Below are 140,773 nucleotides of genomic sequence, written 5' to 3' on the forward strand. Positions count from 1 at the left end.
TAAAAGGATTTCCAGTTTCACCTCCTCCTCATTACATATCACATCAGGCTTCCATTCGATATTGCAAAGTGGAATTGAAAAAAAGATTATATTTGTCATTTGTCACCTGACGTCTGATCACCCCATCATTGACACACGCTGCTTTACAAAGTCAGTTGATCCAATTAACTGATAAGAAAAATAAATGATGCATCAGAGAGGCAACTGGATGTTTGTCAGGACATTAAGTGACAAAAATCTGCCGACAGGACACCGGAAAAGAAAAACTAAAGTCACATCGTCTTTTTCACAGGTTTAGACCTGTAAAAACTTTTTAGTTGATTACTGCGTGTCCTTTCTGTTTTGAGTCATGTGGAGCCAACAGTTTGAAATCTAAAAATGCTGAGCCATGAATAAATCAAATCTGCAGGACGCTTGTTGCAAACAAAATCTAATTCCATTGGTGCGAAAAAACTCTAAGAGAATAATCAATTTCTTTCTGGCTAAAACAGGGTTGACTACTAGTTCAGATGAAGCTTTTGAACTGAGAATGTTGGACTTCCTTCAGCATTAAACCAGCTCTTTAAATGAAGCTGCTTTTGAATATTTGCTCTGACATTTGACTGTGATTGGAAAAGATAAAAAAGAGCCATGTTTTTCTTCCCCGGCTGTGATGAATAATGCAGCGGCGGCTGTCTGCGCGTCTCTGTCAGATTGTTTAGAGCAGTTTCCCCTCGTGTTCCCAAATCTTTATATGTTTGACTAAACAGACGAGACATTCCCTCTTTCGCCTTGTTCTGTGGAGTTTGCAGCTGCCGTCTGACGACTCAGCTGACAGTCGAAGCTGAACACTGGGGATCGATGCGCAGGGTTCAAGTCCAGACGACATAACACACCAATCACAGTCGACGAAGACAGATGTGTCTCTTTTGCAGTGAGATTTGTTTGAAAGCAGCAGAATTTAAATGTAGAAATTCACTCTCTTATTCAGGCTGCAGCTGAGAGAAGTGTCCCATGAAGTCTTATTAGGACTGGGTTACTGACAGCAAAATATCTGTTGTGGCTGAGGAAATTGTGACTTCAAATCTAAATTTTAACAGTCTGTCTTGAACCGACAATTTTTAAAATTACCACCTCGTCACCAACCACAAAGAAAACGACAGAAGTTTATCTAAGGTTCCCCATAGAGTTTTCTTGTAAACAAACAAAAGTTGAGTTTAAGTTTTCTCACTAAAATGCTTTGTCTCAAACACACTGACTGCATTTCTTTCCTCCTATAACATTTGCAAAACCAATTAAAAGAATTTCAAATGCTGCTTCATTTAAGCGTGAAACATTTGGCAGGATGACAAAGTCATTGCTCCATAGCGCCACTTGTGGTCAAAAATTCCACATGGTACCTTTTATTGGCAACAGACTGAATGTAACCAAATACATTCATTCATTTATCATACTTAACCGCTCATCGGATCTCGGGTCACGGGGGGTTGGAGCTGATCCCAGCTGATATTGAGTGAGAGGCGGGGTACACCCTGGACAGGTCTCCAGACTATCGCAAGGCTGACACATAGAGACAGACAACCATTGACGGTCTCATTAACTCCTATGGGCGATTTTAGAGGACCTGGAGAGAAACGTCAACCCACTTAAAACAAAACATCAAAATAAAAGTCCTTTATTCAAAACTTCAGTAAAAGTACAAAAGTATCAGCATCAATATGTACAGGTTTGTAAGTTGCATAAAATGGAAAAACTCAAGTTTAGTACAGTACTTGAGTAAATGTGCTTAATTACATTTCACCACTGCTGACATGTAAATGTACAACTTGCACAACTTTTTGAAGTAAACTGGACAAGAAAATGTGACCAAAATATCCAAGATAGATCCTTTGTTCAGTTTTTAAACGTATTTAGAAAATGAGGCGACCTGCCGTCCAGTCATTTAAATAACAGCATGTACGATCTGACATGGGTAAAGACGCATTTTAATCAATTTTTACTGAATGGGCCCTCATTCTCTGACTGAATTAACCTTCCCGAGGCTCCACGCCGCCTCCATCAGTGTGCAATCTGTCAAAAAATTGGATCCCAAATTGCACACGCCTGCAGCTGTGAGCGAAGGCCTCCAGCAGACAATGAGCGACACAAAGGGCCCGGCTGTGCCATTAGCTGAGAGGCTGTCACGCCAGCGATACAAAAAGCCCCGCACTGGACCAGGAGTCCAGAGGAGACTTCATATTGAGCGAGAGCTTTACCCAGAGGCCCTTCACTTCTCCTCACTTTCTGTTACATCATTATTCATTCGGCTGTGTGGCAAACTGTGTGTTCAAGCTGGGGAAGCAGCATGGCGGAGGCTGGGTGTCAAGTTTTTTTGTGTGTGTGGTTGTTGTTGGATTTTAGCTCAGAAAGAAATGCACTATTGTGTGTGTTAACAGACAGTCCCATTGTGCCAAAGAGTGTGACGACCGTTTGAACCCTGAACTAAACCAGCAGGGCCGTCGATCAGGCTGCCGTCGAATTAGAAACAATATGTGCTGCAGGAAAAACACGATTGGAACAAGAGACACTGAGGAACATGCCAGAATAAATTCATCATGGGAGTTGTGGAAATCAATGGTGGAGGAATAAGATTATTTCCAATACAGCAATCTAAAAAACAAACTCCATTATGAATAAAAGAATAAGTACATGTTTGTTCGGTCCCTTATCTGTAAATGGAGTACCATTGTTCTAGTGTTGATGTGTACTGTTGGAAAAAACTAAAGAAATATTTGAATAACAAGTAAAAGTCCAGTATTTTGATTTCTACTCAGGTTCAAAAGTACAGAAGTATTTTCTTTAAAATGGAATTTTTGGGCTATTTTTTGCAGTTTTTGATTCATTCTACCTGTGTATATACAACTTTAAAAAAATGTCAGAATGTTGGTATCTTCACCTATATGACCTGATAATTATTTCTCTCTTTGACAACCGGATCAACATTTTGAACCTATGAAAACACACTCAGAGACACAAAAAAAAACAAATAGAATTTTGAAAATTAGGTTTTTTAACGTTCTAAACACAATCATGCTCGATGAAGAATTTTAAATGCTGCAAATATGAACACAGGTAGCATAACATATAAAAGGTAAAATTAGGAAAACATCTAGTTTAATATTTTTATACTGAAGATATTTTTACCTTATCTTCATTTTTATGAAGTAATATAAAGAGCAGGAAAGTCCGCGAACAGAGGTAATTGTGGATGTGTCAAAACATTCACTCAGGAGACTGCTGCTCATTTCTACTTTGAAACTGAAAGTTCACAGAGTTGTTTTAAATGAGCGCTCGTCCCTCTGTGTCATCTGTCACACACACCTACTGTAACTCCAGTAGCTCCACGCAGGATACTGATTGGTCGACCCATTGCTTGTTCACGCTCAAACACATTACTTGTCTTCTCCAATAGAAACAATGGCCAAAGCTGCAGTTTTGGCCAAAGTTTTAATAAAATGAAAGCAGAGGTGGGACAAAGTTGTAACAAGTAAGTTTCAAGTCTTCACACTGAAGTTCTAAGTCAAGACAACAAGCGAGTAATAATACATTAAATTTTACCAAAATTGTAAATGCTTATTTAAAATTTGTAAGCGGTTATGTTGAATTAAAAGGCTGCAGTTTTATTATGCTCACACTACAAAACAATGTCTCTGAGGTTAGGGCAAAAAAGTTCATGATTAGGCTTGAAAGAAGATAGTTAAAGTAAAATAAAAGCAGAATGTACGAGGACAGTGTCAGTAAGTGACAGTTAAAGAAACGTTAACCTTTATACTTCCTTTCCTTGCTGTCACCTTCGCTTTTATTCTCTCTAACATCATTTTGCGTTGCCCTTTGACCTGTGACTGACCTCCATCGGGGTACCTCAAAGCCTTTTACTTCAACATACTGTACCGTTTCAGTATAACAAATGTCCAGTGGGCTTCAAGTTCAGTTAGACCATCTGTCTGTCTTTTGAAATGCCAAAACAAAAAGACGCCATTCATTTGGTGCCTCCTTGATTCCTCTTTTGTTTGTGTAATTTGCTTTGGACGTGCCTGGTCCCACACACACACACACACACACACACACACACACACACACACACACAGCGCTCACATCTTTGTGTCACTCACAGTGGGGCTTTGCCTCCACACAGAACGGGATGTATAGTGCTGAAACCTCCAGGTCCCACAGCATCTGAGTCTCTCTCTCTCTCTCTCTCTCTCTCTTTCTTTTTCTCTCTCTCTCTCTCTCTCTCTCTCTCTCTCTCTCTCTCTCTCTGAGCCGGCGTGATACCACATGAGAAACAATGACGGAGGATTTGGGGCCGTAATCCTCCGGCAGCTCGGGGTGGAGGAAGGTTGGAGGGTAGTTACAATGCTTCACACACACACAATAATGTTCAGCTTTTCCATCCAGATTAGGACAGAAACGTAGTTTTAAAATGTTAAAATCTATATGCAATAATCTACATAATCCACATGTTTTACAGAGAATATTTTCCAACACTTTTTTGCTGAAATAGTACTTTTTAAAAAATGTTCACAAAGTTATTGTTTTTGTCACTTAAACGTGCAATATGTAGTTTTCTGCCACTATTGGTCTCTCAATCAAAACAATAAAAACTGACAGAGAGATACTATTATTGCTGTCAGCTTGTACCCGTAAGGATTCCTTCATTATTGTTCATTGTTAAGAAGGTTTTAATAATGTTTAAAAAGTTCATTTTTATACACTCCCTTATTCTTAAACCTCTGTTACTGCCACTGCAAGTAGGATTACTACCAATCAAACAGAAAATAAGAAATACATTTAAAATAAAATAACAATGATGACCTTTGCAGAAAATTCCTGCTCCATTCCTAATCAACAAAACATCCACATCACATCTATTATTATCCGATATTAATTGTACTATTTTTTTATTTTTTTTACAGTAAAATTTCAGCTTCAGTTATCAGTGTAACGTAAACAGCAAGTTTGTGTTTGTAACTGAATTTAGCTGATTGAATTTCACAAACTGACTCTGAAGCACCGACAGCTGGAAGGAGGAGCTGGTCACTGCTGACGGAGCGATCTTGACAAACTGACAGTCAGCAGCACATCAGACGCCAAACAACACGGGATGATGACATTATGGCACACAATGAATTATTGATAAACTGCTCTGCCCTCAAAGATCCATCCATCCATCAATCCAACATTAAAATATCAGAAACACTTTTATTTTAAATGTATATATTAAATGCCTTATAACAGAGGGAGAATTACTATATGATTGATATTATTAATGCAAAGGCATCTATTTTTTAATTGAATCAGATTCAGAGGTTCAGATACTTTGATATATTGATGTATCACTGCTCTTACCATTTGTGAAAGTAACTTTGTGGAACCAAAACTGTTTTATTAGGACAAACATTTTTGGGGGGAGCATATACTTTCATTTTTTACTCTTCATATGACATCTAATTTTAGATTTCTATCGGTTTTTGCTTTTAACAACATCAAGAAGGTCAAGAGCTGCAAAAAAAATGTTGGAACCTCACGTTAAGTGTGTGCGTATACTTGTACATCATACAAAGTGAGGACCGTAACGTGTGTTTAACCAACAGAGTGAGGACATTTTGAAAAGTGAGGACATTTCAGCCAATACTCACTACTTTAAAGGCCTGTTTGAGGGTTGAGGGTCGCTTGGTTCTAACCTACAATTAGGTTAAGGTATTTGGTTGTGATGGTAAAGGTCAGTGTTGAGGCTCAAATATACTTTTGCTACATGCTTTTAACTATGCGTACACAAACGCATGGCATCAGTCTTACGTATCCTGCAGGGGTTCGGATCGTTGGTTGTGCACGTCCTCAGAAAATAACGACTAAGAGCAGTGTAGGCTTGTATCTCCCCGTACATCCTCGCCGATGGAAATGATGTAAAAAAAATGTTTTAAAAATTGGCACAGTGCAGATGGCATGTTTTGTCCACCAGTCATCAGACACCTGAGCTGGCTAAGAAATTTTATTAACCACCTTTCGCCTTCTATGTTGCTGTGATCTGAGAATAACATTAAATCAACCTCCTAAAGTGTCGCCATGTTAACATTACACCATGCACATTCGGAAACTCTACTTCTGTGTTTTATTTGAGCCCTTACGCAGTCTGATTTATGAGGTGCTCCCTCTAGAGGAACCCTCCAGTAATGCACCTTGTACATAGGCAGGTATGTGAGCTTTTGATTGATTTTAAGGTTCTACTCATCACTTTTAAAGCCTGTTTAGGTCTAACTATATATCATATTTTAGGAAAGAAGGCATGCAGAGTCGGTAACTTCTTTTCAACCTCTTCTGAAAACTCACCTTTATTGACTTGCTTTTATGTAATGTTTCTATTCTATTCTCCATACAGTCCTTCGTCCTTTTTATCTTTTATTTCTGTTCTAATTACTTAACTTTTCCATGGTATCTGAGGTTGTCTTGTAATTTATCTGATGCTGTCTTTTATTGTTTTTATGTAAGAATTATTTTCTTTGGCCTTATGACATCATTCTCCTTTGTGTTTAACTGCTCTCTGTCAAAGCAGTTTGTAAGCTGTTGTTTTAAAAAGGTGCTATAGAAATAAAGTTATTATTATTTACATTCGCAATGCGGCCAGTTGTCTATGCATGTGTATGGTTCAAATGCAAGTATATTTGATTCTTTCGGATTGCAATATGTCCATAAAGGGTCCTCACAAAGATGGAAGTACAAGAATGTGTGTGTATGGGAGAAGAAGGTTACAAAACATCTGCAGACTGCTGTTGTGGTCAGAGGAAGAAGGAGGGTTTGGGGGGTGGTGAGGAGAAGGGAGTTGAGGGTGGGGGGGTGAAGAGGTTGTCATGGTAACCCCTCCTCTGCTGCTGCTCGCCGTATTTGTGGGCTCTTTTTTCTCCCCGCCCTCCCCACAGACACTCACAAAAATCACTGCATGCATGTCACATGTAGGAGCAGAATAAAATAAAAAAACAAAAAGTGTGTGACATGACCCGATATTTACAGTAAGATATGAGAGAAAAACCTCTGCACAACAACCTGCTGTAATCTTATCTTTCCTCCTTTTTAAAGACCACTGATACTCGTCATTACAAAAGAATCCAGTGCACTTAAGACTAAACAAACCTCTCTTTTCTTCTTCTCAGCATCCCTCGATCTTTGTCCCCCCTAACCGCTGCTCCCTGCTGCACTGATCGCACCATGAAAGCCCTCTGTGTGTGTATCATTAAAAGACAACAGGCAGAAACCCTTGGCATGAGTAAAAAGAGCTTCTTCTTTTTTTTTTTTTACACTAAACCATCAGATAGCAGCTGCAGAGGAAGATTCCTGCCACATGAGGGGGCCAATCAGCTGCTGAGCTTGAAGGTAAAAGGAACAAAGACAACAGATTTAAACACTTCATTCTCAGCTTATAGAAATTTATCACAGATTGAAAATATACATCAGGTGTCAGTCAAAGAACAAGCTGTGCAAAGCTGACGAGAATAATTGTTCACCTTCTCCTCCAATGATATGAGACATGGAGCTAAAAGACTGTTAGAAAATATAAAACATAACAATTGTGTGTCTAGTTTATTTGACATTTTGGCCCAAATGCAAAGCAGCAACAGCCCCATATATCTGCAACGACTGACATTTGTTTTCTACCTTCTTTTCTGCACATAAAACAACAATTTTAAACATCTCAGTGTCAGCGGTATTATTTTCTGATCCCAGCCCCTTCATTCAGTCCCAAAGATCCAGAATCAGCAGTCAGTGATTGTCTTCATTTGTACCGTTGGAAAACACCAAGAGAGAGAGAGAGAGAGAAAGAGAAAGAGAGAGAGGTGTATTTCAGGCTGCAGCTTCACATCTCTGGCTGAACAGCTCCTCCACCACCTTCGGGTCGGCCAGGGTCGAAAGGTCGCCCAGGTCCTTCTCGTTGCGTGCGATCTGCCGGAGGATTCGCCTCATGATCTTCCCTAAAATAGATCCAGAGGAAGAGGAGACAGATGTTGCTGAGAAGGAGAGAAGGGGAGGAGAGGGACGGTGCTGGTTTTAAAGAGGTGTTGAGCTGTTTACCTGAGCGAGTCTTCGGGAGCGCCGGAGCATTCTGAATGAAGTCTGGTGTGGCGATTGGTCCAATTTTCTCTCTCACTGACAAAAGAATACAGAAGAGAAATCAGTGCAGAGCAGAATTAAGCTCATCTGGAGATGGAGGAGGAGGAGGAGGTGGTGATTCAGGAAGTGGAGGAGGTGCATGAGGTAGATGTGGAAAAGGAGGTGCAGGAGGGGGAGATGAGGAGCATAAGGTGGATGTGGAAGAGGAGGTGCAGGAGGAAGAGGAGGAGAATAAGGTGGAGCAGGTTCATGGAGTGGAGGAGGTACAGATGGAGGAGGTGCATGAGGTGGATGTGGAAAAGAAGGTGCAGGAGGAAGAAGAGTATGAAGTGGAGGAGAAGCAGGAGAAGCAGGAGGTGGAGTAGATTCAGGAAGTGGAGGAGGTGCATGAGGTAGATGTGGAAAAGGAGGTGCAGGAGGGGGAGATGAGGAGCATAAGGTGGATGTGGAAGAGGAGGTGCAGGAGGAAGAGGAGGAGAATAAGGTGGAGCAGGTTCAGGGAGTGGAGGAGGTACAGATGGAGGAGGTGCATGAGGTGGATGTGGAAAAGGAGGTGCAGGAGGAAGAAGAGTATGAGATGGAGGAGAAGCAGGAGGTGGAGTAGATTCAGGAAGTGGAGGAGGTGCATGAAGTGGATGTGGAAAAGGAGGTGCAGGAGGAATATGAGGTGGAGCGGGTTCAGGAGGAGGTGCAGGTGGGGGAGGTGCTGTGCTGTGCACAAGGTGGCTGTGGAAAAGGAGGTGCAGGAGGAGATGAGGTGGAGGAGGAGCATTAGGTGGAAGAGGTTCAGGAAGTGGAGGAGGTGCGTGAGTTTTTTTGATAAATAAGCTGTATTTTGAGGCTTTTTAAAAATGCATTCAACACTTTTTTTTACATTCAAAGTACAAAGAAACCTCTTGCAAATCTATTTAACAATTTCATTGTGAATTATAAAACGGTCTTTGCACCACCAAATTTAGTATCTCTGCTGTATGTCAGCGATATAATAATTTTAACCTTTTGATAAATTTGATTTCATTAGATATATGTTTGTATCTACGAATTTTTTTTTTTCAAGTTTAACCAAGACAGAAAAAAACATTATCCAATAAAAAATATTTAAAACCACAATTTACATAATTGTCAATGGATTTTTACTTTAGTTAAACCCTGCTGTGTCTGAGCCTCACCCAGTCTCTTGAGCTGCTCCACCAGTGTGTGGTTGAACTCCCTGCTGTCTTTGAGGCTGACGAAGCAGTACAGACACTCGCCCTTCACCTTGTGAGGCCGACTCACCACCGCGGCCTCCGCCACAGCCGGGTGCTCCGTCAGAGCCGCCTCCACCTCCGCTGTGCTCATCAGGTGGCCTGAAAGACACAGAGAAAGTCAAGAGACAAAACAAATGAGAGACGAACAAACAAAAAAGCTTCAGCTGAAAGAAAAACTCTCACAAGGCTGCAAGTTTGTGTGGAAGTTTTAAATGACATAACAAGGTAAAAAGAAAAGCTGTGTTATCAGACAGTACCTGACACATTCAACATGTCGTCTATTCTTCCTGTGATCCAGTAATAACCGTCTTTATCCCGCCTGCAGCCTGACAGAAGACAAAACATGTTACATAAGAGTTTTTATAGCATCTATCTAGCTCTATTTTGGTATTCTGGTGAGAAACTAAGCACACTTTTGGTATTTTACTCCTCTGATATACAGTCTGTGTGTCCAAATATCAGATGTAATATAAGTTTTTGTGGCTCACCGTCACCAGTTACATAGAAACCCGGGAATTTCTTGAAGTAGGTGTTCTCGAAGCGCTCGTGATTTCTGTACACAGTGCGCATTATTCCAGGCCAGGGCCTCCTGAACACCTGGAACAGAAAGGAACACAGAAAACACTGAATCATAAGAGACATATTACTGATACTAAGGATGTACTAGAATAAGAAATATGTTATTTGGAAAAGCATAATAATGTGACAGAAACTGATATTTTTCTAACCAAACTTGGCTATTATTTGAAAATAAAAGCCTTCATTTTGTAGAAAATATACTTTAAAATCAATTATATGCCGATATGAAATCAATTGCTTTAAAGACACATCATTTGCATTGCCCATAAATATTAAGTTAAAAGAAGTTTTTGCCCGATATAAACTGCAATAAGCTACACCCACGGCTGATCTTCTATTTAATTTTCAAAAAAGTGTGCGTGAATACAAAAAGCATTTTCATTACTTTTATTTCATTGATTATTTTATTATTTTAATTGTTTTATTCTACCTATTTTATTTGTCATACGTAGTTTCTTTGCTCAATTTTGTATAAACTGTTTTTAAATTGTTTTTATTATTGTTCATTCTGCCATTTTATTTTTGTCTCAAACAGCACTTTTTAACTTTGATTTTTAAAACTTTATAGAAATAAAGTTCATTATTATTGTTATTATTATTATTATTATTATTATTAATATTAATAATAATAATAATAATAATAATAATAATAATATATTATTTCTGTTTTTGAAAATTATAATTCAAACTACAATTAAATCAAATCAGTTAAATAAAAATACAGATAATGCGATTAAATAAAATACACATAAAATAATATATAATGATAAGTAATGCTTTTAAAGGCGCTTCAAACTGAAAATTCATACATACATTTTTAAAAAGCTGTGCAGTAAAAAAAAAAACAAATCGCTAAATTTATCATTTAAAGTTATTTATTAATGTATTTATTATCAGTTCCACATATGGGAACTGATAGAGTTTTTTTTAATGTTTCTCTCCTGTGTGTATCTGCTGATCTGGAGCTGTCCTGACAGGAAGAAATAAATAAAGTTGCATAGAATTTGAATTGAAACTTACGAGATAACCCTCGGCCTCGCCTTCCAGTTCCTCCCCGTGTTCATTGAGGATCGTGGGCTCCACCCCAAAGAAAGGAAATGTCTGAAATATGAGATGTGGATTTAATGTGAGATAAACTGCTTCTGCAATGTTCTTTTTTTATTTTTTAGATCATAATGTGAATCATAATCGACAAAAATAGAAATCTATATGAATCTCCTGCATTTCTTTAGCTGATAATGATGGATCTGACCCTTTCTTACCAGCATGATAAAACTAATCATGGTAGATGTTGGTGTTTTTAATATTTTTACATAAAATGTATGAGAATATCAGACAATTGTCACTTACAGCAGAGCCAGGTTTCAGCGGCGTGGCAGCAGGCAGAGGAGTCAGAACATGACCTCCCTGTAGAGACATAAGGTGATATTTAAATCATGTATTTCCAGATATAAATATATTGAATATGTATATTTTATACAGATATTCTTTCATATAGATGTTTTGAAGTAACTCTTCTGAAGTAAACAACACAGAGCTGAGAGTTAATTGCAGACAGATGGCATTGCCGTCACTTACGGTCTCGGTCTGCCAGAAAGTGTCGACCACGGGACATCTGCCCTGACCGACTACCTCGTGGTACCACTGCCACGCCTCCGGGTTGATCGGCTCGCCAACAGTCCCCAGAATCCTCAGGCTGGAGATGTCATACCTGGTAGAAGCAGGAGAGAAAAGATAGCTTATGAAATAGTATAAAGAGGCTGTAGCAGACTCAGAAATAGACTGCCTTTCTGCAAAAACGCCATAACAATCTCTGCCATCGTGTCGATGAGAAAACGTGGGAGTGTCGCAATGCAACATGGGACGTTCATTCACATTTCAGTCTAGCAATGCAGAAGGAAGTGGGAGGAGACGATAGTGACGTATAACTGCAACAGCAGCAGCAGTGAATTTGAAACGATAATGGCGAAAGAGCTGCCCGTCGTGCTGTTCCTCGCCGTACAGACTCACGCAAAGTTGTTCTGCATTTTACTGAACATGATTAATTTACTATCAAACTCAAGTGAGAGGCATGAGTCTAATGATACGTTCCACTTCCTTTCTTATTACCAGAGTGTTGGTCGCACAAATAACTACCTCTGAAGGCAGTACAGAGCAGGTATCATTTGGTCCCCCCATTACGCCTCTGGGACGTTCAGACTGAAGGTGAATCATCACAGAGGCGTAAATATCTCAGCTTGAACAGCAGTCTTAAAGGGGCTTTAATGATACTGGCATCATGTGAAACTAGAAGATCTAAGGAATCCGTTGGTACCAACCAGATTTCAGCTAGGGGAAAACCTGGCATGTTCATTTTCAAAAGGGTCCATTGACCTTTGACCTCAAGATCTGTGAATTAAAAGTCTGCCCTTTAAGACATGCCCACTTTAGGCTGGTAACATGCAGTTTAAGGCAAAAACCGCACCCTTTTTAACCCTTAAAATGTGTTATTTTTGCATCTTGTATCTGAATATTTCTTCCTTCTGGTGTCCCTAAACAGTGTTGGAATTGCATAAATTGGTTATGACGCGAAAGCTGAGACTCTTGTGGATTCAATGAGCCCAAATGTATTCATTTGTATCACCTCATCATTCATACAGTTTGCTTTCTTTCTTCACCAGAGAGGAGTCTGTTACATAAGATGTGAGAACAGAAGATGGAGATCTTTTCAAAAATTAAAGGTGGAAATTTCCATATGAAAGCTGGCCAACCCTGTTGTAAAAATAAACTCGAAGCACCTCCTGTGCTTTGAAAACCAAACTTCTGCCGTAGCATCTGGGAATCTGGATTTTTTGTTTTGTTTTCTGAGCTGCTGTGACATCAGAATTCTCTTACTTCTGCAGCGGTTCCCGTCCGTACTTCATCAGCAGGCGGATGGCTGTCGGAGCTGTGTAGAACTTGGTCACTTTGTACTTCTCAATGATCTCCCAGAAGCGGCCAACATGAGGGTGAACTGGGATGCCTTCAAACTGGAGAAAACACACACATGCATCACTAATAAGGTCTCTAATTTGGCCTCTGTGTCTTTAATGTCATTGCAGTGATTTTTAGTAAAACAAAATTCTCTTTCACTCACTAGGACACTTGTGGCTCCGTTTGCGAGTGGGCCGTAGGTGATGTAGGAGTGGCCGGTGATCCAGCCGATATCAGCCGTGCACCAGTACACGTCGTCATGGTGATGATCAAAAACGTACTTGAAGGTCAGCGACGTGTAGAGCAGATACCCAGCAACAGTGTGGAGAACACCCTGTACCAGCACACACACAAGGACGGGAACAGGAACGAGCAGATAATTGGTCACCACAAAGAGCAAAATTAAGGGGAAGAAGAGATGTATGCAGGTGTGTATGTGTGTGTGTGTGTGTGTGTGTGCGCGCGCGTGCGTGCGTGCACTCATGTGTGCATGTCAGAGACAAAGACGTGATGATGATGTCATACTATCTGATGCTCTGAGCCATGTATTATGTGTAATAATAACATATATTATATACAAAATAAAAACAAATACAATTATGGTGATCCACAGGGCTGCATTTATGCCTCTAAGCATTATAAAACCATTCATTCTCACTATTTCATAGCCCATTATTGCAAATCCAGCTGTTATTAATAATAGCCGTCATAAACTTTATTTATATAAAACCTTTGATAACTGTATCAAAGTGTGTGTAATGTATAAATACTGTCTTATAAATGGTTTATACATCCTTGTGTTAACCATGTCTTCTCCAGGGTAAATTACATTAAATTAAAAAAGAAAAAATGAGACACAAAGACAAATAACAGTAAATTAGTAAAATCCTAAATAAATACAAATAATAATAAAAATAGTTTGATTGCAAAAACAATTTGAATTATTAAACCATAAAACCAGTATAAAACTAAAAATATATACGATTAATACAAATTTGATTAAATTTAAAAATGAATTAAACAATGTTAGAAAAAGGTAATTAAAAGCAAAATTATAAAGAAAATAAGTTTTGAGCTGTTTCTTAAAGCTTTTAACAGAGGCTGCTTGTCTTATATGTGATGGTAGCTCACATCATTACAGCTAATAGAGTACAAAATTGATGCTGTGATTTTAAACATTGGTTTCTAATCTTTTTCACGGGGTCAGTAACTCCTATTCTAAGGAGTTTTGCTAATAGATGTTTTATCACAGAAAGTGAATGAAACTAATCACCAAAACTTTCTGTCATTGTGTTACTTATGGATGGAGTTAAAGTGAAATCATAGGGCAAATAAATGATTCTCCTTTTTGCTTAAAGACCCAAAACCACTGATTTAAAAAAATGTGGTTCCATTGAGAATTTCCAAGCAAGAAAATGAGCAGCATATTTTTTCCCCTATGAAGCCCCTGTCTCTGTCTTACCTTGGGTTTGCCGGTAGAGCCGCTGGTGTAGAGGATAAACAGCGGATCCTCTGCGTCCAGCCACTCAGGTTCACACTCTTCAGGAGAGTCTTTCATCGCCTCGTCCCACCACACATCACACTGTGAGTCCCAGGGGGTCTGAACCAGCAGAACAGCAAAATGCCAGAGTGTAATTTACTGTGCACCTTTGAGGCAGAAAACCTGTTTTTGTTTTTTTAAGGTATTTTTTAATTAAAACATATCTACCTGGAGTTTGTTGCATGCAGCTCCGCTTTTTGTTCTGAGTGCGTGGTGCTTGATGACGAGACATTTAGTCACACTGGATGACGCTCTGTGAAGAAATAAAAAGAAAAGGTGTGAGAGGAAAAGTAATAAAAGGCATCAAAACCTCTTCTAATTGTAACTCAGCAGTGGTGGAATGTAACTAAGTACATTTACTCAAGTGCTGTACTTAAGTACCATTTTAAGATGCTTTACTTGAACATTTCCATTTCCAATCGTAACTTTATACTTCTACTTCACTACATTTTGAGGCAAATATTGTCCTTTTTACTCCACTACATTTAGCTGACAGCTTGAGTTATTTTTAAGGTCAAGATTTAACATGAAAAACATGCTGCTTACATAAATTCATCAAAACTAATAATACAATCATTTTTGGGGAATATATATTCCAGTCTCAGTGGGTTCATTCTCAATAACAAGTACTTTTATGTATATACTGTTATGAGGTTTAAAAATATGTATCACTTTATATTCATCATGTTTATTTAATGTTAAATCTCAACCTAAAAAGTAACTAAAGCTGTCAGATAAATCTAGTGGAGTAAAAATATAAAGTTTCATAAAGTGGAAAAACTCAAGTAAAGTAACCGTACATCAAAACTGTATTTTAATACAGTACTTGAGTAAATGTACTTAGTTACATTCCAGCACTGTGTTGTTGCAGAGATGCTACAGACTGAAGAAAAAATCTTGCCTTGCAATAAATTTGCTCCACGGTCATTTTTAATACATTTCTTCAAGGAAATATGGTGTAAAAATCATCAACCTTTTCTCTCCAATATCAGAAACCATGTCACAATTGTGAGTCATAACAATTAGCAGTTAGATATTTAATTCCAAATCTTGCAGCCTTAATTTTGACTAATTTGGTAAATCTGCTGTTGTTTTGCCTCTCTCTGCTTTGGTATATTGGACAAAATCACTCCAGGCAACCCTGTAATGTGGAAACCAGACAGTGTTTCCTCAACATCCTTGTTAACAGCTGATAGGGCTTTGCTGTGCGTGTGTGTGTGCGTGTGTGTGTGTCCAGTGACTCATATGCCAGCAGTTGAGTCCCATTACCAGCAGCTAGGGTAAATATGGGCGGTTGCTGAGAATTGAGAAACTGTTGGCCTTTAGCAGGACCTACTTTTCCCTGCACTTGTCCAGAGCCTCATCCGCAATCTGTTTCAGGTTGATCAGCTTCTCTCCTCTGTAAACACCATCTGTGTATTACAAAGGCAGGGAGAGGCAAATAATGAGCTGCGTGAACCTGCAGGGACATGGCATTTAAACACTCAGTCCCTTTACAAACTTGAAAATTATCTTTACAGCCCCGGAGTGCTGCAACACATCACATCCTGGTGCTGCCGGACCGACCTGCTGTCACCAGGACGCTGCTCTGGGCATCAATGATCCTCTCACACAGAGACTCAGCGGAGAAACCTGCAAACTGAACATGCAAAGACAAAAACAAGACAAAACATGACCTTTAAAAGGATCATTCTGATTTGGGGTCTTACTGTCATATTTTCATCAATGGCAACATGGGCAAATATATAAAGCAATCCCTGTGGCACCTAATAATGTAATATTTATAATGTGATTTCCGGTGAATGTCCAGTAATAACGCCTCAAAATGCAATAAAATCAGCACTTAACCTGAAAAAAATCTAATAACACCACCCTAGTTAGGATAAGTGGTTATGGATAATGAATGATAATTGAATGAAAAAATTAAGTTAAAAAACCCCCAAAATAAATTATAAACAAATAAATACAAAGGTAAATATACACATTAAATATGTAAAAATGTAAATAATAAAAAGTAGATCAAATTAAATATGATAAAAATCACTATTAAAGTCAATAAATAGGTAAAAAATGTAAACAGAAAGATTGGTTTATGTCACATTTTATCAATTAATTAATGCCTGTATACATTTTTTATGTTATTTTTGGGATATTTATTAGCATATAATTTATTTATAGAATTATTTTGTATTTGTTACTGGTTACTCTACACCGTGACAACATTGCTTGTTTCATAAAAACTATAATTTGTTATCACTACATTTATTGCAATTTTTGTTTATGTCTTTATTTTATAAAACATTGCCAGGTATATCTAGTAACTCTTTATTAAAAAGCAATAAGCCACCTGAAGCTGTTACTTGCCGTGCACAGCCTCTCAAGGTTTATTGCTTTATTTACTAGGATTCTGCGATTGTTACTTGTGGCCACAGGCACACACATTTTGCCCCAGCAAGACCTACAAAGTCTTACTTAAAAATGCAAACAGGCAGCCTGATGCATGCTGTTCCCTCTCATCACCATGTATAGAGGCGTCATCTTGTTCAGTCTTACATAATAAACCAGACATTTATTATGAATATTTTATATGTTTGTCATCCGCTGCATCCCCCGCCAGACGCTTGTGTTCTGGCCAAGGTTAACAGTTCACAGAGTATAAAGTGTTCCTGTTGGTGACAGCATTATGAATCAGGACACCAAGGACTTTGGACGAAGCAAAATGTCACTGCGTGAGTGGCATTGGCTGTCCTGTCAGGCTCCATCTATGATTTAATTCCATGCAAAGGTAATTTATGATTAATATTAACAATCACATGAGAAGTCAAGAGGCTGGCACGGTGCCACAGATCCTTATGTTGCTGAGTGATGTTCATATGAAATATGATAAAATCTCAGTTGGAACATTTACTGTATAATAATAACTACGCACAGACAAGGTCACTGAGATTAACGTCTGCCAAAAACAGGCCTTTGCAAGTCATAACCAACACCAGCAGCCTGCAGATATTTTTAACTGGGCTGCTAACCTTCGGGAGGAGGAGGAAGGTTGAAAAGCTAAAATAGTGTTGGCTTCCTCTGATGCCTTCCCAAGCTAGATGCAGCCAGAAATTGTTTGACCCATATATTGAGTGCAGGTGCTGTCGGTGCCGTGTTCACACAGCAAACAGCTGATAACTACAGGAGCAGCAGACGCTGCTGACCTACATGTCGACTGTAAAAATTACGTTATTTGAACTGAGATGAAATGAGGAGAAAATTGACTTCACACAGACTGGAACTTGTGCATATCGGATATTGGTTAAGATGATGCTGACGGACTCTTGCTCAGAGCAACAGAGAATGTTTCAAAAAGTTAAGAAATAAAAATGTTGATACAAAGTACTACAGGTAACATGCTGCCATGAAATGAAGCTACATGTTTAGATTGTAAAACCCACCCATCTGCTTCTGCAAAATGGGTAAAACTAAATAATTTGCATCAAACTACTTACCACAATGGAGTGGACAGCACCTATCCTTGCACAGGCCAGCATAGTGTAGACAAGCTCTGGGATCATGGGAAGGTAGATAGACACTCTGTCTCCCTTTTTTACACCTTAAACAAGAAAACAAGCAGATTTGAACACAAATCACTTCAGAGCCCGAGCTTACTCTATTTTATGCTATTCTTCAACTCAATCTGGCTTTATGGTGAGTTTCAGCATGTTGGATTTGGACCACATATGTCTGATATGTAACAAGTGCACTGGGCATGCTGCATAGAGCCTATCTGGTGGATTGTGGCATGCTGATTCTCGCCAAGGAAAATTCTTTGCATCTCCACTCCTTTAATAATCCAAAGCAGCTACACTTAATGCTTTATTAATACTGCAATAATAACCAATATTTTTTTGCATTCATGCATAACACATAACATGCTACTGCTTTGGCAATGGCTATGAATGGCTCCATCTTTAGTCTTCTTGTAATTGTTTTAATGTTTCATAATAGTAAGAGTTGTGTTTTGATGATTATTTTACGTGTTTGTAAGTCTTTTTTTTTTTTTACTTTTCTTCCATCATAAAACCAGATGCTGAAACTGGGTGTGATTACGTGATGGTTTTGGCATGTGTTCATGCAGCGGGGATCCTAGGCCATCTAGGCTCAAAAAATGTTTTGGCAGGTTTACTCATTTCAATTGCATCCAAAATCCATTTGTTTAATAAAATAAAATAAAGCTGATGTTATTCTATTACTAATATAATTTAACTTAACTTATATACATTAATAAAGTGTTGTCATGAATGTTATTACTGTAATAATAATGCATTCTGTTTATGTATGTGACCAAGCAAAATAGAGTTGAATCATTTCAGTTGGGATAGAATTTAATAATTGGAACACAAAAAAAAAACATTTAATTTACACAGACAACACTTTATTAGTATTATATTTGTATAATTAATCACATACACTTATAAGTCTCCATGTATGACAGCTCCAGTCTGTCCTAATTAAAGGTTTCCAGCTGTCATACAGTAGCTAGAAGGGACCCCATTTAGGGTTTTTGGGGCCACTGTATACTGTCTTTATGGTAGGTTTAAGGGGATTTTTAGTGTCAAAAAGTGTCAATATGTGTGGCCTTCTGGTGTTACATTTGCCTGGTTTGCCTCTCTAATGTTTATGTCTTTCTTGTCCAAGTTTTGACTGCTACAGGTCATTTCAGGTACCATATTTAGGTTATTTTGTTTGGGTATAAGATTTAGTTTCTCACCCATTTGCTTGAGGACATTAGCACAGCGGCAGACTTGGCTCAGCAGCTGGCGGTAGGTGATGGTCATGTGGTGGTCAGGTGAGTTCCCCTCCCTGAGAAGTCAACATACAACTCAGTTATGTTGCAGTAATGTTTCAGATTGTATGCAGATCTGTCTTAATGCATTGATTGCAGAGCAGGTTAGGCTTTTAACTTATTATAGAAACACAAACCCTTACAGAGTTCTTTGAGTTCACAGGGGAGACATCCTGTTCCTGCTGGTTCTCTGCCTATATTAGGTTTGGATGTCTGTCAAGACAGTTGTTTGTAAAACTATGTGGCACAATGTTTCACAGTCCAGCACGCAGTAGTAGGCGTCTGGTGTGGGACAGAAGCCAAAACACTGTGCAAACCTGGGAACAACCTTATCAGCATGATGTTGGTGAAATAAGTAATTACAGTGATGAAACAGCTGTAATAAAGTGCACATATTTGATTGCCTTTAATGGTCTTTATGTACAAGGCATGTCTCCTAAAATATGCATTAAAACAGATCAAGGTTGGAGGTTTAAATTAGTAGGTGTGTGTGCCTCTTAGCAATATGTATCAGTGCAAACACAATCAAATGTGGGGTTCCACAGGGGTCATTCCTCGGACCTCTTTAATCCAACTGCTAAATGCTTCTGTTTGCTTTGAATGTGCATTGAGAAAAAAATAAGGATTGTATATGTCAACATGTCTTGGATAAAAAATAAGGATAAAAGCATTGTTTTATGTGCTAAAGATGACTAAAAGTGGTGTTCATCATTATTGTCTGCTACAACATGAAAAATCTTCAGGGTATCAAAACCTAAATCTTAAAGCCCCTGTTGGGACAATGACAAAGTAGCCAATTACCACCTTAAAATATAGCATGAGGTAAACTAATTCATGCCTTCATCTCAGGATTTTCTCAGGTCTTTCTAAAAATGCTTATTGACAGCTGCCGCTCATTCAGAATGCTGCTGCTTAAAACCTGACAAAGACCAAGAAATCTGAGCACATAACACCACTACTGAAAAAACTTTTAACTAATACAACTCAGTTATAAATCACCAATGATTCATGAGCAAAATACCTTACAGCATTAACCCACAGATCATCTGAGGTCGTCGGTCGTAAAATCCAAACATGGTGAAGCTGCTTTTGGCTGCTGTGCTGCAGTGGCAATATTTACCATTGCCTTTAGACTTTGTGCTGTTGTTGTATGTTCCATACACTTCCGTTTTTTATTCATTACACTCTTACATTTTCTTGATTTTTTGTGTTTTTCTTTTACTCTGCATTTGATTCACTCTGTGTCATTGTGAGTTGCCTTCCCTATTGTTGTCCAAAAGATTAAAATGACACTGAGACAAACCTGACATTGAGATCTTATTTTGTTTGCAGCCGACAGTTATAGTAACAAGTGCATAACATGCATAGGGACTGTTGCTTTTAGCTATTCAAAGGGACCTTTTGAAACAGCTGATAAATTACCTCTTAGGCATTAAGTTTTCATTACTAATATCACTTACCCACTGAGACAGGAAATGTGTTTTTAAGATTTTTTGAAGTTGAAACCGTTTCTTACAAGCACTTGAAAGGGTTAGGACACCTACAGCGAATGGTTATAAGTCCCTCTTTGTTATAAACAACGTTTGTTCAAAGGGGGGCACTTCAGTCACTGGACCCCTGTCATCACAGAGTGCTGAGACCCTTCTTAATCTCCCATGTAAAGCTAATACTGAAGGTTCAAACCAAAAGCATTATACTGCCCTCTTTCTGAAACTTCAAATATGTCAAGACAAACACTTTTGAAGGGGTACTTTCATGTTGATGCCTTTTAATTGTTTGATTTGGTTAATAATGTAAGCTGTCCCTGAAACTTAAAGGGACAGTTCAGATTTCTTGAAGTTGGGTTGTATGACGTACTTATCCATAGACTATCGACAGTGACTATGGACCATAAACAGTATATTAGCTGCAGAAGATGGCGTTCTGCACGCCCCCAGTTTCGAGAAGCAGACAGGTGTACTGCCTGCTTCTACAAACATAGAGCTAAGCAATGTTCTACTGTTGATGGGTGCAGCAGCTAATCATTTAAAGTGTGTGCTATATTTATAATAGTTCCACTGCTTTACATTGCATGGTTCCATACTCTCATCAAAGCCACCAGACTCCTTTGCCAAAAACAGTAATTTTACCTTGCAGAACACGGATGTTGCTGCAGCTGTAGATTGTTTAGGTTCTGTCAGTTCTCCTGCCTGTTTCTCCAAACTGGGGACTTGTCGACTGTCAACTACTGTAGGTAATGCATTGATTTTAAGTTCTATATGGATTTGATGGGTTCAGCTTGTGTTACCTAATCGCTGCAAATAATAGATACAAAGTCAAATAACTTTTATTTAGCTTTGATTATACTGCTATTTGGTCAAGGTGTGAGCTAAAGTCATATAAGAGTTCAACAGGTCAAAACAAACCATCTGGCCACTTAAACCTTGAATATAACACAGCTCACATCCTCCTCATATGGCGTGCTAAAACCGGAATGGCAAACACTTGAGCAGATATATTACATAATTGCTTTGATGTAGTGCAAACAGCGTTAAGACACTTGTGTGGGCGATGGCTGATCTCCGCTGTTCCTAGTTCTATTGAACCCCTATTACTGCTGAAGTTGCAGAACCATTATTTGCTGTTTGCTAAGCCTCTTGTGTTGACAGAGCAAATATATGTGCCATAATATCAAAACAACATAAAGCAGAGCCTTTATGGTGACTTGCAGAGGGGGTAAGGCTTTACTGTAAGCAGCAGGCTACTAAGTTAAACAGTAAGTTAAAGAGTTTAGTGGAAGTCAGAAGCTTGGAAGTTCAGTAAGAAATTTTATGAGCTGACATGCAAATTACTGCGACTGAAAACAGTTGTATCCTGAAAATAATTCAATAAGCTTTATAGGGCTTTTGTTATTGGGAGATTCTGGCGGGATTCAAGTAGAAGTTGGCTTTTGTACTGTAGTAAAACACCAAAAAATGCTTTTATGGGTGTTACAGGACTCTAACAATCTGCTGTAATGCTAAATTGCAATGTGTTCAACCCAAATTGTATGAAAGCTTGCAACAAATCTTTTTAAATATCCTCTGTTGATTCAGAGGATAGAAACACTGGAGCACTGATACTGTGTTTTACTAGCTGAGGTTTGCTTTGGTGCTCTGGGGTTTGCACAGGGGACAAAACAGTTGCTATTGACTGGAATACCTGACATAGCTCCAGGCAGCATTTCCCATCAAAGCCATCATTCATGGCGGTGTGACACCGTCGCTTACCAGTAATAGGCAACCTTTTCACCAAGATTCCTCTCCCTCACAAGCCTGTCCAGGACATTATAGCACATGTTGGTTTTGGCCCCTTCCATGCATTTGACATAAATGTTCCCTTTTGTCACATCAAAGTTGTAGTGCAGCATCGGCCCTGTCGCTGGCTTCTTCCAAAAGAACTCATCAGCGATCTCTCTCCAGAAAGCTGCAACAAAGTGATATCTCATGTCAGTGTTACAGGCTGCTGCAGACAAGGCAGATACACACAGTGCATACAGTCCTGCACAGCGGGAGGTGGAATGCAAGGAAACACTGCACTAAAAATATAGATGTGTTTAACCTACCTTCTGGATTCTCAAGAGACTTCCTGTACAGAGCCAGATACGAGTTAAAATCAGGCACGTGAGCATCCCTCTTCAGGTCATCAGGAGGGTAGTACATTTTGTCCTGAGATTCAGGAACAACCATCGTGGAAGGACAGATGCAGACAGGCCTATCTCATCTGAGTGTAAGTCAAAAAATGGGTTAATCTGGAGTCACTGCTGATCTGTGTGGCTCCTCCTAGGTAAGGTAAGAACACTATAAGGCCTCTTGTACTGAAGCAAAACAATTCTGCATGCACAAAGACCCACCTCTAATCCCTGAGCTACAGGCTCGCTGGCAGTCTGCTTAGGGTCAGGGCAGCCAATCGGCTCACAGGGTGCGGCACTCCCACTTTTTCATTGGCTAGGCCCTCCCTGGCCTGTTGATCGCATTATTTTCCCAAGCAAGGAGGTGGAGGAGGAGGAGGAGGAGGAGGAGGAGGAGGAAGTGTGCAGCAGCAGCAGCAGGATGAATGCTGGCGATTCATGCAGGCACATGAAGTTTGATTTGACAGGGAGGGTGATGACTGCCAGTAAACAAAATCCCTGATTTTTAAGGCACTGTCATTAAATGTTCTTGGAAAATTAGTAGAAAAATAATTTATAGCTCAAAATGTCCTGTTGCTGTAAGAATTATGTTCTTGTTTAACTTTTATTCTCTGAATAATTTACCTACTTAGGCTGTGTCATTATCATTTTCTGTATTTTTTTTAATGCCCTCTGAATATCTATATCTTTATTTTCCTTACTGATTGCATTTAAAAAAAAAGTATATTAATTATAATCTCACTTGGATATCTTATAATTTGGATGCTATCCTTGCTTTAGTGAGAAGTACTTTGCAGAGTTGTTAAATAAAGTGTTAAATAAAGATTGTTGTTATTATTATCATCATATCAATGATGATTCAATGTATTCATTATAATAATTAATAACGTGTAATAAAACATATTTTCCTTTTTTATACATTGTAATATGTGTCCTTAGTAAACGCTGGTAAACATGCAACGTGAACTACAATTCAGGTTGCATAACAAATGTCCAAATGGGTGTTGGCATCATTTGGTTTTTTTTAGCTCAAATTTAAATCTGGGATCGATTAGCCGCGATTGACGTCAGACGTAGCGTCCGACGTCAGACCCTAATAATCGAGCGTGAACGCGTTTGTGTTGATGTCGGCCGCTGCAGTCCCGTCCATTTGGTAACACACCGGGACCAAAACTTCAAGCTCCAACATGTTTTTGTCTGCTGCAGTCCGCTCTGCAGTATCGCAGACGGTATGTTTGTGATATCCTTTATGGTTCTGGGTAAACGTTTAAATGCCCTTTTTGGTAATTTGAAGGAAAAAATGCAATGACTCCTCACAAGGGCAAGCGGTGGAGGCCGCTAAGCTAGCATTGGGTAACGTTAACATGCTAAGTTAGCTCTCTGCTGTCAGACGTTCACAAGGTGAAAATTAGCAATGCAAAGGGAATTTTAGTCTGAACTTGAGCAATTGTCTAAAAAAATTGCCTCATTTAGTTTGATATATAATCTGAGATAGAACAAAACATTGTTACTTCGGATCAAAACACGTAGCATTAAGTCGATGCTGTAGTTGTACAATATGGCATTCCACTCATTGGTCAGAGAGTTTTTTTTCCACTTTGGTTGGTGTTTGTGATTCATAATTACAAAGTATCATTAGGAAATATGGCTTAAAAATTTGAAATAGCCTTACTTTGTAAATGTCTTGCATTTTTATTCAAAATTGTCTGTATTTGTAACCCATCAACGTGTCAATAATAACGGAAACATTTGTGTTATTGTGAGATTAATTTATTTAGATATATACTTTTAAAAAATGCCCAAGCAACTTTAAGTTTATGTGAAGGTATCCCATGTTGAGATGGTTTATGCTTCTTACTTTTTGTATATGTAATGACAAGTACAAGGCAGGGCAAGGTAAGGAAAGTTTATTTAAATAGCACATTTCAGCAACAAGGCAATTCAAAGTGCTTTGCACAACACATTAAAAGCATCACAACAAAGTGCAGAAAAACACATTAAAAAGGACATTGAAATTCCAATTAAAACAACCATTAAACAGCTAAAAACTAAAGCTTATGTATCTATATAAGAGTAAAAGTTACAGTGCTGAGTTATATAGTGGGAAAAAAACACTCGTCAACCTTGATTTAAAAGAACTAAAAGTTTCAGCGGACCTGCAGTTTTCAGCATAGAAACTGAAGGTCAGATTTGTATCTTTTCAATTTTCCTGATTGTAGTAATTCGGTAATCAGAATATCAAGCATTGTAGCTTAAATAGTATGTCTAATTATGTATGATTGAGGACTTGACAGACAGTCCTTCCAGGTAGTTTGGGGTGAGATATACCTGCCAAAAGTCTCTCTCTTGGGAACTTAAAGTATGAATTCACATACCACCAGGTCTTTTATCTGTCTTTTTTTCTCTGTATTTGCAGGCCAGGCAGGTCAGGAGTCTGCATCGGTCTGCAGCGCGTGCTGGAGCTGGTGGCATCTTTGTGGTGAGTTACAGTTTTTTGCTCAAGTCGAGAGATGTCCAGAAGAAATTTCATATAGATTATCCACCTGGGCTGTGTAGACAGGCTTTTATTGTTCAATTCCCGTTGAACACTTCAAATAACTCTGTGGCGTACTGGGCAGCTTAATGGAGAATTATTGGAAGAATTGATTGTCATGTTTCAAGTATGCTTCCGCCAGAATATGTGAGATAAATGGTCCTGAAATTTGGATTATAGTGCCTGAATATTTGAAGTTTTTAAATTTGTCAGGCCAATTAAATACTGCGCTGTGCTACCAGTGACAACATAAATTAAAACTATAGGTCCACTGAAATAGACAATCAGATTTTTATGTGGTTCTCCAAACATTCAGGATGATATGCCATATTGTCTAGATTTGTAATTGTCTTTATAACTGACCCCTGTGGCAGCCCAGCTGTAATAGAGACCATGCACATAATAATGCAAACCAATAATTCCTCAAATATTATTTTTGTTCAGTGTTGGATAAATTCATATTTTGTTTTGCATAATCTAACATATATTTGATTTTTATTTATTTATGAGTTGGTTCATGTTAAATGGTTAAAGAAAACTTAAGTTGGACTGGAATGAAACTGGACTTATTGCGTTAATTAAAAGACGATTTCTCTCCTTCCACATTTGGTAGATTGGAGTCTGACTTTTCAATCTGTTGTATATTCTTTATATTAAATATTCTTTTTTTAAATTGGTCATTATTTTTATTAGTTTCAGATTTAATTAATCAACAAAATTGTGTAAATGTGATCAATAACTCAACAATATGTTATATAATAATCCCAAAGGTGTCAGTTTTCCAAAACTCTTAATTTATCCTGCTTGCTGCCTTCAGGACCTATTAGAGGCATGCAGCACAACAAAAACATCACATGTGATATTCTCTTGTAATGGAAACATGCCATGGTTTCATTGTCCCTTGATAGGAAAGATGTTTTTAAACTGTGATCAGAGAAAAGTCATTCTGCTGAATTGTCTTTGAACCACTTTCTCTTCAATAAGGAAGTTTTTTTTTTTTTTTTTTAATCTTCCAACCAAATTTCATCTCAAGTTGTTCTTTTTCTTAATTGCACAAAGGAAATTTGCCACTCACAAGGGGGCAGTGTGTTCGCAAGATGAAGTAATTATCTGCTGAGTTTTGTCAACGGTCTGATAGCAGCACCTGTTTTCCCCTGTGGACTCAAATGATAGGTTTTTCATATATTATTATATTATTGTGTTACTCACACGATAGCAGTGGCTTTCAGGTAAAAATTCACCAATAATAGCAACTTCACATTTCTGAAACATAATTTTAATATGAATTCTGATAAATGTTATTCACAGATGTCTGAGGATAATTATGCCTCTGTTGTCTTTCTATTTTAGCACAGAGACACTCCTGACAACAACCCTGATACTCCTTTTGAATTCACTGAGGAGAACAAAAAGGTAAGGATGGCGTCTGTGCTGAGCCAGCACCACAATCTGATATTTTCCCACTTGTATTCTTAAATTCTGATATGAGTGTATATAAGTGTTTAATACAAATGCAGACAAACGTCAGATGTGCCTATCTTGTGTTTTTATAATCGTGATGTTATTCTGTTATTTGGTTAATCCTATTTATTTATAGCTTCAGAAACCTAGGTGCCAAGTTGTAGAGTGCACTTGGAAAAAAATACTTTTGTCTTAAAAATTCAAATCTCCATTACTGATGCTGCAAATGTGGGCACCTAATTAAACATTTCTAACTTTGTTTTTATCCAGTGTAATTTTTTGTTATTCTATGTATTCTATTTTCATCTTATTTTTACTATTATTATTATCAAGGGTGCTTTATTTTCCATTAATTGGGCATTTAATCCTGTTTGTCAGGTTTGCCTGTAATGTCCTTAATGTTAAGCACTTTTTTACTGTATTTCTTGCATGAAAGGTGCTTTAAAATTTCCTTTTTATCCATCAAGATTATTATTAATTGTTGTATCGAGGTCTCACTCCTTTTTTCGAGCCAGCCTGTTTCCCTAGTTTCATTTATACAATTTATTTTTGCAGTATTTTTAATCTTTATTTTCATTCTAAACCTCAAAAGATAAAATGTGATAATAGGGGTTTCTATCCATATTTTGCCAAATGGGTATTAACCACTCATTATAACAAAGACTTCATATTATCCATAAATTATAATGTCACACTATTAACGGTATCAGTGCATATCTTGTAAATATCTGTGCCGGTAATGTGTTTGTATGAGCATGGTTTTAATTGTTAATTTACAAAAGCAGAATGCAATTTATGTAACGCAACTCCACATTCATGTTAAAATCTTTCTTTCCTTTGTTGTTTTTTTTCCTGTAGAGGATTGAGGCGATCATTTCAATGTACCCCATTGGGCACAAGCAAGCAGCCACCATCCCAGTGTTGGACGTGGCCCAGAGGCAACATGGATGGCTTCCTATCTCTGCTATGAACAAGGTACTGTGATTAATTTATTACGTAAGGTCATACAACACCATGTCTTACGTGTCATGTAAGGAAACCTTGTTGAATGTGTGTAATTGTTGTCATTCAGGTCGCCGAGGTGCTGGAAGTCGCCCCAATGAGAGTGTATGAAGTAGCAACATTCTATACAATGTTCCTGCGTCAGCCCGTGGGAAAGTACTTCATTCAGATCTGCACAACAACTCCCTGCATGCTCTGCAACTCAGACAGCATCCTGGAGGCTATCCAAAACAAACTGGGTGAGAGAGATATTTTCCATTTTACGGTGGGACACCAATGAAGAGATGAAAGCGCAGATGAAAACAATCTTTTTTATTATTTGTATATGAGATAAACAGAGATTGGAAACAAACATGTAAATATACAATTGTCTCTGCAATTCAAACAACAATGAGCAGCAGCAGCAAACAAGAACATATGCAAAACTGAAATCAAGCCAGAGGGCTGCTACGCTACTTCACTCTGCATTTGCACCCTCATATTTGTTTGAACTTTGTATCAACCAAATAGTGACAATATCCTTTTTGTTATAACTGACATATCCTGTTGCACCTGTGAATGTCAAGTAGTGCTGCTTGAGTTAAAAATATTTGTCATTTGGGTAAAATAATCTGCATCATGTCAGAGGGGATTAGCTAAATATAAAGCAGGTCTTTAATTGTCTTTCCACAGGTATCAAGGCAGGAGAGACTACTCCGGACAAGATGTTCACGCTAATAGAAGTGGAGTGCCTGGGTGCCTGTGTGAATGCTCCAATGGTCCAGATCAATGACAACTACTATGTAAGTGCTTTACTACTCTGTGCAGATTAACATTATAACTAAATTAACAGAATTAGGTTAAAGTCTGTAATCGCTTTTTTTTCTTTGGAAGCCAATGCAGGTGTGGTACCGTCTACACTTGTATGGCTCAAAACAAATAAATGGGGGAAATAGAATCACAGACAGAAAAATCACCTTAATTTAATAATAATGCTGCAATAACAGCATTGTCTCATCCATGACCTCAGTTTTGGAAAAAAGATTAACTTTATGAGCCAGATGTGATATGAAAAGCCTGCTTTGTGCTTTTGTGGTTAAACATTATGTGAAACTAATTCTGCACTCAATTGCCATGGGAAGTTTAGTTATTTCAAGTTGAGCACAAGTGAATGACCCAATTAAAATAAATGTGACTTGGAAAGGAGGAATTTTCTTTAACACCCAAATTTGCTGAGGTGTGATCATTACAGGCAAAACAGGTACATTGTGTTCACATGAAGAGCAAGGCAGTACCCAGTTTCAGCATTTTATGTGAATAATTAGCACTCTGAAGTACACGCAGTCTTTGACTATTAGATTAACGCAGTCATCGATTACATGCATTGAGTTGTATTTAAGATGTGTACACAGGTAGTGTATGCCTTCTTAATCTGGGGGGAAGCGGTTCAGGAGCAGCACTGAGGCAACATTAGTGTAGCTGCACAGATTTATCTGCTTGACAGCCTGTTGGGGCTGCTTCATTATTGCAAAAATCATAATCATGTTTATTTATGTTATCTTGCTTTCTGTCTGGAAACAACTGATAAATTGTAGTAAAATGTACAGTGAATTATAAATGATGCCGTGCACAGCGTTGCCCCTGCAAAAAAAAGAGAGAAACAGCCAGGAAAGGGGCAAGATGTATGTTATCATTTATCAGTATCAGATAATGTTTATTGTACAGAATATTTCCTTAATACCGTTAATGAGATTATCAGTGTCTTTGCATGCCCAATTCGCTCACTGCTTGCCGAAAAAAAACAAACACCAAAAATATCGCTGCAAATCGCGACGCCAGCTGCAAGAAAAATCAAGCAGCACTTTGAGGCATTTTGCCTTCAGTGGTAACATAAGACTACCACCTCAATTAACATATGAAACACAACCTGTGTGATTTGGTTGGGTGTCAAAATAGGCAAAAACTATCACAGGACAAAATAATTCTGCATGTCCTTTTCTCACTGACTGTTATTTTAAAATTTAAAGGGGATATTATGTAGAAAGTCTGATCATTTTGATTGACAGTGTAAAACATGAATTTATATGATTATAGAATTAGCCATAATCATAAGCTCCCTGCAATATTTGAAAAGTAGTATTTCAAGTACTGCCTTATAATCTTCACCACTCTCTCCTTAGGATTAATTTTAATAGAAACGAGAAGGAGCTCATACAGGTTGAAGGATGTGAAAAAACAGTTAGGTCCTTAATTATCCAGCGTGAGACCACTAGCTATGAAAATTATTATTATTCTTAAAGGACTACTCTGCTCTCTCCTCATTTGTTCTACTTTCTTCTTGTTTCCAGGAGGACCTCGCACCTAAGGACATCGAGGACATTATTGATGAACTTAAAGCAGGCAGAGTCCCACCACCTGGGCCTAGGTACGTACAAAATTATCAAAAATGTATTCTATTTTCTGGTTGATCAATGACATTTGTCTGTTGAATTGTCTACAACATTGTATGTGCACCGATTGCATATTATTTTCTTTTCCCTTTTGTGCAGGAACGGTCGTTTCTCCTGTGAGCCTGCAGGTGGATTAACTTCTCTGACAGAGCCTCCTCCAGGACCAGGCTTCGGTGTAAGACCGGACCTGTAGACATTTTGAGCCACCATCTGCTTTTTTTCTCAAAAGCAACTTGTCCCTGAAGCTGATATTATACTGAACTCAAACATGTTGTGTAAATAAATTGTTCATATACCTGTGCTCAATGTGTCATTGTGTCACTTATAGATTCCGACAAGGAATTAACTGATCTTAAACTAGGTAGCTTATAGGTATTTTCTGGCATTGTTAGTAATCTGTTGTATTTCAGAAATATGATCTTGCCATGTCTTTACTTAGTCAAGATTTATCACAGTTAAATGGTGCTATTTTCGGCATTGGACCAAAATAAAATATGCCTAAAATACTGTAACATAGTAGAGAAAAGTACTATTCTATTTTGTTAAATATCACAAAGCTTTACCACATCATGCTGAGTTGTAAAAGAAAAAGCTTTTGTTGCCATTTCCATTGTCAACGCCACCTAAGTGACGGCTTTCTCTGACAGGCTTATAGAGGGTTTCACTGACTATCAATCTTGCAGTATATAAACAAATGCACATTAAAGAGTCATGAATTTATCGTGCAATTGTGGCAAGAAAGTGTTTGCAAACCGTTCAATTCCTCAAAACTGAAATAATTTAATACAAACAAAAGACCTATCCACATACACATTTACAGTCGGATTTTCCAATGCAGTGGTGTCAAATATTGCAAGTCATTTTGTTGACTGAATATATTGTAAATTCATTCATAACTACCTAATGGCATTTTTTTATTCTAAAAAGAAATTAAGTAACATTAGAATTGTGAATTACGTGTTTATAATTAAAAATGATCTTTAGTCACAACTAAATTGAAGACATGTTGAATTTGTGTTTCAAGTTCTCTCAATATCTACAATTCACATACTTAAAACTATAAAATGTGGATATTAATTGGAGGGTAGAACGTATTAGCAAAAGCTCATTTAAGTCTTACTCATTAAAATGTAATTATATCTTAAATGAGCACATTGTCAAAACAGCGTTTTTGTGGCAATGTTAAATTCATATCTTGACTTATTCATGGATTCCAGCTATCTTTAGAGTTAACCCGGTCAAGCCATTATATTTTAAAAGCCTCTTGCCATTGCATTCAACACCCAGTCTCCTTCCTACAACTGCTCCTGTCATTTCCATCCCGCCCCGGTGGCGTTTTCGTGTCTAGCCGGTGCCCCTCCCCCACTCCCGGTTTCCTCTTGCGACTTTCAAGCCTGCTCTGCAACATATAATATTATGCACCATGACGCATGCGCGCAAACATACACCATGATGCAAATGTCACTGCGCAACCAATTCAAAGCTGGTTGATGCAATGAATTGGCGGTCTAAAAAAAGGGGGCGAATGTACGCAATCAGTTTATAAAATTAAATTTACGCCAAATGATTTAGCCATGCTCACAAGAAAGAAAGGAACCTGCATTTAACTGTTAATCGTGATCTTCGAGAAAGTTCCTACTAACCGCAACACAGCAACGGAAAAGATGACGTCAAGAGTCCATTACTGTTCTCTCTCCGATCCTTTCAGCCCCAAATTCACACGGTAATAACCATCAACAGATGTTATACTCGCCACTAGCTGACAACATATGAAAGCAAGGAGAACATTCTCAACATTAAAGGTGCGGATTTACTCACAGCGTCGATAATATAAAGAGTTAAATCGTTTCCACACATACCCATCTACAGTCTATCCAAGCAGACGGAGACCTTATAAGCTCGGTGGGGCTCAGGCGGTCACGTGACCTCCCCTCGGCCAATGAGAGCGGCGCTTGCATGTTTTGCTGGGCTTTTCTCGGAGAGGACGGGCGACGAACGGCTGGGATGTTTTCAAAAACCAGCGATGAACGTCACACAGCCGTAGGCTACGGTTAACGTCCAATATTTAGGAAATAACTGTTTATATTGCGCAATATTCACATATAGCTGAACCTGAATGAGTCGGTGGGATACGTGTGACCCAGTTTAAAGGTAAGCGCAAAAAATAAGGTCTGTTGTTTGCGTCTGATAATGAAGGAGCTAAAAAATCCTAGTTAACGTTAGCCATCTGGCTACAGCGAGCAGGCTAACGGTAAGCTAACGTGAAGTAAACTGCGTGCGAAAATTGAATGTTATGTGTCTGCGTGGGCTTGGTATAGTTGTGTGCCACGTGCGTTACACACATTGAGTACTTCGCTAACTACAATTTCACCTGCGTTTAACAACTCGCTGCCCCTTTTTTTGAAGCGAGGGGACAGAGAGCGAATAGGAAAATGTCGGGGCGAAAGCGGAGCGAGCTGGGTTAGCCCCAGCCAAGCGAGGCTGTGTCGGGCTGGAGACGAGCTTGCTAGCTAGCTAGATTGAGCGCTGGGGAGGGGGAACGTTGTGAGGGCAGTGAAGGGGCTGCAGTGGGCTTTTGTCTCAGGCTGTGCTGCGCTCTCGTGTTAAATATTGCCATTAAAACATGAAACGTGAATAGTCATTATGTTGGCCACAGAGTGACGGTGCACAACATATTACTCGTGCAACGCATTTCAGGATGTGCAGTTAATAATACACTATCTCGCTATGTTTACTATACATAGCCAAGTTGAACATTTAAGCGCTCAACAACATATTGCTGGCTGTGCATTGAAAGCAAGCACGAGCGACATTACCGTGAGGTGGGTGGTGTTGTCTGCAATGATCAAGCCAACGCCACCGTTTATTTACACCCAGCGCAGTTGTTGGATCATGTCTTTTATAAATCTAGTGTACATATATAGTTATGTTTTGCTAATTCATACGAGGAACTAGCATAGCTTGAATAAGCAGGAGCCTGCGCCTCTCAGCGAGTGACTGTGACATCTTGGGGGTGTGTTGCCTGATACAAAAGCTGCCTGTTTTTAGATGGCTGTCCGTGTAGCGACAGCTCTGAACCAACAAAACGTCGACCTTAGATTTGAAATACCTAAAGTTAAAGAGCTATTTTACACAGATAACATTTACACACACTTAAATGAAGCTCATAATTCCTTCCATAAACAACAAGCAGTACCAAATCGTGGTAAAATTGCCAGTATTTCAAATGCTTCCCATCTAATGCATATCTATTTGGGTAGTATTAACACTGGGAGAAAAGATATTTTGCCTTGGAGTTATACTATATTTAGCATAAATGCCAATATATCAATATAACAACATTAATAACAAACATAAATTGTAGATTATTCAAACAGCAAACACTTGATTCACATAGCATGGTAAATTGTCAAATATAAAGTGTAAAGTCACCGGTCACTTTATTAGGTACACTTTGTTAGTACTGGTGTGGACCCCCTTTTGCCATCAGAACTGCCTTAATTCTTTGCAGCATTAATTCTACAAGGTGCTGGAAACAGTCCTAAGAGATTTTGGTCCATATTAACACAATAGCAGTGTCATGCAGTTGCTTCATTTGTCACCTGCACATCCATGATGCAAATCTCGAGTTTCACAATATCGTAAAGGTAAGGGTTTAAATCACTAGTTTCCTCAAAATACAATATTATTTCAATTCTTGATTCTCAATGATGTAGTATTTGCTGATATTACAAAGTCTGCCACCATACAATTTCATTCAATTCAGGGACCTGCGATCTGTATGAAACCATGTCATATATATATATATATGACACAATTGAATACATGTATATCAATTTACAGAAATCAACTAAAATATGATTTGACAATATAAGTACTGAGCTTTTCCAGACACTTAAATGCAAGTCAATCTATTGCTTTTAATAACAACAATGAATATAAAGGGGGAATTCCACATTTACACATATGGGAATATATTTTAAAGATGATTATATGTATTGATAATTTTACTTTGCATCAGTTATATTTGATCTTTGAATTGATATATCGATGCAGATCAACGATTCGTTCCACCTCTATGCAAAGGTGATCTTTTGGATTGAGATCTGGTGACTATGGAGGCCATTTGATTACATCAAACTTATTTTGATTTTTTCGAGAAACCAGTTTGAGATGATTTGGGCCTATGGGGGTTATGCTGCTGGAAGTAGCCATACAAAGATGGGAACACTGGTCCTAAAGGGTTGGACATCATTGACAACAATATTCAAGTAGGCTGTGAGACTCATCAGACCTGGCAGCATTTTTCCAATCTTCTCTAGTCCAAAACAAACCAACTCATCTGCCACCAACAACCACTTCATGCTCAAAGTCATTCAAACAGCGTTAATTCCCTACTCTGTTGCTTGGTCTGAGGCACTACTTGTAATTACAAAACAATTATGCCCCAGAAGAAGGGGCTCATGTCAACATTGCATCAAAATATATACTGTGATCACTTTAATGATTTTTTAAAAACTTTGTGATCAAGAGAGAGCAATTTAGTTATGTTGCCATCAAATATTTTTCTTATAACCAGAAAATATTTTTTTTAATCCAGAGATCCTGGACCCTATAGGTTTATGTAAAATTATAATTTTACCAGTCACTAAAGGCATTATTAGTCACAGGGGCCGTATGAAGCCAGTCGACATGTTGAAGATCTATTGTATTTAAAGTGATCAAAGCCAACCAAAATTTGGCCATTAGCAATTGTTGAATCCACCCCATCTACTCGATTGTGGAATTATGCAGTGGTTGCATCAGTTCATATATTTTGTTTAATTATTCACCATATATGCAAATATGGTTTTGCATAAAGTCATTATAGGGCTGGGCGATATGGACCAAAAGTCATATCCCGATATATTTAGGCTGAATATCGATATAAGATATATATCCCAATATTTTTATCGCGAAGTAAGAGCAAATGTTCAAAGACTAAACCAAATATGACATGTCACAAGTAGTTTTATTGAAACCGATTATATAAGTGAACATAAATACTGTAAAACAACAGGAGTACCTTTTTAAAAAAAAAAAAAAAAATCAAAGCTCCATAAAGTGCACATTCAAATAAAAATAGCCTATGAAATTAAATAGGCCAATCTTTTTCTTAAATAAATATGAGAAAAGAATAACAAACATTACAAAATAACTAAATATGACAAACCTTAGTAAGGGCAGCATTTATTTATAAATTAAAAAAAACGAACTAACCGATATATGCAATATGGTCTAATTCCATATCGCATTTCAAAATATATCGATATATTTTTTATATCGATATATCGCCCAGCCCTAAGTCATTATAAAAAGCTGTAAAAGATTGCCAAACAAAGTACAGTGGAAGACCGAGTTTAGAAGCCGCTCCTTTCAGCTAAAACTAAAAATTTTCACTTAGTCATTTCACTTGTCACAAGTTAAACCTAAGAGAAAGGACTAATCAAAAAAATTGACTGTGGTAGTGTACCTCCGGTTAAAAGATAACCTGCATACTTTCAGTCTTCCATGACACATCATGTCTTGCCATTACTAATCTAAAGCACAGGACATACTACATGTCACATTTAGTCCTTGTCTAGGAAATGCTCAAATTCTGTAATTGGAGTGCTTTAAAATAATCTTAATACCACTTGATACTGTATTATTATTTTAAAAAAATCAGCAGCAATTAAGGAGAGCAAATGTTCAAATTATGTTATGAGATAGTTGAACACAATATGTCAGGGTGAGTAATCCATTATTCACTGCTTTGCTAATATTTAGTGTTTTATTCCATACTATATAGGCACTACTTCAAACAAAATGTATCTTATCCTAGCCCTGGCAGTGAAGAGACCATAGACTGCTTTTTCTTAATGTAGCTTATTCTTCTCCTATTGGCATGATAGCATATCAGTTGCAAGCATGGGGTCTTCTGCTAGGGTTCCTAGTCTGCACAGCCAGTTTGTAGTTAATTGTGTATGGTGCGATTAGCAAGATTTTTGTTAATGTTCTAGTAAAATTAGATGGTCTTACTTTATCCCCAAAACATTTTTTGGTCGATCTCAGTGGGTCATTTTTAAGTGTCTATGATCTCAATATTCAAATGCAGTTTCAAAACAAAATGGACATAAGAATAGATATGGATCATGCAAGTGTACTGTGCTGAGGATACATCAGATAGTGACTTGGCAGAGACTGAATGAGATGTCTCACAGTGCTAAAGGTTTCAATGTGAGAATAGGGTAAGGACGAGTAATTTATATTACAATAAATCACCATGCAGTTTCTTATATTATACTCTTTTTACTCGAGCATTAGTACTGCAGTACCTTTATTTGCTGTGTAATTGAGGCTGCTGTGTATCATTTCACTTTCTGCAGCCACTCTGAAATGTTATAATTTCTGACACTTAAATCTTCTGCCAGCATATAAATGTTTGACTGTGAAATGTCGGCACATGTTTATTTTGCCTTGTCTGTAGAAGAAGGTTGCATGTCTAAACCTCAGAGAAACTGCAAGCTCTTCAGCATGCAGTCGAAAAATAGTATGACATTTAATGCAACTTTTACCAAATTAAACTCTGTTTAAACATTAGATATCTGGACTGTTGCATCAGCATCCCTGTAGGTATTATTAACAATTTTGCAGTGTATGTAATTTGTTCTATACATCAATATTGACTGCTCTTTAAGGTTTAAGGCTATAGTAATATAAACAGATTAACCAGAAAAATAGAAATATCCATACAGCATAACGTAGCAAAATATAAAAGCACTGCAATAACTGTTAATGTTAAAACATTTTTTTTTTAGCATTTTCAGTTATTTTATAAAATGCAAACACAAATTGGTGCTTCAGACAAGGAGGACAAATACATTGCTTGCTGAATTGGCACAGGTATTCCTATTAATATTACGCCTACTATCTGTATGGCACATTTTCTTACAAATGACATGATGCTAGGTGGCCATTGTGTTGCCCTTAACATGCCTCACAAAGGTAATATACTACAGGACCAATGTACTGGATGACACTAAAGTGTTGTACTGTACACATGGTTAAATGTATTGCTTAGCTACATGGCACACACTTGAAATTGATAATTTGAAATACAACTCACCTAGAGCCCAGATGGATCCCAAAACATTAAAGCCTTGTTAATGTGGGAGGCTGCCACTCCATCATTACAGGCATCATTTTTTTCTGCAAGTCCAATAGGTAAGATACTTTGTGTGGTGGGGATTTTCAGATTGTCAGTTCTGATGGCCTTGATAACTTTTATCCTGTTGATTTTTAATGAGATATTACAACAAGCAGTGTCCCATGTTGCTGCAACTTTCGCAAAACATTGCTTTTAAAGTCTGTGCCTTTTGAGTGTCATGACCAACTGACTAATGCCACCATTAAATCTCCATGCACACCACATGTCTGGGTGAATCTAACAGTCAATGGCTAAATGTTAGTTGACCTTGGCTGATGACTGTCAATTTCACCAGCAATGTGGGTCCAAAAACAGAATAAGGCCTGTTTTGTGAGAGTGCAGTTTTTTTGTAAGAATTGGTGTTGGCTTAGTTAATTTTCCTTTTCCTCAACGTTTTAAGCAGTTCCATGAAAATTTCAATTTGATGTTGTTTTTGTTGCTCCACATAGATCCATCAGACGTTAGATTTATTTTTGTAGCTTACCCACAGTGCCTGTGCACAATTTGTCACATGGTGTCATTCAGTGTTGTCATTTGTCGGTACTACTTGTAGTACCGACAAAGTATTGTTTATTTTTTTTATTTTTTGGCATTTTTATGCTTCATTGAAAGTGATAGAGGGGAAGACATGCGGCAAAGGGAGCTCAGGCCGGATTCGAACCCGGCTCCGCCGCAGCAAGGACTCAGGCTTAGTGGTAAGCGCTCTACCAGTGTGAGCCTCCGGGACGCCCCCGGAGTATTGTTTTTAATGGAACAATCTCCCAACCAAGGCGAATGCACTTTTATCGTAGTTTATGAATAAGATTGCATGGATGTATGATTGCTATCAGGGTTTTAATATTTACAGAAACTACCAACTCAATTGTGACGAGTAAAATATTAGCCAGTTACAGCTTCACGATTAAGTTATTTGCTTTTATACAGGAATAGTTCCTTTCTTGGCCAATCAAGGACTCAGACTGAGTAATTTTGAGAGCATTGTATTTGTGCTCTTGGCATAATATTATTTCGCAGGGTAGTAAAATTACTGTCAACTTCTAATGGTGACGTTCTTATTGCAGCACTGCTGTTGGACCAGTCTGAACTTATTGACATGCAGCCCGAGAGTAACTTTGGTCAGTTTGAAATGTTATACTCTACGTCTGTTTTGGCGTCATTTAGTGCCAAATTCTTCTTATGATCCCACCGGATGCATTGAGTGATGGCTCTGGATGCACAAAAATCAGATTTCCCTCCATTTTCTGCCAGATCATGAAAATTAGATGAGGGAGGGTCTGCAGTCACGTAAGTTTTATACATGCAGTCCAGGCCAATGTTAGTAGAAGCACAGAGAGGGACAGTGTTAAAATGCAATGCAGAATGTAAAGAAATACAGCCCTAAAAGGCACATAATGGACATTTTTATTTGAAGTATATACCACTAACAGTCTTTACAACCTCATATCCATTCACACTTAAATGACAGATTCGTTAAATGTTTTTTTAAACCTTTTTAAGATTCCCTGACTTGGTAAACACTGGCACAGAAAGAACATACTGTATGTAACTGGGAAACCACACCATGGCCACTATAGCCTTTCCAGACAGACTTTAAGCCTCTTAGTAGAGAATAGGGTATTGACGAAGGTGCTGTAAAGTAGGAACAATTATGTAAGTACATACACTATTCCCTTGTGTTCTGCTTTAGGAGTTGTGCATTTTTAATCGCAGTGGATTTGTTTTTCATTTCAACTAGTGCAGTGCCCGTTCAAAACGTGCCTGAGCAATATACCTGCCATGAAATAGTTGCATCCCTGAGCAGATCATAAGTATACTTGTCATTTGCTAACAGCTAGCTATTTGGGACTAGGCTATTTCCAGGAACAAAGCATTCAGGAAAAGTGTCATGGATACAGTGCATATACATACAGAGACTCAATATACAGGTCATTTTTAAAATATCAATAACCATATATCACAATACAGCATGGTTATTGAATACATTCATAGTCAATGTCAAATAACCATCCTAAACCCTATTTTTGTATACTCTATTTGCATACTCTATTGTAGCAAATTATGCCTCCATGGTTTGCTCAAGCTTAAAGATTAAACAGTTGTCTAAATGGCAAATATTGCTGTAACTCTCGTCGTTTTTTTTGACATTGTGATAAAAGCTATATCGAAAAATATATATACAATCAACTTTTTTTTTTTTACATCATTGTGATATTTATTGTCATATTGACCAGCCCTGGTGCTTGTTAGTACCAATTTAGACTACAAAAATGTGTATCATCATATCTCAATATATGATTTCATTGCAATACAGTTTTATCATAAGACCATAAATTATCATATTGAATTATTTCCCACCCCAAATCTTAGGATGGATGGATAGGACATCCTGCCCTTTGCCATCTTATTTATTTATTATTTTTTATTAATTTGCTTACTACACAGACTGATACCTGGTTAAATAAAGGTTAAATAAATATGTCTTTGTCAAAACATTTTTGGATGATATATTACGTAATTTAAGAAAAGGAAAATAATAAAATACCTTCACAATAAATTGGAGGTGGTGGGGCATAAATGCACTGAAATAGAAAATAAAGTGTTCATTATTTATTGTTACCTGGTAAAGATGGAAGTGCTCCTGATATAACCGTAATATAATAAGATCTGTAATGGTGAACAAACTTAATTTCCTCCAATGTGTGCCTCAGCTCACTGAATTTTTGGGTTCTTTTTCATTTGACACATAAGAGGAATCAGGATGACTCCTAAAGTTTGCCCTCCCTTTGCGCTAAAGACCTTTCTCCTGAGAGACTTGGCCTAGCTGGCTGTGAGATGTTTGGACTTATATTTTGTCTTCTATGTCTAATCCTTCTGCCATCTTGTAGCAACACAGGCCTGTTATGAATTTTGGCTATATAAAGCAATGAAAGTATAGGCCTTTAACATACTATTATGCAGTTCCTCTTTTTTGTTTTGAGTGATCACACTAGTGCAGTACCTGAAGGGAAACCCCCCAAAACGGTCCGAGTTCTTGTTTAACTCTCCTTTCACTTGTTAAAGATTTTGTCTGACTTAGTTATGTTGAAGGATTGAAAATGTTTAATAAATGTAAAAATCCATCAACACAGACAGCCTAAAGCTGATATAATCTGTTTTCTCTGTTCCTGACAGCTTGAAATTCTGTTCTGTATCACTTTCACTTCAAGTTGTAGACCACATTTATTGTGTTGCAGTTCAAAGGAAGAAATGGTAACGTTTATAATATAAAGTGCCTCAAGCCAGGCATCTGCAGTTGGCTCCATCAGCCGAGTATCTGCGTCTTTGAGAGGCCCAGCAAGTGTGAGTTTGTGTGTGTATATCTTTGTGCGAAGAGGATGGAGCCTCCTGATTACACAACATGTGCTAGCCTTTGCCAGAAGCTGAATGTGTGCACATCATTGTTTTTGTTTGGTATGTTGAGTGCAGTATCTTGGTGTGTAACGGCTGATGTTGCCCCAATGATCCACCATGTGCTTTTAAAGACTGACAATTTGAGAGTCTGTGACCTTCCTGCAGGAGAATGACAATGCAGAAGGAAGGAAAGGAGGTGGGAAGGAAAAGCTGAGTTGTAATATTACAACATTCTCAGTTTTTAAATATTAATGAGCCCTTAAAGTTTCCTTTTATGAATGAGCAGTGAGAGAGATGAGGGTGTCCACTGACAGTTAAGGGAGGAAAAAGATGATCTGACAATGTGCATGTGGTTTGCATTCTTCATTGCTAGGCTGCTTTTACAGTTTTGGTGCCAAACAAAGCAATCATATCCTGTTTACTTTGGCTCTTACAGTGACCACGCTTTCTTAGGGCTAAGGACCCTCCTGCAGCAGAATAGGTTAACCAGTATTAAATTCACAGGACAAATTATGTTCATGACTTTTCATTGGATTTGTAACATCACTCTTTCTGTGTAGAATTAAACATTTCTCTTGACATTTTGACCAGATTTTTTTCTGATTAATCATTGACAGTGGTAAGGTCCACTAGCCATACTCCTTTATTACTATTCATGTCTCTACTTGTTTCTGTTTACATAGGTTGAGCTTAAAGGCACTGCAATGTCTATGAATAGTTCATTTTCAAATCAGTTGCATGCAATATCAAGAAAGGTCTGTAGTGTACATTAAAGTTAAACTTGTGTAAAGAATAGATTTGAACTAATTTGCTTTTAGTCTTAGTGTCTTATCAGCTGTTAAAGCATTTGTTTTGTTCAGTAAATTATTGTAATCCATATGCAGCAACAAGGCAAAGCAAGGCAATTTTAGAAATATAGCACAATTAATTCACAAGACAATTTGTGCTTTACAGAAATGTAAACTTTGGTAGGAATTGGAAGCAAATGTTAATAGATTGAATGATTAAATAAGTGTGGATACTGCATTTAAAGTGTGTTCATGTTACTGTTCAGTTAAGCGGAATGCAAATATGCTTATGATAAGATTATTGCAGTTGCAACATAATGACTAACAATGAATATAATAAAAGCAGAGCACAATATTGAAACATAATCTCTAAAGTTCATAGAGAAAGCAGTAGATATGACTGAGTATCCTGGATAATGTTGACAGATCAAAGCCAGGGTTAATATGTTCTTAGGTAGGAGTTTATGTCGTCAGTGCAATGCACCAAGCAGTGGTGGGGGGAAATAGATGACAACACCTTTGGAGATGGTTAATGGTTATTAGTAATGGCATGATGTTGAAACATCATTGAGCATCAGCCAATCGAGTTGTTGCATAATGTGTAGTAATTGTTTCCGAACTGTTCCACATTTGACATTTTCAGATAAAAGCAGTCATCTGTTTTTGTACTGTTCCAACCAAATGTTGCTCTGAATCTAGATTGGGATATTTTTCAATGCCTTTTTGTCAAGAGGGAGAACAAAATTATCCCTTAGTGGCTGTATTGTGGGCAGCTGTTGCTCAGTTGGTAGAGTGGGTCGCCCACCGATCGGAGGGTTGGTGCTTCGATCCCTGACCATGGCAGCCTTCATGTCGAAGTATCCTTGAGCAAGATACTGAACCTCAAATTGCTCCCGATGCTGCGTTCATCGTTGTGAGAATGAATTCCCAAAGGTGCCACTGGTTACGGTAGCCTCTGCCACCAGTATGAATGTGTGTGTGAACGGGTGAATGAGCGCAGTCTGTAGTGTAAAGCGCTTTGAGTGGTCGCAAAGCGATCTGCGTCACAATAAAAGCCCTCCAGTCTAATATTTACTACACCATTATTTGTTGACTAATAACGGCCATATATTTAGAGAGGGGTTGGTATACCAGAAGAGGTGTGTGTTTTAGTGTGCTAGTATTGGACATCACAAAGTAGGAGGTTACTTTTGTATCTGAAGTGATGTTTACTCGAACTCTAAACGATCCACTGATTGTTTAGTTAATTGACAAACAGTTATGTGGCAACAATTGATAATTGAGTAAGCTTTTTCTTTCAACGTTTTTCTTCTGTGATCGTAAATTGGATACGTTTGTCACTTGGATTTGAAAATGTCACATTTGTGAATTTGTGATTTGTGAGTCTTATTCCTTCTTCGGATACTTACCAGTGTGGTACTTTACGTACAAATGATCTTTTTGGTCAGTGTACCATTTATGCAACAACATCACAAGTAGCAGTTCAACCTATGTGTTGACTTTTGTTTTCATTATCAATGTACAATAAAGAAGAAGAAGTTAACCTGCTGAGTGTGCTCCATAGAGGCTGTGACTTGTTTATCTGCATTATCTTAAAAGCCCAGTGGTGAATACACTAAAATGAAATGCTACTAATCTTCATCCTGCCCGACTGTTGATTAAAGACTTTGTTTGCAAAGTAGTCTGTGTATTCCTTCCAGTCTGAAGACGGAGATGCTGTGTCAACCTTTACATGCCGGCCATGCAGAGGCTTACTCTGGCACTGCAAAGCTGTGGTTTTGGCACAGCTCAGGCAGCCATGTGTCGCGTCTGTGATCGGATCGACATCTCATCAGGCCTAATAGGATGTGGCAGGTGTAGATGGAGTCATGTCTTGAATGTCATAATGAAAATTGAGACAACATTTCCTTCCCGGTCTTATTTTTTCAGACTGAGGCCTTGTAGTTGCTCATATGGAGCTCAGATGATTAGGGATACCTTGAGGGTGACACCTTTTTTAAAAGAGATGTGTTTTGTTTTATAGTCAAATGGTAGCTTTAGGGGCAAAGATGGCAAACTAGTTTTATTAATTTAATATTAATTTTCTAGGTGCAAAAGAGACAAAACTACAGTATGGATTGCTGCTCTTGTTCCCATCAACCCCTGAGTTTAAAAGTAAATTGTCTTTAAGAAATTAAGCTTTTGTTTGTCTACTGATTTCCAAAACAAAATAAATGAGCATATTGTGGATGGCATTTATACATTTTAAAATCAGTTTTTCCATTTCTACTGTTGAATCTCTGCTGTTGATATTGAAGTTTCCTTGAAAGTTGAACAGCAACAGTTCCCCAGTGTTTGGTCCAGTCATGTGAGCTTGGCACTGTGGTGGAAATTAGAACAAGACCCACGTCTAGGTCCTAACCTTTGCTCTAATCCCTCCCTCGTCCCCTCACCCTTCCTTTTTAACCCATAATCAGCCGTAAAGGCTTCATTGTTCTTGTCCACTGCTTGGGTATCTGATCATTAACCTACATTCAGGGCAGTGGTGGTTGGCTTCTTAAGGCTCTCGGACTCTCTCTGACCAGTTTTAATGGGCGTGTTTCAGTGGGCTGAGCTTTTTTCTCCTGCCAGTTAAGTTAACCCTATTTACGCCTCTCGAGTACAAACATTAGGCTATTTTATGAGGCTTTTGATTTATGTGCGGGCCATGCCCTGAGCCTCTCCCTTGTAAATTTAGGGCTATTCCTGTTTTTTATGGAAGCTTTTAAGTGATAGCTAAGGCTGTGAAACAGTTCAGCACTCAATCTTACATAAGAATAAACATTTAGGACACATGAAGTACATTATGTCTGGGACTTACAACAGCCTAATGCTTGGATTATTAAGAATTAAGCCAGAAAATGTGGTGTCCTGAAAGTATGTTTGCCAAAGTAACATGATTTGTTCTTAGTTAAATTGAAGAGTGTGCTTGATCTGCTGTGGAAAATTTGGTACATTTGCAGGTTCTCAACATAATTACCATTTTGACGGTTTTACCAGGTGGTTTAATTTTATATACCAAATGCCATCTGTATGGGTGTTTGGTGCCTTGATCAAATTGATCAGCGTCTGTGAAAGTTTGGCAGCAGTTGTCTTCTGCCTGTTCATACAATTTACTCACCGTTATTGGCAATGGTAGCCAATGCTTTTGTATGTGGGGGAGGTTGAACCGGAGCCTCTCCAGCTCTTCCCAGGAACATGGCTGGCTCATTTATACAACGAAACAACCACTGGAACGAAGGCCAGACACTCTGGTTGGAGGAGGCGTGTTTCGTCTGTCTGGGGTTAGGGTAGTGAGAGGTGAACAGACGCCTTGAGGCATCCGATGTCACTTGCTGTTTGTTTGTCCATGTCGAAATCCGTGCAGATGACCCAGTGACGGGAGGAAGAGAGCTGCCCTGCGCATGCAATTTCATGATTTGGAATTTGAAACAGTTAAGACAGATGGATGGTGTGCCTGTGGCTGCATACCACACATATAAAAGACCTACGTGTGTCTATATTTATTGTATATTTTTAAAAGTAATTTACAGGCTTGCAACTTTGCAACTGTGCACTGTTTTGTGCATTTCACTCAGGTACTCCAGTCTATGCTATGCACAGCAGCATCTGGCCTGGATTACATATTACTGCAGAGTTATGGCTCGAAGTATAATTTTCATCATGTAGTATTTTGTTATTGAATAAATCTTTTGCTCCATTAAATATTAAATGCCTCAATAAAAGCACAAAATTACCAGATCTTTAAATATGATTTAATAAAATTGCTCAGCCACAAACTGAATGTTCAATTTCTAAAGACATTAAGAGTAAAGTCAACCAGAATATATTTGGTATTTTTATGTTACTAAATGAAATAAATAATTTAGCATAAAAAATAGAATTGATGCATTTTCCCATAATTTTAACAATAATTTGTATTGCTATCTGACATGTTGAAGGATAGGATTATCTTCTTATTCTGTGTTGTCAAAGGGAAAATTATTGGACTGGACATTTCTAGGGTATGTTACAGATTTTAGGGTAGACAATGTGAGGTATTGATACATTTCAGGCACATGGATTGGTCAATAATCTAAGCATGTCTGAGTATGATCAGGTTGAAGATGGCTGGCTCTTTGCTGGGTATTGTTGCCTTCTCCTGCCCCTCTCACGTAGTCTCGGTAATAGGGCCTTTGCGCCTGGCTTTGTCCTGCTACTCATTAGGGAGGAGGAGGAGGAGGAGGAGGAGGAGGCGGAGGAGACGAAGGCTGGGAGTGAATGTGCAGCTGAGAGAGACCTCCCCCATCATTTAGCCTGACGGCATCGAGACCACAACCACGTGACCGGCTGTTTACTGTCGCAGCAAGCGTAGTGTGTCTCCTTGAGCGTGTTACAGGATTTGCCTGCCTTCTATTGTAGGCAAAATCAGACTCTAGCTTTATTGTAGATTTAAGATAGTCCTGCTAATAATCCACTTAGTTTTATTTCTCCTACTGTGAACTCCTATTTAACATTTAAAACAAAGTGATACACTCAGAGCATGTTTTCTAGTAGGTTTCTTTGTGTGTGCAGCCACATGGGAGACCAGGGGAAAATCACATGTATTTTTCCACATGGTGTGTGTGAGAGTGCACAGCAGGCAGTACTCTGGAAGCTGTAGTGGAGTAATGTTGTTGCTGCTGCTGCTTGTTCTGGTGGTGGCGGCGTACTCTGCGCTCTGTGTGTCAGGCTCCGCGCTATTCTTAGCCCTCTTCCCTCCCTGTCCCATCCTGCAGTCTGTGGATCAGGTTACCATACTGTGTGTGCTCTTCATCTCTCCCAGCTCCACCACCGCCACCACACTCTTCACCAGCCCCCCCAACTCTTCAAATCCCTAACCCGCTACACTCACGCAAGGACACGCACTGAAGCAGTCGCTCTGCTGTCAGGGCCAACACGCTCCAGCACTACAGAGAAATGGTTGTTATTGTTGTTAGTCAGGAACCAGCGGAGTTAAAGTGCAGGAACACCAGGTTATAAATAAATACAGAGACATCTGCTTCTCAGAGGGACCAGCAGTGCAGCCAGCACACTTAACTTGGGATTTCACTGACTTAGTTAGTCAGTTCAGGTGGATATTTAGAATTTTAAAAATTCAGACCCATATTTTTCAGTATTGTGGCTGTCATGTCCAGGCTTAAAGAGAATGATTTAGAAACCATGTTATTTTTAAAAAACCATATAATCAGAAAACTGAATTGGCCCCCAGCCCTAATGGCCAACATGTTTTGGTCATCCACTAGAACGGTTGCAGTAATGTAGCTACATAGAGAGCTACCACAATTGGTCTATTATCTGAAGCTGCAGTTGAATATTTTCTGTTCTGTATTCTGTAAACTGATGACAGTTTAAAAAAAAAAAGATCTTAAAAGAAAAATTTCAAAGAGAAAGAAAAGCAGGTCAATCTTCACATTTGAGAAGATGGAACAAAGGAATTTGAGCAATTTTTGCTTGAAAAATTACAAAATTATGGATTAATGAATGTAATTAATTAACTAATTGTTTAATTTACTATGAGTCAGTTCGTTAATTAGATTAAGCAGTAACTTTTTTGTCACAAGTGATGATCTCTGGACTAATATCTGGACTGACTGTTGTTGATTAAGGAAAACATTTGAAGAAGTCACTTGTGGGTCAGAGGAAAAATTTTCTGCCGTTTTCTGACCTTTTTATAAACAAAATGTTTATTCTGTTAGTTGTGAAGATAATTGCCAGATGAATCAGTAATGACAATAATTTTTAGTTGCAGGTAGGGGTGTTGTGACATTTATCAGTTTATCTGGCTGCAAAAACGACTCGATTTGAAACGCACATTAAGCAAATGTAAATTTGGCTAACAGCATTATCTATTTCTTCTTTTTTTAGATTTTTCTTTTATCTTACCGTGGTAATATTGTTGTTGTGAATTATTTTAGCAATGATAATTATGTAGTGAAAATATGATATTATGACAGTCCTAGTTGCAGCCCTATTATATTTTGTTTTGTCTCTTCAGAGTGTTCTCCTTGGCTGCTGAATTATTTACCACATTGCTGATGTTGAGACTGAGGCAGCCAGTCTCTGGTGTCACATCGTGTGTTGTACATCTCTCACCCTTTTACAGTCCTAATTTTGCACTTTTATATTCTCTTTCATTGAAATTAAGTGGGAAAGGTAAATGTTGCTATCACTGTTTTCAACTGTATCGCATCCAATGTTGAACTAATCTCAGCCTCAGTTTCTGTGAGCTGTAGTTGTCATCAAGGCAGGGTTTGATCTAGACTTGAAACAGCCCAAGGTTAATGGCAGAGCTTGCAGGGGCTTATGCAGCCCTGAGCTGCTCATGAAACGGCAGTGAATGAGAATGCCAAACTGGCGAGTACCCAAATACCTCTGTAATTATAGTCACACCCTCCTCGCCTCGTCTCTGGGCCAGATTGGAGTCCTGTCAGCGTTTGTTTTCTGGTCTGGTCCCGGGCTGTCCACACCACTTTAATACCCCCCTTACACTAGCCTCTTTACACCAACGTGTTCACTGTGGGCTGCTCAATTCTCCCTTTCAGCTGCCTGAATGACGGTGCTGCTGCATACCGGCTAACTGCTGACTAATGATGGACCTCTCACTGGCCTCAGCTGAGCAGCAGGGCTGTGTGTCGGAAAAACGATACCTGTCAACACTGTGCTATTACTTAGGATCAGCAAAGGTTTTAAAGGTATCTGAAGAAACGAAATGTTGGATTCCTTTTGAAAAGTCTTGTTGTCTTATTCCTGTTAATTTAGTGCTGAAAACCAGTATGACTGGATTCTGCCAGAGAAAGCAAATGGCACGTGTAAATGTTAAAATGTGCCCTGCTGTTTAGTCAGATTTAATAATTTAATCATTTTTATATGTGCTTGATTAACAATGCATATTTAGTTAGACAAAATAAATCATAACTTATTTTCATGACAGAATATCGAATTTTTATAATTTGTGATTTAGATGTTTGATCAATAAATCAGAATATTGTGAAAAGGCCCACCACAATTTCCCAGAGCCAAAGTGACCGATACAAATCCCTTGTTTTAACTGACTGGGCCGAAAGCTACTTGATATAAAGGAAAAAAAGCCTCACAATCACTGAACTGGAACAAAAAAGACATGGATTATCATTGCTGAATCACTGCTCAATTTATGGACTAATCATTACGTTAAGAAAAAAAAAAAAACTGACACCATATCAAAACAGAACCCAGATCAGTTTCAGTTGATTCTTGACATTACATATATTAAAACAGGTTGCAACAACAGCAGTTTCCTGCTCTGTCAGCGCCTTTTATCTTGGAGTGCTTTAGGTGCTTAAACTTGTAAGACTTGTGGCTTTGACATAAGTCCTCAATACGCCACATAATTGTCCCAGGTGAAGGTGTACAGTATGAAATGCCAGAACATACTTGAACTCTTAATGATATCTCATAATTGGAGGCCTGCGGTAGGTTGTGACCCATTTAGCTGCACTAGTAGTATGCTTTCGATTTTTGTTTTGTACTTGGGTATGGATTGATTGCACTTTCATGACTGTGCTGTTTTATGGGACTGGCATGTTTGATTCTCATGTCAAAAGCTCTCAAATGTGACCAGTGACTGCTTTCAACTTTACTTCTTTTCTGTCTTGGCTGTAATGGAAAAGCTACCACTTATGTCTGATGTTTACATCTTATAAAACTGCTTCTTAATCTTGTGTGTAATGCAAATAAAGTAGTGTAGCGTATAGCTTAAAGGATTATTGCTTTGCAGCCACTGCCGTAGCCACATAGACCCAAATGGCAGGATGGCTATTAGGCTTTAGCAATGTCTTAAAACTTTCCAACCAGTCATCATCAACCCAGCAACCAGCGATTGCAGACGTATTCCCCCATTATTGTTTAATTTTCCTATTATTTGCTGAATTAATCTTATTTTTAGTCTCAAAAATGTCAAATTTGTGAAAAATGGTTCACAATTGCTTGACACACAGGTCAAAAACCCAACAATGTACAATATACTGTCATAAAAGACAAATGATTATATTTGAGAAGCTGGAACAAGTGAAAGAAAATGATTATCAAAGGGTTAAACGATTACTAAAATTAGCTATTCAATTGAAACAGCGCTTCTGATTGGAAGAAACCCCCCTGAAACATTTGTATTCTTTAGAAATGTGGGTCATCCCCAGTACAAGTGTGATGCAACTACAATGCTTAAAAAAACATCGTGCTATTCCTTGTAGATTGTAGTACAGTTTTAAGTAGATGCATTCTGAGTAATGGGAATGTCCCATTCATCTTGGGGGCTGTTTCACAAGGTATAAGTGACTCTCAGGTTTCTTAATATAGAGTTTATTGTTTGTAGTACTTCCACAGGGTTTAAAATAAGCTATTGTAAGTATCAGATAGGATTCTGTTTTTGAGAAAACGTGTTGGGGGAGAGAAGTAGGGAAAGTTTGTTGAAAGTACACAAGAAACAGGATCTTAAACTGCGATTTCCATGTGACAAGATAACTGACACATGCCATGTCAGGTTCCTCCACATGTTCAGCTGAGTGTCATACTTTCTCCAGTCACTGCAGGCGCCCACAGTGCCCCCATTGACTCTGCTGCGTGTGTTACTACACTGACACAAACCACATCAGAGAGAAGCTTGGTTACACTGATGAGTAGACCATAGTGACAACATGCAGAGGGGGGCGTTTTCCTCTCAGAAGTCCCTAACAGTCCCTAAAGCTGTGATTCATGCTGCCTTGTGTAGTTGTTTCCTGCCTGTTTCTTTTAGGGTCTGTCTCAAGAAGTGGAATGGAAATTTCAATAAAAAACCCTGATTAGTGATCCACTGAACGCACATCCTGAAACACAGCTGACTTACACTTTGTAGCAGTGCTGTTTCATGCACCTGTTTCAAGTGATTTCCTTTTCCTAGCTCTTGTGCCTCTATGAGGCAGGCATTTGCTGAAAGCCTAGCCTTTATCTTTTAAAATAATTAAATTTTACCTGTATTTTAACATGCCTCTTGTTCCTGCCACTGTCACTGCTGTTTCGTTGGAGTTCGTGTAAACAGGCAGAGTCAGTCAACACCCCTGACTTTGATGTGGCAGTGTTGAAATGCTTCTCATTGGTGTTGTTTTCTGTCTCCAGGTGCATGATGAACCTACTGCGCTGTAGCTGTCACAGCTAGTCAGGTGCCGCACCATGGCCAAACCTGGGAGCGACAGAGATGGAGCCATGGTGGATAAGCAGGCGGGGAAGAAGGTATTTGAGCACAGACACAAAATAGACTAAAACTGACAAGAAGGCAAGAAGTGTATGACCAAATGTATTTTTGTGTTTTCATTTTGCCCTCCTTCCATTTCGTTTTGGCTTATTTTATTTTCATTCTGATCTGAACTGTGCAGATCAGCTCATAATTAATTGATTCATGGTTTTGAAATCAGCTGATAACAAAATATTTTAATGCTGCATTTACACTGCATGGTACAGCACAGCTCTGTTCAATTTGACTCACTCATTTTAGGTTTTCTATTGGCAAAGATTGTAGACAGTACCTGGTACTTTTTTAAGAACCATCTTGGTTGAGGTTCCAAGCAAGTTGAGTCAATCCTGGAAGGTGAAGTTAAAACTTTGGACTTTATTAAAATAGTGGACATAGTCACCTTGATGTCTCTCATTGGTTTGTGGACTCCAGTTCGGAAGCTTTGAATTCAGCATTTTGGCCTTTGCCGTATTGGTTTTAAGCAACCAGCACACACGTGTTGAACGTATCAGGACTCGGAATGATTACACCTCATCAACTAATGCCATCGCTATCTTGCTAGTCTGAAAAATGATCAAACAGGTTCACTTTTTATCGAGATGCCTCTGCTTTGTCAAAACAAAAAAGACATAAAGCATACAAGACTGTATGCTTTATGTCTTGTCACTTTTATTGTTCACAGACAAGTGTGACTTGTAAACACACATTAACCACTGAAACACCTGTACACAGACATCTGGGTACTGACAGGAAGCACATGTAACCTCCTAGCTACACTTTTCTCTGTAACTATTTGCTTTATAAAGTTCACTGTGTGCCAACAGCCATACGTGAACATGTTGACTTTCATGCAAACATTTGATGAGATATGATTCGACAGCAATCTAACAATGTCTTATTGTCCATATTTCTATACCAACCCTTACTAATTCCAGCCTTCATAAATGAGAACGGCCATTTACTAAATGTGTGCATTTATTTTTAAGGCAGAAGTGCTTCATCTTAACCTTCGTCTACTTTAACACTGCCAGACACTTCAGCTTTGCACAGCTGGCACATTGCTTCACTGAGATCAAAGAAGCACCACACTGCAGACATTTTTCCTCCTGCCAGAAATGTATTTTACTGCACCAAAGTGCAGCCCGCTGAAGTACTGGTACCGAAAAAGCTTTGTCTGCAAATCAGAGTGCAAGAACCCAGTAAACGCAATTGCGATAACACAGATATTACTGGTGTATTGTTTAGGCCTGATACAGTGGGTGATGACTTTGGTGACATATGATTCACTGAAGTGTTTTCCTTAATTTCCTCCACTCTTACCATACTTTTTAGTATTTTCAGAAGAATCCAGATAGACTTTCCATGCGCATGCAAAACAATTTTTTAATTGATGCAAGAAAACCAAAGTTTTATCCATAAAAGCACATAGCAGCTGCATGTGGGAGGGATCAAATTTAACAATTTCTCTCTTGTGAAGTGGGTGTTGTTGTGTTTTTAGCCTTATTATGGCCCAGACTTTGGTCACCAAAAGAAATGTAACCAACATCAGTGTGGCAGTTATTTTGTTAAGCATTGAGTGTGCTCCTGTGTAAACAAGATTGTGTTCAATGTAAATAGTTCATTGTAAATCCTCCATTTTCACTAAATTACACCTATAGAATATTTTAACTTTGTCAGACCTGCAAAGTCATCCTGAAGTTGAAGGTACCTTTATTTTCTGCTGTCTTTTGGTAGTGTAGCATCTTTTGTGTGAAATGTTTGTTTCAGCATGAAATATCAAAATGTGAGCATAGAGGGAGGCTTATCTGTCTCGTAGTTTTTTCAAACAGGAAGCCATTAATCTAATTATTCTATTAGTATTTAATGCTGCTCTGGGAGTGAAAATTCTCACACTCCAATGAGCCCAGTACCATTCAAATAGGCGTCATTTTCTTTCATATTTTTATTCTGTGTGTAAACAGAAAAAAACGAGTCACTCCTGATCTTTTACTCTTCACTTGGCACAGACCATGCCTTGGGAATAAGATTTTACTGAGTCATGCAGGCAAACCTGCTGCCGCCAGGACCCAAACAATATGTTGCAGAGACACAACACTGTGCCTGTAATATAATCATCTGCACTTTGTTGTGTTAGTGTCGTGTTTTAGGAAGCTTTAGTCTCATCTGAAATACTAGCTGCACGGTAAGCTCATACCTTTTTGTTGTCGAGCTAGTTAACAGAGCTTTTTAAATGGGGCCGTCTCAGTTTATTTACTGTCATGACTGTATTGTTTACACACACAGAGACTTGAGTCACAAATGTAGCCACTCCTTTGGTGTTTCAAATGTCTGATTAGTTTTTTTTTTTTTTTTCTCACAGAGCAAAGACAAGTTGTCCCCTTTCACCAAAACTCCGAAGCTGGACCGGAGTGAGTTGCTGGGGAAGGAAGGGAAAACCAAGTCTTCCATGAAGCGCAAGCTCTCCTTCACTGCCAGTCCGCTCCGGACCGAGGAGCGAGACTCAGACACCGGTAAGAGCCGTTGCTGCTCCTCCTTGCTCCTTGTTTCAACAGCCGTGCTCCTGGCTAGCTGCCATGCCCCCACACTGCCCCCCGGTGGCCTATTGTTGAACGTCTTCTTTAGGGACTATCTGTAGGTCAATGGGTTTCAACTTCTTTTGCATCAGGATCATAATCTGACCTCCTTGATGAAGTTGTGGCGTATTGTGTTAAATTTTGACAGGTACACCAATTTGTACTACAAGGCTTGAGAAAAAAAAAGTTAAGGGGAACATACAAATATCGAGGAGAATGGTTTTTAAAATTATGTAACCCTGATTTTAAATAAGTCGGGATAATGTACATATTTTCAAAATACAAAATTTTACCAATTTGAGCATTACATATCTTGTCTTTGAAACATTGGTTCAATTGAATACAGTACAAAGGATTGCAAAACATTGCTCTCTGTTTATATTACTTTAATTACAGCGTCCCAACTTATTTGGAAGCAGTTTAACAGTTGAGTTTTGGCTGTAAACCTTCTTGGGAAAATATAAAATGAGGACCTGCAACTGTTTTTTATTTTAATTTTTTTATTTCCAGATATGTAGTCTAATTGATTAGCTGGTGATGTTCTGTAGTTTTACCAGTGGGAACAAATCCCTTCAAAAGACCAAAACCAACAATCAATTGTTCCCATTTAACATTATTCTCTGTGTGGCCAAAACCTCCATTGTTGTACAAAAACTAAGCCACACTGTCAGACTTGGTAGTTAATGTTGACTGAGTCATGCACACACCATCCTGGAGCTGTAATATTCCGAAAGCACCAAATGTGTGTTAATCCATGGCTAAAAGTAGTCCCCAACAAATGCATTTTTGGTTAAGTAACATTGGCTAAACTGTTTTAGGAAATTACGGAGACTCTTTATAAAATAAAGCTATATATTTGTGATCCATTGTGAAAGAATTATGTATTTATGAGGAACTTTTGGATGGGGAAGAGCTGTGACGTGGGGGCGCCCTGGCCGCTTACGTGGTGGAGCGTATTCCCTTTATATTAAGGCTGAATCCTTACTACAGCAGCCCAGGTTCATATCTAACCCCTGGCCCTTTTGCTTCATGTTGTCCATTCTATTCCTCTTTTCCTGTCAGTTTTGAGCTCAATTATTAGATAAAGGCAAGAAGTCCAAAAAGAACTGTGAAGTGGACTTACACATTGTTTGTTTTGGTCTTTTTATGGAATTTGTCGACAAATAATAAAAAAAGAAATGTAGAAAAGCAGCCTTTTCTTTTGAGACCTGTTATTGTCCATGCAGTTGTGATGTGTGATGCTGATATTTGAGTTTTTGGTCTGCTCCTCTTCACATTGGAGACATTGTGAACTTGAAGTCTTAATGTTTCCTCTCCTACTTGTGTAAATAAACTATTCTGCTTCTGTCATTTAGAAGTTTACTGTATGTTTATATCAGATTTGAGAAGTTAAAAATAGGTTAGTGTATCATTCAGCTATAATTACAGTTTGAAGTCCTGCAGATTTGCCTTCATCTCCTCTGTAGAGCATTTCATTGTGGTGGTCCTGCGTCATTCTGAAGGACAAGAACCCTCAATTTTGAATTCACTGAGTTTAATTTGTGTTGCGCAGGTTATAAAGCTAAACTAGCACAGAGGGTGGCTTTGCCTTTCAGCAGCTTTTCCCCTCTCAGGTCCTGTGTTGAGCGGCTGTAGGAAAAAGGGGAAGTAATGAGTCTGCTGACCACGTCGGATCTTCTCTCCTGTCTCCTGTGTTGCCATGACTCATAATCTGTGCGAGTCTGCCTTTGTGCCTGTCTGTATTTGAGTACATGTGAGAGGAGGAGGAGGAGGAGGAGGGTGAGAGAGAGAGAGAGAGTGAGCGTTAATGCAGTGCTTTCCCACCCTTCCACCTCCCCCCTTGCTCTCCCTCCCTCCTCTCCCCTCCCCATCCTCTCTGCTTTGCACTGTAGATGACTCAGACCCAGGCCAGTCGAGTGAGACCTGGGGAGAGAGATTAGTGCCTCCCTGCAGGATATACGCAGGTAATCGCTGCAGCCCGATCCTCAGCCCCCATGTCCTCTACAAGTCACGTCACCCACTTTGCGCCACTATGCTGCTGTAAACGCACACATACACACATGCACGTGTGTGTGTTTTCGCCCTGCATCTGCCCCGTTACAGCTCACGCATGTCTGTGTTTAGTAACAACCGGCTGATGGAGACCAGGCGGCACTTGGCTGGCTTATGAGAATGCTGTCTTTTTTTTGTCTCTTTTTCAAACCTCATGCTTGTCATCTGTTTCTCCGTGTTCTCAACAGATACAAGGGAAAGAGGAAAACAGTGTCACTGTGACAATGAAAATGCTGCTGTTTCTTTTTTTGTACTGCTCTCTAAGATCTTTTTTGGTTGTGTTGCAGATAAAGATGGACCAGACAAGAAGAAGGTGAAAAAGGAGGCAGGGGGTAAGAAGTCCCAGGCTCCCAACCTTTTGTTTGGGTATCCGCTGTCAGAGCGCAAACAGATGGCTCTCCTAATGCAGATGACTGCCAACAGTCCAGGTTTGTGTGCTTGCCCTCTCACCTTAATCACATCCTCAAGATGGCTCAGAGTATATTTGCTGTTTTGATGAGTCATGCCTCAGAGCATTTTCAGATACATGCTCTCTAATATTTCAAGGTTGTTTGAGAATAGGGTAATGTCTGATATTTAATGTAGCTACTCAACTGGAAAGAAAGCTGTTTAGCTGTATAATCTTCCTCTGATCTAACACTGCTGCCGTCAAATATGCAACCAGAGAAGTTGTTTGACATTATTTTTGTAAATAACAGGTTCTGAGTCGGGCTGCAACTAATGATTATAGTCATTATTGATGCATCTGTTGATTATTTTTTCAATTAATTGTTTAGTTGTTTGGTCTATAACATGCCAGGAAATTATGATAAATGTCCATCAGTGTTGACATCCTCAAATGTCTTGTTTTATTCACAACTTAAAGATTGCGTTTATTATCACAGGAGTAAAGAAACCAGAAAAAAACAAGCTGGAATCAGATCCTTTTTTTTTTCTTTCTTTCTTTTTTGGAAATGAATTAGTCAAACTGATTTTAATCAGTTATCAAAATAGTTGCAGATTAATTTAATAGTTGACAACTTAATAATTAATTAATTGATCTTTGCAGCTCTAGTTTTGAGTAGCTGAATTTTAGCATCTAGTAGCACATAGATGCTAAAAATAAACACACAGGCACAAGTAAGCACATGTTTTCCAGTTTCCAGTCAAACCAGTGTCACAGTGGTTGCTCATTTAAATGCTTTGCTCGTTGAAGGAACAGTTCATGCTGGACTATTTCTCTTTTGTTAACTTTGGATAGAACAAGGCAAGCTGTGATCCCCTTGTTCCAGCCTTTGTGCAGAGCTACGCTAACTAGCTGCTGGCTGTTGTTTCAAATTTGACCTACAGATGTGATTGGTATCGATGTTAAAACACACATAAGCGCATGCTTTCAAGTCTGTAAAAAGGTTTCACTCTGGTTGCACAATCCAGTGCTTCGCACATTACTTCAAGTAGTTATCTCAGGCTGTGGGCCTTTTGCTTCAAGCATCATTTAAGTGCTTTCCCTCTCTGCCTGTGTACAGACTCTACCCCCAGTCACCCTTCACAAACGACCCCTGTGCAGAAGAAGGTCCCCAGCAGCGCCTCGTCTCGACAGAAGGACAAGGTCAACAAGAGGAACGAGCGAGGGGAGACTCCCCTTCACATGGCAGCCATCCGGGGAGACGCCAAGCAAGTTAAAGAGCTCATTAGCCTGGGAGCTGACGTCAACGTCAAAGACTTTGCAGGTACGATGCCCTGGGAGGTGATCATTTAACAGCTTTCATCGTGTCTGTATGGTAGCTATTAATGACATGAAGGGGACAACAGCTGAATAACAGCTGCTTAGTCAAAGGTGATATCTCATGATGAGATAATAAAAGCGGTCATCAGTGTGCATCTTACTACCTTCTGTGCACATTTCTTGCATAGTGTCTTTTTTCGCCCGCCTGATCTCCCAATAGAAATCTATCTCTTATGTTTAGAATTGAGAAACTGGATGGTAAAATGTGAATTTAATTAGTTAATTGCTGCTTTCTGCCCTCACCAGGTTGGACTCCTCTTCATGAAGCCTGTAATCTTGGTTACTACGATGTGGCCAAGGTCTTAATAGCAGCGGGTGCAGAGGTGAACACGCAGGGTCTGGATGACGACACGCCGCTCCATGATGCTTCAAGCAGCGGCCACAAAGATGTGAGCACTTTGAAACATTTCTGCCTCAGTCATGTACAACCTACACGTTAAATAAATTGGTCTGACATGTAACTGTTACAGGCCAAATATAGGAAAAAAATATTTATCTCGGTGTCTTCAGATTCTAACTTCTTGTTATGTTTTAAACAGATCGTGAAACTGCTGCTACGTCATGGTGGTAACGCCTTCCAGGCCAACAAGCGCGGGGAGCGCCCGGTGGACGTGGCGGATTCTCAGGAGCTGGAGCAGCTATTAAAGGGAGAGGTGCCACTGTCGGACCAAGAAGAAAGCTCCTCAGGTATGCAGTGAATGCTGTAGTGTTTGGCTGACCTCCTGTTGAAGGTTACATATTAACATACTAACGTTAATATTACTGGACATTGCTTTCCAGTGCACCTTACAGCACAAGGTGAACATGTGTTTTCACTTCAGACTGTGTTCAGGGCTCTACTTCAGCCACATTTAGGCTCATAAAGATGGGTACAGTTTTGGCAGTCTTATGCACACTAATAAAAAGTCTATTGTCAGTTTAGTATTTTTTGGAAAAGTTATAATATAATTAAAGTTGTTATTGAGAAATAAGTCATTTTCTCGAAAATGTATGAAATTTGTATGAAAGTATAAAGTGTTTTCTCTACTTTTATATCATTTTTAAAGGTGATCTTCTCTTGTCTGCAGAGTCTGAAGACCCTCCGTCTGTCAATCCATCCAGCGTGGATGACAACTTGGAAGACTCTGATACTGAAAAGGACTCAGACGGCAAACCAGCCACGAAAGCGTCATCGTCCGTGCTAGGACTGGACGAGTACGAGTTCAAGGATGAGGAGGAGGAGGAGGATCTCAGTAAAGCCCTGAATGACAGACACATCCTCCGAAGGGAACTACGGCAGCGGGAGAAGGAGGAGAAAGAGAGGAATCATGTGGCAGGAAAGCAGAGTGGAAAAGGGGATTCATCCTCAAAGCCCAAAAGGCAGAAGGCTTCTCGAGTCCACTGCAGCTCGGATACCTCCAGCGACGAAATGGAGAGCCTTCCAGAGAAAAGAAATTCCCCCACCTGCTCTCAAAGTTCAGAGAGCCTCAAGGCAGACACAAGGTCTAAAAAGGAGAATGCTGAGCAAAAGGACAAGGACAAGGGCAAAGTGAAGAGGAAGAGCAAAAGCCAGAATAAAAACAAGGAAAACCAAGAGGACGGGAAGGAGAACAGCAAAACTTTGGTTCTCTCTCTCGCAACCGTGTCCGAGAGCACAGAAAAGGGCCGGGAGGAAGACTCCTTTAAGATGTCTTTCAGTCCTAAAGATGACTCGTCCGTCCACCTCTTTCATTTGTCGTCCATTAAGTCTCCCAAACTGAACCACAGCCTGACTGATAAACAAACACCACTCAAACAGGAAAATACTAAGATGTGCATTTCCATCAGCGACAGTTCATGTCCGGTGGACGGTGTCAAATACAACCACTACACAGACGCAGACTACTGCACTGAAGGCTCCAGCACCAAGGGGTGCAAGCACAAAGAGAAGAGCAAACATCAACAGAAAGACTCTAGCGGAGACGGGGACGATGGTCATTCGAGTCCTTACAAAGAGGGCAGCATAGGAAACAGCGTGGACAGCAGTGAAGGTGCCTTACGGAAGACTGACTTGGACGGCAAAGTGGTGAAGAAGCATAAGCTTAAACACAAGGAGAAAGACAAACACAGGAGGGAATACGAGGCAGAGCGCAGCCGCCACAGGCAGAAGGAGGCCAGGAAAGACAGCCACAGGAATTTGGAGTTTGACAGAGAGTTCTGGAAAGAGAATTTTTTCAAAAGTGATGAGACAGATGAACATCTGCCAGTAAAAAAGGAAGGTGAAGACAATAGCTCGCTTCACAAGACCTCTGATTCATCTCCTGTCAAAGATGAGAGAAACACGAAAGAGAAGCACTCGAGCAGCAAGGAAAAGAGGCCGAGAGAGGAACGAGAAAAAGACAAGGCTGTGAAAAAAGAGCGGAAGGAGTCTGCTGGTAAAGAGGAGAAGGTAAAGGATTCAAAGCTGAGCGAGCGTGACGAGAGGGTGGACTGCCACGGCTCAGGGCGGATTCCTGAGGAGACGCTGCAGAGCAACAGCATGAAAGAAGAGACAGAAGAGAAACCCATAAGTGGGATCACAGCTGATCAAGAACAGCTGGAGCTCTCTGAAAAAGCATCACGCGAGAAAACTGACAAGAGGCTCCCAGGAAAGGAGAAGGATTCAGAGAAAATGGAGAAAAGGCATCTTGACAAGGAAAAAAAGGTTAAAACGGAGCATGCTGACAAAGCTGAAGCACAGAATTCAGTAGATCGTTGGAAGGAAAAAGAAAGAACAGGAGCTATTTCTTCCCACTCGCCTGGAGATAAAAACTACAAAGAGAATGAGAAACTGAAATCTTTATCCACAACCAAAAAGCATGAAGACAGCAGGAAAAATAAAGATAAATTTGACAAGCGGTCTGATAGGGAGAAGCAGGACAGAGAATATGGTGTTGGGGATCACAGAGAAAAGGAACGCACCAGCTCTGATAAGAAAGGAAAACCTCTTGAGAAGACCACAGATCATAGTAAATCCGATCGCTCTAAAGAAAAGGACTGTGAAAGGAAAAAGAGAGATAAAATAAAAGATGGAACTCTTTCCTCAAGCTCCAATCTGAAACTACTCTTAGAGGAGAAGAAGAGCTATCTGTCCGAGAGCAGCAAGTCCTTATCTACAAAATCAAAGGAGGAAGTTGTGAGAACACCGGAGAAAGATCGTGACAGGAGAGACCGGGACAGAGACTCAGATAAACACAAGGACAAGGATAAGGACCGACACAAAGACCGCTCCCAGCAGGCCAAAATCAACAAGGTCAAACCCAACGAGGCAGATGCAGATAAGGCCAAATCAAAAGCTTCGCCAGCAACACGAGACGCCAAGCCCAAAGAGAAGAGGCTTGTGAACGACGACTTAATGCAGACGAGTTTTGAGCGCATGCTCAGCCTGAAAGACCAGGAGATTGAGCAGTGGCATCGCAAACACCTGGAGAAAATCAAGCAAAAAGAGCGAGAAAGGCTTAAACAGCGGCCTCTGGCAGACTCTGGGAAGACCAAGCCCAAAGACAGAACGAAAACCGAACCGTGTCTGAGTAAGGAGCTCATGCGCTCAAAAAGCTCTGAGGCCTCTGACGCCCACAGCAGAGATAAACCCCTGAAGGACGGCACCAGCCCCAGAACAATGTCGCTTGATGGAAAGAGTCTGCCCTCAATAAGCGCAAAGGTCATGTCAGCTGTGGAAAACTGTCTGACCAGATCACCCCGACCAGAGAGCGAACGCTGTGGCCTCATGTCCAGGTCCGTGTCCTTGGTTTCCGTCGCCAGCTCGGAGGATTCGTGTCAAGCGACAACATTAACACCCAGACACGTCGAATACGACTCTGACATGAACCTGGAAGCCTCAGACTCTCAACCTGCATTCCTCCAGTCTTCCCTCGTCATTCAGGCCACCAGATCGCCGCCTGTTCATGATAAAGATTGCAACAGTCTTCCAGACGCATCGCAGAGTAATCGGACGCCGCTGCCCGGCAGACACGAATCTCCGTACCTCAGGGCTATTCTGGATGAGGATGCCAACTCATCGAGTGAAGGTAAAGCTTCTGAAAATCTGCCAAAGCCCAACCAGCCCACAGAGGAGCCGGGAACAAGAGAGACCTCAGCAGAAATGGAAGAGAGCCAACCACAATGTATAAATTCAGTTGCAGATTCAGCCACAGAAAGAGAAAACAGCACTCCTGATGGTTTAACGTCACAAATATCAAACAAAGATCCTCAGAGTAAAAGCTTAGCGCTTCCAGAGTGCAGTAGCTCTCAAACGGGATCAACAGAGCAGAAACCTCTTCCCTCCTCTGATCCTCCTGTTGTGAAGGACGTCCAGTGTCTGACAGAGAGTGCACAGGCAGAGTGTAGCAGCAAGGATGCAGATCAACCATCGACACCTGCAGCTTGTTTACCTGCTGAGCCGCCAGAGCTCACCAACACAAAAGCCCTTCAGCAGAGGGAACCGCTCGCTGTTTCCGTTGAGGAGATGGTGCAGCAGACAGAACCAGGTCCCACAAATGTTTCCGACCTTAAAGAGGAACCTCTTGAGAGCGCTGACGGAGCAGAAGAGGAGAGTATGGAAACGGAGAGCTACAGAACAGAGGCCAGAGGAAGTCCCATACCCTCCACCAGTTCGCACATTCCCAGCTCCACTGCAGCGGAGTCCTTACCAGGCTTTAGTCAAACAAGCACCGAGTCCAAATGTTCTCCGGAGGACATGGATGTAAATGACCAAGACTGCAAGAACTCCAGATCTCCCAGTGACGATGCAGGTTCGTGTCTCGAGGCTCAGGTGGAGAAAAAGGAAAGCGAGCCGTCCTGCAGTTTGAGCCCTGAACACAAGGCTGAGGAGATGACTGATGTCCCGCAGAGCTCAGATAACAACAGCACCGCTGCGGTTTCTGTTGCAACAGAGAGTTCGTCAGTGGAGGGCAGCGTGGCTACAGAGGCCTCCTCTGAATCTACAGCAGAAGCCAGCGCAGAGCCGATGGAGGTGACGCCTGCCGATGAGAAACCAGAGTCATCCTCAGCCGGTGAAGAGCAGAGTCAAAGCGCCGCCCAATCGGCAGCTCAGACTGACAGCAGTATCAGCAGCTGCAGCAGCGGCAGCAGCAGTGGCAGCAGCAGCAGTAGCGCATCAGGGAGTTCCTCTCCACAATCTGGTGACCGGGACTCTGATTCCTCTGGGGCGAAGGTCAAGATTCGCTCTGCAGATGAGGAGGTGGACATCCACGTTCCACATCCACGCAAGAGAAAGATGCCCAAAGTGTCGAGCTCCCAGCCGTGCCCCACGACTCAGCAGCAGGAGAAGGACCGAGGCCAGCGGTCTCTGGCCGCCATCGTGGACTCCGTAAAGCTGGAAGAGATTGAGCCCTACCAGACGGAAAGGGCCAACCCGTACTACGAGTTCCTGCACATCAGGAAGAAGATTGAGGAGAAGCGCAAAGTGTTGTGCAGCGTCACCCCCCAGCCACCGCAGTATTATGATGAATATGTGACCTTCAACGGATCCTACCTCTTAGATGGGAACCCACTAAGCAAACTCTGCATACCAACAGTGAGTTCTTCTTCATTTCTCTTCAGATCTTAAATAATTGATAGCTGCCTTTTAATGTTTGAAAACCAACTCTTTATTTACTCCAGAAGTTTGGACTCAAAATGACACAACCATTATTAGGTTCTAAAAAAAATTTACTTAAATTTGGTGTGCTTAGGCTCAAGTTTTTTGTCAAAGCTTAACGTTGCAACATTTATTTGAGATCCTATCGTCCAGCTCTGATTCTCAGGCTGCATTTCAGGATCTTTTCAACCTGTTTGTTTAGTTTGAAATTATATGAAATCTGAATAACTCTGGTCTGGACTAGGGATGTGCCTGATTAGTCGAGTTGTCAGTTAAATGCTGCTGCACTCCCTAGTCAGCACCCAAGGTTAAACTTATTATTAAAATGATTTTCTGGTCTAATATTTTGCTTTATGAAAAAAAAGAAAAGAAATGGGCACTTGTTAGCTTTCCAAGAGTTTGGTTTCCAATAAATGTTATTTTTAAACTTCTATTTAATGAGTTGTTTAATGTTTTTATAGGATAATGTGAAATGGTCATAATAAACGGTGCCACACATTTCAGCAGCATTTACAGTACGATTTTTATGATATAAAAATGTGATTTACAATTTATAATGCTAGATTTTCTGCGTCATTTCTGTAGTTTTACACCAGAAGACTAGTGTACACTTAAACTTTACTTTGAACATCTGGGAAATGAGTCTTTGGGGACATCCCTTGTCCAGACCAAACAATCGTTTCATGTGATCTCATTCGCCTCGTTTGTGGTGTGCAACCACACCAACTGTTGATTTTTTACCAAGAATCCAAAAGCAAAACTACAAATTAAATCCATCTGCTGATCTTGAACTGTCAAGAAATCGATCTGTGCATGTGTGATAGGTTTATATATTTTGGCAGAAATCATTTTGGAAACGATGTAAACGTGTACACTTACATGAAGGTTTTTTTCTGATAGATCAAAAAGTGAAAAGAAGTTGAAACAGCAAGGTTTTTTTTCTTCTGCTTTGTGTATTCTGGTGTGGTTATTTAGTCTACAGTCTATTCTTATTTCTTTGCAAGCTCTCTGTGACACCAGAGAAGATAAATAAATCCAAAAGTCTCAGTAAAGTTTAACACGACCTGCTGTCAGTCACCAGAGTTAGATTTCCCTGCGTGCGTTCATTCAGCACTGACGATGAAGGATGACTGTTATATTTCTTCATGTTTACTCCTCTTGTTTGTTTTGAGTGACCACAGAATGAACCAGAACTTGGAGGGAATAAATTATTACATTGTTTTCTTTCTCTGAATCAAATACACTGAAGTACAAGTGTGAAAGAACTTTAATCCACTCTGGGAGTGTCAAAGCTGTTGAAATATCTGTTGTTTATCTGCAGTTTTATATCGTGTCAACTAAATATTCAGTCCAAAGTAAAGAAAAGGAAACTAAACTTGCATAATAAATAGATTATTCTGATAGATTGATCTGCACAATGACTCATCACATCACATTGCTGTTAATAAAAGTATTTTAACCGCCTCTCCTCGTCGTTGTGAACAGATAACTCCACCTCCATCGTTACCTGAGCAGCTGAAGGAGATGTTCAAACAACAAGAGGTGGTGCGGATGAAACTACGACTACAGCACAGCATTGAAAGGGTACGTCGTTTTACTCCTGCAGAGTTTTGTTTTTATTGTACCTCTAAACATTTTTAGTGCCACTTGTAGCAGTTGAAATGGAAAGAAATAACCTTGACGTTTTAAAGCTGTGTGATTTATTATTATAACCTCCTAAAGACTTTAAACGGATATCAGAGCTCAAGAAACATAATGCCATTTTAATACCACATATAATGTTGTACTTACTGTATTAATTGGACTTATTTTTCTTTCTTTCCTTCAGGAAAAACTGATTGTTTCAAATGAACAGGAAGTCTTACGAGTCCATTACCGTGCAGCGAGAACACTAGCCAATCAGACTCTGCCTTTCAGTGCCTGTACAGTTTTATTGGATGCTGAAGTGTACAACATGCCTCAAGACGTCCAGGTTGGTGTCAGTTCACCTGTGAGTGTGTTTACACCAAAAACATATCTTCTGTGCACCTCGAATACATACAAAGTTAATGCAAAGATGCCAAGCAATGCAAATTTTGCATTGTGGATGCTGTGTCATTAAAGCCTGTCAGAACATATCCAAAGTCCACTCAGAAAACAAAAGCATTTAAAAATGTCTCTGCTTGTCTTCTTACAGACACACCCGACAAAGCATGAATTCAATTATTTTACACATCTGCATCATACAAAAGCAAATAATCATGTAGTTATTTCTGCATACTTATTACAAGTAAATCACAGCTTAATCTGTTTATTTTGGGTTCCTATCACTGGATTAAACCAGATTAATTCAGTTGACGTGCGACTTACTAGCTAAAATAAATATTTATTGATTTTGACCTCAGCGTTTATGAAACTACCGCAGCTGAGACGGGACACCTGTAGTTGGTTTCCTTTTGAGAGGCAACACAAGGCAAAAAAACAGCATGAGTTTCTTCATCAGTTCATTGTTTTGTTTACAGTCAGCTCTGAGAGATGATGTGCAGAAACACTGTATGTTTGATGGGTTGTTGTGTTTGGTTCACAGGGTGACGATGGCAAAACGTCAGTGAGAGACAGATTCAACGCCAGGCAGTTTATGTCGTGGTTACAAGATGTTGATGACAAGTTTGACAAACTGAAGGTGAGATTGCTGCCCACTGGCATTTAACAATAAGTTGCATTTAAAACTCATCACAAAGTAAATGATTCTACCCATTTCTTATTTTTCACTTGGCAAAGTTGTGTATTTTCTTTTTTATACTATCAAACACTACAGTTTTTTGTCACTTTTTATTGTCGCACTCAAATATATTTTATAAAGAAAAGGGCAAACAAAACAAAGCACTGAAACCAAACAACACCGACACACCTTCCCCATCTCTTACACAACTCTCTCTCTCTCTCTCCGGTTGTTGCAGTCGACCTGAAACCAGCATCCAGGTTTCATTTGAGCTCGTCATAGTGTGGCTGACTTGCACGCCAATCCACTTGTTGTGCTAACCTCAGCATATGTTAATAACAACGTACAGCAAAACGTTTCCACATTACAGGCACCAGTCTACTCACCGTGCCTTGTGCTTGCTGCTGCGTGCACCGGACAAATACACAAACCCTACCTCCATCACATCTCTATTACTTTGTCCATCCATCCGTCCAACCAGTTTAACTGAACAAACACAGAGGTTTTTTTTGTTGTAATCATTCCTCCTGTTCATACTGGCCATAAAGAATTACTTTCAATGTCAGACAAAATCTTCAGTCTTGTGTGAAAATATATTTTAAAAATGTATGATGTTTACATGCGGCTTCAGCAGTGGACAAACAGAGTCGATATCTTCCAAAGTTGCAGCATTTCTTCTTTGAAATGTTTTTTTTTTTTTACCACTTCTCCACAGTAGCTCAATAGGGAAACACAAAGAGCAAAATTTATACTACAGCATCTTTGGGAGAATTGTTCAGCAGTGAAAAAACTTTCTGCTAGTTTTTGTTGCTTTTGTAAATTGTTGTGCTCTTTCTTACCTTTAAAAAAAGGCTTAATCTAAATAAGAACATGTGGTAAGATTAAATAATAACAACGTGCCTTTTCCCTCCACAGACGTGTCTTCTGATGAGGCAGCAGCACGAGGCGGCGGCCCTGAACGCCGTGCAGCGTCTGGAGTGGCAGCTCAAGCTGCAGGAGCTGGACCCCGCCACCTACAAGTCCACCAGCATCTTCGAGATCCCCGAGTTCTACATCCCTCTCGTGGAGGTCAACGACGACTTTGACCTCACCCCGATATGAGCTGCAGGACAGGCGTGCTCTGCCACAGCGGCGGCCATATCACGGACACGAGACGGCAGCCCCGCACACATTCGAGGAAAAGGAAAAGAAAAATGTGAAGCACTTAGAATGTGGCGCTAACACAAAAGAGCATTTAGAAAAGAGACGATTTTACTCCACAGCTCTTACAAACCGGCGCGGCCCACCACGAGGACCGGCTGCTCCTCGTACAGAAAAAGGAGGTCCACGGAGCGCAGGGAGCAGAGACCAAAAGCTGTGGCGAGTCACACAGAGTGTGGACGACACCTGCTCCTGCTCCTCATCCAGCAGGGTCACACAACTGAAAGAGTTCAATTGTTTTCAAAGTGAGTGTTCATACATTGTGTACAGACTGTGCTCTTAATTTTTTTAACTTATTTTATACATAAAAAATTGTGCATTTGTAAATAGTCATGTAATTATTGTTTTAAACTTGTAAAAACAAAAAATAATAGATATTTTGATTGTAAACTTGTTCTGTCTCATGTTTTAATGGACCAAAGTTGGTTTTTATATCGAGTGTCCTCTTCGTCCGTGATGTTCTTGTTGTTGTTGGCTTAAAATCTTTAAGCATGTGTTGGCTTTTGTTGTGTTTTTTGTTTTTACTGTTTCTTCCTTCCTCATCTGGAGTTCCACGCCACAGCTGGTGTTTTTTGACTTTGGCAATTAAATGCTGTGCATGCGTTGCATTGTTTGTACTTTTTTCCTAAAAAGCTGTACTGTGGACTTAATTGTGAGGTTTACTGAAGTGTTCCAGCTTTTTTTGCGCCATTGTGTTATGTCCCTTTTTCACGGCCTCACTCCTCATGTGTTGTCCATTGTGTCTCGCGCACATTAAAGTTTGTTGTGGCTTCCAAGAGGAAAAAAAACACACGTACTTTTACAGTTTCAATGTGAGATCACAACAAATCCTATTTTTTCAACATAATGCCTTTTTGAACGATAGTTCTAAAAAATGTCTATTTTAATATTTACTTGTTACATGACTTGTACATATTTGTAATATATAATTGAATAAATTTTATTTGTTGTGAAATTAAGTCATTGTTTTGGTGTTATTAATCTTTTAAAAAAGGGTTGTTCTGATGTCCTTGGAGGACAAAAATGTGTCAAACTTTCATAAAAATATTATAGAAATATTAAATTTTCCACTTTTGCAGAGTTAAGTCTTATAACCAACTTCAGTCCTGGTCATAAGTACCAAATTTACTTTTTTCCCCGCAATTTAAACCTTTAAATGATTTACATAATGCTACCGTTGTTATAGAAAAAATGATTTTCAGTATATTAAATGTAGAATGTCAATTATTAGCAACAACACACAATTTTGAGTTGAATTTAACACTTGTTAACAACTTAAACTGCATATATATTTTTTTTTTCTACTTTCACCTGGTTAACTCTGAACCAACTACCATTAATACATTTTTCAGAATTATATAATTTAAATGCCAGTATGTTTACATAAATGCCAGTGTTGGAGGAAAAAAAAACATTTTAATTTCTGTACACTTAAAGCAGTCTGGAATAGGTCTATTATTAGAAACATCATAGATATTGATCCTTTTAAATTTTTGTTCAGTGTTTGACTAAAAAAACTTCACTTGTAACCTTTGAAGAGAAAATGTCCCTTACTAAAACTGCTTTAAAAATGTGATATATTAATATTATTTTCTACTTTCACTGTGTTAATGCTGCCCAAGAAATTAGAGAGCAGTTGGTCAATTAATAAATCAACAGGTTGTTTTGATAATTGTTTGTTATAATGTTGTTTATCAAGTTTAAAAAAAAAAACAAAAAAAACAAACATTCACTAGTTTTAGATTCTACAATGTCAAGTTTTGCTGCTTTTCTCCTTTGTTTATTTTGCAAATTGCAAATACATATTTTTAGTATTTTATGTGTTGGATTAGCAACTTAATTAATTTCAGTTATATTTACATTTAATATATAAATTGTAAGTTTAAACAGTATAGGTTGCAGACCAAAAATGAATTATTTCTGACTTTAATAATTCAGTTTCATATTTTAGTGATTATCTTGCAGCAGTATCATCTTCCGCCACTAAATGGCGCTGTGCACAACACTGCATGTGATGACGGTGATAAAAACTGTGATAAGAGCTCCTTAAATATCAAAGTCAGGAGGCATAAATACTCTGAGCAGCAAGTCCCCAGTTTGATTCTGGACTGGTTGAACTATCTTTTGCTTCTAAGTCCTGAACTCTCTTTCTCCACATTTCCTGTCTCTCTTTCTACTATCTCTTTCAAATCAACTCATAAATTACTCAAAAAAGAATCTTTAAAATAACATACATGTCATCTAATGTCATTTTAAAATATTACCGTTTCCTTCAGTTGCTCTGGTACATTTCTCAGATCAATTGGAATTATCATAACTGCTTCTTTAACCTCCACATCGTCTCCTGACTGTGTTGATTCTAAAAGCAAATTTTCATTATTTTGAACAAAATGAAATATGCTTTGGCACATTCATGCAAATGATTACATACAATTTGTTTCCTAGGCTACTACGCATTCATCTGCCAGAGAAAAAACAAATGAGCTCTGTAGCTTGGCCTGGTTTCCAGACTAGTTTCCTACATTATCAATTGCTTATGTCATCATAATTGAATATTTCTAGTATTATTCTGATGCATGTTTCTGCCCAAGGACATACAACATGCATTTTTACTTAAGATAATCCACAGATCTTGTATTTACGCAGTTTATTGTAGGAGAAAAGTTCCTAAATGTATTTTATTTTGGCACTTTGAGCCAATGATGTAAAGTAACTCAGTACATTTACTTAAATACAATTTGAGGTACTTGTACTTTACTTAAGTATTTCCATTTGTTGCTACTTTATACTTCCACTCCGCTACATTCGATGTTAGGATCTAAATAAAAGTTAACTATTAAATTGTGATTTTTTTTATTTTTTATTTTGGATTAGGCTACCCAGCAGTATATAAAGTGTATTCCTTTAACTCCACCTTTACCAGCTGCAACAAAGTGTGACACATTATTGCATAATAATCTGTTAATTCAATAATATATGGTAATATATCAGCTGTTATTCTGACATGCATCGTTCTCCATGAGGAGTACTTTTACTTTTCATACTATAAGTACATTTTGAACAACTACTTATGTACTTTTACTTGAATGCAGTACAAATTAGTATTTCAACATGTTGGTCATACTACTTTTACTTTTTCAAATCCTGCACTCACACTTTGAGCACCACAAGTGACGTATAATAAATAGCACCAAAGGTAAGAGAATAAAATGTGTTTTGTTTTTCATTTTGGAGTGAACTGTCCCTTTAAATCTGATTCAAATTTAAATGTCCTTGCCCTGACTGAAGGTGTGTCTGTTCCTTCCTCCTCTGCAGGCTGGAAGTGCAGCATGTTTTGATGTAGTCCTGTTATCACCTGTGGAGAGAAAAGGCCCATCAGAGGGAGAGGGAGAGAGACGGTTACAAATGAGCTCAGGGAGGGGGGGAGAGAGAGTAGTGGACGCTTCTCCTCTCAGCGGGAAGTCTGCACCGCTTCACAGCTTCCGAATTGCCCCTTTCTCACCTAATGAAGGCCGCTGATAAGCCTGCAGACAAAGAGGCTGTGTAATGGAGTGGGGGTGGCTTGGGGAGAGAAAGGATTTGAAGTTAAAACACCTGGGCGGGCGAGCAGAGTTTGGACTACAGGAAGATTTTACGCGCAAGACTTTTACGCACACAACTTTTACGCGCATGTAAATGTCTCTTTGCGTGTCCAGTGAGTGCTCATTCCCGTCACCGTGAAGACTCTCCGGTGTGTGTGTGTGTATGTGTGTGTGACCTGAGGCCCGGTGCTTTCCTCCACAGACGTGGATAGAAAATGGAGTGTGTGCCTTTAAGGCGCCCGACTGCCTGTCGCTTTCTGCTGCGGAGAGACTGACGCCCTCTGGACACAGTGGACACTTGAGCGGCGGCAGAACACCATCCTGGAGAAGTTCAAAGAGAAAACAGCCTCTCTCCCCCTTAAAAAGAAACGTTTTGGAGTTGTTAACAGCGCTGTGGTGAGTTTTAACCTCCGTCTGTCTTTGTTATTTCGCTGTTTTCTGCACTCGATTCTCTCCTGGCTGCAAGCGAGTGAAACAAAGTTTTTGTGTTTAGCGATGAAAGCCAAAAAAAGAAAAAAAGAGAGGTGAAGAAACGCGTTCATGAGGGAGCTAATGTTCCTCACATGTTTTCTCTCTCTCCGTTATATGAAGTGGAACAAAGTGCTGAAGTGTAAAAAGCAGAAATGTTTAGACAGCGTGATCACTTGGAAAAATAGGTGAAAGGAGGCTGATGTTGCCAGATGTGTGTGTTGTTATCCCGTGAGGGAGTTCTGGCTTTGAATGAAATGTGACGCAGGACTTTTAGAAACTGAGACATGAACTGTATGGATCCAGAACTGGGGGGATTTTTATATTACAGCAGCAGGTTGTCAAAGCACTGCACAGGAAAATAGGGGAGACCAGGGACGACTGGAACACTTTTCACTCTGCTGTATATCTCCAATTTATTTAGTTAGAATATCATAGCCAGCAGCAAATGGAAGGTTAAAGTTTTAGTTTATATAGGTATATGTATATAGATATTTAAAAGTGCACAAATGTTTTATTAAAATTAGGTTGCGATTAAACTCATGTTGTGCATTTGTGCCAACTAGCTACATCACAGCATTGGCAAGCTGTTAAAATTATTTAATTACAAGAAATGATGCAACCAATAGAAAAAATCTTAGAATTTGAATCACACAAACTAGAATAAATTAATATTTAATAGAATATCTGCCTATTTTAAAACCAAACAACATTTTAAAGCATTTCCTCAGCACGAATGTCTAATAACTTTTGCCATGGACCATTCAAAAATAATTGTCTAACATTATAATGATTGTTTTTCTTGTTTCAAAAAAGTTTTAATGTGTCAAAATACCCACAAAATATACATGAACAGTTATATTCACAGCACGTGCCAAGCAGCCCTGCTCACATTTGACCTCTGACACACTGACAACTTTGTAAAATGATGTCAGACAGCTACCATAATTTATCAGACTTAACAAGAAGTAACACATTTCCAGTGTCTCCCTTTAACACAGTTTTATAATGTGTTTAGTCCACAGAAAGCAGCTTCTGATTTCAATAGTATAATAATGAAATATTGCCCAAAAAGTTATTGGCCCTCTGAAGTTGTAACATTGTAGATGAGTGCAGGTCCAGAAAGGAAACATTTTGATGTTTCGTTTCTGTTTCTGTGACCTTCAAAGGAGCAGAAAATCACAGTGTGCCAACCAACACTATCAACACTACAAGAGTATGGAAATGTAGATATCACTTGTAATAGATGCAACAAATAAATTTGACTAAAATATCTCAATGCAGAACATAAGAAGAAACATCAGCATGCACTGCAAATATAAAATGTATATCTACTGAATTCATAATATAAAGAATAAACTAGAATACACCATAAATACAAAAAAAACATTATACAAGTGTACATTATTATTATTATTATTATTATTATTATTATAAAGGTGTGAAGTTCGTATCATTTATTACAAAAAAAATCCATTCAGGTTTTGTTGCACTTTTGGCACTAAAATTAGATTTTGGGTAATTTAGTCACATTTAGGGTATAAAATACATTATATCTAAATATATTTATATGAGGTGTATAAATGAAGAAAAAAACAAAAATAGTGTTGCTCAGTTTAAAATCTCAATTTAAATTTTAGTTTAATAGTGCATAAAAATATAAAAAACAACAGTATAAATAATAACAAAGTATGAATGCTTTTCACAGGTCTCCTCTAGTTTTGGTTGAAATAAATAATAAACAACAATTTTAATGGAGATAATTTATTATAAAACACAAAGTTAATATCATGTACTACAAACTCACACAGATGGAAGAAGAATTATAAACACAAATAAATATAATAAGCAAAAAACAACAACGAAAGAATTCCAATATAATAACCAACACTGAGCTTCACCTAAACACCTGCTATGGGTTTATAGAGGAAGATGCTTTAAGTTGCTTTTTGAACGACCGCTAAATGATCTGTCGCCAAATCAACTAGGAACATATTGAATTGGGTTTAAAGAATTTGCTCCAACTCAAAGTGTTTTCCCATCATGCACCTTTCACGTCTTGTTATCTCGGCACCAACTGCAGCTCCTCACGTTTTTCCTCCTGTGGAATGTGAGTGATGAAGTTGTGTTTATTTGTGCTGGTCTCTGAGGTCCTGTCTGTCCCATGTCTCGTGTTGATGTAGGTGTTTCCAGTGCCGTGCTGGTGAGCCGTCAGGATGAGGCCTGGTCAGCTGACCCTCCCCGCCGCCGCCGCCACCGCAGCTCTCCTCTTCCTCCTGTCAGGACTGTCTCTGACCTCCGGCTGCAACAAAGCCCTCTGTGCCAGCGACGTCAGCAAGTGTCTCATCCAGGTAAACACACTCTGGATGCTGAAGGTTGGATGTAAACAACCAAATGACTCCTCTCTCTCCTTCTTTTGTCTCTCTCCCCTCCTGATATATCTGTTTATCACCAAATACCAAAGCACATTCCTTCTATTCCCTAAATAAATCCTCTTCTGATTCAATATCTGAAGCATGGCTACACACCAATACACCTTTTTAGTTTAAAATCTAAAAGCAAAATCCAGCCAGACTTAAAGGGGCTGTACACAGCATTTAGAACATTAATATAGCTGTAAACATCTACTTACTATGTAAAGATATAGTGGGATATAATGGAGTCCTGACCAGAGAATGAAGTCGCTCTGTTCTTTGCTAACAGCAAACAACAATAAATTGCTGTGGTTGCTGCTCTGACATGCATGTGCGTTTCTACGTGTGTTCAAATAAGCTGTGTTTCCATTAAAGTTGAAGCCAATTTCAAAGCAAAATTTCGAAATGTCGCATTAAAGGAACCGCAAATCTGAGACGTTTCCATCAACTAGTTTAGAGCAAATAAACAAAGCTGCATAAACGTACTTTGGTCAGAAGATGGCATCATAATGTATTGCTGTAGACTAATCCCTCAGTAAACAGTAGAAGAAGAAGAGAAAAAACAACAACAAAAAAGAGGTTTCTAATCGGAAAACTTTGGTCACCCACAAGAGAAAATGGAGAGAAGACACAGACAGCAGAAACAGCTGCTTCTTCTTCTTCTTCTTCTTCTTCTTCTTCTTCTTCTTCTGGGTTTTCTGGCAGAGCAGAAAAGGCTGATCAGTCATGTGAGCTAAATGTTTGATACGTCAGAACTTATTATTTAATTTCAATGGCATTTCCTATCTCCAATTCAGAGTATTAACTTTTTTTTCCAAAAAGACAAAAAAACACCTCAAGCCTTTAAACTTTTATGTGCATTTTTGAAAGTTATATTGAATTTTGGGGTTTCCATCAAACTTCTCTCATACAAACTCAAAATGCACCGAGAAATTAGATGATGGAAACACAGATATTGCTATCGTTCTCATACGGGGGTTATTGCTGACAATGCCTTCCTGACATACAGCCATACTGCTGGTTCCCCCTCAGGTTACACCGTTAGCTCTGTTCCCACTGTTGCTGGATTTAGTAGAGTTGTCGGTGCCGTTAGCACCATTAGCTTTAGAGAGAGTTTTTCATAGAGGCATGTGCAGCCACTTTAAAGACATACTATGCAGGAATTGTTGCTTACCTGTTTGTTAACAAAACATTCAAACTCATCTCCTCCTCCCCGGCTCAAAGAAAGTGAATGCAAACCTCAGATTGATTCTTTTTGCAGCAGCTTTGCATGGTTGGAGTTTTGTTTCGCTATATTGAGTTTTTTTCTGCCCCAGATTGTTATTTTTGTAGTTTTTATCCCCAAAGAGTGACGCCCAGAAATGTCCTGAAAAAAAAAGGAAATGCAGTTAACGAGATACCGCACACACTTCTAGTGGGTTATAAATGATTTAAGGGGGATTATTTTCCTCTACAAATCCTGCATAGTATACCTTTACATGACTTGACTAGCAGATATGATTCATACCTTAAATTTGGAATATAATGAGTGACGTTCTGCTTGTTGTTGGTGTCATACAGCCATTAAACTAATGAAAATCTGGTTTTAAACCCCCCGTGTTATTTGTGTTAAACATGTAGAAAGACTTGCGTTCACTGTGAGGTTTTTCTTCTCTACATTGCTGCTCACAAACCAGCTTCGTGGTTGCAGACAGATAATTTAATGTGATGATCTTTTCTGTAGATTAAAGTGGGAAACTTCAACGAGAGTGCAGCCAAGTTCAAGCTTTTCATCCGACAGTGTTACAGCTGTTTTTGTGTAAACACAGATTGTTGTTTCTCTTTGACGAGAGCACAAATTAAAGTCGCCTGCAGCCAGAGTCGAGTTCAAGGTTTTAGAGCAGTTAAAACCTTTTTATAATTCTGTTTAAATTAGCATTAAACTGGCAGGACAGACTGAAAACTACACAGGGAAATACGCCTCTAATGTTGTGATGTTTTAGGCAACTCTGGTGCAAATACTTCACATAAAAACAAATAAAACAAAGCTGCAGCCTGAGTCAAGTTAAAATCCGTCCGTGTCCGAGATGGAGATCTGGACCGGAGAACAAAGATGGAATCTGTTGTGAAGAATGCAGATACATTCCTTCGATAAGCCGAGTGACGTCCAGAGGCTAGGCTTTCCCACAGCGAGACACAAACTCACTGTCCACTTTCATGCACACCTGCTCACTACCTGTGGAGGAACAAATACTCGGATACTTTGCTAAAGTCAAAGTATCAGCAGAAAGTAAAAGTCCTGCGTTCAAAATCTTGCATAAGTAAAAGTTTTAGCATCAAAATATTCTTAAAAGGACTCATTATGCAGCATGGCTTATTATAGAAGAATACAAGTTATATTTTTATATTATAATTATTGATGTAGAAATGCAATTGATTTATTGTTGATAGACACAAATACGATTTTTTGAAGGTTAAGTCTGCAGATTTATAAATATGAGCTTATTATTTTATGATTTTCCTGTCTTTTTTGCGGTAATATAATGCATTTCATGTGATTTTTTTCTGGCTGTGCTTTCTAATTTGTGGTTTATTCTTTCAGACTTTTGCCTGATATGAAATCATACTTGATATCTAAAGTAGTCTAGAGTATCAGTGCATCTGAAACGATGTATTGTCATCGTGCACATCCGAAAAAACATGTAAGGCAGCTGCTGCACCAATACAACAGACTAATGAAAATGTAAAAACTTTGTTTTTATCGTATTGAAACTACTTTGATTCAGAAAAATAATCCACTATTTTTAGTTTTGAATTGATCAATCATAATTTTTCATGCAAACATGGCAAAAAACACTTCTCAAATATGGAGATTTCCTTCTTTTGTCTGTTTTTATATCCTATTAAATTGAAAATATTTGTAAACTCAGACATTTAAGAACAGAACTTTTGACTATGAGAATTGAAGATGGACATTTTCCCCTATTTTCTGATAAATCAAACTATCCATTAATAAAGAAAATAACAGCCAGATAAATCGAGAAAGAAAATAATCATTAATTGCAGCTCACATCACTTTATCATTTCAGCTGGTTAAAGTTGAGCTCATTTAAACAACTTTATACACTTGCTTATACAGTCGCTTACCCTGTAATAATAAATCATACATTACTTGTTGATATTATAATTCATATCAATCCAAAGTCTGCAAAGTAAAAAGTGCCTAATGTTGGGGTAAGAAGTACATTTCTCGTTTCCACAATGTAGTGTAATAGAAGTATAAATTAGCATAAAAATGAATACTGGAGTATTTGAGTGGATGTTGTGTCCTGTGTGAATCCTGCAAGTGACCTGTGTATAATGCTGTTTTAGAGCAGGGGATTATGGGGGAACCTGCCTGGTCGTTCTTTGATTTATGTGAGGTTTTCTTTATTTTTACACTTGACTTTTCAACTTGTCTGAATGTTGTTGACTTTCCAGCATCACTTCCTTAGTGTCACTTTTTCCCTCAAGTCTGAAGCTGTGTGTGTGTGTGTGTGTGTGTGTGTGTGTGTGTGTGTGTGTGTGTGTGTGTGTGTGTGTGTGTGTGTGTGTGTGTGTGTGTGTGTGTGTGTGTGTGTGTGTGTGTGACAGAGGGGTGGTGTCCCCCGACTTAACACAAACTCTGTCATTTGTTCTTGTTATTTTGAGGAAAAAAAAGGTGTCAGCCCATCCGGTTTCCACCACCTGTCAGGTCAGATTTGAGCTGCAGCTCGTCCTGTGTATGTGTTGTGGCCCTGCCCTCTCCCATTAACATCTTTAAAGAACTGTATTTAACCTCTGCCGCCATTTCACCTGTTTGACCCTCAGTCAGTCAGGTTGTTGGTTATTTTGCAGGTAGTTGAGGTAGAGCGGACTTTTGGCTCAGGAAGCTGAGCTTTGTCTGGAAAAAAAGGCTTTTACTTGAAAAACTTGAAAAATGACATGTGGAAAAGATGGCACGTGTTTTAATTTGAGCTGAAACTTTTCTGGCATTTTAGCTTTTGTTGAAGTGTGGAGACGCTGAGATTAAATCCTGTGTATTTTTACCAGGACACCTCGATCAGCAGGAAATTATCTGCAGCAATTCTGATTTATTTCTTCAGTCCATTCTGCAGCAAAACGGCAAACATTTCTGTGAGGATTTGATGCTTTTTTTCTTTGATAAATCATTTGTAAACTGATTCTCATTGGCTTTTGGGCTGTTGGTCGGACAAAACATGCCAACATAATCAATATTTAAAGGCACAGTGAGCAGGATATGTTAGTTGCAACACGGTCTGTCATGATAACTATTTTATGTTGTTTTCACTGTTTTAGTTGTCTGTTTTCACATGGAAGAAGTATTCAGATCCTTTACTTTAGTAAAAATACTAATATCACACTGGGAATGACTCCACTCTAAGTAAAAGTCCTGGATAAGGTGTTGAGGGGTCAATAATTTGCTGTTGAGCCCTAGATGTGTTTTTTCTGTTGAACATCTATTTATGTAGGAATTTGTACCATGTTGGCGCTATTCAAGACACAACCACAAAATTATCTTGGGCGGCCTGCCTTAGTTTAGTGGTTCAGATTCCTCAACAAATGTGCAAATAATTAAATCACCTTGAATCTGTCCTCAGGGGTCTGAGGCCCACTTTGCCTGGCTGGTAACTGAGCCTTGTTCCCGTCCTGTTTGGATAAAGTAAACCTAAAGTAACCTTCACTAAATGTTATATTGCTTTAAAGGAAACTCTCTTTGCAGCAGCCTTTAACACAAAATGACACTTAGATATACGTTAAGTGAAACTATAAGAACACAACAGCAGAAGTTACAGGGTTCCCTGTGTGCTGGAAATCCAATAGGTGCTTAAAACTGCTTGAAACTGCTTGGTGTGTTTAAGATTCCAGGTGTACCTACAAACAGGTGACACACTTTGAAACATGAAACTTTGTCGTTTGTAATTGTCACGAAACATAGTTTGAGTGGTTTACAGCACAATAACATGTAATTTATGTGATGAAGAAGTGAAATAATCAGTCTTCTGTGTGTATTTTTGTATTTATAAAGTTTATTTGACAGGGAAGCGTACATTCAAAAATGTTAAATCTGTTGCATTATTCAGAGATAAAGCTAACAGCTAATTTTAATCTCCAGCCCTCGGGCAGGTAAACAAAATACAAACAACACATGCATCATATAAAACAATTAACTATATGCTGTTCATTATGCACAGACTGCACTTAAAGATCCATTTTAAACTTACCACAGCTGTAAGGTGCTGCAAAAGCTTGATAATGCATCTTTAATATGCTTTATAAAAGGTGTAGGAACCATGAAGTTACAAAAGAATTATAGTTTCTTTTGCTTTTTATTTTAGGCAACTTCAGTCTCTGTTGCAAAGTGAAAAGCTTAAATAAAATAATGCACCTGGCTTTTTGTAGCACCTGTTACTAAATGGTGACATGCAGACACCAGAGTAGGGCTGTAAGTTATTATTTTAATTTTCAATGAATCCGTCCATTGTAATTCAATTATTCTAGTAATTAAGTCCCCTAAAATGTCATGAATTAGTAATAAGTGCTTGTTGAAACTCCCCAGAACCCAAAGAGTCAACAAATTGCAAATTCTTACATTTGAAAAGCTGTAAACAGAAATTATTTGGATTTTTCTTCTTAAAAATGACTTTTAACTATAACCTATAAATGCATTTGTTTGCAGACTGTTTTAGTCGCCTGTTTCACATTCTACAACCTTCCTGCAGTGATGGAAAAAGTGTTCAGATCCTTAACTTAAGTAAAAGTACTAATACCACACTGTAGATTACTCCACTACAAGTAAAAGTCCTGCATTCAAAAGTTACTGAAGTAAAAGTACAAAAGTATCAGCATCAAAATGTACTTAAAGTATCAAAAGTAAAAGTACTTGTGCAGAATGGACCCACTCAGATTGTTTTATATAAGCCTATTCAATATGAATTATTGGATTATTATTATTATTATTATTGATGCATTTTTGTAAGCACCATTGTCAAGGTAGGACTAATTTTAACTGCTTAATGCACTGTTATTCAAGATTAATTTATAAAAATGCACAATTTTATCATTTTTTTTTAAAAATGTTAAATCTCAACCTGAAAAATAAGTAAAGCTAAATGTAGTGGAGTAAAAAGTAAACTACTTGCCTTAAAATGTAGTGGAGTAGAAGTATAAAGTTACATTAATTGGAAACATTCAAGTACAAGTACAAGTAAATAAATGTACTTGGTTACATTCCACCACTGCCTGCCTGTTCTACACATTTAAACTAAAAGAGTGGAGAAAAAGATGTCAGTCTTCACAGGAAATAATGTCCCTTGTGACCCTTTTTTCTTCTTTTCAGATCAGAATGTTTTCCGCATTTTTGTGACACAAACTTCTCGCTACTAAAAACCACCAACTTGTGTTCGCCCTGTGATCAGCAGAACATTTGTGGCCGCTGCTTCTTTACTTCCAGGTGGCTTATTTCGCCTGATGAATCATTGCAGCTTCCGCGACCCCGCCGACACCGACTCGCTAGCTGTCAGAGGCGAGAGCGATGGTGCGTGTGCTGTGAAGGAGAAACTTTTCCTGCCTGCAGCTCCTCTGCAGAAGCTCCATGTTGCTTGTGATTAGTGGGATCTGCTGTCCGACGCTCGCTTTTACGCTCTGCTGCCATCTCAAGTCATTTGTCTGAATTCCCCAAAACCCCTGAGGGTGGGAGAACATGAGAGGGAGGGGGGGGAGGCTGGGGTCAGGAGGAGGTGTGTGTGTCTGTTGGGGGAGGTTTAGCGGAGGGAAATCTACAGTTTGGGTGCAGAGATTCACGAGCCGACTCTGTGCAGCAGGGTGGGGCAGCGGATTTCAAAGCACAGCAGCGGCCGCTCGGCAGGACGAGGCAGCACATGTTCACTTTCTCTGCACAGTCCTTTTGTCTCGCTGCAGCTGAGTTTTCACTGATTACAGCCGTTTCCGCTTGAGGGGAGACTATTAGGAGCTCTTTAAAGCCGTCGAGATAACCTCGTCCAGCCCAGGGAGGAAGTTGTTGGTTTGTAGGGCTGCAGCTATGATTAATCTGCTAGTTTTATGATGTTTAATCTGTAGAATGACAGAAAGTAGTGAAATCAAGTACTGTACTGAAGTACAATTTTGGGCTACTTGTTCTTTACTTGAGTATTTTAATTTTATGTAACCTTATACTTCTACTCCACTACATTAAGAGGCAAATGTTTTACTTTTTACTACGTCCAATTGCCAGCTTTAGTTACTTTTCAAGTCCAGATTTAACATGAAAAACATGATACATTTATAGCAGTATATTAAGTAAAATGAGACCTACATTCAAAAAAAGAAAAGAAAAAAACACTACCTATACAAAAGCATCAATATAAATAATCTGATAATATATTTAGAATATATAAAACAATCTGAGTGGGTCCATTCTGCATAATGAGTACTTTAGCTTAAGTAAGTTTTGAATGCAGGACTTTTACTTGTAGTGGAGTAATTCGAGTAATTCAACACAGATGACATCTTCTTATTGTTTAATATTTAATTTATTTGATTAAAAAAATGTGTCAAACTCAGAGTTTCAGTTCACTATCATAAGAAGAAAAGCAGCAAATTCTCACACTTGAAAAGCTGAATCAAAGAACATTGAATGATTTACAATATAATGAATTCATCATAAAAGTTGGGTTTTTTTGGCATTTCCTCTTTATTGGAACAAGTCACCAGCACTTAAAGTCTTTGGATGAAAGTGTTATGACTCAGAGAGTTTGGGCTTGTTTTCTTGCTTTTATTTCAGTCGTTATAAATCTCAAGAGAAAAAAAATCAAACTTTTACTACTTTTAAACCGATTAAGCAAAACTATAATCATCATGTAAAACCATCTTTAAACTGCTACCATCCAGGAACAAAAAGCCACAGTAAACACCGATAAGTAGCCAAATATACTTCTTGCATAATTTATTTTTTTCCAAAATAAGTTTCCATTTTGGAAAATGTGCTATTTCACTTTTTTGACAAGAGTTAGATGAGAACATGGACACCACTTGCTGGAATGAGATCTCAGTCTTCTTATTTATAGGTAAATCCTGGTAAGACGCTGAATAAGTATGTTTCCAAAAATGTTGAACGTTTGAGAGGGATAAAGGTTCTGTATGTAGATATTTCAACACTGTTTCCATCTGCTTCCAGTCTTTATGCTAAGCTAAGCTAACATCCTCCTGGCTGTAGCTAAATGTCTCTTAAAGTCTGTGTTAAACAGAAGTAAGACAGCCTTTAGTGTCTGTACTGTGACGTACATTACAGTGAAACTTAATATCTGAGCAGTGTACAGTTACAAAAAGGAGTGAAATCAAATCCTTCAGCTTTGTTTGGACTGCTGGCTTAAGGGCCGTACACATCAAGAATAATAAATATGTAGTTTTAAAATAATATTTGAACTCAAGTGAAGTGGTAGAGGAAGTATTCAGATCCTTTACTTAAGTACTAATACCACACTGTGAAAATACTCTACTATGAGTAAAAGTCCTGCATTCAAAACTTAGTATCAGCATCAAAAGTACTTAAAGTATCAAAAGTAAAAGTACTTGTTATGCAGAAAAGAACAATTCGGATTGTTTTATATATCCCAAATATATTATGATGCAAATATATCACTGCAGCACATGCAGAAGAATGGTGCTCCTCCGAGCCGCCAGCAACCTGGAGCTCCTCTTCACCCGCCGGCAAAAATCTGGCGGAGAGCTGGTTGGAAAGTGGCAAAAACTCCCTGAAATAGACCCCAGCCACACAGTTTCTGCCCCAAACACACATTTCTCCCGATCTCTCTTTCTCTCTTCATATTGCTTCTAAAAAAGCAGTGAAGTGCGGTTTTATAATCGACCACTGTGGCTCGCAAGTCTCATTCGATTGGATTCATTGTTGTAAATGCCGCTGAGTGCAGGATGAGTCATCTAACATTTGAAACCTTCTGTTTCACAGGAAGAGAAAAGACAAAGTGTTTCATGTAAAAATGAATACATCAAGGCATAAATGAACAATTTAGATAGGGACACAGGTTTAAACCTGAAAAAAACATACTTTTCTTTTCACTGGGACTTTAAAGCCTCTTTTATTTCCATGAAATACTTTTTTTATTTGTGAAATATGAGCTGCATGTTTTTCCCTCCGTGGCAGCTGTTTAGTTTTTTTTGTAATTCCACCTTGGAGAGTCATAATTACTCATGGGATCAGATCCTGATCAGAGGTTTGGGGATTGAGAGGCTGGTGATTAAGTGAACTGTGTGTGGTTTTGCAATCCCTCACTCAGTGAGTCATTAGAGAGTCTTTTATCATCGCCGGGGACTGTTTTTGTGTAGGAGATGGCTTCTGAGAAGATATAAAGGAGGAGGAGGGAAAAAATAGAAAGCAAATGGGACGGGGAAGAAAGAGAGAGACGGGGAGAGAAGAAAAAACACGGGGGAAAGAGGGAGAAAGTGTTGTTTAGGGGGGAGCAGCCGTGTTCTGTTCTCCAGGTGTTTTCTTCTCCCTCCCTCTGTTTCTCCCCCGCCGCCTCCCTCATCGCGGTGACCTTGACTTGGAGGAATGTGCTCCCTGTTCTGTGTCAGGAGAGAGCGTAGGGGGGAGAAAGAGCAACCACTTCTCAACCCCACCTACACGTTTTTGAGTTTTGTTTCCTTCACTGTCTCCGCGTCCCCCCGAGAGACGAGCCGGAGTCAAGGAGTGAAGCTATTTAAGAGTTTGTGGAAGAGTTATGGCATGGGCAGAGGGAGCATGTTTTCTGGATGTTTGCAGAAGCTCTTGTAATAATATTACCTTCCTTCTATTAAAAGCAACACGAGAGGTTTGCTGCAAGAGGTTTTCCCCTCCTGTGTTATTATGAAGCACATTTACAAAAATGAACCCAGTGAACCAGATTTATTTTTAAAAAGCTGCACGAAATCACTAAAACCTGCTTGAATTATTTTATACACGTGTAGATTTCATAACGAAGCACACTGTAAACCTGCAGGAAATTACAAATTTTTATCCTTATTATTATTATTTATTTTGTTCTGTTTGTTTACCTGTCAAGTCAAGTCAAAGTTTATTTATAGAGCACATTTAAAAACAACCTCAGTTGACCAAAGTGCTGTACAGTTATTAAAATAGAATCAAATCATACAACAGTAAAAACAGTAAAACAATAAAATAGTAATAAAAACTCAATCCAAAAACAGAGTTAGAGATAGTTGTATAGACAAGTTGTATATTAATGTATTAAATATGTCCGGGCTGTATGTTTGAGACTACATTTTGGATACACTAATCCATCCTTTTCTTTCTGATACCCCAACTTTTTAGCTTTTAATTGCAGCTCAGTCTTTTTCTGGGGTTATTTTGTTTATTTTATTATGAATATTGTTGTTGTATTATTTTTGTTATCCATGTGATCTAAGTATAATGAATATATGCTTTGACCACTGTATATTTCAAAAAGTAGGACAGCGGGACAGAATCATTCTGAGACAAATACAGATAAAAAATTCACCTACACTCACTCCCCACTTCATTAGCTGACAAGGTGTACCTAATCAAGTGGCCGGTGTGGTCTTCATCTGCTTCAAGGTTGGACATGTTGTGTGTTCAGAGATGGTCTTCTGCAGACCTTGGTTGTAACGGTTATTTGAGTTACTGTTGACTTTCTATCATCTCGAACTGGTCCGGCCGTTTTCCTCTGACCTCTGGCATCATAAACTGTCGCTCACTGGATATTTTCTCTTTTTTGTACCATTCTTTGTAAATCCTAGAGAGGGTTCTTAAATCAGTAGTTGGGTAAATACTCAGACCAACAACCATGCCACGTTCAAAGTCACTTAAATCACTTTTCTTTCTCATTCTGATGCTCACTTTGAACTTCAGCAGCTCGCTTCACCACGTCTCCAGTACTAAATTTGTTGAGTTGCTGCCGTGTGATTGGTTGATTAGATATCTATATTAACGAGCAATTAAACAGGCGTACCTTATAAAGGGGCCTGTGAGTGTATACTAATCAAGCAGTCAGCTTACAATGTTAATTTTGTGGCTTTTCACACATGAAAACATACAGAAAATGAAATACATTTTTTTGTTGTTGTTTACATTACTCACTGGCCTCGTGTTGACCCGGCTGCTTTCCGGCTGCTGCTGCTGCAGGAAATATTTTCTCTCTGTGAAAAACGTAGCTTCAAACTGCAAAAACTGAGCCGACAAGCTGCAGCAGCCAAACTTTTTTTAGTTTCCTCGGGCTACCTGTGCAGGCTACTCAAGTAATGACAAAAGGGGAACATCTGCTTGTGATGGATACAGTTCAAATCAAATGTGCACAGAGGAAATCTGCATTTCCTGCCTCACTGCAGCAACACAGAGCTTTTGTTGAGGAAAGTGACAGAAGAATCAGCAGTGAGTCAGTTAACTATCTGTTTTATCACTTTACATTTATGTGAGAAAAATACACACGCCAATTAGAGGGTAATCTACATGAGAAATAAAAAATAAAAAATAACTTTGGTTATAATAAGCAGCAAACTGTTCATTTATTCAGTGGTGGAAAAAGTATTCAGATCCCTTCCTTAAGTAAAAGTATAATACGGCACAGAAATTACTCCACTACAGGTAAAAGTTAAAAAACTTGCTTAAGTTAAAGTACAAAAGTATCAGCATCAAAATGTACTTTAAGTATTAAAAGTAGAAGTACTTGTTATGCAGATTGTTTTATATGTTCCAAATACATTATAGGATTATTATTATTATTATTGATGCATTTATGCAAGTAGTGTTTTAATTTAGTACATGTAGGGCTCATTTGAACTACTTAAGATGCTGGTTATTAGGTTTAATAAAAGAAAATGTCTATTCACTTTAAATTGACCATATTTTTTATGTCAAATCTTGACCTGAAAAGTGACTAAAGCTGTCAGCTAAATGTAGTGGAGTGGAAGTATAAAGTTACATAAAATGGAGATAATATGAATAAATATACTTAGTTACATTCCACCTTTTCATTGATTATATGTTCATTAAAATGAATTTCTGACCCTCTAATTAGCATCTGAATGGTTCAACATAGAGCTCATTTAAGAATTGTAGACTTTAATGTGGTTTCATTCATAACATTTTATAAAGTTACAGATTTACAGATGAAAATGTTGATTTGAAAGATAAATACCTGTCAGTACTATGGAGTAAAAGTAGCATAAGCACCTTTACAGTACTTGTCAGAGCTTCAGTGTACAAACCATTCAAGAAAAAGATTTGAATACTGTGAACTTTGGCGTGTCAGAACCTGCTCCGTTCATGAATGGAAATACAGCAGACTGAGGTTTTTCTCCTCAGCGGTATCACGCTGTTACATACTTCGATAGATACCACAGATGCCACGTGCAGTAATAGTTACTGTACATGAAGCAAACCTGCTGTTCTCTCTGAGCTGCTGTTTTAATGGCACGTCTGCTGTTTGTTCAGCGTGTCTACATGTTGGCTTCTGTCTGCTGGAGCTGCTGCTGCTGAACCTGTCAGACCTGCATCCTTTGTACTGAAAATGACTCTTCAATTAGCTTTAATGTGTGATGAATGGTTTATTTTTATAGTTTTCTTAAAATGACATGGTTTAGCTCAGTGGGAACCAAAGTTGGATCGATGAAACACACAATTATGGAAAATGATAATTACAATAATAATCATAATAATAATAATAATAATAATAATAATAATAAATGTTTTAAAAAAACAGAAATAGAAAAATCATAAATACTCCAAATTGTGAATAATGCAAGTTGTTGCTGTTTTTGTTCAGATTTTTATTTGACTCCAGTATTTAACAGCTCAAACATTATTTTATCACCTTAATATATCAGGAATTTCACAAATTTGGGGATTTTAAAAAAATGATTTTATACTGATTATGTTTAAGTCAGCTACAAAGAAAATGGTACATTACTTCAGTTTGGGGTCTCAAAAACATTTTAATAGAAGAGAAATGGTTGATTTTGGGATTATTATGATGATTTTTCCACATGCAGAACAGCAGTGTTCAGCAGTCATGTCAACTAAACTCAAAGGATAATGTGTCTAAAATCTGTTTTATCAGCAATTAGAAAAAGTGAAACAAAATGACATTTCTGTCAAAGTGTCAGGCTACTTATCCATGATATTTTGGTTCTGTTTATTTGAATGTCTGACAGACCTGCATCCTTTATACTGAAAATGACTTTAAATAACATAAATGTCTGATGAATGGATTATTTTTATACTTTTCTTAAAATTACATGGTTTAACTCAGTGGGGTCTTTTTTTTACTCCCATTTTGACCAAAGTTGGATTGATTAAGCATTTTAAAACACAGGATGACGCAGAAGACGATATCAATTGGACCAGGGTCAATAATGGTCATAATCTAAGAATTAGGAAATTCATAAATACTACAGCAGTGTTTTTTATTTTAACAAATCGTGGATGATTTATATTGTTGCTGTTTATTTAAGGCACTCTCTGCAGAGTTTACTTGTTCATATGTATCTTGTTTAACAGCACTTAACATTGTTTTATCACCTCAACACATCACGACTTTCCCTAATTTTATTTTAAAAATGATTTTTAACTGATGATGTTCAAGTCAGCTCCAAAATAATTGTGTATTCATTCTGTTTGGGGTCTCAAAAACATTTTAATAAAAGAAACATGGTTGATTTTGGCTTATTATGATGCTTTTTGCAAATGCAGAACAGCAGTGGCATCTGTCAGCAGCCAATGTCAACAAAACTCAAAGCATAACCCTAATTAGGAACCTAGATAGGCTACAATGTACCAAAAAATTATCGGCCTCCTTTCAGAAGTCTGCTTTTGTGCCCAAATCTGTTCTAGCAGCAATTAAAAGTAGTAAAAAAGTGAAACAAAATGACATTTCAGTCTGAGTATGAGGCCACTGTGCAGTATTATTCATGATATTTTGTTAGCAGAAGTGTTGGTTCTGTTTTTTGTGTTCCTGTTTTGCTGATGCATGTTTCTGATGCGTGTGTTTTGTGCAGGAGCTGTGCCAGTGTCGTCCATCTGACGGGAACTGTTCGTGCTGTAAAGAGTGCATGCTGTGTCTGGGGAACCTTTGGGAAGAGTGCTGCGACTGTGTGGGTGAGTGCAGCATTTATTAGCAACATATTTTAAAGCTGACAGCAAAGTTCAGTCAGCATATCATTTAGGACTTTACCGTTAAAGCCCACGCTCTGTGATGACTGTGGAGCTGAAGGTCTGTAAAAGAGATTACAGTGCCAGCAGAAGACTGCAGGCGAGCTGCGTGAAGGTGAGTTTGTGGTTTGGTTTGTTTTGGGCTGTTGTTTAAAAATGAAGCACAATTTAAAGTTAAACCTGAGAGACACTGCAGGTGAAAAGATTAAGACGTTTACACTGATATCACCATGAAACTTCCACGGTTGTTTACTGACATTAAGATGGTTATTTTTTTATTACATTTCTTTTAAAATGTCATGTTTAAAGATACAAATGAGGTGTTCTCTTATTAAAACCCTCAACTTCCGCCAGTTTCCCTTTTAAAGCAATGAGTTGAAACCAGTTTTTGTTTGATGATGATAAGCTGAGTAAAACCAGTGATAAGGTCAAATATATTTAGTAAACAATAAAGAACTAAATGTTATCCTCATTTTACCTCTTAAATGTTATATTTGTAGCCCATTTGCAACATAAAATTCTGCAGCTTTTATACATCAGTATAGTTTATTAGTACAGTTTATTATATGTAGAGTCGAGCCTGACTGATATGGGATTTTTGAGGCCGATACTGATTTTAGAGGGGAAAATTCATTGATAACTGATATGGTGGCCTGTATAGTAATATTTTGAGCTGGAATGAAAATCGACCTATTTATGTGGATTGTGCACCAATTTTTCACCACCCCCAAATCAGGGCTACTTTCTCAAACATAAAACTTTATTAAATCGTATTCAACATTGTATTCAACATACATTATACAAAGAATGTATTACATTGTCTGCCAATTCTATAAATGATCCCTGAGAAAATATAGAATAAATAGGAATACAGTTCAGATTCAGTCAGTTGCTCACTATTTTTAATTTTAAAAAATCACACCAAGCAACATTTTCTGCATTTTGCATTTATTTTTAGTTGTTTTGCGTGTATTATGTCTCTTTTTAGTTGTTTTACGTTTCATTTTGCATGTTTTTGCATTCCTTTGTGGTTATTTTATACATTTTCCTTTTTTTTTTTGTATTTCGTTTCTTTGTAGTTATTTTCCCTCTTAGTAGTCCCTTATTTTTTAAAATAATTCTACATTGCATTTAGCATGTTTTGTGTCTTTGTGGTTATTCTGCATCTTTTTTTATGTATCTTGGTCTTTCTTTGTGGTTGTTCTTTTTTTTATTTAGCTTATCTGTGATAATTTTTCACCACTCAAAGATACGCAGTATGTTTTTTCAAACATAAAAATTAATTTAATAACATTATTATACATTATTATACATTATACAAGCAACATATGGAATTGTCAGCCAATTCCATAAATGATAACTGAGAAAATAAGGAATAAATGGGAATAAAATAAATTATAAAATAAAACATCATTACTGTTCTGTTTCAGTCAATTGCTCACTATTTAAAGGAAAGAAATTAAATTAATAAATCAGGCCAAGCAACATTTTCTTCATTATATATTGTGTAAAAAACAACATATATTGGGCAGAATCTACACCAATAACGATATGTCTTTGATAGGCCGATAATATCTGTCAGCTGATCAATCCGTCGGGCTCTAAACTTTAGTTTAAGCTGCTTATACTGTATGTATACATCAAACTGTATTTTTGCACATGTATATTGCACACCTGTTTATTTACACACCTGTATATTTGCACACTTGCTGTAACTGTTGATCTATGAGTAACGGCTACTAATGCACATGGACCATCCATTTCACTTTTTCTACCCTAGGCTTTGTATTGTGGGCTCATGTTTTGTATGGTGGAATATGTATGTGTTGTGTTGTGTTGTGTTGTGTGTATGTTGGCTGCTGGAACACCTACATTTCTCTGCTTGGATGGATAAAGTATGTCTTATCTTACCTTATCTTATCTAATACAGAGTATGGGCAGATCCACTATAAACAGTAAAATGAGTCTGATTACAGTATAAACAACAAGCAAATGTGCAGTATGAACCATGAAAAAGAAGAAATGCTGCACAGTTGACTAAAGATGAATAAAGATAACAGGAAGTCATTGTATATGAGGCAATGAGCCCAGTAACAGATCATACTGTGATTGCAACATATTTTGAATGATTCTGGCACTAATCTCTTTGCATACATGTGACACTTCAGCCTTGTTAATCTCTCCATCGCCTCGCCGCAGAGCACTTTCTCTCACTCAGATGAGACTGTGGCTGTAATGAACTTGACAGTTGGGAAGCATGCTGAAAAGGACCAAGTTTGTTCAGAGCGTTGCTGCTCTGATACAGGATGAGTGTGAGGCGAGTGGAGGCAGAGATATGGAAGGTGCCTCTGAGAAGTGACGGCATGAAGGTTAATGCAAAGCAGAGCCGAGAAGGACCTGCTGTTTACCAGAGCGGAGGATATTAAAGGAGCGGTGTCACTCACTGCTGAGCAGCACCTACACATGTGGACAGGAAGTCTGCAGGAGATCAAAGGACGGAGAAGCCGGAAGAGCGAGAGGACGAAGAGGTCGACCCGCACAAATGAACTTTGACTTTCAGCCTCCCGGCGAGGCGCGGTGGGCGTGTGAATCACAGCCAGATCCAAAACAACCGGATTTGTGAAACAAGAAAACTTTCAGCTTGTTAACTTTCTCTTCATTAGTAACCCGCTTAAATCCTGCAGGATGTAGTCACAGACTTCTGACTGGGGATCCATTTGTGAAATGACTAAAGAATTGTGTTAATACATGAAAAAGGCCCCCATCACTGCTTTTTTGAACAGGACACTTGACTGGCTTGTTTTGGGTATTTTCTGTCTTTTTTGAGTCTTTTTGTGCACTTTTTAGTTGTTATATGTCTCATTTTGTGTGTCATTTTGCAGTTTATGTGTGTCTTTGTGGTCATTCTTCAACTTTTTGCACGTGTTTTGATTCGCATGTTTATTTATGTCTCAATGGTCATTTTACATATCTCTGGTTGTCACATCTCTCTTTAGTGGCTGTGCTTTTTTCATAGTCATTTTGCATGTCTCTTTGTGGTTGATTTGTGTCTCTCTTTGGCCATTTATGTCTTATTTTACATGTTTTCCTTTCCTATGTTTTGCATTTCCCTGGTTGTTTTTGTGTCTCTTTCTAGTCATCCCATTGCTTAATTTGTTTTAGTCATTATACATTCAATTTTGCATGATTTGTGTGTCTTTGTGTTCATTCTACAGCTTTTTGTGTGTTGCTTTGCATCTTGTTTTAGTCATTTTGTTTATGGTTCTGTGAGTTTCTGTCTTTGTCTTTTTGAGGTTGTTTTGCATCTCTTTATGGTTGTTGCATGTCTTTGTAGTTGTTTTTGCATCTCTTTGTGGTAAATTTTGCATCTCTTTCTGCTTATTTTACATATTTTTTAGATATGTAATGTCCAATTTTGTGTTTTGTTTTGTGCGTTGCTCTGTGGTCATCCCTCTGTCATTATTTAATTGTCTCCCTAATCATTTTGCATCTCTTTTTAGTCATCTTGCGTGTCTTTCTGGTACTTTTAGGCTTTCCTCGAGCTGTTTTTGATCTTTGCTTCTCTTTTTGGACATTCTATGTCTTATGTCATGCCCCCTGTACCTGTCTGGCCTGTTCAGTAATCATCCATGACACTGTCACCCTCTGACTCTGCACCAGGAGGGGCCTGAACCACCCTTGGCTACCCCTCTGGGCCCGCCCCCGTAAAGCAGCAGGCTCTCAGATCAGCTTTGACGGACAGATATTACTGAACGTGCTGACAAGGAGGCTTTATTAAAACTCTTTCATGTGGAACACAAGTACATGAATCTGCTGCTGTTGCTGCTGCTGCACAGATGTTCCAGCAGTGGAGCTTTTCCTCTGAACAAACCTTTTACAATACACGAGGACAGCCTGTAGCTTTAAGCTAGAATATATTTCTCGTTTATGCAATCTTGTTTATTTCTTGCAGCGCTAGCCTTATGACCACTTTAAGTAAGTTTCCACTCTAAACATGTTATCTGTGCCAAACGCTGGCTACTTTGAAGTGTGTATCTGCGAGTGGTTAGAGCAGTGAGACGAGGAGCAGTGGGGAGAGGACAGTTTGTATTTTAGAGGACGGGAGGAGGAGGAGGAGGAGGAGGGAGGACAAGGAGGGAGGACCCATGTGTACGCTTTATCTAAAACAGCTGTTCTGGCTCTGCTTTTAGCAATGGGTTTGTAATCCTATTCCTCTGTCAAACTCCGTTCCCCATTAAATGATTTACCCATTAGCTGTAATTCACTTTGACTCATTTGAAGGGTTAGGAAGATCATATCTGAGGATGTGGGGCTTTTGTGGGGTGATTGCTACTGTATTTGGAAATTAAATGAAGTGTTAAAAGGATCTTAATTGAGAGGAGATACTCCTGACAGCTGTGTGGTTTTTACAAAACTGCCCCTGTGAGTTGAAATCATGTGTGAAACCTTTTAACTGTTGAACCTTGATAATGTGCTTAAAGGGTCACGCACATTACAAAATACAAACATAACCTTTAGTTGTATCGACACATGAAGATAGTTTGTTAGATATCTACTCTGAGATTTCTGCCTTCACCACAGTCTGGCTGTATAACTCTGAGGTCATGCCTGTTTAATTACATAAAGAGGAGTTATTATACGATAATGACGCACACATAATACACTTGTCAGATTTTTATAGGCTGATTTAGATGTTCCTCAGTCTAAATATATTTTAAATTTTAACTGTAATTTTAAAAAACAAAAACAAAAGTCCCTGTCAGTGTAGAGATGGCTTTAATACAACTTTAGAACATAATGTAGAGAGGTAAAAAATTAACAGAAAATACTACAGCGTTTGGTTGGTGACGAGTCAAAAATATGTTTTAGGTGTACACTTTACTTAGAATATTTAAACCCATGCAGAACCTTAAGATGGAAAAGATCAGATGTACCCTCAATGGTTCCACTAACAGATTCCACAAAACCTGGGACCCTCTAATAATTTATGTGAACAATTTACCTGGCCTGGAACTGGAATTCTGAATGATTACACCTGCCCTTGAACAATCCTGTAACATGAAGTATTAGGTGCACTTGTTGTTTCGTTTTGTTTTTGTTTGTTTTTGTTTGTTTTTGTTTTTCTCCTCTTGTCTTTTCCTGTCTGTTGTCTATTACGAGTTTGTCACGCTGATTTTGAGCTTGATCTGTCTCTGTTTGTTTTCAGGATAGTTTTTTTGGTGATTATTTGTAAAACAGAGAATATGATTGTTCTGTATGATAATTGAAAAATCACAAATAAAGTGCTAAGATATAAACATCAAAAAAAAAAAAAAAAAAAGAATATTTAAACCCATTTACCTTGCCATCAGACGGCCCTGTTTAAGTGTACATGGGGGAAACTGACGTTATCTACGCTCTTGTCAAAGTCACCAGACTCCACTGACAAAAACAGTAATTTTACATTGCAGAGCACGGGGGCTTCTGGTCTCCGGCTGCCTTGATCGGTTAGTTTGTTTGTGTCATTTTGAGACTTACGTGTTTATAAGGGACAAAAGTCACACAATAACACTGACAAACTAAGAGATTGAGGCTTTAACAAGGCTGTCTGATGGCAGGGTAAACCAGTAAAAATATTCTAAATATAGCAAACACTTAAAACTGAAATGAATGGACTTTGGTGTTTTGTACTCGCTGCATTTGAAAACGTCTTACTGTCCACTTAAGCATGCTGAGTTTTTATAAGGACTATTTCTTTGTTGAAAAACTGATTGGAATTATTGACAGTGAAGTCTGGATTATCCACAGTATCAGGGTCATTATCTCTAGTAATGCAATCTTAAAAAACATGCAAATAAAACTACAACTGTCTGCATGGCTAAAGACAGAAGTGATAGTCATTTTCATAAACTGACCCTTTAATGTCCTCCATCTTTCTCATTTCAGGGATGTGTAACCCCAAGAACTACAGCGACACTCCGGCCACGTCGAAGAGCACCGTGGAGGAGCTGCACCGCCCGATCCCCTCGCTCTTCCGCGCCCTCACAGAAGGTGACGCGCCGATCAACATGATGGTGGTTTCCTTCCCCGTCGCAGAGGAGCTCTCGCATCACGAGAACCTGGTGTCCTTCCTGGAGTCGCTTGACACGCAGCAACAGAACGTCTCCGTGCCTGGAAACAGCATCCACGCCAGCTATGACACTCAAGGTAATGATTGAGCTTTATTTTAGCACACATAAACCCATATCCTTTCCATATTAATCCATATATTGAAAAGTCCCTTCTCAAAGGGAGTAAGAGATTCTGCTTTTCAGTGTAGAATAATCTCAGAAAGTTGTGTCAACAAAACAGAATCGTGAATTACTTAAATATATTTTTAAGGTACTTTGACTTCCTGACACCCTGAGGGCACCACAGTCCATAGAGACTTTTAAAAAAGGACTAAAAACATTCCTTTTTAGCAAAACCTTTGGCTCCTCCCATCTAGATGGTTTTTAGATTATGTATGTATGTTTTCTGTTTTTAGCTGTTTTTTTTTCCTTTTTTATCCTTTTTATAATTAGAATGTTATGCTTTTAACCTGTAGCACTTTGAGATTTCCTGTAATGTAAAGTGCATTACAAATAAAATGTATTATTTATTATTATTATTTATTATTTCCTATAGTATTTCCATTTTGTGCTACTTTAAAGCTCTACTTCACTACATTTCAAGAAGGAAAATATTTGTTATATATATATATACATTACATTATTATATATACTATTTACTGTTTTAATTTGACAGCTAAAGTGATCATGATTTTAAATAAAAGACATATGATGAGAAAATATGAAGCATTGACATGGTTGAGTTCTCCCTACAAGCCATGATTGCACTGTTTTTATAGAGTGAAAACAGTGAAAACACAGTGAGGAAAATGTGTGAGGAGCATGAAAAACGCCCTGAAACTACTCACAGTTCAGAGGGTTAACAATAAAACAACTGATTGACAATAATTGCCAGTTGAAGCCCTGCTGGAGAGAAGCCATCCAGCGCTTATGACGGACCTGAATAAAATAACAGTGGTTAGTCACATGCAGTATGATAATGTGCAACCTCACGTAGGCTAAAGAGATCTCCTGTAGAGAGAGCTTGCATCATGTCAACATTACTCACACTGTTTCTCAATAAACCATGAGAAAAAAGTTTGCTCAAATGCTTTGTGATTACATAGCTTTCTGGTCCTGTCAGGTCCAGTCAAATTTTTCATTTGCATTAATGTACTCTCACTCAGACCCGTGGTAATAAAAGCAGGCCCGGCCCAAAGCTGAAACAGACTACAAAGTCTTGAACTGTGACCAGCTCGGGCTGGGTCACATTTTCATCATTTCAGGGAGACATGACTGCCAAAAGACCTCCAGTTTAGGGAATTGTAAGTGTTTTGAAAGTGTTGTTCCGCTGCCATTTTTTTATTTTCATTTGCGGGTGTTTTGGCCGTCTACCTCTCAGCCAGTTCTATTTTCTATAAAGACACACTCATAATAGGAGCGTTCCCACAGAGCCGAGCAGTTAACTCATTAAGCTCACCAACACATCTGGTCATACTTAGTTCAGCAAATTAATTTCCACCCTGAAGAAAAAGAAGGAACATTGAGGGTTAAAGGTAATTACTTTAAAATGCTGCTTGTTGTTTTTAAACTAAGTTTTACTGGATTTGTGACTCACACTTTTTTCTTTCCCTTTTTTTAATTTTATTTCAGAAAACATGTGCACAGTGGTCTACTTTGACGACTGCGTGTCTATCCGACAGTGTAAACTATACTGTGAGTCAATGGGAGGATCCAAGTACCGCTGGTTTCACAACGCTTGCTGCCAGTGCATCGGACCGGAGTGCGTGGACTACGGCAGCAAGGCTGTGAAGTGCATGAACTGTCTCTTCTGAAGTGCGGGCACATATTGGTACCAAATGTCTGGGCCATACCAGAGGACTGAGGGCAGAGGAAACTATGACTGTTATGTGTTAGCATTCCTCAGTTACCTTGTAAAATACCCCCTACAACCCTCCTCCTACTCCTGCAAATTGTTTTTATTCTGCTGTTATGTTTCACTGTATATTTTTAGATATGTTTTCAATAGTGTTTTTTACTAGAGGTGTATATGAATAATGTATTTTTACAATTATGGTCTGCTAAATCCCAGTCTCATGCCAAATAAAGAAAAGTTTGGTGACATGGACTGTTTTGTCTCACAGAGAAGTGTCTAAACTTCTATATTTTCTTAAAAAAAGATGTGTAAGAAAAAGTGCATAGCATGAGTGGAATAGTAAATGTTTGTCCTCCTAGTTGCCTGTCTCCTGCTCTAATCTTAGCCTAGTGTTGCCCGAGTCAGGAAACGCATCATTTCCTGGGGAAACAAAGTTGTTATTATGCCATTCTGGTCCACAGGTGTTCCAGTGCTCACTGACCGTCTCATGCAAGTGGAGGGGAAAGGGAACGTTTACCGATGCCAATCTCTCGCCGCCACACACAAATGCTCTTTGTAATGCCCGTGCTTTTTCAAAAGGCAGCAGGGTGCCCTATCATTGATTCTGTTCCCAATTGGCATGCAACAGCAGTTTGCACAAACTAATGTACCCCACGCACAATGAGACCTTGTTTGTCTTTCTTTCTTTTTTTTATGATATTGAATCATGACCTCATTTCGCCATTGCAGCTGTGGATTCGGAGCAGATGGTGCCAACAAAGATCAGAGGACTAATGTGTTTCATATGTCAGGATGACCACCAGTCTTCTGAGTGCAACCACAGCGTTTGGGAAAGTACACCCGATTCAGAATAGCAAGTGGTTTCACCAAATTTAGATGATAGCTGCTTTTCAAAATATTGTTTGACAGTTTCTCTTGTACACAGGCTTGTATAACAGCCAACGTGTGGTTAAGATCAAATCAAGACCACAGCCTAAACATTGTTCATTAATTCCAGATCATTCTGGGCCAAGAAACCTACATAGACTATACATTTGTGGCAAGGGGTCCAAGCAATTTTAACAATCCATGTATTCTGCTTTAGTGGTTTTAAATGGTGGTTGGCATCCAACAATGTTGCATTACTGCCAACTTCTGGATTTAAAACAACAATCCCCACTTAATAAATAAAATAAAAATAACCCTTCCCATCCTGCTATAAAAGCTCTGTTTTACGGGTTTTTGAAATATCCTAAAAATTTAACAACACCCCAAAATATCCTTTCTGCATCTATAATTATGTCAAATATCTCAGATTTCCTACCGTTCGCTATCGAACTACATTTCCCGTCATACACTTTTGCTGTCGCGCATGCGCAGATGGGTTTATTTAGTTTTCAGACAACCGGAAGCTCCACTCTGAAATTGACCGAACGGGATAGTTCTTGGTAAAGTTTCTTGTCTTTTGTGTTTTGGGTGTTCAATGACAGTACAGCGGCTACAATATAGAGTTTAGCACATATAGCCAACTGTATATCTAATGTGGGTTTTGTCTGAACGAAACGGAGGCTTTAATCGTGACGGATATGCTGGCTAATCAGCTAGCTTAGCAGGCTGGCAGCTAGCTGAACTAACGTTAGCATATGGGCCCCTCCATTCAGAGCAGAGCTTCTACTTTTTGACTGTTTTTAATGTAAATATGCTTAAATTCATTAGTGCGAAAAGTAACACGGGTATTTTAACAGCAAGATAATGTCGTGGGGCTGGTTATGTATTATTAGCTTTCCTCTGGAGGAAGGACAGGGGGAAAGAAAATAGTGAGGATAATCTGCACACACCGAAGGAAGATTAAGATGTCAGACTCACAAACAGACCCTAATAATAGTTTTTGTCCAGAGTTCAGTTAGGACAATATTTGTGAAGGCACAGCTGTTCTGTTTCATCATTTATCACATTTGTTCTCTTGGTACTGAAGCGTTTTTTTCTTGGATGCACCACACTAACTAAAATTGAAGTTGTTTGTAGTATAAACATGTAACAAGATATCCACAATTTACTGTCAGTTTTATAAGCATTTTACAATGATTACTGGGGTAAATATACGCTCTTAAACACACAACACCCTTGCAGTGATCAGTGAGTTAATCTACTTCCTAAAACATGCACAGACTGACGACTGATGAGTTCCTGTATATGCTTGATTTGACGAAAAACAGTACAGACAGCCACACAGTTTACTCAAATTATTGTCTAAACATTCAGTTTAACACGTTTCTGCTTAATTAGTCATTAGGGCTCTGTTTCTGATAAATCGGTGCTTCTGTGGATGATAATTTGGACTGTAGTTTTGATTTTAGCTCACTCTTGTCAGATGTGGCTGAATTAGAAGTAAGACATGGTGGAAGATGTGATTGTTCATATAGCAGAGCCCCATCTGGTGGGTGGATGTTACTGTTGCAGTGTAAAATATTCAGGAAAGAAAGCAGAAGAAGGACTATAGCTGTTTAATTGTGCATTTAACTTTTTTAGTACAAAATGTTTTAGAGACATTGCCACAGCTTACCTGAAGAAATAATTAATTGTATCTTGTAAAAAAAAATGTTTTACATGGTTTTTAATTTTGTCCAGTTGGACTAAACTAAGTGTACACATTAACTTTTCTAATGTTAAAACTGTAGATTGCCATTTAGATTTTTCATTCAATCATTTCATTACTGCTGTACTTTTGCAATAATGTGTTCTTGAATAGTTCTGTTTAATACTAGTTTAATACTTATGTTATGCTAAGCAGGGTCTTAGTAGAGTCAGAGTAACAGGTTTTTTTGTGCTTGTTTGTTTTTCTATTCTTTTTTTTAGCCCTTATTTAATCAGATGACATCACTGTGATTGAGAGCCATTTTGCAGGAGAGTACAGCAGGGGAAACCTGTACAGATGGGGATTAAAAACAGTTGCAAACAATTCAAATAGGTCCAAGTTGTAAGTCATTAAATTAAATAAGACTTAAGTTTTCAAATCCCTCAGTAATTCATTACTTCTTTATTGTAAAAGTTATATAAAGCAGGTTCTTCAGGTAAAGCTTATTGTATCATTTTATTTCATGACTAATGCACTCATTAATAAATATATAAAATGTCAAATTAAAATCCTTGGAAAACTCAAAGACCTGGTGACTGTTCCCAAACTAGAGGCAGATAACATGTGGTTGACGAGCAGCAGGAATTATTTAAGAATTTGTGTGCAAACATGACCACAGTATAAATATATATATATATATATATATATATATATATATATATATATATATATATATATATGAATTTGACTGATGCAGGGTTGTATTGTGTTATGATCTTTCTTTCTGCCCACTGCAGGTGTGATGGACAGGTGATGTGGCAGTCAGAGGAGTGATAAGGCCAGAGCAGCCATGACTGAGTGCTTCCTGCCCCCCAGCAGCAGCCCTGCAGAGCAGCGCAGGGCTGAGCACCCTGGGGGCGTGGCACGTACACCCAGCTCTGAGGAGATCAGTCCCACCAAGTTCCCCGGCTTGTACCGCACCGGCGAACCTTCGCCGCCTCACGATGGCCATCACCACGAGGCACCTGACGCCTACGTGTCAGACGATGACAAAGAGCACAGCAAGAAGAAGAACAAGTTCAAGAAGAAGGAGAAAAGGAGTAAGAATTGATCCCGAAATATGACTTTAAAGGTTTATTATTGAACTTGGAAATAGCAGCTTGAAAAATTCTGAGCTCTAGTCAATAACTGGACATTTTGCAGAGCTTTCAGCCATTTTCCATACTTTCTCAAAGCTTTGAAAAATGTCTGAAAGCTGTCATTTTTTTGTGTAAGTGATTTTGTGCCACCATTTCTTGTCAGAGTAATCCTAATATTTCTGCTAACATATTAATACATTTTTTGGAGGATAACAAAACAGTGATCATGCAAATCAGTACTAATTCAGTAATTGGACATCTTAAAGGGTTTTTTTTCACAAATCACAAACAACAAATCACACGCATGAGCAAAATCTAGTGTTCACTGTGTTTTTAGTGTTTTTTGGGTCTTCACAGGAAATATATATATTATATGGGACAGTCAGGCCATTTTTACACATGTAGTTAATATGCTCTGGTCTGAATCAGTTGATGAATTTGTCAATTTAGAACATTTTCCTCTTCGCTGAGTTTATTTTTCACACAGAAAAAAATAAAAGGAGAGAAAATGCATCACTACAAACTCCTGAGAAAGTTCACTCTGCTTATTTGTCAGATGTGTCTTGGGAGGGAGCAAGAAAGTAAATACAGGAAAAGGGTCTTTTGTCTTGACTAGTTCTTATTTCGGTGAGAGAAATGTTGCTCTGCAATTCTCTGGATAGCTGATACTACAAATACATAAGCTGCTGCAGTTTGCATGCTATGTTGAATCCCAAAATGCAAAGCACACCTGGCTACTGGAGTCATTTAGTACACATGGTTGATGGGTCGGATCGAGGCCGGATCACATTCCCACCACAAATGAACCGCTTCAGAATTTGTTCAGAACCGGATTTAGACCACTGCCTCAAAGGGTCTCTGTGTGGTCTTCTAGCCCAAACCAGAGTGTGATTACTGTGTTCACACTCACACAAACAAACTCCACCAAGGGTAGAAACAAGTTAGATTTAACCAGACTAAGAAGTGCAAGTGTAAAAATGTGTAAAAGAATGTAAAATATCACCATCCTCATATACCTTAATCAACTTATTTAAGCTTTGGAGCCTTTTAGGACTGAACTGTAATGTTGTTAAAGGTCTCCACAGTAGTATCCATTGAGTAAAAAGAGAGAGCTTGCCATTTTTCCATCCTGTTGGCTGTTGCTGCCTGTACCAGTGAAAATTGTTCCTTTCCTAAGAATGTTTTTCACTGAGTGGTTGTCAGGCTCATTGTCCACTTTGTATCAGGATTTTCCATGTCTGTATTTAGCTCATACACCAGGGTACGGTGGGAGAGAGGAAGAGATGGACAGTTCAGAGCACACCCAGTGAAGGTGTGTCTCAGGCAGCGGTGTGTGATACAAACGGGAAATCCAGAGTAGAGACAATTAGAGGAGACAAAGGGGCCACTAACTGTCTTTAACACTACAGTGTAGCTGTTGTCTCTGAGGAGAAATATTTAAACTGAGCATGTTCTAGAGAGGAGAGGCATAAGGTGCTGTGGGAGCTATGCTAAATCTGTGGCTGACCTCTTTTCTAAGTCCCCGTTCTCCCCCTCCTTTGCTATCTTCTCTCTCTCACACATCTCTCTTCCTGTTTCTGTTTCGCTACTATCATGGTTCTTTCGTAGGAGGAGGAGGATAAGATAACAGTGGTGTTTCTCCCTTCAGATCTAACCCTATTTCTACCTCTTCCTGCTCTTTCTTTACTTTCTCAGCGGAAGGCTACGCCGCCTTCCAGGAGGACAGTTCAGCAGAAGAAGCAGAGAGCCCGTCCAAGATGAAGCGATCCAAGGGAATCCATGTGTTCAAGAAGCCCAGCTTCTCCAAGAAGAAGGAGAAGGACTTCAAGGTGAAGGAGAAGGAGAAGGGTCCCAAAGAGGAGAAGGGCAAGGATAAGAAATCTAAGGACCTGACGGCAGCAGACGTGGTGAAACAGTGGAAGGAGAAGAAGAAGAAGAAGAAACCGACAACAGAGGCAGAGCCAGTCCCGGTGGAGATTCCAACCTTCAGGCCCATCTTTGGAGCGCCTTTGACTGAAGCTGTCAAGAGGACAGCTCTGTATGACGGGATCCAGCTGCCAGCCATCTTCAGAGAGTGTGTGGACTACATTGAAAGTTATGGCATGAAGTGTGAAGGCATATACCGGGTCTCAGGTAGAGAAACCTTGAGCTGTTAATCTTGTGAAAATTGTAAAACTAGTATTTCAATATTTGTATGTCTGATTGATACTCACATCGACTCCCTCTCAGGTATGAAGTCTAAGGTGGATGAATTAAAAGCAGCGTATGACCGCGAGGAGTGCCCCTGCCTGGAGGAGTATGACCCCCACACGGTCGCCAGCCTCCTGAAGCAGTACCTCCGGGAGCTGCCGGAGAACCTGTTGGGACGAGATCTGGCCCAGCGCTTCGAGGACGCCTGCGGTCGGCAGGTGGAGGCCGAGAAGATGGCGGAGTTCCAGAGGCTGCTGCCCGAGGTGTCGCCAGAGAGCCGGCTTCTTCTCTCCTGGCTCGTCACGCACATGGACCACGTAATCACCAGGGAGGCGGAAACCAAGATGAATATTCAGAACATCTCCATCGTCCTCAACCCAACCATACAGGTCAGAGAGGCCAACCAATTCTTGGCATCAGTGGCAACCCCTTTTTAAGATTTATAAATAATTTATACATTTTAAATTATAGCATAAATTTGTTGTTATTTGTTGCATTATTTATTATTAGTGATGTAAATATTGCTGATGGATGTGTGAAGAACATGACGATAGCTGCACTTTTGTTCGATTCTTTTTTGTCACAATTCCATTATTAAGTTGAGATATAACTGAATAGTATCTTGATTATTCAAAATATAAAATGACAACCATATTTTTTGTTTGGCAACCACAAGCTGATTTCTGGTTGCAGGCACTTTAAAAAAAATTAGTTTTGAGGTTTTTAGATGTTGTAATTCAACGTCAGGCAAACCAAACATCAAATAGCAAAATCAGGTCTTGAGCTCAGGCTCAAAGATAAGAAACCTCCCCTTAGCAACAAACCAACCGAGTTTTTATTGGATCAAACAGTCCGTTCATCTCTAAAACCCTGGCCTAGTTCAGTGAATCTAATTTATCCCCCAAGGGGACGTCTCTGTGGCTGCTCCACTTATTTCTGAACCAACACCAGCAGGAGCCACAACACCATTAAATAAACACTTCTCTCAATTAGTGAAGGGAGTCCAGGGTCAGTTTAATCAGGCTCAGTAAATATGCAGGAATTTGTGTTGTGGAGAAGGTGGCACAATGACAGTTGGGTTTCTCCAGTCTGACACACATAATACAAACATCACATGCACTGCAGGACTACATGCAGTTTGTGCAGAACTCTGAAGCTGTGTGCTTTGTGTTGTTTACCTTTGTTCAGATTGGGAACCGTGTGCTCTACATGTTCTTCACACATGTGAGGGAGCTGTTTGGAGACGTGGTGCTGAAGCCGGTGGTGCGGCCACTCCGCTGGTCCAACATGGCAACCATGCCGGCACTGCCTGAAACCCAGGAGAGCATCAAAGAGGAGATCAGACGACAGGTGGGTTCAGTCAGTCCCGCCGCAACCAGTTTGTTCGTTTTACACAATAAAGTTATTGACAGTGTTGATCAATGGAAAATGAATGGAATATTTAGACATTTTGTGGGGGAAATGTTTACTCCAAGAGTGATTACGTTAATTAGTTTAGAGTAGAGGTGTCAAACTCTGGCCCGCGTGCCAAATTTGGCCCACAGTATAATTATATTTGGCCCGCAAGGAAATACCAAATGACAACCAGAGCTGGCCCGCCGATATTATACAGCGCAAATAATACTACAAATCCCAGAATGCTCTGCTCGTGTTTTGGCCTGAACACAGTAGATCAGTGTGTAGCAAACTGAACAACAATTAAAGTTGTCTTTATGCACTTTTTCTTGCTAGTCCAAGGCATGGGCTTGAATGGCTGCACATTCATTGAAGGATATTATTATTAGTCATTTGGTTTATTATTGTTTTTTACATTTATTTTTAGCCTGTGGAAAAAGATTATGTTAAATTTGAAGAAGGCCGCATATAAAATAAAGGGACATACGATTTTTATTTGAATTTTATTTAAGAAATGAATGCCATTGATGTGTTTTTTTTGTTTTATTTGATATTCGATTTTGCATGTTTGCAATATTAAGTTATATCAAGCTTTGCTTGTTCCATTTCGTTTGAACTTGTTTAGGTCAATTTTTTCAATAAATATCAATGTTGGCCCGCGACTTTGTCCAAGTTTTAAATTTTGGCCCACTGTGTATTTGAGTTTGACACCCCTGGTTTAGAGGTACAAGCTGTAACCTCTAACCTATCGTTCCCTCCAATGTTTTTACTAAGCTAAACTGACTGTCTCCTAATCCTGCTCAAATTCAAATGAAAAAAAAATTATAAAAATAAAAAATTATCCTATGATTAACAACGTTTAAATAATTGTTTCAATCTCAATTTTTTTGGGCACAAATGCCAAAAAAAAGATTTTAGCTTCCTAAATGTAAGGATTCCTGCATTCCTCTGTTTTTATATTGTTGTGAATTGAACATCTTGTGTTTTATAGTATTTGTTGAACTAAACAAGTGTTTTGAGGAGATCCCTTTGGGGTCTGAGAACTAGTGATGACCATTTTTATTTTACTTAGTTGAGGCATTTTAAAGACATCCAGTTTATTAATTAATCTAAAAATGTTTTACAGATTAATGGATAAAGAAAAAAAATGCTAGTTGCAGCCATAATCTATTTCTTGCTAAAGAGTCCTTTGAGTAAGAGGATGATAAATTGTTATCATTTTAAGTAGGGATTAAAGTCTTACACAGGAGATACATTGTAATGCAGCAAGAATTCAGCAAAGTAAGCTGCTTCTGTTTATGCTACATTGCCTTGTCAGCAGTGCACTTCTTTATCTTTGCCTCTGTTTCTCTGTGTGCTGGGACTTGATATTTTGTCACCATGCACCAGACGTTCCTGTCATCTAAATTATATGCCAGTGCATGGAAAACAGTGCAAAACAAATAAAAGTGGAGACACATAACCTGATGCAGACATATGAAAGACCTCATGTTAATTTCCTCCTAGTGAAAAGGTTTCTGTCTCGACCTTTTACAAGAAATAAAGCATGGGAAATGAGATGTTTGCATGTTTTTTTTAGTAATCTAATGTTTATAGCAGATGTGCTGACTTTGCTGTCAAAACAAATCTTCTCTTCAGCTGATTTCTGTACCTTTTTTTTCAATGATCATCATTCAAAGATCAATGGTTAAGTTTGCTGCAGATTGCTGTTTACTTGTTTGACTATTGCACTTACTTTAGGTACTTCTGGAGTGTCAACTGAATAACAATGTGTTTGTGTTTTAGGAGTTTCTGCTGAACTGCCTGCACAGGGACCTGCAAGCAGGGGTGAAGGACTTATCTAAAGAGGAGCGGCTTTGGGAGGTTCAGAGGATTTTGACTGCTCTAAAACGCAAACTGAGGGAGGCCAAACGTCAGGTAAGAAGTCTGGATACTACACTCTGTAAATGTATATTTTTATAGTTTTATTTAATACAGTAAAGAACAATCAAACCAACATAGCTGTTGAATAAAGCTCTAATGTAATTTGTGGCAGGCTAATGCACATAAATATGACATTTATGATGAACAACATGCCATTAAGATAAAATCCAGTACACCAATGTCACAAACTACGGCCTCGAAATGACCCAACACATAGACAACATCTCCCTGATTTATTCTGAACAAATATTAACAGTACAAGGTTCACTTGGAAAACCATCAAGCTTTTATATCTGTATCTATGGCCTTTTAGGAGTGTGAGAGTAAGATAGCCCAGGAGATAGCGAGCCTGTCAAAGGAAGATGTTTCAAAAGAGGAAATGACTGAGAATGAAGAGGAGGTCATCAACCTTCTTTTGGCACAGGTGAGTCAATCAAAGACACAGAAAGTTTCTGCGATAAAAGATACTTGTCTTAAAACCTGAACCTGTTTTTTAAACTCTGCATGTATTTCCTCCACTTCCTTTCAATAATCAGGAAAATGAGATCCTGACAGAGCAGGAGGAGCTGATCTCTCTTGAGCAGGTGCTTCGTAGACAGATTGCCACTGAGAAGGAAGAAATCGAGAGACTGCGAGCAGAGATTGCAGACATACAGAGGTGAGGGAAGACTATTTAAGGTGGTATGATGTACAGCTGTCATTACAAGTACTAAAGGTCTCAACTGTAACGCTGTTGTGTTCCTCAGTCGGCAGCAGGGTCGCAGTGAGACGGAGGAATATTCGTCAGACAGTGAAAGTGAAAGTGAAGATGAGGAAGAGCTGCAGATGATTCTGGAAGACCTGCAGAAGCAAAACGAGGAACTGGAGGTGAGAAAAACCTTCTGACCACACCGATTAGTATTTGTAATAGTCTGTTATCCACCTGGAAAATTGAGTAAAGTGTGTGTTGAGTCCCAAAGTACACTTAAAGGCAGAATGAGGATTCAATTTAAACTAAAAACAGTGTATAGACCGATACACAAATAATCCTGCTAAGTCTTCACTTATGTGGCCATGTCTGTATCTACAGAGACCCTCCCCTCTGCCTGTGTTTCCTCTTTTCTTTTCTTTGTGTCAAAGACGTTTGTGGTCATCAGGGTGTGTACCCTCCAGCTACAGCGTGCAGGGTGTGAGGGCTAGACAATATAAGAATGTAGCGACCTTAACTACTGGTCTTGTATATATTGTAAAAGAATTATAATTATGTATTAAACTTTTGTTTCATCATCAGTCACCTAGGTTAGTCTTACTTAGTTTAGAAGGAATAAGGGCTGATGGGAGTGGAGTAATTAAGACAGGAGAGTAAAAACAGTATGGACTTAATACATATTACATGCATGGTTTAAGTGTTTATTTAACTACATTTTATTTAAATATACATGTATATATATATATATATATATATATATATATATGTATTTATTTTTTCTCCGTTAGAATAAATGGAAAACATAAATGTGAAATTTTAAGTGTCTGATTGACATGTATAGATATTTTCTCAATAAAAAGTAATGGCTATAAACGTAGTGAGCAGGTGCCTGATCGTAAGCAAACATCCAAGACAAAGCAATGAAAATGTTGGATGCACTAAAAAACAAACTTAGAGAGACAAAACATCAGGCAGACAATACTCATTTCAGAATGAGATTGAATTTGTGGTTGGCTTACGACCTGCTGGTGAGCAGCGCGGTCAAGGGCGTGCCGCTCTGCTGTTATTTAGCCGTTGTGTTAACAAACTGCAACGGACAAACCCTGCTCATTGTGCCTTTAAGAATATTGATTGTGTGTATACATTTGCAATAGTTAGTCTGAGGTTTTGGGTGTGGTTTTCTTTTTGAGAATGTTAAATATGGGCATGAGCATTATAGAGTAAATCATTTCTCTGTAAATATTGCCGGATGAACTAGTTTGTATCTGAAGCACCATCTGTGTTTTACGGCTCTGCAGAACAAAAACACCCACCTGAATCAGGCAATCCACGAGGAGCAGGAAGCCATCTTGGAGCTCCGCGTCCAGCTTCGCCTCCTGCAGAGCCACAAGCTGCAGCAGGAACTGACCGTCCAGCCGCCAGCCGAGCAGGCCCCGCCCCCGCAGCCAAGCCCAGAGCCTCGCAGCGAGGAGCAGACCAAACGCTCCGTCGCCGCGGTGGCTGCCGGAGTAGAAGCCGCTGCCGCCGCCGCCATCACCGCTGCCTCAGCCAACGGCAAGACAGCTAAGGATACTTCAAAGCCCTCACCGAACAAAGACAGGAGGGACACCAACATGTGAGAGGTCATCTCAGTGATGTGTTTGGTGGCTCTGCGCTGCTGTACGTCTCCACCGCTGGTCAGTTGTCCTGTCGTTTCACTCGTTATCCACTGGAGATTTCACTGTGCTGGATCCATGAGTTCATTAGTAATTGTGTCCATCAAGTGGCAGCCATGGAAAAATCTGTTATACTGTCTTTGGCGTCCTGACTCTTGCAGCCGAAATCAAACACCTTGTCTCCTATTTTTCCATGCAAAAACACATAAAAAGAAATAGAAATAGAGTAGCTGCTGTAGCGGACAACTGGCTACTCCTGTGAGAGACAAGGTGGACCACATTATCTAATCCACAGTGCCAAGCCTGTTTGAAGGAAGAAAGGAGAAATGAAGGGATTGATAAAGCAAGTTAGAAAGACGGAAGAGTGAGTAAAAGTCAGGCGCCATGTCAGTATATAACAAAGTTTATTTTTTGCTGGTAAGGTCTAATGAAAAAAACATAGACCAGATATAATCTCAGTCCCTGTATCTCACTATGTCCCTCACCTAGATGCAAATTGGACATGTTAGGATAGAGACCACTGTGCCATAACCGAAGATGCCAGACTGGACACGTTTCCCCGGAGAACCACTAATACAAAAAGCTCTTTGAATGATGAAGAATTTATGATTGGTCTGTCTATATATTATATATTTAAGTGGTATTCTGAAGAATAAGGATGACTATTCAAGAAATACATTGATTTTTAAGTTACAGCTTTTTAGTAATATATGAATATATATGTATAAATATATTGTAGATGCTTTCTTTTTCTTTTGAACAGCAGATGCACATAACAAACAGTGTACGTTGTACCTCGCAACTGACCAGTGGATGAAAACATGAAACAAATACGCAACAAAAACATATTCATCACTGGGGAAAAAATGTAGACAAACAGCTGGACGTCGCGTTGTTACAGTCACACTTTGCGCCGTCGTGCAATCATCTTCTCTGTTCTGTCATCTCTCTTGCACAAACGTGGAAAATGACATTTCTCCAGTTTTTATGATGGAACAACAAATCTGTAGTGATGATTATTGTTGCCAAAATGTGTGCATAGACACACAGGAGGCTTAGTTAGTTTTGTTGTGTATTTGATCGTGTTTTTTTAACTCAATGTGTGGAGTTATTGTTCATGCCATCAGTTGTTAGTGGATTAAAAAACAACCTCAAGATTACAATTCAATCATTTAATTTCACAACTGATTCATGACTATTGCAAAGTACTGTCATAAGTTCAGTGGTATTTAAAGCAAAGGCATGGCCTGACTTACTTAACGTTTGTGTATATCATTGTAAAATTGCAAACATACTGTATTTTCAGCTCTTATGTTTTGTCATATGTTCTTTTTTTATTATTATTAATGACCTGTATGGAGGATGCTACTGTGACTGCCCCTGCTTTGGTCACGGGCAAATCAAAGCAATCTCACCGGGACTCATGATTCAATGTTATTAATCCTGTGACTGAAACAGATAAATGCTAGATTGGGCTCAGAAGCTTCTCATGAGGTTATTTTCATATTGTTCCAAGCTTTTTGTAGCTTATTGTTGCAGACAGAATAATGCTGTGAAGAATAAAGTGTCGATCCAAATAATTTATCTGCATCTCTGCCTCTTTCTCTGACACACAGCCTAGTGTTTACCTTTTTACTCAGCAATGTCTACTGGAAGTGTAGTCCAGCTTTAGTACTTCCTACTTTCCATTACACATTCTCTGAATACTTTCCCCTCTCCCAGCCTAATGACTAAATAAAGCCATTGAATTCATTTTGAGGAAGTGAATAGCTTAATTGTTGGATTTTGACTCAGAATCAAGGCGTTAGTGTCTAATAGATAGTGGAAACACCCGACTTTTTGTCATTGCTTTAGCTGATTTCCGATTTGGAAAGAAGATGCGTCTAAAAAAGAAAAGAAAAGGAAAACCTGCCAGAAAAAGACCGGATATAAGCAACGCTGGTTTCAAAATAAAACTTTTTTTAGACTGTCTTCAAGTGAACTTAGTTTTGAGTTTGTTGTATTTTATCTCTCATTATCAAATAACTATAGCCCAGTGGAAATAAGCACATTTTGGGTGAGCAGAATGATGTATGTGCAGAGTTTGTCCATCAAGTTTGACACTAGAAGGCTTTTTTATGGTTTTACATGTATGTTCTTTACATGTATCTGCTAAATGTAAATATTTATCGTGTGGTTTTAAGCCATATAGTGTACATGCATGTATGTACAAGCCAATAGTAGTCCAATATTCAACTCAACTCCTACAAGTGTGGTTTTAAAACCTGAAGCATCAAGTGCACACACATTAAGAAAGGACTTGTGTGTAACTCAGGGGTGAGCAACTTAAATGCTGGAGGGGGCCCGCAATTTTTCATCGACACTAGCACAGGGCCACAAATAGGACTGTGCATTTAACCAGATATGAAATATATGTTGATATGAAACTGCAATTTTGAATATGTTTACAATGCAGTAACTTAACATATTTCATGCTCAAATGCATGTATAACCGTATAAATAGGAATACAAAAGGTTTGAAGCAAATAAAAAATAACCACTTACTGTGATTTTTTTTCAGTGCAAGAACAGCAGACCAACATTAATTGCAAGAAGTAATTTTAATGCATTTTTACACTGCACTTTTAGGATTTCATGCTCAAATGCATGTAGTTGTACTGAGGGCCACTTCAAGTGAGGGTGCAGCCCGTATACGGCCCCCGGGCCTCCAGTTGCCCATCCCTGGTCTAACTTATCAAACCTTTGGAAAAAAAAAATGTTTAGTCATTTATGATTCAGATTTGCTTTTGTTTTTCCTCCAATGAGGGAGAAACATTTTTTTAAAGGTCGTCTTAAGAAAAAAGAAACAGTAGAAAATCTGCAATATGGGCTACTCCAGTCTTATTTTGAAAGTACCCATCGGAAGTTGTATTAGTCCTTTATAATGCTTGACAGCCCACTTTCTGGTGATGGTCAGTCTGTCTGTCGCAGGGGCTGGGTTTCTCTTTTACCCAAGAAGAGGGGAAAAAATCAGAGTTTCAAGCATGACGAGACAAAGACACTGAGTGAACACAGACAAATAATGATTTAAAAAACTTTCATCACTCACCATGGCCATAAGGGAGCTCAAAGTTTGCCTTTTAGGGGTAAGTGGCAGATGTTTTTGTTGATCCTCTTTTGGGCGAAAATTCCTTCTGTGTTCCTGCTGCGAGTGTAACTAACCGACAACACTTTGACATTAACAGACGTTAGCCACACCAACTGACACGAAAAGTAACGATCGGTTGATTTTTTTTATCTTTATTGACTTTATCATGTTGCTGTTCGTCAGAAACTTCAAAATGTTGATAGGTAGTTCACTGAAACCCAATAGCTGATCGACCGGTCGGCGCCGCAGTCATTTTACATCAGCTTCCTCATCGTGTACCCCTGTTTTTCACATTTTCAATCGAGTGTTTTTTTTAGTTTCTTGTGTGTTTTGTCATCATTTTTAACGGCTCTGACAGTTTATCACCCATTACGTCATCGTCATACCAACCGCTACAAGCAAGCCGTTAGTTATATTTCCTGCTGCGTTTGCAAAACACAGCAGTCCCTGTTTATAGACGGTGACAGGGGTGTTCAGAGGCGTTTTGGCTGCAAAGTGGTGGTTTATCAATGAGGTAAAAAGGGGAACTTGGGACTTGTATGAGCTACATGAACGTTTTCCAGGCCTGTGCAGTCAGCCACAGGAACTGACATGCTCAGCAAGCATTTTAATAGCCAACGTATGTTCACCACAGACTGCCTTTACCAGCAGTGGTGGAATGTAACTAAGCACATTTACTCAAGTACTGTGCTTAGTGTTTCTATTTAATGTAACTTTATACTTCTTCTTCACTACATGTTGTACTTTATTCTCCACTACTTTTACCTCACAGCTTTAGTTACTTTTCAGGTCAGGAGGACATCGTCACCCTGTTAAAATAATCGCCTAACTCATTATTTCAAGTTTTGCAGGAAACACAAAAAACTTCACCAAAAGTGAAACATATGACATTTATTGATCATTTCACTCAAAAAGGATGTAACAAAGGATGGCTATTGGCGTAGTAATAACACTGTGTGTAAATGATGTAACTTAAGAGAAATAAATTACTAAGGCAATTTTTTGAACATGCCTTTGGGACTTAAGCAAGATATGGTAACACTTTGTTTTGAAAGGGTCTACATGAGAGTTACACAAGCCTGTCAGAAACATGACATGACAAGTATCATGAGAATTAATGTTACTTCAAAGTGTCATTAATGTTCATGACACATCCCATGTCATGTTTATGACACGTTCATGTCACTCTTATGTAGACACCTTAGAGTAAAGTGTTACTAATATGAGTGTCAACAATAAAACACTGATAAACTAAACTGATAACTAAACAATCTCCCTCTAGCTCTTCTTTGCTGGGTTCTTATCTGATGCCTATGAATGTGGCAAATTGTCAAAGAAGTGATGATCTTAAAGGGGTAAAATCACATGATGTGATCAACTGAGGATGGAGGCGATTTTACCATAGGTGGCCGGCATCATGAGGAGATGATTTAGGCAAAAAAAAGTTTTGACAAAAAATGACTTAGGCGATTATTTTAACAGTGTGACGACATGAAGAAATATTATCAATTTCAAATTATTATGCATATTTATAAATTAAACCACATAACAGTATATTAAGAAGTTAAAATCAATCCTATCTGGACAACAGAAACAGGCTGTTAACAAAAATGCATCAAAATACTAATACAATAATAATATATATAACAATCTGAGTGGGACAGTTCCGCATAATGAGTACTTTTACTTTAGTAGGTTTTGAATGTGGAGTACTTGTGGAGTAATTTCACAGTGTGGTATTAGTACTTTTACTTAAGTAAGAAATCTGACTACATTTTCCATCAAATTCTCCTACTTCTTAAGACAAGTGGGCTATTTAAAAACCCTTGCATCAACAGGGAAATGCATCACAAAGCTGAAAATAGGGCTACTTTTCCTGGTAAGTTGACATGACTGTCACAGGACAGCCCTGCTTCAAAGATGATGATCTTATGGAATATGATACTTTGAGTAGATTATTCAACACAGTATATACATGAGTTAAAATGAACATATGCATAAATGCTGTAGTAATATTAATAGCCTGTAATTGGAAAACACTGACATTTTACAGCACAATTAACACTTTTTTAGGAAGTGAGTAAGATTTTAAATAGAGGACTTTAACTTGTATATGTGTCTTTTCACAGTGTGGAATTAGTACTGTGACTTATATAATGGATCTGAATACTTCTTCCTCCACTGCTTATATGCAAATAACAGTTTATTCATATTTTAACCCTTAAAGCTAGAATAAGAACTGTCATTATGCCTGATGATCACCAATAAAAAAAAAAGAGGAATGAACACAAATGACATGCAGCCAAATTGGTCTTGAAGTTTTCATGATAGTGATTAGGAGATGTTATCTTACACAAATACTTATTATTGACTATTCAATCAGAGCTAGTTGTAGAATTCATAGACATAGAGGAACCTGATGAGAGGGGCATGTGACCAGACAGTCTCATCAATAAAGTTCAACAGTGACTAGTGACTCTGTATGTGTGTGTGTGTGTCAGGAGTGCTGTTACTAATGTGCTGTTATTGATGTTGTTCCTCTCTGTTTTCAGGACACTGGAGTTGGGAAATCCAGCATTGTTTGCCGATTTGTTCAGGATCACTTTGACCACAATATAAGTCCCACAATAGGGTAAGAGCACTGCAGTACAAATCAGAAAACAAGCTGTTACAGCAGGAAACAAGTCAATCAGTGAATTTTTTTTACTGCTTTTTATGTTCCCAAGTTGACATAAAATGAAGTTCGAAGTCTTACATTTTACTACAGTGTCAGGTCAAGCGACAGTTTCACAATAAATAGAAATTTCATGTCAGATCTTAGTCAGATAATAATGATAAAGTAATTTGACATATTGATACTAGTACACAGGGAACAATACTATAATAATAAGTCAGACATCATGAAAATTGATTATCCTGTTTTACAAAAGAAAGTGGAAGGTCAGAGCTTTGCCAATGCATGCAATGATACATTTCCGTTTTCCGGCGGGGTTGTTCACTACAATTTTCCCAGTCAGGAACTCATTTTTCAGATTATTCTGACAGCACATGAATGCAGCACAGTCTTGCAATGTTAACAAAAGTGAAAAATTAATTAGTGTATCCACCCCCATGATTTATATCTACTTTAATAGGTTCTTCCTCTGCCAATGTTTTATCTTCATGAAATTCAGGCCAGTAGATTTTCTTTTCTTATTTTGCTTTCAAACAGACAAATCGGGCCAAAAACATGACCTATTAGGCAGAGGTAAAAATAGAATGCCTCAGTCCCTAAAAAGACAAATGGTTTGTCTATATTTTCATAGCCCGGGTCACTATAAGCAGACTTAGTAAAAGTTATTTAAATTAACAGTACTATAGATAAAAGTCAAGCTTAACACACTAAGGAAATGACAGTAATGAGATCTGGAATCAGATCACGCAGCATTTGGCTAAAAAAACTTTGTTTGCTTTGAGAAGACGGCAAAAAAGAAGCCATATCTAAACGAATGTATGAGCCCACTGTTATCACTGATTACTGAATTGGCTCTTTGTTGTTTATTGTTTTTTTGTCCACCTCTGACCCAACACTGCATTTTTTTTCAGTGTTCAGTGTCCTCCATCTTCACCCTCAGAGTTATTTGTTTCCTGCTGACTTGTACTGATTTGCTTCCTGTGCCTTTTAAAGAACATTCTTAGAAGCAACATTGTTGTGAAATGCTCTTTATCACCCACAGAGCATCGTTCCTCACCAAAACAGTGCCATCTGGGAATGAACTACACAAATTTCTGATCTGGGATACAGCCGGACAGGAAAGGGTGAGTGCACCCACGTCAGAAATACTTAATTTACTTATTTATTAGCTTCAAGTTTACACATGACATGAATTTAAAACGTAATTTTCCATTACACTTTGGATCAGGAAGCCAGAAGTGACACAATCATTTCACTGTCAGTGCTCCTCATGACATAGTTATTATTATAAAGCATGAAATAGGATGAGTCACATGGGGTTCAAAGGTCACAGACTGTGGTATCATCACAGTGATTCATTTTATGGAGGGGGGTGGTGATGTGAGTAGTTAAAACTTGCCAGATATGCTTACAGCATGGAAAACTAGTGCAACTATTTCCTGCTGTTTGGTGAAAATGATGTCTTGAAACCACTGTTACCAGAGTTTAAAATTCTCTTTATCTGTGGTACTAATACTAAACTTTGACTATATGTGTGATCTATTTGTTAAAGATCTGTGAAAAACAACACTCACACAAATCACAATCTAAAAATAGCTCAAACATTTTTGTCTGTGAATAAAATCAGGTCAATGCACTTGAATAACTCTAATGTTGTTACTATGACCACTAGCTGCACATGATATAAAGACACTCTGTGAAGTTTGTGACCACCAGTGGTGCTGCTGTTGTATTGCATGTGTGGTCACGAGCGCAGAAGTGATGTGGTGTACACGTGTGCTGACTGCAGGGGCAGATGTGCTGTAAAAGAGTACAAGATGGCGTAAAAAAATGAAGGTTTTAACTTAGTAATGATAAAGTAAAATAATGATTTTTGATGTTTTTTCAGGAGGAAATGCATTCAACATGTTTGTTTAGGCCTAAAGGAAAAATGGATTTTGCTGATGTCAACAAAACTGTTATAAATGAAAATAATTTAATTTGATCACAAGTTGTGAGTCTTATGTGGAGGCTTTGAATACTGAAGCAACTTTCATGAGTTAAGATGAGCTCAAACTTGTAAGAAAGAAACTTTTTTTGCATCAGTCATCATCCCTGTGTATCTATGTATATCGTAGAAAAGTATACTATGTGAGTCTTTAAAGGGCAGCCTGAGAATGAACATTTGTATATCAATGACTCACCAAAAGTTAAAGAAAATTTACTTTTTTTTTTCTCATGTGCCTCCACTGTGAACGGAGAATCTGAAAACATCAGAAAATGTAATTAATGAATAGAGGTAAATGAGGCCATCTTTAACAACAGAAAAATAATAAATAAATCAAAACATTAGTTTCAAACTCTCGCACATCTAATGTAGTGTAATCCAAGTCTCATTTATCCTGTTGTATGTTCACTACTTCCCAGGCATTTTGCAGAAATCTTACTCTTGAAAACACTTCTGCCACTTTCATCTCAAGCTGGTTTGCTACTTGTTCAGACTTCCATGGACTCTCAGAATATCTGCAGTGGCTTGATACTATAGTGCCGTAAATATTTTGGAAAGTAAGATTTAGGCTTTGTTTAGGAAGCAGTGAGCACACAACTGGATAAACAAGACTAAGAAATGTGTGAGAGTTTAAAACACATGTTTTGGTATAGTTTTGCTGTGAAACATGGCCCCATTTACTTCAATTCATAAAGGATTCACTACATTTTTCTTTTTTATATTCACCATGGAGGCATGTGAGAAAAACAAAGTTTCCTTCAAAATTTCAAAGTAACATGCGGGGGGTGAAGTTTTCCTTCCACATAACATTTTTTCATGATATGGTCCAGATTTAAGATTGTGTTCAGGTTAAATCTTTATGAAGCACTTTGGATTAAATTTCTGTATAACTGTTGATTGATCATGTAACCTATATATTGTCTTTTTTAGTTTCACTCTTTAGCACCTATGTACTACCGAGGATCGGCGGCTGCTGTCATCGTCTATGACATTACTAAATTGGTAAGAATAACACAACACTTTTAATTTTTAAATCAAGGGAGTGACACTAAATTAAAATTCTGTTGAGTGGTGGCATCCCCAGACTTGTGGACAAACCCTGTATTAAAAAATGTATAACGAACAATCCTTTTGCCTCATCCTACAAGTGTTAAGGAGCTAAAGCAATGCCCTTCACCCTTAAATGTACAATTAGAGCTGCTGCTGTGTTCAGTAACTCCCCGGTGTGTTAAATGTGTAACAGAAGAAGCTGGTTTCACACTCATGAGCCTGATGTAAAACTCAATTACTTTTCCATCACTCTGGGATGCCTCGCTTCCATGACCTACAAGTGTCATACTTTCCTGGTCTCTTCATGGAAAAATCGAATGCAATGAATATAACTGACACGAGTTGTAGAAAAATGTTGGGCATATTCTCTTGTGCTCTTGTTGTTCAGGACTCTTTCCAGACACTGAAGAAGTGGGTGAAGGAACTGAAAGAACACGGTCCGGAGGACATCGTTGTAGCCATAGCAGGAAACAAGAATGATTTAGGAGACATCAGGTGAGCAAAGGAGCCTTCTCTTAGATTTTTGTAGCTGTAAAAAACCTCTCATGGATATTATGGTGGTAACTCTAACAGCAAACACTAGACACCACAAACTATTTTTAAAATAATTATAAGAACTTTTTTGTTGCAACCATATCTTATTATTTGTCTCCACGGATTCCCTAGAGTATTTTTTCTTTCTTTCTCTCTGGCATTTTTCTGTGTATTTGTGTAGAAAAGAGTGAGAGAGGGATGGGGGGTGTTGCAGTGTTGCAGATATATGGCATGCACCGTAATTATTCAGCTACCAAGGCACTATCACCTCATTTTATGAACATTCTTACAGGTTTAGCAAACAAGCACAAGCAGTAAATCATCTTTTGCTTATACCTGTTATGTAGCTCATGTCAAATCCACTGGGCAAAGAAAACCTCAAGATGTATACATATACATATATATATATATATATATATATATATATATCACGTGTATGTATATCTGTATGTATATAATTAACATGTAGCTGAGGCTTTAGCAGTAAAATTATGCATCTAGAGCTTCATTAATATAAATATAAAATATGTATTATTTTTTGTTTGACTGCTGACTGAAGCACAAGCTAACCAAACATTTCCCAAAACATTGATCAAAAAGTGTCCCAAGACACTTGCCGGTGTCCTTTTAAGACAGTTGTCTTTAAGTGTGTTGGCTAAGTAGATTCTGGCTGAGTGAAACATAGCAGTAACAGTGTACACAGGTTTGGACTGGTTTTTGTTTCCCAGCTCTGTAGAAGGCGACACCACACTAATATATGACAGGGGAAACTGTAAAGTCTGATTCAAGAATTTTTATGACGTGTCCTGCAGTGGCAATAATTATATCTCCAGCATTCTTCAAAGGCAAAATAGTTATATATAGAATAGATGAAAGCCGTTGACATGGGACCCTTGTTAAGTGTGAACCTACTCCATGCTAACTTTAGTGTCCTTCTCTTTTACAGGGAAGTTCCTATGAAGGAAGCAAAGGAGTTTGCTGAATCAATTGCAGCTATTTTCATCGAGACTAGTGCCCGAAACGCTGTCAATGTTGAGGAGCTCTTTCAGAAAATAAGTAGGTTTCATGTCTTTTCCTGTTTATTGTGTCTGTATATACCTACTGAACTGTATGTATTTTAGAAGTTAAGATGCATTCACACCCAAACTTGAAATGTGGCTTTGACTGAAACCCCCCAAATACTTTCCATCAGGACATTTTTTAATGATCTCAACATTTCAAGTAGCGATTGAAGGAAGCTCTGTTCATGTAACAACAGAATGAAATGTTTGATTAATGATTTTTATACTGTTCTTTATTTTTTATTTTATCCATTTTTGCTGAAGTTCTACCTCACATGACCCTTGACCCAATTTTGATTTTATCTGCCTTTTTTGATTTGATTGATTTTTTTCTTATTTTGTTTTGTAAAGAAAAGCTTTATATAAAGAAAGCTTCTTCTTCTTCTTCTTCTTCTTCTTCTTCTTCTTCTTCTTCTTCTTCTTCTTCTTCTTCTTCTTCTTCTTCTTCTTCTTCTTCTTCTTCTTCTTCTTCTTCTTCTTCTTCTTCTTCTTCTTCTTCTTCTTCTTCTTCTTCTTCTTCTTCTTCTTCTTCTTCTTCTTCTTCTTCTTCTTCTTCTTCTTCTTCTTCTTCTTCTTCTTCTTCTTCTTCTTCTTCTTCTTCTTCTTCTTCTTCTTCTTCTTCTTCTTCTTCTTCTTCTTCTTCTTCTTCTTCTTCTTCTTCTTCTGAAACTTTTTGCAGAAACTATCAAATTAACCACTATCAAATTCTCCAGAAAGAACAGACTCAATAAAAGAGGAATAAAACATTTTCATGAGTGTCATCCCCAACACAACTTCCTGTAACACTTACTGACTGGACTTCTAATCTCCCTTGCTGTGTGAGAACATTTTTTCTTAGAAACATTTATTTGGAAGAAAGACTGGTCACACAAGTTAACAAATCCCTCAAGAACAGAGACGGCTCCACGCCCTGCAGACTCCTAATACTTAAGAACATGATCATTTTAGAAATATTTATTTCATATGAATAACCATGATATAATGTAATGTAATGCATTAAGAGAATCGGTAGCCCTGGCTTTATGTTTTGACCACTAATCTCATGTTTTGTTTGATGGCTGCTAGTAGTGGTTACTTAACTAGGCTGCACTGCCAAATACATCACAGTAGTAATAATACACTTTATATGCTTAAATTAGCAACAACAACTCTCTAAAAGACACTGTTCTGTGTGTTTAGGTAAACAGATCCCACCGCTGGAGAATCCTGAAGAGGAGGTTGGTGAGTCCTTTAAACTCACTCGGCAGCCTCCTCCGTCCACCAGGAGATGCTGCTAGTACCAACAGTGGCTGATGAGATTACTTTTCTTGAGCACCAGGGACCCCACCGGCACAGCACACAGTCCACACAGTGTCTTAGTCCTGGGAAAGACACCACAAGACAAGACAAGACATTGGACAGACAGAGGTCAGCTTGCACGTGTGGTCAACTGCAACATGAAACAACATTATTATACGGATCATTGCACATTTATTTCATTTAATTGTAGCGGCTTCGACTCTGATGAGATCTGTGAGGAGAAAGCTTTTAGTTTGTCCCCCTCAGGTGGTGTTTTGCCTGAATTACATTAAGATTTCTTTCTCACACAGCTCATTCTAAAGAAGCATTTCCAAAAGTAACTCTAAAATTCAGCACACACTTTTCAAAGCCGGGTTTTGACTTTTGATGCTTCATTTTTAGAGTCAACTGCTCTGTAGATTCTCATTGCACTGTGGCTCTTAAATGGCAAACATAAAAAAATGAAGGTTTTTATCTGAATTTTTTTTTTAAAGCTACACTAGTCTTCTCATGTAGCTTTCATGTACATGTATACATCACTCTTGTATAGAATTAAATTGGAGCATTTTGAGGTTGTTGAGAAGATCAAATCTCATTTCTGTAGCTCGAATGCAGCGGCTTTACATTCCACTTCGTCATGTGTTTTCACGCACATCAACTGTATAAGGGTTTAACTGTAATGCTGCAGAGCGAACAGCTTAGAGGCCTAAATCTTAATTACAGTATGACACCCCCCTGTTGAAACACTGTGACAAATACTCAAATTGTTTACATGGTGACTTGTTGAAGATGTTTTCTACATGCTGAAATGTGTGATTTCACGACAGGGAATGACTGTATAGCACGTGTATTTTTTACCTGAGAAAAGGGTTACATTTATACTGTTAAGAAGAGAAAAGACCTGCATGTATTTTACTCTAAACATGTCTAAGGCTGTTGAAGTTACAAAAGGGCTGTGCTATATATACTAACCAAAACTCTAAAAGAACAAATGGGAATAAAGCCCAAAACCAGTTAATTTAGCTTGATTGGTTTAGAGGGAAAATGGTAACAATGAGATTAATCCTTAGCCCAGTTGTGTAAACTGAGATTATGTGTATTTTTACTGCTGCCTCTTTGGCAGTAGTGCCCTTGGATTTGACCACTTCAGATGTATAACAGCACTTTTGCATACATTTAACAGTATTAATTTGGGTGTTGACACGGTTACAGTACTCTTTAACAGTATTTTTTTTAAACAATCATGAAAATTGTCTTAAATACATGGTTTTCTGTGTAACTGGTTCTGTATTCCCATATTTTTTTTAAGTTTATGTTTGTACTTTTAGGGATAAATCTGAGTTTTTTAAAGTGCGATTGTAGGAGGTACTTATCCATAGACCTTGGCATTTATGCATCAACCTCATTATTACTTCACAGTGTTAGCTGGAGGCAAAAGAAAGGAAAAAAATTAAGGCAAACACGTGTGACCCACGACCCGAGTTAGGGGAATAGGTTACAGCTAATGAATGAATGAACCATGTGTTCCTGCAGAGTAGTAGGCTATGTTAAGTACTGAAAATGTAATTTTGCTGTGTTTTTAGGTGCCAGAACTGAAGGAGTGATGGCACCAATTTCACATTTTATACTTTTTTGTATGTATTTATAAAGAAATTTGGAAAACAGCTATAGTTTGGCATGATAAGATAAAATAATTGGACTGAGGTGATCGCCAGTTTCCACAGAAGTTTCTCTCTTTCAGATATTGAAATGTAAGTGAAATTTTAAAAGAAATGTCCCTTTGTTAAAGTTTGAGTCACTAATATAAGAGTTATTACTCTCCCCTAATCTATTTTCTTTAACCCCAAAATAGAAAGAGCTCAGCAAATTGTGGTTTTTTGCACATAAATGCTTAATGTGATCTTGTGCAAAGCTGTAAACCGCACATATTCAGGTATAAAGGTATCCTTTTATCTTCACAGTGAATGACATTTTGTTGTTGCTTTCAAAATTTTGTATTTTCTGTCTCTTCCATAAACTGAAATGTTTGACCTTAACAGCTGTAACACATGTACGCTGAGTAATACAGCGCGAGGCACAGTTGCACTTATTGTGTAGGAATAGGGAAGTTCTGTGTTCGAGAAAATATAGTGCCAAAGGAAAGGGGAGTCTGACAGCAAGATAAAGCGGCAGTGAAAATATTCAAGATGTAATTAAATAAACTGAAATTGATTTTTTTAGGTGTGGCTGTAACATGTTTAGCTGCTGCCCCTGTCCACAGCAATGCATTACTTACCTTCCATACTAGTACTCCTTCCTACTTCTCCAAATTGGCGGTGTACAGACAGCCGTCTACTGTAGGTTATACGCTGACAATGGATAAGTACCTCACTCAAGTACAACCCAACTTTTAAAAAAATCCCTTTAAGATACTTAGTAGTTTTTAATGTAATTACGGTCTAATGTTGCTGATATGTTCTGTTCTCTAATGGAAAGTCACACCAGACTCCTTAAAAAAAAATCTGCCAATTAACGTGGCCTTGCTTCCACTTAAATGTAACGTGGTGATTGGCTGAAATTGAGAGTTGAAACTGAATTAGTTAGTGCCTGGTGGGCCAGATGTGCAGTATGTCAAATTTATTATGAAATGCACATTTTTCAATGCAGTTTGGCATGATATTACCTCCATAAAAGAGATAATGACATTTTGAGCAAAAAACATTGTTAGATGTTGACATGATAGGATTTTAAATATGATATTTGTCACCACACAAGTGCCTTTTTTTATGTTTTGTGAACAAATGTATGGCTGTGCATTCTGCTAAAATAGGCTAACGCATAATGTACGCATAACAGTCGACTTTGAAACTGCCAATTACCTGCAGCCATCCATATACTGTATGCCTAAGCCATGCTTCCCTGTATCCTCTGTAGACCAGATTAACTTTTGTATATTAATCCGTGTAATAAAGTAGTGATTATTCTATTTTTCTGCTTTGGTTATGTGTTACTTTTACCCGCTGAGGATAAAATGTGTGTTTTGACATGTGAAGGACGCCAGAACACTCTTAAAGGATTACAATAAAAGTTTTGTTGATAGAGACCAGAAAGATGAGCGACTCACTAACAAAAGGTCATGACTTGGATTAGCCTCCTGACGTCACAGGAACATGGTATGAATCTGAACTGAGCCACAACAACACAGAAACCTTAACTCCAAGTTAAAAAATCACACAGTTTAAAAGCTTTTTTGGTGAAATTTAAATGTTTGCTCTCTTCTTTCCACTTTTCACAAAGTTGGAGTACCTTATATAAGAGCTACTACTTTCCCAGAACTTATTAGCTTTAACCCCAAAATAGGAAATGCTCAGCAAATTGTTATTTTTCCACATATGTTTAACATGACCTTGTGAGAAGCTGTAAACGGCACATATTACATGCAGCGTGGAGCATTCTCACAGAGTCCTATTCATTATGCTGCAGTGGATTACCAGCCTCAGCAGCTTACAGAGGGAGGTGTACACTTCTTGTCACGGAGATGGATTTAACCGCAGCCACAGTTGTCAATGGTCTCTAAGAGAGTGAAGTGGGTTATTAATAGGTGAAACGGAGCAAAACCACACTGTATAACACATCAGGATTCCTTTCCCACCAGAAAACATCTGATTTGAGCATCACAACTTCTGGAGGAAAAGTGTTCAACAGGAAAGTTTACTGCAGTCAGAGTTTTCCGGCAGCCAATTTCACACCCATTAATATCTCACTATCTCGGCTTTAGCATTCAGACAGATCAGTCAGCAATGATTTTGTTATTGACAGGATAAACAAACATGAAAGTGATCCTACAATGTGACCTGCTTAACAATAGTTGACTGAACATTTTGCATGTTTTAAAATAAAAAGCAAATAAAAAACATTTTTTAATTTATATTTTTCTAGCTGGCTGCAACTAAATGTAATTACTTAATAATGTTACATGTGTTAATGCGTTCATCATGTGCTGTTTGAAGTCGACAGAAGGTCTCTTGCTCTTAGGGGAGGTTGAGTTAATAATAGCAAAGTGTGGGAGAGAGTGGGAAAAGAAAACCTACTCAAACATAATAATGACATTAAAGTGGATAAATGGCTCGGAGATAGGCGCAATTATTGCACTGTTAGTCGTTTTTTTGGGAAATAAATATAAGAATCAAATGTATTTTTATGCTTTTGCGACAGAAATTGTTGTTGTTTACTTGCAGAAATGTTTTAGTTCTGCTTGTCTACCTGACCGGTAAACTGGCAGGCTGATATTATCACAGATATATTATAGATATCAGCTGATATGTAACAGGAACATTGCAGCACAGAATCGTCCAAGATATGTTTGAGATCATTTAGAAACAGTGTTGGTGTACATAATTTCATTAACCAGAGAGCACTGACAAGTTTATTTTTTAACTGTAGAGTGTCCGGAGTGTTCAGTGTGAGGCTTGCTCACAATTATTTAATCCTTAGATTTGAGAGATTACCAAAATCTAAAAAAGAATAAACTTTATTTATACAGCACTTTTAAAAAACAAAATTAGAAGAGGCTTTCCATGTTTGAACCAAGATTAAAACATTTCAGGACTGCATTGAGACAGATAAAATAACTGATTTTGTTTAAGAAAAACAAAAAGTCATATAGTATTATCAGATTCAAACTCAAAATCCAATATTGGTTGATAACTGGCTAAAAGTTTTATTCTAAAATAGCATTAAAAAAACAAATAGATTACTAATTAAATAAATTAAATAGACTATACCCCATAATATCACATACATTTTAGTAATTTTCAGGATAGGGAATAAACTGCTTCATAAATTACATATATTAAGGTTTTATTTTTGATGAATTTCATTCGTTCATTTATATAAAACCTTGAAATACAAATTGATGGAGCCCTCATTTTCAATGGTGGAGGTGTACAGACAATAAGTGCAGACACAACTGAAATCAAATAGCAGCAAAAGAAGAATACATAACTAAATCAATTAAAAGATAACAACTTAAAAAATGTATGAATTGTATAAGCTTAGGGAATATTTACTAAGTGTTGACAATAAATGTATGAAATTAATTGTTTTATACAGTATTACATACATGTATTAACCTCCAAAGTGTTTTCCAGTTAACACGTAATATAACTAATTAAATGTACCATAATCACATCAGTTCCTCACAAGATACTATATACTTCAAGATAGAAAATAAGTGCACATATACTTACTTTTGAAAATTAATTGCATAAGTTTCATACAATGAATGGTTTTAAGGGGATAGTTTCCAAGTGTTGGCAACATGTGTTTTTTAAGTGTAAGAAGTAATTGAAAGTTAAAGAAGGAACCAAATAAGTGCATTTCTTGTGTAAAAAAACAACAACCCACTAATAGTGCATATTTAAACTACAAACACACTAAGTTAACTAAATCCAGCTAGGCAAGGGTCGAATAAGGATTCATCTAATTTTATTTAAGTATTTTTCCTCCAAAGTTATCTCCAGTGCATAATTTCTATTCATGACATTCATTAACTTATTTAAAAGCTCGGAAAAACACATTGAGGCATACAGTTTATGCAAATAATAGTTTCAAGGGGATGTGTAAGTGTAAGAAGTAATTGAAAGTGAAAGAAGGAAAACAAGTCCCTCATGTGTAGCCCAATAAGTGCCCAATAATTGCGTAAAATCCTCAAACACAGACCACGTAACTTAAATTTACCTAAGCAAGGGTCAAGTAAGGATTCATCTAATTGTATTGAAGTATTTTCCTCCAAAGTTGTTCCAGTTTACACGCAGTGTAACCAGTTAACTGTACCTTAATCACATCAGTTGTAGCTCGCAGAGCCACGAGGACGCGCAACAGGGTTGTGCACTCGCGCGTTCAAGTATTTGTAGCCACATGCTCGTCCGCAGAGCTCAGTCAGCATTGACTCAGTGGTGGCAGCAGGCATCAGGATTTACACTGGCAGTTATTCCCCGGTACCCAAATCGAGTGCATCCCCTCAGCTAAGATGTCAAAGTTGGATCAGATTCTTATCCTCGACCCTCCCTCCGACCTCAGATTTAAAGGTAGGTCAATCAACATCTCCTGACATGTGAAACGTCCAGCGAGTAGTGGTGGAGAATCACCTGGCTTCAAATTATTTCACACTCCCTCAAGCCAATTTCGTTGCTAGCGAGCTAGCTAGCGTCCACCGCCATTTTAAGTTAGCCAGGGACAAGACAGGGCCGCTGTACATCCTCGCACTATAGTGACGTGGATAGCCGGCGTGGCGCGCCTCCTGCCCGCCTGCCTTCATGACCAGCTGCCTGACAACACCTAGCGAAGAGGCGCAGAGATTTGGGGCAACTGCTAGTGGTTGTTAAATGGGGTTAAAGTGAGCACATAACGCACCATGTTTGTATTTAACTAGTAGCAACATAAGCTACTGTAACGATATGCTGCTGCTAGCACTGTTAGCAACAGCAAACTGTTGTTTCTTTAAGGCTCAGGCTATTCCCTGGAACGCTTATCGCTCATAACCCAGACGTATTTAGGAAGAAAATTAACTTTTTTCAGCGACAGGTGTTGGTGTCCAACCTGACACACCTCTGGCAGACAGGTTTTCTTGTAAACCTGGTAAAGTCACTGACAGTTGGGGTGACAAACTTGGCTAGCAAACGTTAACAACGTACACAGTTTTCAGCAACATTTAGCTGAACGTGTGTTTCTTTTTATCCTAACTAACTCCATTAGCTATATATCCACGACAGAATATGTTGTGTTACCACAGCCCATTCATAGGAAACCACAGTAAACCACACATTAGGTTATCACTGATTGCTCTCCTGGCAGTGATCAGGTTCAGTGATGTGTCAGTTCACCGTTGGCTAATGACAGCTAGGCTAGCTTGCTAATGCAAAAGTTGATATCTATAGTACTCTCCAATAACAAACTGTCTCTTTTTCTCTGATTTGACCTATAAACCTTGGCTCATTGGTTCAGAAACTCCTATATGTAGCTCAAGTTTGTGACATTTGTATGATTTCAACTGTTGCTCTTAGTAAGTGAGTAATACAAGTGATAAAGGTTAAGGCTAAAAGTGAAACTGTATTATGCTGATGTGAGTGTACTTTGAGTGCAACTAGTCTGCCAAGGACATGGTGTTGTAAAAACAACCAGTTTCAACAAGCAGTTGAACTATTTATCATGACCATTATTCATTTTGACCCAGAATTGTTCCACATTTCTTGTATTTGGCCCAGTTACTAGTCTCTGTCTGTGCTGCAGGCATGATTGTCAATGAGACACTGTTTTAGTGTCACTGAATGTACCACTGTCCTAGTACCAAGGATGTTTCTGACCATTGTCTTGCTGATCGTAAGAGGCTGATTGTTAGTTAGGACTAGGTATGAGTGCATTCTGATTGTAGCCTGGACATGACAGGTTTGTTAGAAAGGTCATCAGTTCAAATACCAGACGTGCATGATAGCTTTGGGTGAGGGAAAGTCATGGAGATGTTCTGATGGATGATAAGGTGTTCTATGTGAAACTGATTTGTCACATCTTTATCGCTATTTCACAGTACAGATCAGGTCTTACACCTGATGATTCCACAGGCTGAGAAAAAAAACAAGAAAATCCCTAAACATTTTCTGGTCAACCTTTTTTTTATTTTTTTTATTTTTACAAAATCAGGGCGAAAAATTGGTGAATAGAGCCTGCCAGTCTATTAAATTGCAAAGGGATGCAGCTAAAAAATAAACGGAACTAGCAAGTTAACATATAACACCTGATCAAACTTTAATGTTTATTTTAAGCAACAGGTTAATAGTGCTTTAATGAACAACTTCTTCAGTGATTTAGGTATCAGCCTGTGAGCAGATATCTGCTTTCACAGCTTATGTTTTGGATACATAAAGGTTTGAAAATGCAAACCAAATGCATGATAAATGTTTGTCCTTTAGCTGAACCTTAAATCGATATTGACATGGTCTGATGGCAGAGACGTGGTCTGTAATAATCTGATCATGCACCTCCTCCTTTTATCTGATTTAAGAATTCTGTTCCAATTAGACTTATTTTGATTAGTCACACGGTTTACATTTTCTGTCTTCTGGTTAAACTTTTACTCTGTTATTTGGAGACATTATTCAGTATACAGTCATTTTCATGATAATGTGATCTGTCGATTATTTTTCTGATTTATCATTTGGGAAAATAGCACAAAAACAAATGCCCACGGTTATGTTGTTTTGTCAGTCCAAAACCGAAAGATAACCACTTTAATGTGATATTCAACAAAGAAAATGAGGAAATCTCCATATTTGAGAGGCTGACAGCATTTTTGCCCTTTTTGCATGAAAAATTACTTTTTCATGCAGAAAGGGTACAATTAATAAATTCTCAATATAGTAGTCGATTATTTTTCTGTCAAACTAATCGATTTGTCAACTAATCGTTGCAGCTCTAGAATGGAATGGATTCAAGGCTAAATTGCAAAGTTGTTTAAAAAACTGATAATGATAGTCATTAGTTAACCACTTGTTCCGTTCCATTGCACTGAGAACAAAACGCATGTATTCTAAGGCATGAGGACAAAAATCCCAGTGGCTAGCTCTTAATACAAAATGTAAATCAAAATGCAAAACATTTGCAAATGCATTGGTTTTTCTGCTTAGCAGGAAGATAACTACCAAGCTACACCAGTGCTGCAACTGCCCTACCATAATTTGAATAGACCTGATTTTCTAACCTCTTATGTATACAGGCTTGAGTTTTGGGTGTTATGGCTCAGACTAATTGTTTACCCCTGTTATGAACCAGCAAGAAAACAAATGTTAGATTGTTCAAATCTTATCCAAACTAGGCTACGCTACATTGAAAGTGAAAGGATCAGTTTAAAAGGGTTTTTTTGTATTTTAGGAGGATCACAGAAGAAAATGAAATGGTTCCTTCCTGTTCTGTCTTTGAGAAGCAATATGAGGAGAGGGAAGATGACCACAGCTCTTTTACTGTCACAGAGACCGAGCTAAATTGGTCTGCGTGTATCTGAGAGCTAGTCTGTTTTAGAGCCTCTGCTGGGATTCCTCCAGCAAGCTAGAGGGGGCAGCCCTCCTTTCCTTGGCTGGTATTTTTAGAATAGGATTGGCCTGGGGGACCCTAACTCAGCATACATGCAACGAGATGAGAGAGACGGTGCTAACACTGCTTGAGCAAAGGTGGCATCTCGGAGTTAGGCAATGGATGCAGGCTGTGTGGGTGTATATCTGATGCGCATACACAACTGCTTTCCAGTGTTTTATCTGTTTCAGTCCTGGTCTCAGTAATGTTCACAGTACAACATGGTGTAGGAATGTATCTTCGTCAACATTACATTCCTTTTTGCAAAAGCAATTACCCAGTTGTTTTACATTTGATTGCTTTTATTTTGTCTGTGTGGCAGGAAAGGGGTTGATCAATAATTACATCAGGGTCTTTACCTCCTTTTTAATCTCTCTAGTTTGAAGAGCACACACTCTTTCTTGTCCTACTAGCAGGTACAGTACACCAGAAAGGCTTCAGGCATGTGCAAAGTCAGGAGGAATGGTTGATAAGCTGTAATCATGATGCTCCTTAGTGCTCTGAGTCAACTCTGAGTTGTTTAATAGGGATGATAATAGATAAAACACTTCACAATCAATATTTATGGTACTAACATCTGTTATAATAATCTGCTGTAGCCTCAGCAGGAACACGTCACATTCTTTGCCTCTAGCTTAAAAGAAATTGACAGGAACAATGAAGATGAAGCAGACATTGTGCATAGATATATCAGATGTTGCAGACAAGGTTTTTCAGGTTTGTAGGAATGCCTTTGTGACACACCTGTGTTGAAAACAACGTCCCAGTCATCACCATAACTCTACGTGTTAGCTTTAGCTGGGTGGAGCCTCTCCAATCTGGTCATGCATTGCTTCTTATCTTTACAAATACTGGGTATGAATGTAGGCTTTGTGAGCTACAACCAAGCTGTAAAAAAAAAAAAAGTAAGGAGACGAGAAAGAATATTTGAATGCCTTTTAATTTGTTGCTTATCTTTAAGAGCAATGCAAATGATTCCAAACTCACCATCATATTGTGATTTAGTTGAAAAAACTATGTATTATGTGTTTAGTCTTTTATTTTTTATAACTAGCCCTGCTGGCCAGGGCACAAGAGACATCTGATTAATTATTCAATTAGACTTTATTTCGAAGTATTATACTATTGGCTTCAATGATAAATAAATAAATGCATTCTACGAATTTGAACTCCATAGTTGTCAGGTAAAACATTTGGTAATGTTCCAAGAAAAAATAAAATAAATGTAAGGGATGTCAATGATAAAATGGTACAAGTATATATAAGTATAACTTGATATCTCTGTTTGTGTTCAGACACATGATCATTTTTAAAGACCACTTGTAACTTGAGACAAATTGTATGAAACCCAAGTTTGTATTAGAATTTCTGACATAAAATAAACACTGGGGGAATTACAAATTCTGTAGAAGCATGTAGAATTAGTACACCACACCCATAATATCCATACTGTTATGTCAGCTAACCATTAGTCATGGGAAATGTGTTATTTTTACTTGGTATCCAGTTGTGTTTTTGACCTGGAATGGGGAAAGCTGGATGATTCTGATCATGGATTTAATTGAAGCAAGCTCTGTCACAAGATGGAGAGCTAACTATCGATCTCCTGATTCATGACCTGAGCAGGGCAGGACCTTAATTTCCAATATGAACCTGTGACATGTATATGAAATTATCTTTCTCGGTGGGGAAAAAAAGAACTTAATTGATTTAGGTGGTTTGGCATGTCTCTTCTGGAGGCGTGTGGGAGTGCGGCTGGTTTTCCAGATCCTAATCTACATGAGTTTCACAGGCTGAGTTTTTGCAGCTGTGCGCTTGTGAATAGTCACTCTGAGCACCAGAGACCGGCTGGGCACAATTTGGTGAGAAGTGATGAGCGGTAATGGAGGAGTATACCGCTGAAATGGGGGGGGGGTCACTTGCCAGGAGGTGGAGCCACTTGCCAGGAGGTGGAGCCCTTACCTTAAACAAAGCTGGATTTGTCATAGCAATCAAATCTTTGGGTTTTATTAATTGTTGATAAGATAACGATGCTTTCTGTATTTTATAGACTACTTTGTTAATGTACAGCCTGGCATGTGCCTTATTAAGCACATTCACTGACTTTATTCAGCATACAGTACGGGTGGGAGGGTGCAAAGAAGTTCCCGATTTTGCCCAAGGACAGCGGTGTACATGTCCCCTTTAAAACTTCTGTACTCATATTCTACGTCACACGGCCCATTTCTTTAAACAACAGCGATCCAGCACTTTAGTGTAGATCGCCAGATTGGAATTGCAAATGCAACCTAAAAAGTAATAGCCCTCAATGAGGCATGTATAATTGAATTATTTTAAGATGCACCATTGTTATGTCTCCTGAGACAAGGTGTTCGTGACTTACAAAAGAGTTTAAAATTCTTCAGTAACCAAGCAAATTGTAAACATTAGTATACTATTACTATACACTACAAAATATTACAAGTCATTGAAGTAACATTAGTAATAGATCAGTGTGAACTGTCTGTTTCTCCAGCTGTCCCCTGTTTTTTAGAATATTTATGGTGAAACTATTCTGCAATCCAGTTTTAAGCCAAGGAAGTCACTATTAAATTAGTTCTCTTAATCCTTTCAGTCTGATTGAGTTGCAGCCTCACGGTATTATCCATTAAATGTTTATAAAGTTGCTTTAGAACTTTTGGCACCAAAACACTGCAGGCTCTGTCTGACTTTCAGATTTTGTGTAACTTGAAATATTGAATTTCCTCCATTCCTGCAGCTTCACTGTAAACATGCAACATACCTGTCATTGTCTGTTTATTCCAAATTCAGTGGGAAATTGTGTCTCAATGCTTTAGATTTGTCACTTTATTCTCCATTTTTCAGCTGTGCTGTGGTTTGAGTGTACACAAAACAACGGAAATAATAATGCACCTTTGTTTGTTATTTTCTGTCCATCAGGTCCTTTCACAGATGTAGTCACCACCAACCTCAAACTGAAGAACCCTTCTGACAGAAAAGTGTGTTTCAAAGTGAAGACCACCGCGCCGCGCAGATACTGTGTACGGCCAAACAGCGGTGTCATCGATGCCGGAGCAACTGTCATTATTTCTGGTAAGTTTTTATTTTTTGAGTTCTTTTTCATTAACTGCCTTTTTTCTTTTAAGTTCAGTGACCAGACATCTCTTTAGCCAACAAAATATACTTTAATTGAGAGAGACTGTGGGAAAACCTGAGAAGGAAACTAGGTCAAGGAGATGTAGTACAATTTGGTCACAGATCAAAAAGGTTGCGTGCAAAATCGAAGCCGATATGTTAAAACCCCAAGCTCTGATTTGTGGAAGCAGTCCATCGTACTGTACGTATTGAATGCTGAAAAAAACGGACCTGTATGCTAGTTGTGTAGTAGGGCTGTAACTACTACTAGGGATGCTCCGATTGATCGGCCGCGATCGGGCGATATGGACCCTAAACAGGTTGATCTGTGGGCTCTCAAAGTGTCGATCAGAAAAGCTGATTGCATACTAATATATATATATATATATATATATATATATATATATATATATAATTTTATTTTTTACACAAGACTGCTTTTCTCCGTGTGACGTAAATTATATGAGACTGTTTTTCTGCTCTCATCATGAATGAAGCTGGCAGCAGGACTTCTCCTTTCTGGAATTTTTTCACAGTTTCCGAAAAAGATTTAAAACTCGCTGTTTACATGCGACGGCGAAATTCCAAGAGGTGGTAACCAACAACGACAATTTAATACAACTAACCTAATCCGACATTTGAGAATGCACCACACAACAGAATACAGCGAGTATGAGAAACGAGCCCGGGCAAAACAAATCCCAAAGACACTCATCACTCAGCTTACTGTAAGTGAAACGATGAGACGCCAGGAGCCTTACAGCAAGGACAGTAAAAGGTGGAGGGATATAACAACAATATTTTTTTTTCCCCAAAAAATGCTGATCGAAGCATCCCTAACCACTACACTATTAATAGACACTTAAATGGCAAAATTCTGCGACTAAGACCTTTTTCTGGTTTAAAATTGGAAAATATATGCACTTTATTCATTAAATAATACAAGCGAGTACTGGCATCCAGCATTTTAGCATTAACAAATATTAATATATGTAACCCAAGGGTAAGGAAACCTATGCTGCATAATGCATCTTGCAAAAAGACAAGGCTCATTTCCAAAAAGCAGATCTTCAAATCTTCAAATAGACGTTATATCTTTCTGCTTAATAAAGGCAGTATGAGGCAGGTGAGCAAGGTGGAGCCCGGGTAAACACTGTTGTCTTGATGTGCAAGTAAGCGAACACTGAACTGTATACTTTTTAATTGCGAGTTTGACAAATCATTCAGAAACCTGTTTTATTTGTTTGCAAATCCAAATTGCAACGAAGCCGTAACCAAATATTTGCCTCTGATACTGGGAGAGCGGGTTGCATGTTTCTTGATCATCAAAAAATAAATCATAATTCCTTTGATAGTATGTTGCTGTCTTAGTTTATATTTGATAATGCATCATTAGATGTATGTTGGGTACTGGTCTACATTTGGTCAAAGAGTTTTTTATTACAAAGATAATGCACATACAGCTGCAACATTGATGTCTTAAATAAGGAAAAAAAATCTTGCATTTAATTTCCAGAATTAAAGTTGAGAAAGGTTAAAAGCCCTTGGATTTAGGAGAAAAGAGAGAGGGCAGAGTCTATAAAAGGCTATTTAACCTCTTTGTAGACAGTAACTCAATATGGGGTAGTTTATTACACTGTCCGTGTCTCCTATGGTCTTACAATATGTTATTACACCAGCCAGCCAGATGAGACAGTTCAAGAGGAAAGTGAAGGTCAGTCTTGAGCTCAAGCCAGAGGTGATTGATTATACAGCTTACTGGAATATTGAGAAATAGCCTAAAAAGTGAGAATAAACTTTAGTTCAGTTGTTTTGACATTTAATAGTCAACACAGGAAGCACAAAACGTGTTACTGTGACCCAGCATAGCCAGAAAGCTATAGCTGGCTCATAAACACACGGGGGATGGGATGTTGTGTATACACAGGAAACATAGTTCCTCACATCACGTTAAATTCAAAAGGTGTGCGGGAACCTGTGAACGCCGCACATGACACGTAACAGATTCCAGCCTTTGCCAGATTTGTGTCCAAAGGTGTAGCGGTTAAGCAGCTGCTTTGAAAACATCTTAACATTGCAATTGTAAGTCATATCATTCAGCAAGGAGCAGCCTTTCAATCAGGGCTACACAGGGGACATTGATTGATATTATTAGATTTTTGGATGGGGTTTCACTTCGTGTGGACAAGGACATTGGAGAATCACAGAATTAAATTTGGAAAATAAACAACATCCTCGTAAAATTGGTAAGGAGCCGCTAGAATTACCTAATTAAAGAAAAAGACAACAACATGAGGTTGGTTAGAAGTCAGCCTTTTCCTTTCGGTGTGGGACGAATGGACACAATTGAAATTTCCACATAACATGAAGAATATTGTTTACATTTGTTTTAGGCAAATAACAGTTTTACCTGGTAGTGTTTTGTCACTGATAATGGATGTATGGGATTTATTATGCTGAATATTTAGGTCTTTTTTCTGTGCAGATCTTTGCTCAAATGTCTGAACATCCTTCATCTTTCATTTACAGTCATGCTACAGCCCTTTGACTATGACCCCAACGAGAAAAGTAAACATAAATTCATGGTGCAGACGATTTTCGCCCCTTCAACTGTTTCTGACATGGATTCATTGGTAAGTGATATTTTTTTATTTATTACTTTTATACTTTTTCATTCTGTAAAAGTTGGGTCACTAACCATTTTAATGTTTGGAAAACCACACGCTGTCAGAAATAAGAATGCATTAAAAGTTGCCGCTCTACACAAATGTTTGCTTCACTTTGTATAAAATATACTCTTGTGTAAGAAACCAGTTTTCTTTGTATATCTGTGTGGGTTCACAAGATATTTGTTTTATTATTCAGTTTGACCCCCCATCGATTTTAATTGTAAATTAAAAGAAAAAAAATCATATTGTATAAAAGTAGATCATTCAAATAATTTCCCCACCTGACTTGAGACTCACCAGGCATCTAAAGATGATTTTATGTCCTGCTGCAAGAAGACACTGTCCATCACAGTTTACTGTAAACAAGCTCCTCTTGCAGCTAGGACAGCTCTGGGCACTCCTCAAGTTAATGGTTAATGGTTTACAAATGGTTTACACTGATAAGTTTTTAATAGGGCCGGGACTTTAACGTGTTAATTAAGATTAATTAATTACACAAAAATGAATGCATTAAAAAAATAGACGCATTTTAATCGAACTTATTTTTCCACCGCGGAACGTTTCTCACTGGATGAGTTTCAGGCGGACCGATTATACTGGAGCACCAACTAGCGTTCATGAGTTCAGACAACAACAAACCACAGTGAAAAGGAACGAAGAAGCTGATGAGACACTTTGGTTGGCCCCGTGGATGATGGGACATTTAGTTACAAAAAACGAACAGATGGAAGCGTCGATAAGAGCATGGTTGTGTTGCTATGCAACAATAAATTCACATATCACCGCAGCACATCGAGCCTCAAGTATCATCTCAATGCAAAACATATAGCAGCTAGCGGCTGTTGGTGGTAGCTAGCGTGGATTGTGTTTTCCTTAATTAACCAAAGTATTATAGTTGACAGTAGGTCTACCTACCTATAGGCTACCTGAATTTATGAAATGTACCATATTTCTAAATATGCTATTGCTACACTTAATGGCAAAAATTGCACTGGTCTGTTGGACTTGAACAAAAATAAACAATATTTCTGTTGCTTAAGCTTATGTATTCAGTCATTATTCAATGGTATACTAAAAAACCCTTGTGAAAAAAAATACTTCTCACTGTTCTCAGGTCAAATATTTATATGCGATTAAAGTGCGATTAATTTCGATTAATTAATTACAAAGCCTCTAATTAATTAGATTTTTTTTTATCGAGTCCTGGCCCTAGTTTTTAATACTAAATTTAATAGGGTATGCTTGTGTGTTTATTTTAACTAATATTCAATGTTTGGATGTGTTAAGATAAATACAGATTACTGGTTTCAGTTGATAATGAAATAACCTTGTATTGACATTACAATGCCTTACCACTTTTTTAAATCTTTAAATATCTAGGTCTACTCACTGAAAAAAACTGTCATTATTTTTTGTCAGTAGTCCAGTAATTCAACTGAAATTTCTATCTGTTTGCACATAATTTGTTGATCAATTATGGGAGATAATTGACATTTTTGCTGATTTTTTTTTTGCCATGCAAAGCTCTCTGCTCTTGGATACTTAGTTAAGGCCATTATGGCAAAAATGAAATGAATAGAGATGCATTCTCAGTTGTCCACCAGAGGACAGCAAAGGCTCAGTCAGTCAGGAAAACATCCACACACCCTGAGGTCATGCTCATGAACTGGCTTGTCTTGAATGAGAAGGAAAAACCAGGAAGTATAGAGGAACAAAGGTCTGACTGGTCTTGATAGGTGAACTGGAATCTTAAAAACTTTTCTGTTAATCAATTAAATTATCTCCATGGTATAACTCAACTGTGTTTTACCTTTCACTTGTGACAGATTATTCTTTTTTACTTAACCATAAAGCAATTCTGTGAATTAAGAGAACTTTTTTTTAACAAGTAGCTTTGTTGAGAGTATAAAATCATAAAAAATGTCTGTGTCCAGGAGCTGACTTGATGGAAATTTGTCATTCTAAAAATACAGACTTAAAGCCAATGGAAAAATGTGAACTGGTGACAGTGTTTGTGTAGGAAAATGAGGCGGGGGTTATAACTGTTTTTAAACCAAAGCTGTACATGTTTTATGTTATGACCATAGATTCAAGGCTGCATTGCATGTGAATAGTATGAAGTAGGTTGACGTGCATGTGTGTGTGGATAGAATCCAGCTGCTAGCAGTTTGACTTGATGAATAACATGCCCATTTTTCATCTCCACCAGTGGAAAGATGCAAAACCCGATGATCTCATGGATTCCAAGCTGAGATGTGTCTTCGAGCTGCCTTCTGAAAATGATAAAGTGGTAAGAGGTGCTGCCGCACATTAAAAACCGCTCATTTCCACATAATTTAAATCATAACGTGAAGTTCAATTTTGTCGCTTAAAGACTTCTGTTGAATGTACAAGTTTGAAAATTTCCAGAATACCATTGCTTTCCATAGAGGCAAAGTTTTCGTCTCCTCTCAAATGTGCTTCTTTCGCACTTGCCCTTTATACTCAATACATCAGTGAAGTGAAGTGTACATTTTTCAAATGCTTAAAAATGTTTTTCTGGGCAGATCTGGAGAATTGCCATGGTGAAACTTATTGCTTATTGTTGAATGAATCATCATACAGAGGTGTCTGAGGTGCCATATGTGTCACTATTAACCACACACAGCTGCGCAAGTATAAATCGTTTTGAATCTGATTGTTGTGGCGCACAAGAACCGCAGCAGGTTGGTGCCTATTGCACTGCATTTTGCATTTGAGCAGCTAACATTTCATGTACCACCTACATAAGGCCAAAGTGTACTGGTGTTAATTCAAACTGCAGCTGCTGTGAAACCATTTCAAGGTGAGATAAGAGCTTTGAAAATGCACAGTGTAAAGGATGTGAGTGTTTACTCTGTTGTTTGCTCAAACCGCTAGTTCACAGTCAACAAAGTGCTGTGTAAAACTAAAAAAAAAAAACAGTTCTATAGCTGGGACACTGTATAGAACATCAATAAATAAAATACAATAGAATGCATCAAATTAATTTAGGCACCTCAAAAGACAAGCCCATTTTGGAATACCTAAATGTAGAGGTTCCCACTTGGTAACGCCTCTCACAGCCCAAAGCTCACACCCACTTTACTGTATGACAGAAAACTTCAGTAATTTATGTTTATCTGTAATTGGACGTCCAGATGTTTGCTGTAGCACATACTTAGAATCATTTAGTCCCAAAATGATCTGGGCCTTGATGCACTTCTGTCTAAATATTTTCCTAGGATTGTAGCATAAGGGATAATAACATCATATCCTGTCTGTGTATTGATTGTCAGTCCTCATCTACAATACAGTTGTTGTATTTCCATTACAAAGCCCTTCATTTCCCCATGCCGTCATGTTGTCTGTCCCACAAAACAAAGCCACATCAAAGATGACTTCTGGAGGGATGCATTTCCTCCCTGGTTTCTTTGATCTGGCACTGTAAGCTTCTGGGCCTCGGACAAGGCTGCCTTTCTTTGGCAGCGCCTCCCGTCTAGAGGCTAACCTCCCTACTTAGCTCAGGGCATGCTGGATTTCACTTCAGTGGTTCTCTCCCTTTTGGTTGTCGGGCAGAATGACGTGGAGGCGACCAAAGCGGCCCCGGTGATGAACTCTGCAAAGGCCGACTCATCAGCAGCCACGGTGCCTGTCTCTGCCTCACTGGACGATACAGAGATGAAGAAAGTGCTGGAGAAGTGCAAGAGGCTGCAGTCTGAGATGAACAAGCTGGCTGATGAGAACCGGCAATTAAAGGTTAGATGGGCTGGATTATACTCATAAGATGAGGAAACACTGTTTTGGTTTCATTGGCCTTTCTCACAGCAGACATTTTGACTTGTCATAGTAGGAAAAGCACAGGTGTTACTAAAGTCATTAATGATGGATCTGTTTTACTCAAGTGTCCCAGTGAGAGTGACAGACGTGTCTAATAAAGTCATAGTAACTTGTTTCCAAAAACTGGTTTAGAGCGAATAATCAAAGCTGCATAAATGTATTTTCATCAGAAGATGGCAGTGTAATGTATTGCTGTAGGCTAATCCGTCCGTAAATGGTCGAAAAGTAGAAATTGTGGTTGCTAATCAGACAACTTTGGCCACCCACAAGAGAAAATAGAGAGAAGTATTATAGTAAGTATTTTAGTAATTAGATTAGATAGAAATAGATTAAGAATTGGCCAACTTCTTTTGGGTTTACTGGCAGAGCAGAGACAGCAGATGAGTCATATGTTAAATGTTCACTACATCAGAACTTATTCGGAAAAAGCAACTTCCTTTTTTGTTTTTTCTATTTTTGCGCAATCTGTACTTTTTCTACTGTTTAATGATGGGTAAGCCAGCAATACATTACACTGCAATCTTCTGGCAAGAGTATGTTAATTCAGCTCTGTTTATTTACAATAAACCAGTTGATGGTGATGTACCTAATTTGCATTTTCTTAAATTTTCTTTTAAAATCCAAATTTCGCTACGACTTTAATAGAAACACAGCTAATGGCTTTGAATTCTGAAATTTGCAGTCATGTTTTTGCATAAATTCCAATCATGGGTTCCTAGATGAGTCAAAGTTTGCTCCTCTGCCTCTGTTACAGGATGAAGGTATTAGAATGAGGAAGGTACCTCGCTCGGACCACATGACATCAAACTCAACTAGCCTCCTCGGGCGAGAAACCAGCACCGCCTCCCTGCCCTCCCTCCTCGTCGTCATAGCAGCCATCTTCATCGGATTCTTCCTAGGGAAGTTCATCTTGTAGACTGGGAGATGCATGCCAGCCGTATCCCCCCGCCCCGGCTCCGGAATCAAACAGGCCTGGAAAAAGTCTTTGTGTTGACTTTGCCATATCATTGGTAGTGTGGCCTACAGTGAACACATCTGTACAGCATCATTCGAAGGCGTCGCCTTTTTACAATCTCACACGGTTAGTTCACACAGAGAGTTGAGAAAAGAAAGGCGACAAAAAAGTGATTGCTCCCTCTTTTTGTTTTCTGTTTTTTGATGGCTGGATTATACAGGTAATGTGGCGGGACAATGAAAGTTGTATACTATCAGTCAACATGGAAGATGCACCTAGAGTGAACCATGGGCAAGACGCAGTCAAAAGATTAGATTCTTTTTTTTCTCTTTCTCTCTCTGTTGTTTTTAATAGGAATTGAATGGAATGTTAGGTGTCTTGTAAATGTTGTTTTAAATCCTTTTAAACAAAAAAGGAAAGAACTTCCATCAAAAAGACCTTGCTACCTGTTGCTGGATTGCCTCTGAAGTAAATTTGTTCAGTTTGTAATTTCTACTTCTTGTCTTGGAATGTTCAGGTCCAGCTGGGGATAATATAGGTGCCTCCTTCTTGTACATTTCTGTCCTTTCCTTTTCCTCACAACACCAATGCAGACTTTATATATTATTATTATTATTATTATTATAATTAAACAAATCGTATATTCCTTCTGAGGCAAATATTGACTGAAATAAGGTCTCCATTCTTAAAATCCTGTCCCATGGTATTAAGCATTGAAGAAATAAAACTGAAAAAATGTGGTTTCGATATCCGTCTTTTCCTGTCTCGCCCTTCAATGATGCACCCTCAAATATTCATTATTTGATGCCATGAAATGAGCGTTCTTTGTTTGTGTGCCAGGTTTTCCATCAGTGTTGCTGCCAACATTTTGTATTTGGTACAGTTCCTTTTTCTAAGTACAAGGATAAAGTACGGTATGTAAGCTAACCATGGGTTTTAATGACGTTTTTTCAGCTGTTCTTATTATTTGGCTTTCACTTAATTGTTGCCAAGAGTCAAAACTAGAAAATGCTTCTCAATCTTACATATTCTGCAATTCAGGTTCTTAACAGAGCAGATGTCTAAGAATAAAGTTATGCTTTGTTCACTGACCCAATTAATCAAGGTGGAAGTTTGGATCTTTTTTTTTAGTTTCTATACATTTTAATGGTTTCATTTTGCAGAAAAACAGTTATGTTGTTGGAATTTAAGAAGTGGCCCTGCCAAGGTAATTTGGTACATTATAGCAGCTGGCTGGCAAAATCTGCAGTGGTCACTTGGCTCCAAACTTAACTAATTTCAGCATGATGGTTAAAATACAGAACTTTCTTTACAAGATGCTTATTTTCCCTAAAAGTGAAACCTGCAATCATTTTGTTAAAGTGTAAAGTCGTATGATTCATACCGACTCCTGGATGACAGGGTAGCGTGGGAAAAGACCACTAGATTTTTTTTCTTCATCTTTGCAGTAGAGAGGGAGGGAGAGAACATGTTTAATGCTGTACGGTGACGCCATGGCAATGTTAAGCACAAGCTGAATGTAACATGATTTTAAATGAGAGACAACAGAAGAGCTGTGATTAGATGGAAGACTCTGTAGATTCACCACATCCGTTTTCATATATTATAGTTCAGCACTCATTAAACCTGTCAGAGAAGAACGGCAAAGAAGTGCAATTAACTAACTGTTTTTAGGCATTTTTGGACAATCTACACTATGATTGACATTTATTCAACATACCGTGGTTATGGCATTTTTTCTTCAATTTTTGGACATCCCATAATATGGTGATTTTCTGACATTTTTGGATAATTTATCCTATAATATGTATCAACAGACTAAGAAAGGACCATTTTAAGCATTTCAGGGCATTTTAAAATTTGACCTTTTTTTGACCAAAAACCACATGCATATGTTGTTTTTTTTTCTTTTTAAATTTTTGGACATCACATGTTTTTTTGTTATTTCTGGAAAAGACACCCTACTACATGTATCAACAGACAATAAGGCCATTTGAGCCATTTTGAGAGTATTGGGGCATTTAAAAATGTTATGACTTTTTTAACAACATTTTTTGACTTGCTATGACTTTTTTTTATTTTAAATTTTTGGACACCACATAAGGTGTTTTTTTGCTGTTTTTGGACAAATTATACTATAATCAACAGACTATAAAAGGACCATTTTAAGCATTCCGGGGCATTTAAAAAAAAATTTGACCAAAAACGACATACTATAGTATGATTTTTCTTTGTTGTTCAATTTTCTGGACATCCCATAATATAGTATTTTTCTGTTATTTTTTGGACAAATTGT

At 38.3% G+C, this 140,773-nt stretch overlaps 7 protein-coding genes across 13 annotated transcripts; 6 read left to right on the plus strand and 1 right to left on the minus strand.

Annotated features, from left to right (window-relative positions):
* Positions 1–7,321: 7,321 nt before the first annotated feature.
* On the minus strand, positions 7,322–23,117 carry acss2l (acyl-CoA synthetase short chain family member 2 like). The gene is made up of 18 exons (XM_059344958.1): positions 22,851–23,117; positions 22,516–22,711; positions 19,193–19,284; positions 17,931–18,034; positions 16,006–16,078; positions 15,776–15,851; positions 14,608–14,692; positions 14,362–14,499; positions 13,063–13,233; positions 12,822–12,955; positions 11,526–11,658; positions 11,298–11,354; positions 10,968–11,048; positions 9,857–9,965; positions 9,626–9,694; positions 9,291–9,467; positions 8,083–8,157; positions 7,322–7,982 (listed from the first exon to the last, which is right to left on the minus strand). The coding sequence occupies exons 1-18, from the start codon at positions 22,972–22,974 to the stop codon at positions 7,855–7,857; spliced, it is 2,022 nt and encodes a 673-aa protein (XP_059200941.1). The 5' UTR covers positions 22,975–23,117; the 3' UTR covers positions 7,322–7,854.
* Positions 23,118–23,990: 873 nt separating this feature from the next.
* ndufv2 (NADH:ubiquinone oxidoreductase core subunit V2) lies at positions 23,991–30,642 on the plus strand. The gene is made up of 8 exons (XM_059345095.1): positions 23,991–24,145; positions 25,333–25,395; positions 26,800–26,862; positions 27,769–27,885; positions 27,983–28,151; positions 28,585–28,694; positions 30,240–30,316; positions 30,441–30,642. The coding sequence occupies exons 1-8, from the start codon at positions 24,104–24,106 to the stop codon at positions 30,532–30,534; spliced, it is 735 nt and encodes a 244-aa protein (XP_059201078.1). The 5' UTR covers positions 23,991–24,103; the 3' UTR covers positions 30,535–30,642.
* A 1,675-nt stretch (positions 30,643–32,317) lies between these two features.
* ankrd12 (ankyrin repeat domain 12) lies at positions 32,318–67,436 on the plus strand. Of its 7 annotated transcripts, none has more exons than XM_059344929.1 (13): positions 32,318–32,492; positions 50,916–51,029; positions 53,390–53,540; positions 55,496–55,567; positions 55,943–56,083; positions 57,161–57,364; positions 57,667–57,809; positions 57,960–58,107; positions 58,467–62,953; positions 64,502–64,600; positions 64,845–65,006; positions 65,583–65,678; positions 66,633–67,436. In XM_059344929.1, exons 2-13 carry the CDS (start codon positions 50,970–50,972, stop codon positions 66,816–66,818), a joined length of 5,949 nt encoding a protein of 1,982 aa, XP_059200912.1. In that variant the 5' UTR covers positions 32,318–32,492; positions 50,916–50,969; the 3' UTR covers positions 66,819–67,436. The 7 variants fall into 7 exon arrangements, with proteins under 7 accessions (XP_059200912.1, XP_059200913.1, XP_059200914.1 ...); XM_059344930.1 differs by having other exon boundaries at positions 64,845–64,988; XM_059344931.1 differs by having other exon boundaries at positions 58,488–62,953.
* Positions 67,437–70,308: 2,872 nt separating this feature from the next.
* Positions 70,309–95,770, plus strand: twsg1a (twisted gastrulation BMP signaling modulator 1a). Its single transcript, XM_059344938.1, has 5 exons — positions 70,309–70,894; positions 73,150–73,317; positions 87,427–87,526; positions 93,506–93,766; positions 95,302–95,770. Exons 2-5 carry the CDS (start codon positions 73,183–73,185, stop codon positions 95,481–95,483), a joined length of 678 nt encoding a protein of 225 aa, XP_059200921.1. The 5' UTR covers positions 70,309–70,894; positions 73,150–73,182; the 3' UTR covers positions 95,484–95,770.
* Positions 95,771–96,815: 1,045 nt separating this feature from the next.
* Positions 96,816–108,652, plus strand: ralbp1 (ralA binding protein 1). The gene is made up of 10 exons (XM_059344936.1): positions 96,816–96,951; positions 98,876–99,178; positions 100,913–101,350; positions 101,447–101,796; positions 102,596–102,757; positions 104,588–104,719; positions 105,039–105,149; positions 105,262–105,383; positions 105,472–105,592; positions 106,712–108,652. The coding sequence occupies exons 2-10, from the start codon at positions 98,929–98,931 to the stop codon at positions 107,030–107,032; spliced, it is 2,007 nt and encodes a 668-aa protein (XP_059200919.1). The 5' UTR covers positions 96,816–96,951; positions 98,876–98,928; the 3' UTR covers positions 107,033–108,652.
* Positions 108,653–110,057: 1,405 nt separating this feature from the next.
* On the plus strand, positions 110,058–119,937 carry rab31 (RAB31, member RAS oncogene family). Its single transcript, XM_059344939.1, has 7 exons — positions 110,058–110,193; positions 112,748–112,827; positions 113,912–113,993; positions 115,787–115,858; positions 116,295–116,401; positions 117,387–117,496; positions 118,681–119,937. The coding sequence occupies exons 1-7, from the start codon at positions 110,158–110,160 to the stop codon at positions 118,776–118,778; spliced, it is 585 nt and encodes a 194-aa protein (XP_059200922.1). The 5' UTR covers positions 110,058–110,157; the 3' UTR covers positions 118,779–119,937.
* A 4,754-nt stretch (positions 119,938–124,691) lies between these two features.
* Positions 124,692–139,217, plus strand: vapal (VAMP (vesicle-associated membrane protein)-associated protein A, like). Its single transcript, XM_059344937.1, has 6 exons — positions 124,692–124,847; positions 130,822–130,974; positions 133,546–133,649; positions 135,895–135,975; positions 137,262–137,441; positions 138,277–139,217. Exons 1-6 carry the CDS (start codon positions 124,790–124,792, stop codon positions 138,436–138,438), a joined length of 738 nt encoding a protein of 245 aa, XP_059200920.1. The 5' UTR covers positions 124,692–124,789; the 3' UTR covers positions 138,439–139,217.
* Positions 139,218–140,773: the final 1,556 nt, after the last annotated feature.

Source organism: Centropristis striata, chromosome 11 (assembly GCF_030273125.1).
Source record: "Centropristis striata isolate RG_2023a ecotype Rhode Island chromosome 11, C.striata_1.0, whole genome shotgun sequence".
NCBI lineage: Eukaryota > Metazoa > Chordata > Actinopteri > Perciformes > Serranidae > Centropristis > Centropristis striata.

What these genes read in the sequence shown, in the direction of transcription:
- acss2l (XM_059344958.1), bottom strand. Translation starts at nt 22,974, where the DNA reads ATGGTTGTTCCTGAATCTCAGGACAAAATGTACTACCCTCCTGATGAC. An exon ending in CTGGACAAGTGCAGGGAAAA is followed by an intron (nt 14,693 to 15,775) that starts GTAGGTCCTGCT and finishes ATTTCTTCACAG; the next exon opens with AGCGTCATCCAGTGTGACTA. An exon ending in GGACGGGAACCGCTGCAGAA is followed by an intron (nt 11,659 to 12,821) that starts GTAAGAGAATTC and finishes TGCTTCTACCAG; the next exon opens with GTATGACATCTCCAGCCTGA.
- ndufv2 (XM_059345095.1), top strand. Translation starts at nt 24,104, where the DNA reads ATGTTTTTGTCTGCTGCAGTCCGCTCTGCAGTATCGCAGACG. An exon ending in GCTCTGCAGTATCGCAGACG is followed by an intron (nt 24,146 to 25,332) that starts GTATGTTTGTGA and finishes CTGTATTTGCAG; the next exon opens with GCCAGGCAGGTCAGGAGTCT. An exon ending in CTATCTCTGCTATGAACAAG is followed by an intron (nt 27,886 to 27,982) that starts GTACTGTGATTA and finishes GTTGTCATTCAG; the next exon opens with GTCGCCGAGGTGCTGGAAGT.
- ankrd12 (XM_059344929.1), top strand. Translation starts at nt 50,970, where the DNA reads ATGGCCAAACCTGGGAGCGACAGAGATGGAGCCATGGTGGATAAGCAG. An exon ending in TCCCTGCAGGATATACGCAG is followed by an intron (nt 55,568 to 55,942) that starts GTAATCGCTGCA and finishes GTTGTGTTGCAG; the next exon opens with ATAAAGATGGACCAGACAAG. An exon ending in ACAAGTTTGACAAACTGAAG is followed by an intron (nt 65,679 to 66,632) that starts GTGAGATTGCTG and finishes TTCCCTCCACAG; the next exon opens with ACGTGTCTTCTGATGAGGCA.
- twsg1a (XM_059344938.1), top strand. Translation starts at nt 73,183, where the DNA reads ATGAGGCCTGGTCAGCTGACCCTCCCCGCCGCCGCCGCCACCGCAGCT. An exon ending in TCAGCAAGTGTCTCATCCAG is followed by an intron (nt 73,318 to 87,426) that starts GTAAACACACTC and finishes TGTTTTGTGCAG; the next exon opens with GAGCTGTGCCAGTGTCGTCC. An exon ending in AGAGTGCTGCGACTGTGTGG is followed by an intron (nt 87,527 to 93,505) that starts GTGAGTGCAGCA and finishes TTCTCATTTCAG; the next exon opens with GGATGTGTAACCCCAAGAAC.
- ralbp1 (XM_059344936.1), top strand. Translation starts at nt 98,929, where the DNA reads ATGACTGAGTGCTTCCTGCCCCCCAGCAGCAGCCCTGCAGAGCAGCGC. An exon ending in CAAGAAGAAGGAGAAAAGGA is followed by an intron (nt 99,179 to 100,912) that starts GTAAGAATTGAT and finishes TTACTTTCTCAG; the next exon opens with CGGAAGGCTACGCCGCCTTC. An exon ending in TCCTCAACCCAACCATACAG is followed by an intron (nt 101,797 to 102,595) that starts GTCAGAGAGGCC and finishes ACCTTTGTTCAG; the next exon opens with ATTGGGAACCGTGTGCTCTA.
- rab31 (XM_059344939.1), top strand. Translation starts at nt 110,158, where the DNA reads ATGGCCATAAGGGAGCTCAAAGTTTGCCTTTTAGGG. An exon ending in AATATAAGTCCCACAATAGG is followed by an intron (nt 112,828 to 113,911) that starts GTAAGAGCACTG and finishes TATCACCCACAG; the next exon opens with AGCATCGTTCCTCACCAAAA. An exon ending in AATGATTTAGGAGACATCAG is followed by an intron (nt 116,402 to 117,386) that starts GTGAGCAAAGGA and finishes TCTCTTTTACAG; the next exon opens with GGAAGTTCCTATGAAGGAAG.
- vapal (XM_059344937.1), top strand. Translation starts at nt 124,790, where the DNA reads ATGTCAAAGTTGGATCAGATTCTTATCCTCGACCCTCCCTCCGACCTC. An exon ending in CTCCGACCTCAGATTTAAAG is followed by an intron (nt 124,848 to 130,821) that starts GTAGGTCAATCA and finishes TCTGTCCATCAG; the next exon opens with GTCCTTTCACAGATGTAGTC. An exon ending in AGCAACTGTCATTATTTCTG is followed by an intron (nt 130,975 to 133,545) that starts GTAAGTTTTTAT and finishes TTTCATTTACAG; the next exon opens with TCATGCTACAGCCCTTTGAC.